This window comes from Excalfactoria chinensis, chromosome 25, assembly GCF_039878825.1.
Source record: "Excalfactoria chinensis isolate bCotChi1 chromosome 25, bCotChi1.hap2, whole genome shotgun sequence".
In the NCBI taxonomy this organism is placed as follows: Eukaryota; Metazoa; Chordata; class Aves; order Galliformes; family Phasianidae; genus Excalfactoria; species Excalfactoria chinensis.
The window spans coordinates 2297118-2427238 of NC_092849.1; the positions used below are offsets into that span (position 1 = coordinate 2297118).

Consider the following 130121-nt stretch of genomic DNA (forward strand, 5'->3'; position numbering starts at 1 on the left):
TTTTCTTTTTGCTGGGTGTTCTGCCAATGTCCTCCATTCACGTTCAAAGATTTTTTGATTGTATTTATTTACACACCTCTTTATAAAGCTACCAGTATCTTCTACACTCATTTCAATGCGGGGATTTTACATGCGTGAGCAAAATCTGTGTTCTAAATCATTCCTACGTTGATTTCCTTTATTCTTTTGGCTCAAATCAAACCCCAGCATGTCACGTCTCCATGTTTGCATCCGCTCAAGCAGCCACACTTGGTTCTCATCCCATAAAGCAATGGAGGTAGTGAGGTGCTGCCTTTCTGCCTGTGTTCTCTCACATCTCATCTGGAATGTTTGCTGGGCATGGAATTTTGAGTATAATTAGGATAAAATTATTAAGTAGCCTGAAGAGAAAGGGGCTGGGGGGCGGCTGATAAGGGGCTGATAAGACTCATTCTTTCATATTTCAGGAGCTCTTGGCTTCAATGCTGGTTGTGCTGCTGATCTCCAGTGGTTGCTCCTTCCTCGATGGCACAAAAGGACAAGCAAAGAACCTGTAGCGTCAATTAACTTGCAACCACAACTAACGGTGAGTTATTTTATTTCATCTTTTCTGGAATGACACGCTTTTTTAGTATCTTGACTCTGACTAAACTATATTTGTGCTTCTTGAAAGCACGTTATTCCCAGCAAATTTCTTTCTAAAGCTGCTTTAAATTGGGCCATGAGTTTTAGAAGACAGTAACCTCTCCCTTACCTTTCTAAAACATGGATTGAGAAGGCACCTAATGAATTCCCTCCTGAAATATCACAGCACAGTCAGGAGTAGCACAGAGCTGCTTCCCAACAAGTGGATCGCCTTTAGGAATGATAGGAGTAGCTCATCCAGTCTTTGTAGTCCACTGGCTTTCTTGCCGTGCTGCCTTCTGATCAAGAAACACATCCTATAAACATCTGTGTATACTACACCAGATTGAGCTTGGAGGAAGCCCCGTTCTCAGCAGGTCGAACCAGAGTGCAGTCACAAGAAGCTGTCTGCCCTGCACCAGGCTATTTACAGGAATGATTTTACACATTTGCAGAACGCAGTCCTATGCCAAAATCCTGCCTGTTAGGTGGGAGTCTATGACAGTCATACCACACACAACACCAAGCCTTAGTCACTAATTGTTGCAGCTGGCTGTGAACCACAGATCTAGACAGAGACCTTCTAGTCTATTACTAATCCAATTTGCTCCAAATGGCCTCAGCCATTGCTGTCCCAGCTGTCCAGTTCAGGACTAGACTCAAGATGGAGAACATCTTCTACCATATACTCTTGAATCACCAAGAATACTATTTAACATATTGGTGAAACTACTGGGCGTTGGACAAGTAGTTTTAGGGACCATACATTAGGGATTTATTTATCAACAGAACGATGTTATCATAGGAACAACTATTTGTGTGGCTGTGAATGGTGTTTTAGTAGGGAGTAAATAGTGTAGCTGACTTTTATTTTCCTCAAAAAATGGCTTTCCGACAAAATCAATTTCTTTTGAGTGGTCTCTGCTTTATCAGATAAGTTGTGATTGCTTTCCTTGCCTCTCACCTTCCAACTTCACAGAGAGAGTGAGAAGCAAATGAGAACTAAATGTCAGTTTCAGGCCAAAATACAAGAAAAAATCACACTGAATACTTCTACGAGCTTTAGCATACAAATGGAAAATACTTACCACTTGTAATGACTCAAGATAAAAGTGCATAAGTTATTCAAAAACATATTAACCCTTTATAAATGCGCCCTTAATATGAAATATAACTGAACGTAAGGTGTTCCAACTGCACAGAAAAAACAACGTTTGAGAACTCTTTCTCTCCCCAGTTCATACATTGAGTGTATAAAATAAACTCAGTACTTCATGAACACTCCAAATGGTTCAAATCCCTACATGCCATTCATTTCCCAGTAGGGTCTTTGAAACTTACCAGTTCATCTTAGTACCTGAATATCTTGATTGAAACAAAAAACAGGAGCGGGGGAAGGCGAGGAGGGTGAAAATTTATACATGAATCAGTGTTCTGTATATCATCATGTGTATAACAGTTTCTGATGACTTTGTTAATTGATCAGGAAGAATCCTTATGATATCCTTGCACATGAATTCACTAAGAGGGAAGAAGTGAGGAGCGACCGCAGCAGTAATAATATACCTTAAACTTGTCACTACATTTTTGCATCATTTTTCTTCATTGTACAACTGGAGGGAAAAATCCAAAAAAGGGTTTAATTTCTACCTCTACATACAATAAGTTACAAGTTTATTTATTTAAATAATTGTAAAACATCTTACATTTTTAAAGAGGTTAAACTATAAGCAAATACACACATACACCAAAGTTCCATCACTCGTGTCAGTTTGTCCTAGAAATTCTTTCATGCTGGTACCCTGTTTTGTTGATTTTTATTTTTTCTGCATAAACTAAATCGATATCTGAAAGGCTCCATATAAAATAGAAACTTCAACTTTTTTCCCCTACAAAGTAAAACAAATTGTATCCAAAATATCGAGCTTGAATCGTTTTTTGCCAATTTCTTTTTTCCTTTTAATATTTTACAAATCTTAGGAAGGTTTCGTGTCTTTCAAGAAAGACTTTGCATTTCTGATCCCATTTTGCCAACCGTTGTTCATCCTCTGGCTCTTGGCTGATTCTTCCTTTTGTGTTCTAGGAGTTGACGTGGTTGTGTCAGAAATATCAAACAGGTAAAAGATGCAGCCTTCTATCTTGTCCAATCCATAAAAAATGTTCCTTTTATTTCCTGGGCCTGGCTTTCCCCCCAAAAAGAGCTTGTAGTGCTATTTATTTATTTTTCTTTTTAGTGGTCCATCACAATAAGTAGTTTTGTGCTGTAAAAGAAAAAATGGAAAAAAAAGAGGAAAAAAGGGAAGAGGGAGAGGAGCAAAGCTGCCTCTTCCTTACATCGGGGGAACGACAAGACCAGTCATGGCTGAAAAAGAAGATTGACAACAATGAAATGCTGGCGTAAATGTATGGAACGAAGCTTATTTGAGCCCTTCACCCTTCTGTGTGCAGTCACCTATTGCAGCAGTGCCTCTGTTTGGAGGTTAAATGATGATGCTGAAAGACCTTCAATGTTTCAAAATGTTTTTATGCTTGATTTGTGCCTCAGTGAGAAGAACCAACAACACAAGCCTGACAGTGGCCACAGAAAACGGACACTGAATTTTTTGGGACGGTTCTTAGCAGATTTCTCATGCTTTCTCAAGGTGAGCACTCAAAATCATTCTCGAACAATCGGGACCAAGCGGGGTCTTTGTTTCTCACTCAACCCGCTAATTTGCTTGCAAGAAAAGGTTATGGTGTGAGTGAGGAAGGATAATATGAAAGCAAATGGGAATTTACCCAGGAAATGCTTCTGGGACCTCACTGCAGGATTGTGAGTGCTGATTCATTGGAGAATGACCAGAGCTGGGGTTTACTAATTTACTTTCAGTGGAAATAATGGACCAGCCTCTCTTTCTCGCTTGGTTTACCCCATATGTCTGAATCACTGTAGTCTTACCTGGCACGTTCCCAGAACACTGGGCTTATGTAAATTATTTATTAGTCACTCTCACTGCCTTTAATTGCAGTTATATTCTTCATAACTGACAACTGCAACATTTGAAGCTGCCTGGAACTGGTGCTGTTCCCAAAGGTTTCGAGGGGGTAAGTTAAGTTTATATGTATTTATATAACAAATGAGTGAGTCATATTTTCAAAGGGGCCTCAGTGTAGTGCAAGGTCCTAATCCTGTGAAGATTTACGTTCATTGAAATTTGTGGGATTATTCATGTGTTTAAAGCCCTGTCCTCTGGGAATTAATTTCACCCTTATGTTCACAGTGTTTAAAAAAAAAATGTGCTTGGGGCAAGATCCTCAGCTAACATGACTCTTTTATTGGAGCTCTGTTGATTTTAAACAACTGTGGACATGGTCTGTGATTTAATACAATAGGAAAACAAATATTTTCATATTTTATAAGTGACCGGGGCTAAAATTTCCTGCCAGTTTTGACAGCTGAAAAAGAAAGTGAAACTGAACAATCTTGGGGCAAATATCTGCTGTTCTTAATGGCCTATGAATTTAAGGGGATGTTCCTCTCCATTTCATCACTCCCCCAAACTGGAGAATGACCTTAATTTCCTGGAGGGCCAAGACATTGAAGAATTAACCACGGACCTGCCTTTCTACTCTCTAGAAAACTGGCTTTAAGCCTTGGGTTGACACCTTTATCTGGATTCTGTGGTGCTGGCAGAAGAGGTGCGAGCTCTTGGCTGCTCACCGCCATCCCCAGGTTTCCCAGCGGAGCAATCTGTGCGAGCACTTCCTAATCTGCTTCGGGCAAAATCATCCAAGTTTGCTCAAAGAATTTAAGTTGTTTGTCTGAGGCATCCTGTGTCTGGGTCTTTTGCCTGAAGCAAAGAAAGCAGTGCTTGCACAGACTGCCTGGTCAGTCCATATATCCAATCTCCAGTCCTGGTGTAGCCAGAGTCTGCACACAGCTATTTAGATGTCTCTGCAGAGCAGCAGCAGTCCCTGTTACAGCTACCATGGTTTAATTTGAGACATGCAGAGTCTGCTGTCAGTGTAGTTTAATCTCTGCTCCTAAGGGGGAGAAGTCACACTGGCATAAGAGCCACTTCAGACACTACTCTTATCAACGTTATTGTCATTCTTATAATCAAGTTAAACTTTGCAGCACATCAAAACAAGGATCAAACCTGAGTTTCTTCCACGTGTCTTCAAAAATATTTTGTAAAGCATTTTATAAAGCCCCTTACAGTGAGAGAAGAGTACATTTTCACAGTGTAATTAAAGAGGTGATGTTTAGATCCCGCAGTCCTGGACTCAGACTGCTGCCAGCAACAACAAAACTGCCATCTGCAACCCACTGTGTTATTACCCCTGGGGCTCTGATCTCTCTTTTGCCACCTTTTCCCCTGTCTCTCTATCCTCTCCTTTTGCCCCACCTCAAAACGTTTGGCTTATCATTGCAGGCTGTAAATGCTCCTGAGTGCTGAGATACCCATTGGAAGCTGTTAGGATGGAATCTGCCTGTGGAGAAATCGAGGTGAAACTGTAAAATAATAAGGACAGGCAAGGAGCTTTATTGCTGCCCTGGTGTTTCATCTCAATGTGGCAGCTTCACCTCTTTCTGTAACAAAAAAGAAGTAGGTTGAGGACTGTTGGCTGGGATTCTCACCTGTTCTTCCCCAGCTCACATAAACGCCTTTGCTCTGTGGTTCTCTCTTTCTGCCTACCCTTATCTGTCCATTTCCACCCCACCTCCACTCCCCTTTGGGGCTGCACTGTCAAAAGCCTATTCCCAGCCTGTATCGCTTTTTATTGAATGTTTGTGAGGTTTGGATTAAGGTCTTACACTGCTAGCAAAGCTGTAATTATTTTTGCCTGTATTACTATATATTGAATCGATGTAACTTTTCAATAAAGGTGGTTCAATGCAGGACACTCCCTGATGAGTTGGGAATATAGAAACCACAGTCATTATCCCAGAGGGTGTTTTTTTTTTTTCTCTTGGAGGGAAATGGAAAAAGAATTAGAGATGAGCCTTATTGTATTAACCTTGACAGCTTGCAATTATCAACTGAAACACTTGATTAAAATTGTCACAAGGTTGGAGAATTTTTTTTATAAATAAATAATCAAACATGGATAGTACCCAGATGCTATGGTGATAGGCACCTTTAATGGGTGTAATTAATAATGATCATATGCCTAGCGTACACGAGTGGCTCCTGAAAATGCCATCTTGCTTTTGCAGTGCAAAGAAGTCTGCAGTTCACGCAACCATTTGGTAAGAACTGGGGATGGGCTCTGCACTGTGTATGCACTGTCTAGTTCTTCAGATGCTTTGATGGCTAAATTATGACCTGTTTTACAAACCCCGCTTTCTAAAGAAGGTGTTGAGCATTTTCAGCCACCCTGGTCAATGTCTTGCTCTCTCATTTGGCTGTATGACTCTGTTTTCCTTTGCCAGGTATGTGGTACAGAAATTAACTTGGTCTCGCCCATTGAGTTGTAATGTTGTAGTTCAAGATCTCAGTGCTGTACTAAGTCGTAAGTGCACAAAAGGCTGCCTGAATACTGATTGTGATTTAGTTCAACGTAATTAGGAACAGTGTTAAAAATCAAAATCTGTTTGCAAAGTGATATGCGTTAGTTTAATTGTTAAAGAGCACAGGAACGTATAACCCCTCTGCAGTTATGTTTCCAGATGGGCTGGGTCTTTTTTTGGTGATTCATAACAGTCTTGAATCCATCTTTCTATAAAAGGGGAAGATTATGTTCTCCCATTAAAAATGGAGCTCTTGTCTAGCTTGAGTAAGTTGTGACATATGATGAGCTGCTAAAATTAACATCCCATCAAATAAAGGATAAGTAAATAAGAGGATTTTTTGTTTAGCTAATATATAGCTATATATATATAGCTATAAATATATCGTTTTCTGATATATTGACATTATGAATATATATCATTTATGGTCTGTAAGGTACCTGAGGCACTGTGTAGGTTCTGGAATCACTCTGACTCAGCAGTATATCACTGAATGTTCCTAGCAAGGAAATGCCCAGTTATTATTTTTACCTGGTTACGGCTGTTAAGAGCTGGTTTAAAGTGCTGTGTTGTAAGTGTTGACTGGAGCTAAGCTTCCAAGTGGAACGGCAGGTCAGGCATTGCACTGGTAGCAATCAGGAACAGTGCTTTGTAAACGTGAGCCAGTCATTCCATCTGAATCCCACCCTCCACAAACTTCTGAGCACCTTTTCTCTCATTACCTGTTTGTACAAACGTTCAATGCAAGTGGACAAGAATCCCTCTTGTTAACACCTCTTTGTCAAGACAAGATATGAGTAATTAAGACCTTCAACTCAAATACCTCCTTTTTTCCTTAGGAAATAGTACAGATGTCCCCCTGCTAAATTGAGGCCGTTCCTATGGGTATGAGACTTCAGTACTTTTTGGGTTGGCTCAGATCCTGATGGTTAATGGAACATCTGACCTTCTGGGGCTTGCCTGCTATTCCTTGTAACTGAGCTTGCATTTTTATGTTGAGATGTGCTGAGCTGGCCAAAGGTAATCTGGGCAGTCAGCGGTCCATGCTGTTCCAGCAGTTTCCAATTTGCTTACTTTTCCCCATCAGCTGCCCTCCATCTGAGATGAGTTGATTAGGCATTTGTGTACTTATCATGCCGTGTTGCATCACGTCACATTATATCTTCCCATTGCCTTTTTTAAACTCCCTTGACATCTGACATGAATGGAGAATACAATTGTTCTGATCAGGATCACCTGCTCCCAATTTGGTGTAACGTATAGAACTGAGTGGCATCCAGTATGGATTGCTGCTTGTTCTCTACCTATCATGTCCTGTAACAGTGTAAGAATGTATAGCAGATGGCAGGTGAAGGAGGTAAGCAAGAACACATGGCACAGGATGGGGTTATCTGAGGGTATTCCACAGGTCTTGGCTGAGTTGTGCAGCCCAAAGTTGATAGGCACATCTCATACTTAGCTCACAATGTATTTTTCCCAAGCTGTCCTATTATTTCCAGCACAAGACTGTCCCTCAAAATTACATCTTTGCATCTCTAAATGGCCAAGGATAACGGGAGTGCTAAACTGAGGACTAAGCTCATAAGGCTTCTCCTGTTTAGTCTAGTTTGTATCCACACTCAAACACTGCTGTGGTTAATGTACACAGAAGCTATATTCAAGATTTGTGCTGCTGGTTGTATGCAGACTGGCATGCCCTGAGGGGCAGGTAGTATTTTTGATACTATCTCTGCAACAGGATACAATAAGTAGGATGGAGATTGTATCACTAGGAAACTTTTTGCCTTTCCAACAATAGATGTTGCCAAAGTACAACACTGCAGATGTTACAATTGCTATAATATGGGTAGGGAAACTATATTATATTGCTATATTATGGGTAGGGAAACTGGGAGGTGATGTCAAAACCACTGCATGATGTGCTTTCGGTTGGAGCCTGAATATACTTACAGCTTGTTCTGTGCTTTTGCTGATGGCCGTGTCAAAAATAAAGTAAAAAATATATATTAACAGCGTGCCTGTTCTTAGCTTAAACGTTACAGGGCAATGGCATAGCAATGGAGATTAACAGCGTCCCATTGCTGCAGCACAGTAAGTCCATTCAAGAAGCCTCTTTGGGACCCTCCTGTTGACTTTCTGGCCACATCTGTCTGTCAACACTGTGGGAACATTAATTTGGATATCGGGCTGTGCGTAGCTGGATCCTTTCCCAATCATGTGCTCCTCAGCATGCATCAATTTAAGCAGTTCAGTTGGAAAGAAAAACTTTCCATCTCTGGCTGAAATAGTTAAATAGCTCCAAAAACCTGACATAATGAACCTGGGGCAGAGTGGAGTGTGAATCAACTGCTGTCTTTGCTGTGAGTCACAGCTGTAGTTTGCTGTCACAGTCTGACTGACAAGTCTCATTGTACAGGTACTGTATCTGCTGAAGGCTTATTTGAGCGTCACTTGTGGCTTTATTACTGTTATTATGTAGTGCAGTGCTGAAGTACAAGATTTCCTACAGTGAAGGGGATACAGTGGACTTCTATCAGTGAAAAATGCATAGATGTGAGTGCTGGGTTTTTAGTTTTAAGATTTTATGTTATATTAAAGCTCCGTTACTAGAATCTCTTATTAACAATTAATAGATCGAATAAAACACATCATAAACACTAAATGGCATTAATAGCACAAAACAAACTCTGTTACTTTACTTGTTCACAAAAGGGGTTAAAGAAAACCTCTTGCCAAGAAGAATCTTAAGCAGATGGGACAGACATAGTAAGCTAAAGGAAAGTATAACTAAAGTTAATAGATAGCCCTATTTAAATAGGATTTAAATCTACTCCGAACACGCAGCTGCCCTTGAGTGATTTCTCTTTAGGTTATGCAGCACTATCCAACTGCTTCAAGCTAAAGAACCAAACTACTCCTGAGCTGATAGGCCTTCCTAGTTAATTAGATGGTCAGATCTGTTTACAATCATGTGACCTTGGAACAGCTCCCCAAAACAGCTAAAATATATATATATTATATATATATTTATATATATATATATATACACACACACACATACACAGCAAAATCAATGTGCTCTACCATTAGCTGATAGAACTCAAAAAAAACAAAGGTAACTGCAGACCAGGTAGCGATAATAACTCTTTAAAGTCCATGATCGTACCAGTAACAAAGATAAATTTGCCTGTAAACAGTTTAGATAAACAGCCCCAGCTGTTGGGTCAACAAAGATTTCTTTATGTACAGGTTTTAAACTTGCTTCAATTGTTTCTCCTCTTCTCCTTTAAAAGAATAGGAAAGAAAATATGTGCCCTGTCAACATGGTGCTTGTGCATTTACTTGGATGGGGCAATTTGTTTCATTAATGGGGAGATGATCTTAAAGAGGCATGAAGTTTCAGGTAATGGGGGCAGGGGAAGAAGCTGTTTCATATAGATATACATTATATATATATAGCAGAGTTCTGCACGTTAGCTTTTAAAAAATGTAATTATTTTTGTTCAACACGCCTAAAATTTCCTTATTATATAAAATAATCACACTTTATGCAGGTCCCTGTGGCCCAGCTAAGGATTTATAATGCACCCAAATCAACAGGTGCGGTTTGTGGGATGCATTTTTAGAATTACCACTGGCTCTTGGCATGGCTGAGTTCCCAGATTTGTTGTTTTTTTTCCTCTGATATCTCTAGTGAAGTCTGAAGGAGCCAGATGACTTCTAAGGCCCTATAAAAGCTTTCTTTTATGGAGACTTGGAGTGTATTTATGTGCTGAACCACCTCCACCTCCCCCCACCCCCAGCCTGTTAAAGCAAAGAATTTAATACAGGTTTCCATTCTTATCTTAATACTCACATTTGTTTTGCAGATCACCTTTAAAAAGGCTGTAAATGTACTATAGGGCTTAATTCCCTGCATGAGCCTAAACCTTGCAGCAGGTTTCAAGACATTGGCCATTGTGTGCAGAGCTGTCTATTAACTCTGCAGGGCAGACATTTGTTTTATAAGTCCCTGCAGATTAAGGAGAAGCCATTCCTCACACAAGAACTGGTATTTAAAAGAAGCATGGGTGAAATCCTTCTTGGTATAAATGAGTATCTGTCCCTCCTTGTTTTAACATGAAAAAGACAAAACGTGGAGCAATGCTTTAATCCAGCTGAGTTTGGTCAGATTTTCACTATAGAGTCCTCTAATGGTGTAATGGTCTTTCAGGTGATTATTGTATTTACCTAGGCTAACACAGTGTGCTTTGTGTATGCCAGCTGAATATTAATTGCACATTTCTTACCTCTAAACCCATTTCCATTGCCACTGGAGCAGGCGGGAGAAGGAGACCCTTGGGGTCTGATGACGGGAGCAAAGGCACTCTTCTGTTTGACAGCAGGAAAGACGGAAGAGGAGAATGGAAGGATGGAAGAAGTGCTGGAGGAGCCAACTGTTGGACTTGAAGACATTACTGCAAGAGAAGAAAAAGTTATTCCTCATCAGAGATGCAATAAGACATATTTGGTATTGTCTGTCCCGTTCTCAATCTCAAAAGCTTCTCATGGAAGATATTGTTCTGTTATTTGATGCAGTAAATGAGATTAAGTGGAACCAAACCTAAAAGAAGTAAATCACTTACTTCCATAGGGGGATCCTGTTGGAGAGCCGTTAATGAAACCAGGGGAGCCTGGAACACCCAGGTTTGACATGGGGACGTTGCTGTAGCCATTCATGCTATTGCTGGAAGTGCTATAATTGGACTGTTGAGGCGTGGAACTGGATGAGTAACCGCGGGGTGAGATGCTGCTTGTATTACGAATGTAACCTAAAAATAAAACATACTTCATAGAATGCCAAGGAATTTAGCTTAAAAGTTTCAGCATTAAGCTGGTTTCAGCCAATACTCAAGAACTGCTTCAGCAATAGATAGCCTGATGATCAAACATTGGCATATTATCCAAAACAGAACCACACATCCACTTCTGATGCCAACAGTCTAAAGCAATCTTCCTGTTCTTGATGGAGCAAGTAAAGAATCAAAGAACTGCAGGGGCTGGAAGGGATCTCAAGTGATCGAGTCTAACCTCCTTGCTAAAGAAGGTTCCCTACAATAGGTCACATAGGTAGACATCCAGATGGGTCTGTAGTATCTCCATCGAAGGTGACTTGAGTTGAGACGCTACTATTAAAATAAATGAGATTCAACTTCTCACTGTGTGAATTAACACTGTACCGCTTGCATTGCTCACCTTGGTTGTTTCCCTGTGTTGACTCTGAGATGCTGACCCCCAGCTGGCTGCCGTAGGAGTTAATACCCATCATACTGCTGTGTGCTGGGGAGCTGGAGAGCGCAGGGATCTGTGCGGGATTCCGCGGTACGCTGTAAAGAGCTTCTGCAATGTCTGCAGCTCGTTTCAGAATGATGTCCTGCAGGATGAAGGGCACAAATTCAGCGAAGTCCTGGGAGAAAAGTGCTGGAGTTTGTTAGAAAAATCTCATGGTATCCCACTACCCCCACCCAGAGCAGTTACTCTGACCTGGTTGTTATGCGGCGTTCCGTACAGTGCTTCGACTAAGTCAGCAGCTCGTTTCAACAGCATTTCCTAGGGAAGGGACAGATAGATTGATACATAAAACAGCTGAAAAGGAAAGTTCTGTGCAAGGAAAGGGGTGCGGTGCGGGCGGTGGACGGCAGCGGGCGGTGGCTGCGCGGCGTGCCGGCAGCGCGCCGGGCCCGGAGCTCTCCATTGTACTGAAGTCTCTCAGCCATCCCGTTTCCAACAGCAACTCTGCTTCCCGATGGATTTCAGTATATCTTTTTTGCATAGACACATCAGACAATAACGCAGAACCCAATCGACTATCATCATGCAGAGATAGATAATAATAGTTAGTCTTTTGCTGCACTGAAATCGAGGAATAAAGTCATTGATGCTGCTCTCGTCGCACCAGGCACTGCATCAACACACTAAAATTACAGATAGAGCACTTTCAACACATACATGATGCAGTTGTGGCTGCAGAAAGCTGAGTTTCAAGTGATTTTTAATGCAAGATTCCCTTCAGATTAGACCTCTGCAACAATTTGTTTATGCTCATCATGTTTAGGTTCAGAGATTTGCCCATGTGGATAAAGACAAACAGAATACAAACAGGAACTGAGAAGATACCTGCAGTCAATGCACATTTTAGCAGTAAAAAAAGTTCACAGACAGTGCTTGACCTCAAACAGGTAAAAATTACTGGTAGCTGTAGAGTCAACATGATCAAATTGTTGTTTGGACCAACAACCAATTAGTGAACTTATGTTCACATATAATTGGTACAATTTTTCCTCTTTATAAGAGAATACTTACTGGGCTCAGCTGGAATGCTTAATAATGTTTTTACCTTAGCTAATCTTTCAGGGTCCCCAGGATGTCTTGGGATCACCTTTTGCAGTCTTTGGAAACCATAATCTATGGTAGGTTCATTTAAAGCTGAAAAGAAAACAGAAAATAATGTGTTACACCGTTATGTATCTCAGGCAATACAAACTTAAAGTCTTGCAAAAAAAGACGAGTTTCACAGCTTCTCCACTGCCACAGTATCTAGCAAGTAGCAAGTCATGGCAAATAAATAAATAAATAGCAAAAATTCACATACTGTATTGATTATATAGTCAGAAATCAAGAGCACCATATTTGGTCATCTAATAAACACATCACCCACCCTTCATACATTCTTCTGTCACAAACTAGGGTGCAGCTATTCATTAGACACACTAAATTCTTTAATTGTATGTGGCTATTATGCATACATAGACACTTCACTATAACAACGTTAATCTCTAGTGGATAAGCCAAGATATTTTGACCCAGATCCTTAGTACAAGCTGGTGGATCCCTGATGGTATTGTTGATAATTTCATAAAACTTCAGACATGCTGATGTTCTCTATGTCTGACAGTAGCAATATAGATTCTGATTATTGAAGGTTAAAATCTGTTCGAAATTAACATAGAAATCAACATCAGTTCTTTAGAATTGTGTGTTCATAGGATTTGCCTCTAATATGTTAGGATTATTAGTGTTTAGTAGTAAATCTATATACATTTAGAATTTCTTTATACTTCAGAATGTGCATTGTAATGTAGATGACACGTTCATGCAATGACATGCAAAGAATCCAACTTAGAATTCCACAAACCATTTAATAAGTGACACGTGTAACTCCTATAGCAATATCCTCATTCAGTGCTAGCTTCTTTCACCTTTTTGTACCATTTTTCCTTCTTCTACCTACAATTTTATTTTATTTTTTAAAGAACTGGTGACATCAGCATGGCTGAAAAAATAGCTCATTCCATGAAACGCTGATGGCATTTACTGAGTCTCCTGAAATATTCTCACTGCCTTTCAGGATAACCATTTTAAACACCGGGAGAATTAAACTATCAAGTGAGACAGACTATTATACCGATCCAAATTGTCTGTTTATCTGTGTCTATCTTTGGTATAACAACATGAAGGTAAAAGGTCATATTCCCCACTGAGATACATTTTATATTTACTTTTTATTAAATAATTATGGCATGGCATGAAGTTTAAATATTACAGGAGATAATCAAGTGGGAATTGAGAAGAGAAAACCCAGACCTGAGAATTTAGTCTTGGCTATACTTAGAATGTCTTTGCTCTCCACTGGGAGCCATTCTGGTTTGCTTAAGGAGTTTAATAATACACATTTCAACTGCCACAGAATCTACATCCCATTTGGGAAGAGGTTTTTTTTGAGGGGGTGGGTTTTTTTTGCCAATAATCCTGAGAATTATAGGCCAATTCTCTCCAGAGCCCATACATCACTGCGTGCCATTTCTCTTCTTGATTACAAGTCTAATGAGTTATGTTGCATTTTTTAGATATAAGCAAAAGCAATGCAAAATATACAAGAGTTATAGCATATACCTATATATAGTTGACTAAAATTAGCTATTAGGAATATACAGCATTCTAATTCTGGAAAAAGAAATCAGCTGTTATTCAGCAAACATTTTTCCAAAGTATTGTTGGTTAGTTTATAGACTGCACTCTATCATTGCTTATTTTTATATCATTGCTTATCCTATATAAACCACACTTCCATTTTAAATACAAGTCTCCAGTTAGTTATGACTCACTGGAATATGAAAAAATTCTCTTACACTTGAACAACTCATGCCATGACATCTGTCTGCATTTGCAAAACCTGAAACAACAGCTCAGTCCCATTCATCTCAACGGGGACTAACTCAGATACCCAATGATAACAGTGCTGACATTTAAAGTATTAATTATTTCACCACACATCAAAGCACATAAGACTGGTGAAGGAGGAGAATGTTTTGAAGATCTGCACAATTTACCATGAGTGACAGCTCGTTCTGATATCACAGTAATGCCCTGGGAGATGCGCGTTCTCCCCATCCGCCAGTCAAAAAAGGGCCTCAGTCAAAGCCCCTGGCAAAGTTCCGCAGCTCGCCCTTGCTCTGTGATGTAGAGCAAATGCCAACAAGCCCACTGTTTACAAAGCATAAATGAGAAGAAACAAGGTATACATACTTCTAGATATATATGGAACATAGAACGCTGAGCTAGGGAACATATTCAATATTTAGAGCATTACACCTAAGAGCTTAACACAGAGAAAACAAAGCACCCATGGTCTTAAAGTCTTGGATACCAGCTTTGCACTGAGGACTACCATCACTCTAACCAACAGTGAAGAGATGTTGAATATTCACCCTACAGAATAAAATATTCCTTTTGCACACTGCTGACTACAGAAGCTCTTTGCTTATAGTCAACAGCAATTTTGTGCATTGGGAAGTATGTGCACCTGGTCAGTCAACTCAGAGGAGTACATTAGGACCTAGAGATCTAGAGATGCTACCAGATGTACACACCTTGTGCTATACTTGCTGTTTCAGTAACAGCTTTCTCATACACCACACTCCCAACATAGCAATGTCTTCAATAGGCTGAAGGAGCACAGAAGCTGCTCTGTGCAAATGCTTTCAGACTGCCATTAGTTGTGTTCAGGCCAAGTGAGCTCACTCTTCCAATTCCTAGAGCTCATTGTATCCTTGGAAGCATTGCTTTCCACAAGGAGATAACAAGACCTTCTCAAATCTACTTACAAGCTTTAGCAAAACAGTACCTCCTGTCTTTGGTACCTGGCACAGAAGGTGAACCACCACAGCCTGGGAGACCAACATATCCTACAGATTAGTTTATATTGCATTGCTCTGACAAGTTAACTCCAGGAGGATTTTTTTGCTCAGCAAGGAGAATTATGTTCAAAATCTCCCTGAAATACACTTTTCCAGGTTAGAAACTGTATGACAAAGTAAATGCAGAGCTGTGATCAAACTTAAGATATGAAAGCCTACGAGACGTATCTCCAGCTGGTGTAAACTGAGGTAAGCATTATTAAAGTCAATGGAGCTATAATGGCACTACTTACAGCAGCAGAGAATGTGAATTTGTGTAGTATTAAAGCAGAATATGAGGCTACTGCTGGATTAGAAGCAGGGAACAAATGTCCCGTTATGATAGAGAAGTAATACAGAACATGGAGGTGTATGTGTAACCTGTATTCACACCAGTTTAAGGTTCATATGGAGGATAGATATTTAATTATGGTGACTTAAAATCAGGCTTAATTACCCTTGTTATACTAACTACTGATGTAAGTAGGTTTGACGACTGCCATTTCCAGTAACAAGTCAGTCCACTAGATTTTTGCCATACTACAGGACATTGTTAGACACCCACAGAATCCTACTGGCTTCACTCTTAGAAGGGTTTTCCATCTGGGATCTGTAGGAAAAAGTCCCCACATCACATTTTGGCAATGAGAGGAATTCGTTGGGTGAGTTGCAGCACCCTGAATGATAGCACTTAAGAGTGGAAATGCTGACAGAACCATAACTATAGCAATGCTAGCACAGCACACTTTGATAGGAGCCCATTATAAATACACATTACAGGGTACATGCGAGCTCCCATAACAGCTCCGCTGTGGCATTTAGATTTACCCTTGAAGTTTATATCTAATTTTTATACTCATCTTTTTAACACTTCATCATTTTCTTCTTCAAACAGCCTGTATTGTTACTATTTAAAATAAATAAATACCAAGTATAATCAGGTCAATCATTAATATTTGATGGTATATTAAATATCGAGGGCACAGACAGAGACACACTTCACAATACTAAGATCACTGCTTTCCTGCTTTCACATTTTAGGAGAGTATTGGTGGCCTGTTGACGAAAGGATCAGCCTAAGACCTGGGAGATGTGTTCCCTTGTCTACCTTCAGCTTTCCTGCACAACCACAGACAGTGGTTAATCTTTCTTCTTCTTCTTCCCATGGTAGTGCCTCATGTATAGAACAGAAGTGCATGTCCAATGCAGTGAGGCCCTGATGAACCTTTCAAGGTCTGGTTTTCTATGAATAATTATCACTGCTATACCTGTGATGTGCCTATAGCCAGCTGCTCAGTAGTTTTAAACGACTTGACCCTTCGTACTTTCCATCTGAGGTTATCTCAGCACTTAATAATTATTAAGGACTTAATACAACATGACCCTGCTGGTAGCGGGGCTGCTCGTTCGTGCTGCTGTTATTAATTCTGACAGAAGTACATCTTCCCGTGCTTTCACTTTGCAGAATTTCACACTCCTCAGTCTCCTGGGCTAGATGTTAATGTCAATGCATTTCTTAAGCTTTTGCCAAGGCAGGTTGGATGTAAAGGGGATATATAGAGAGGCAACCACAGTTCAAGAGAGAAGTGGTCTCATCTGCATCTCCAAGCTGCCCCATTCTCTGATGCTTTGTCAGGTAGAAGCCGTGTGACATCTACATCCCAACATAAAGCTCTAAAAGTAACAAGAAAATAACAAGCTTCAATTCTCACGAGAGAATAGATTCTCATTGTGATGCACTGGGCTACCTCCTCAATAATAGAAAATATATTGAACTTTCCTGTTCAATAGTTAATATATTTGCGGAAAGAAAAATAAATAAATAAATAAAAAGCCACCGTGTTATTTTCATAGCTAAGAAGTTGTTTTTATTGCCATTAGCAGCAACGACCTGGGGGAATTGATTACACAGGTGAGTCTCTACCTAATAGCTGTGTTTATCATTTTGCCTGCCATGGTGGGAGAGCTGCAGGCTCTTGTACAGACAGATTGAAACGTTGCCTATTCTACCCTCGCTCGGCATCTTCCATGAAGTGCTGCTTTGTAACATATGGCGGTGAGCACCCACTCACTCCTCAGAGAATGCTAACAGATATCCCTATGTCAGCAACAGCAGTAACACAGGGATAGTAGATTTAACTTTCCTCTCTTCCGCCAGCTCCTACCGTACGTCTTCATGTCCCTTTTAGTGGAAGCACACTAATTAATATGTCAAAGAACTGCACTACAGTCTGACTCCAGTCCCCCTAGATGGTACAGGTAAGTCTTGCAATCAAGATAGCTTCACAATAAGAAATACATTTTCATAGACAGATGCACATTTCTATTTTACACATCTCTGCATCACTCAGTTCCTAAAGCTCTTTCAGCACGGTGAGTGCTGAAAGTGGCCTTCAAACAGCAAGAGGCAAAACAAACAAACAAACAAGCAGAGCACAGAGTCATCAATGATGCTTACCAAAACAAGGAAGCTCAGAGCTTGAGCTCCTCCAGTGCAAATCACGAGCACTTACCTGTGTAAATAAACCTGCCTGGGGCGCCTTTGCAAAACTGTTTGGATTTGTATGATAATGTCACTTCAACCACTCCGGGAATGTGACGTGGAGGTGTCTGAACTCGAATAGCATGAGGTGTAATAAGCTGGGAAACAATTAAAAAAGAGAGACAAAATTACACAGCTGTGTTATTTATCCTGATTACCTACACCCTCCAAATGTGGATTGAGTGCATCCAAATGAGTGCATTGCTTAATGCTGTGTAGGGGATACTATCAGAAGACCAATAGGAGGAGTCCCCCAGGGTTCAGTCTTAGGGAGCAAAGGGGTACGAGATGGCTGGCTACTCTTCAAGAAGGAAGTCTTAAAGGTGCAGGAGCAGACTATCCCCATTGAGCCACAAAATGATTTCTTTCCCCTTTACTAACTCTTCCTATGTTCACTCCCTCTTTCTTTCCTTCTATACATTTTCTTGCCTCCAGACCCCTAGAATTACTCAGTCCTACTCTGGAAATTACTGAGCAGTTGGCCTCAATAGTATCACAGAGCAAGTAGTTCCACAGAGTAGATTTCTATGAATTTCCTTCTTGGAGTTTCATATTGCCCATCTTACACACCACCATTTTTGTAACATTATTGGAATGGGAAATAACAGAGGTGCTTCTACTTACCTCACTCCATACAAGCATGGTTCCAAACACTACTTGAAGCCCATCAAAGAAGTTGTCTCCAATAATGATCACCATTGCTCCTCCCGTTGTCCACCCTTCGCTTGGGCTTATTGCTTTGATGCACGGTGTGGCTGAACAAAACCAAAAGGAGAGCAGAGCGTCAGATAAGGGATTTAACATGCTGGGCACAAACCCTTGCAGAAGATAAGTGCAAGCGACCTCTATGCATGTTAAGCAGTCCTAAGTCATACTGGGGCAAACCATAGCTTAGGGAAGCTTCACCTGTCTGCTCATGGGAGTTTCTGCACTGCTGCAGCTTCACAATGCCATGAATTCCCCAGTGCTGAAAGAGGCCTAAGACAAGTCCCTCCAGCCAGTCACCTGTGAAGGCTGCTTTTCCATTTCAAAAAGCCAAAAGAAGCGAGCAAATAAATAAATACGTACGAATAAATGCATGTTTTCTGCCTTGCTAGTGTTAATTACTTGCCTATTCATTACCGGCACTTAACACTGTGTCATTAAAGCCCTAATAGGCCAACTGCAGTGGGTGTAAAAATGAAATGCTTAAATGATCATGCAGAGGTTGTTTTTTCGTGTGTGTGGGTTTTTTTTTAAGCACTTATTAGCATACGATCACATAAAAGCTAAACCCTGTGCAAAGAGACGTAGATTAAGATTTATTAGGTTTATCAATGGGTAAGAGAGATACGGAAATATCAAATGTTTCCTCCAATTCTTATCAGGAGACAATTTCGAACCATTTTCTTGGTGTTGGGGAATAGAATTTTTATTTTTATTTTTTCTTCTCTCTTCCATATGTTCAAGGCCTCTGGACTATACATCCCATCAGGAACCCAATATGGTTTCCAGGCCATAACCAAAGTCAATCCATCACTCCATTCCCAATGTTGACAGGGTCAGAGGTGGAGGGGAACTTTGGCAGGGCTCCAAAAACATGAGACTCCTTTGAACAGCCAGTCAATCACATCCAATCAGTCAAGGAAAAACTGGATGGCTTCCTAGGCTAGGAATCCTGGGATTTTCCTTCTACCATTTCACTGCCCGCTGGGGGAGAATTAACACCACTCTGAATTCTTTACTGATTCAATCATTTTCTTCCAGTTCATTAATTCTTCTTATAGGTTGATATAGGGCACATTTAAGGAGTAGGGCAGCAAAACATTATAATGAAATAATATCCCAGCTTGTCTTTTCTGCTAACATCACTAGGTCTTCTCACTTTCACTAGCTGCAGGGGAGGGAAAAGTAGACACAGATAGCATTTGCTAGTAATTTGGAGTACTGTCTGCATGAGAAGGTGGAATGCATTGGTAATGAATGCATGAGAAGAGGGAGAGGAGGGGCCAACCATTCTGAAACGTAACAGACGCAAGTATTTGTAATTACTTTAATGTAGTCCAAAAACCATCCTGTAGACGGCCCTGAGCCTTGCTTAGCCAAACAAACTAAAATCAATTAGTGTCAGTTTCCTTCTGTGCATTGTTATGCTTTGCACATAGTTTGTTTAAGGGAACTAGTGACACTTTTTCATACACATCTTGTGCTGTAACAGTTCTGTTTAAATAAGATGTCATGTTGCTTAATTTGCCTGAAATCAAATCAATCCCAGCTGAAAAAGAAGTCTGAATTTTAGATAATATTAGGTGTTCCTGTGTTTTTCATCTCTGCAGGACAAACTAGTAAATGTATTGGGAGGGGGAGGAGAGAAACCAGCATCTTATATGTGAAGAGGGTCGTATTTTGCACCATTTTCCTGCCTTTTCCTTCTCTAAGCCCCCTTAGGTTCTGTAGCTCCCTCTTAGCTCTCCTCTCCTCCTGAAAGCAAACAGAAATTGAAGAATGGGCAATATGCTTTTGCACTCATTTGTGTACCGCTCTTCATACAGCATCCTACCTTCAGAGGGGTCGAGTCTCCTTGCTCTCCGTCCGTGCTTGGAGTTGTTGTGAACAAACATGTTGTCAGACACTGCCAGCACGTGCCCATCAACATTCACTGTTGTGGATAGCACAACCTAGATGTTTTCAAAGGGAAGAAAAAGGAGGCAGGTAAACAGCTTAGTTGGATATTCAGCTTTTAATGTATTAATGATTCAGTTTAGTTAAAATCTTATTCTGTTTGCAAAATGTAATCATGTCCTGCAGGGTTTACTCCCTAGCAAGAATGGGAGAAAATATTCTCAGCCTTTACTCTGTGCATTAATTCCATTTAACACAGCATCCTAAGGGCCATATAAAGTCCGTAATGTATAATGAACCAGCTACTGCAGATGGCCCTAAATTTCGTTTCCTATGATGTGCCATAGCATTGCTGATGGCAAAGAGGTCTGTATACAGCAACCAGGAGGACAGGCTGAGAGCACCGCAGCAATTTGCCCTCTGATACATACATGCAGATTCAGAGCCATCTGCTGTACTGCACACACATGCAAATGCATCTGCATCTGCTTCAGAAATAAAGGTCTCCATTGACCGAGCATAAGAGAAACTCCTACGACGTGAAAAAAGTACCTAATACGATGTCTGGTTTTTACATAGACAGACTGAGTGCCTCTCAGAAAACACCTGAGCCTGAGCACCCAGAGTCAAGCACCAGATTTCAAAGCCTTGGCCTCCATGGCTTTGCTGCTGGGCTCTGAAGGCATAGGAATTCTTAGAGTAATTGAATATGTTAATGAATCCCACTTCACTCTCCCTTTCAAACACAACATCCCAAACCTGTCTTTAAACCACAAACTTTAAGGAAAAAGATAAAAGAAAGAAAGAAAGAAAGAAAGAAACAATCCTGCATTTAAGCAACTGAAAAAAGACGCGTCTTGTTGAAACCTTGGGGTTATGGCCATTAGTTGGTGTAAATCATCTCAGCTCCACTCAGCTGCCACGCCGCTATAGAAGCTCACAGCTATTGAGGATCTGACCCTGGACATGTTCACGAATTTTCAGACACAGGTGTCGTGGTCCAGGTAAGAGAACAGGCTCTAATTGCTGATAAAGCAATACTCATCATACACCATGAGAAACCTTGCCCCACCGGCAGGATTCTGCGAGTTTAAAGAATACTTTCTTTCTCGAGGCAAGTTTAATTCATTCCAAAAGGCTCTTGTCATACTGTGCTCTTATATTTCTCAAGCATTCTTGTCACAAAATGTGTTGCTTTCCGCGTGCCAACGGATTTCATCATTGCACATTTGGGTGGAGTGAGACTCCTATCCAGAGTGAACGTTTCCCGCATGACATAGCTGAACCCACTCAGATGCACTTCATTATTTTCCGTTAAACAATGGAAATAAATTTTAATCTCTCACTGGCCAGCACAGAGAGCAACTGTGGCAACAGGGGAATAGGCCTGAATTATTCCAGTGTCTGAAATATTTACGACAAGTGTTTAAATTGCAACCAAATGTAAATCAGAAGTATATCACATATATACAGTTACATTATATAATATATACATACCTGACCTCGCATACACAAGGTATGTATGTGATAAATGCACACCCACGTGCCCTTGGTATGGGGTTTTTTATAGTATCTGCAGACTGCAGGTATGCACGCATCCTGTTTGAAAACCCATTTGGGTGTCAATGTTGCACACAAAAAAATGAGTCCTTTTTCAAGAGTAATAGCAAAAAAAAATGTCCTGTGTTTAGAAGATGAGTGTTGAGCAGCCTCTATTCAAGCTGAAGACCTCCATGAGTGGCTCCATTTCTATTTACCTCTCCTATCTATCACAGGAGGGTCAAACCCAGTTGGCATTGCATCAGCTGGGCCTGATGGTAAATAAATGCAATCCTTGGGAATAGGACAAAAGCGAAGCACGGATCTGGACCAGAACTTTCTCAAAGTTTTGGACCTTCTTTGCAGTCATCTTGAAGGTACTACTGAAATTCAACACACACCTCTGTCATCGTTATTACGACACGGTAAGCCAACTCGTTATGAGTGCTGTGGAGTAAGAACATGCAAGATCATGGACATAACAACTCCTGAGCTTCTCCACTTTGGTTTGGTTGTTCCTTCCTGGCTGGTGAAGATGGCAATCCAATTGTTTTATACTGAAGGTTAAAAAACAATGTTTTATGGATAAAGGGAAGAGGAATGTGCATTCCGCTCTGGTCTCTAACTCCCAGGCCCTTCCTTTTCACAAGCCAACTGCTTTCCCCCAGTGAGTATTTCCTGGGTCATGAAGGGTGACCCTTTCCATCTGGAATCAATCAGTCAACTCCTGACAACTTCCTGAAACACCTCACTCCATTTCCTGTTCTCTCCCCCTTCTCCCCTTCCCCCTGGTTTGCTTCACTCTTCAAAACTGCAGGCCACAGCAGCTTAATGTTAGAGGGTCAGACACAGTTAGACTCCAAAACACTACACAAGAACACCTTTGACCTTCAAAAATCTTTACATCTTAGCTAAACAAATCAAGGTCAACGCTTCTTACCATTACCTTGTTAACCATTTCTAGGCTTTTTTTTTTTTTTTTTCTTTTTTTTTCTTTGGCCAATACCTTTCTGAACGCGTATTTATCAATAACACTTGTTCTCCTAACATCATAAAACATCCCAGGCCTTTTTGTAAACTTCTGCTTAGTGCTGCTGAAAGGCAATGTGCAAACTCCTCCGGAGATTTAAGTTCTCAGGTTTGCCCACAGCATTGGCAAATTACTGACAAATGTTTGAGGGTTTCTGTTTCCAGATCTGATGGCACTACTTCTACTGTGTGGAAATTCGGCTTCTATGCCAATTCCATTTGAGATCTTCTTGCTAAAATCAGTAGTTAATGCAAAATGAAACTCTGAGGAAAGGACCTGAGAACATCAAAAGATGTCAGCTAGACAATGTGTTCTGGTAATTGTAGCTTAAGGCCAAATTTGACATAGATGGCATAAATAAGAAAGATGTTTTGCTCCTAAACAGCTGAATCAACCAGTCACCTCTGGTGGAGCTTCAGAGGACAACCACCTGAGCAAGAAACAGACACAGCAAAGTGCTCCTTCAGCAACCAAACATGGGTTCCATCTACAACAACAGCAAGGGAGATGCGAGCTTCTCGGCAGAGCTTCCATCAGTTCTCCAGAATCTCTTTGCACATCTCCAAGGGTCTTAAAACCAGCTATGAAGCCACAGACCTGGTGCAATGACTCCACAGCAGTGCTGAAGAAATGTGTGGCTGTTTTTGTTTCCCAGGTGGATTTCTGTAATATGTTCACTCCTCAAAAGCCACAGTGAAGCCTCATCACCTCCCATGACATTCAGCCAGACCAGGTTTAGCAAATGGCACTCAGGTTCCCCGAGCTGGATTGCCCCTCTTCCATTTTTCCCTGCACAGTTCAAAGTGTTGGTATTACTTTACCTTAAAGATTACCTCTCTGACTCGGCAGTACTGACAGCACCAATCAGTCTAACAGTTCATGTTACCAGTTTTAAGACTGAAATCTTCAGCTCTGGCAGCAGCCGGTCTTCGTTAATGACTGCGTCCCCTGCAGAAGCCCACTGAAGGGTGGGTAGTGGGGAAGGCACATTCTGCACCTACCTAATGGAATCTGAATGAAAAGTTCAGAAATACTACAAGTTCTTGGTCAGAGATACTACAATCCTTCCTCCTCCAACTATACTTTATATTGATACTTCATTAATATAAAGTACGCTCCAAATCGCATACGCACAAGGAAATACCCAGCATCTACATACGAAAGCTGCATCACTCATAGACACCTATTTAGACATATGGTACAAACATTCTAGGCACAGAGGCGTTTATTTACATGTAACATATCTCATCACTGTGTAAATGATCTCTCTCAAAAAATTCCTGTTTCCATTCCAAGTGTGGAAAAAATTCTTATGACATTGTACATCTGGAAACAATATTACATTCCTGATGCACTTTCCCTTACAACTCTCTAGTCACAGCACCATGTTATTTTAACTTTTCAGAAGAAAAACTACTAGGAGGATTTTCAAAATTATTAGCATTATTATTATTTTCCAGCTGGGTGGAAGAAAAGATGTCAGGCCTCATCCTGCTGTCTTCACTTGGATGGGGTTCCCATTGATGTCAATAGGCGTTTGGGTCGAGTAATACAGGAGTAGATGCTATAATATGTGTTTGCTTCATAGTTGGATTAGGAATAAGATAAACAGAGTGGAAAATGCCAGCAGCTTCTCTCTGTGCAAAACTTCCATTGGATTCTTTGGGAAATTCTCTCTGATACCCTGAGACTGACGAAAGCTGGGAGCTGATAGGAGCTCTGCATATGGCCTTCATTTTGGGAGTGGGACCTCCTGTCATTTTAGGGACATTGGGTAAGATATAACCCCTGGGTCACTGCCATCCCATCTCTGCTATTACAGACAACTGAACCATTTTCAGAGAGCAGTTATAACTTAAGTGTTCCTGAAGCATGGGAGCTGAATACCCCTCCCCATTCCACATAATGCTCCAGTCCTGCACCTGTACCAATTTCATTTCCATTCTGCTTAAAATCGGTTAAACAAGTACACTGTATTCCAGACACAGATGGTAGAGTGCACTGACACAAACATATCCTTCTTTCTACCAGCAGAGTTTACCTGAGATGCAGTAGGATCTCATTTATGGTTTGCTTTAATGGATGAGACACGAGTTTGGCAACCCACGGTTGCAATGGCCATTTGGCCTTCAGATCTGAGCACATTAAGCTCCTTGAGTGGTTCGTTGCAATCAGTCCCTCCCTTACATATATAGACTCTAAGATAACATCACCTCCAGCAAAGAAATCTGTCAGCAGTAGCTGGACTGATGGTAGATGTTGCTCTCATTTTGCAATCTATAGCTGGGAAATGAACCTTTCATAACGACATTAGTCCCCGTAGTATTCATCTCTCTAACAGAGATCTCTGTCCACATCCAGATCTGACTGTGGGGGTCCTTAGCACGTTCTTTCACCATCAGTCTGAAAGTGATTTTGATTTAGACCAGTTCTGTTTTCCTCCTGCCATCCCTTTCTGTTTCTTTATGGAACACAGCATTCCTAAGTCTCAGCACTATCTGACTGCTCCGACCTGTTTTATTCCTTCCCAAACGATATAGATCCTTCTGTGCTTCATACTGAGCCGAGCTGGGTGAATTCTCAAACACAGCCAGCTTGGCTCAGGTGCCTGATGATGAACTGATCCAACCACTCTGAGGTCAGGAAGGAAATCTCCCCAGGGACATACCTTGTTATTTTTCCTTTCTCTTCCTCCCTAGAGCACCTAGAGGGGAATACTTGCCAGGAAACATTCCATGTCATGATTTCTGCAGAGAACAGAGGACAGTTGATGACCTTCCTCTTGTCTGTTACTAAAAAATGATGTTGATTCAAAGATGACCATCATTAGCTGTTCTGTTACCTGGTCCCATCCACAACCACAGCACTGTAGGGTCTGTACAATCAGCGTGAGTGGATGCAGCAGAATTCCCAATCAACAGGAGGCTGATGAACACATCAGGTCTCAGCTGAAGCATTTAGGCTGAAAGTGCCTCATCTTAATTCCACAGAATTATTGTCCCCATTACACACCGGTCGTTACCATTAAGTGTCATTGGGCTTCAATCGAGTTCTCCAGGAGAAGTCCTCATTAAGTGGAGGACCATCACCATTTCTTTTTTAATTCTGTTCTTGAGAGATCACTCGCTGAGAGTACAGCAGTGACAGTAATGACAACACATATGAAAGCTCAGATTTGCAGATCAGTTGAACTCAGATGGCACTGTGCTTGAGAACGTAACTTAAACATTCCTTTTCTATTCCCTGTTTCATTTTCCACCTTTCCCTTTCACTCAGAAATGCTTTAACTGATAAATAATCAATATTTGCTTCAGCTGAATTGACAAGAATGTGTTCATGAATGCATGTGGGCAGCCAGCAAGTAACCACGAAAATATCCATTAGCAATAGAAAGATTCCTTGTCCCCACTGAAATAGCCTATGAGTCACAATAAAATTACATTATTACTTGGGGGGGGGGGGAAGTTAAAATAATGATCACATGTCCTTTAATGTCTGAGGTGCAACACATTTCAGCAGCAGAAAAATATCAGGCGTGTAAGGTCTTTAAATTTGAGAGATTTTCATTTCATCTGCAAAGCTCTACTTAGTATCCAAGCAAATTTCAAGCCGTGAACACGATCACAAAGCAGCTGGTGTTGCTCTCCAAACTAAAGAATTATTCTAAAAACAAACAAAAAACAAGAAACTAAAGAAAAATCTCAAACCACAACTCTTCAGGCATCTGGAGCTGTATTACATTTACAATGCAGTGTTAATGTAACCTTTCCGCCCTTTTTTCTCCCCACCCCCAGTTCAGTTTAGTTTAGTTGTGAGGTTTTTGCTTTTTTTTAAGTGGGTGTGAAATAAATGAAATCTAACATTTAATTTAGTTTAATAAACCGTAACTATGCTACACGAGAGCTAAATCTCGTACCTAGAAATACAGAGTCTGAGGCCAGGATCTGGATCTCAGCTCCCTGGAACCAAACCGAGAAGCTTCACACCCATCTCTAATCAGAAGCATTGACTTGACACTCTTCCAGACATGAGTAACCGTTCTTCCTTGCTTGGAGAACTCAATAAGATGCGTTGTACTGCACCATTTCCATGTCTCTTATTTATATTTCTGTTTCAACAACAAAGCCTGAGCTTCGGGTTTTCATTCCATCTCCATTAAAAAGCAGAAATGTTTTGATGAGACCCTTTCAGTTCCAGATTTCAGTAGCAATGGGAACTTGGTGACTTGGATTCTCTCTTCTGTGTTGTTTAAAATAATGAAATCAGTAAAGCAGCCAATTGTACCGGGCTTTTTGACCTCGCTTTTACTCTGATCGTACATTCCTAAACAAACATCCATCCTTTCAAACCCAAGAAGCAATCCTGCCCATTCGTTACACTGCCTGATACAAGACTTAAAAACTAAAATGAAAACGACCATGCTCACAGTGCACAAATATATACTGCTAATACTTGGAACAAGGCCTCTTTTTCCACTTAAGACTTCAGGGGTAACAGACAGACCACACACAACAAGAATCAGGGTAAAAAAGCGTTTGCCTAAATTAAAAACAATAACAATAAATTGAGGAGGATCCTGAAGACATAGTAGACCACTCAAGAGTGCTCTTTTTTACATCACAACCATGGAAGTCATGCTTCTACCCTTAGAAGGAACCCAGCAGACTGAAAACAAGCTCTCTCTGCAGTCTATCCTGGCTAATTTCCATTGGAAGGCTGAACGTTTTACTCCCAATGCATACAATTTTAGCAATGGAACTACCTTATTTTTTTGGTTAGCTTTATTCATACATTCTGAGCACTGTAGCCCAGAATCGAGCTCATCAACCAACATTTCCCATGCTGAAGGCGCCTGAACAAAGATTCTGCTTTCCCCCAAAACCTCAAGCATTTGACAATGTGCTTCAAAGGGCTCATTCTCGCTACACCAAAACAAAGTCTTGTGAACATTCCGGGTTTCAAAAGACAGACGAATGTAGAGGCTTTTCCTAATCTTGATTAACGCTGAGGTTTGAACTTAAATCTCACAATGAAACTGGAAAGGATATGAATCCACATTGTCTGCAAGTGCAAGAAGAGTTTAAGCAATCCCTGTAAAATAGAACCAGAGTTTTACTTGGCTCTTTCCTTCAGGCTTGGCTGTTGTAAGGCAGAAAATCCAGATCAGGAGGAGTCTGCCCCAGCTCACTTTCGTCTCCAGTTAGCTGCTGATTTTGGTACAAAGATCAAAAGCAAGCCAATACTTCCTCATGTACAAGAGGAATGCCAGGTGGATGGGCTGAAGACATTCCACTGGCAACATGTGCATGCTGTAAAGCTCGTTTTAGTTTCACTTTTCAATGTCCCACTGAAAATGTGAAGCTGTTTAGATTCTTAATAAAATACCTATATTTGCCGTGGAGGTGTGGAGGTCAAACAAAGAGTAAAGCTGAGAGTAGAGAGAGACCTCCACCAAAAATAAAAAAGAATCTAAAATCCTCATGCAATTCAGCATTCACCTGAAATCTACTATTTTAGCTTCAATCACAATGTAGTGTTAGGTTTTTTTGCTCTTGTAAGTCTATTATTGGTATTATGGCAATGTCCAGAATACCCCATTTGCTAACCAGGGTGCCCTTGTGCATGACTTCCTACAAACTCATAACCAAATGAAGAGTCTCTGGATCCATGCTTCAATTACCCTCCACCCTCAGCCATCCTAACCATTCCTAAGAGCTAACAAGATTGGTTCGCACGCTCTCATTGGAGTTTTCCTTTACTCTCATAGTAAAGGAAGATGGAAGATGATAATGGCATTTTTTTTCTTGATGGAAATTACCGACTGAAACAAAAATCAGTACAAATTTGCTAACAACACCCACTTCTATTTTTTAAATTATTATTATTTCACTTTTTTTATATCTTACCGTCTCCAAAAAACACAAGGAGAAACTACAGCCTCATCAAACCACTGGTGCCAAAAAAACAAAGTTGGGTTGGATTATTACTTTTTATTTATCCCCACTGAAAACCAAAAAAATAACCATTTTTGTATCTTTAGCCAACACTCCTCTAAAATTTTTGGAGCTTCCAGAGTGGGTTTTTGTTTTCATCTACCCAAGTTTTTTCTTTTTCTTTGAGAAAAACATCCCTTTGGTGAAACTGTGTTCCCAGTAAAAATATAAGCCAAAAATGCATCATTTAGTGGAAAGTTTGACACGGGGCTGTAAATTCTTGTGGAGTTTTTACTTTGTTTCTAAATGAGGAAACTGAGGCAACAGCCCAACAACTGGCAGACCTCAAGATGTCACTGCCCTCTACAAACCTGATGGGTCTACAGGAAAGCCATGCATCCCCCCTACAGCTAAAACCCTCTTTGTGACATGGATGGCTTGCAGTAAGAGCATGATAAAAATGGCAACAAGTAGAAAAACCATTCTACCCTTTTACAGGTAAAATACTAAACTGTTAGACACGGCTGCTTAAAGATTAAAGTGTGGGAGAAGAGGGACTGTGTCAGCCTTTCCCTTCTCCTTTGCTTCTAACCTGACACACTTCACCTCCTTCTGTGTTTTTATTAGTTGGTGTTCACAATACATCAGCGACAGCTATGATGAAACCAGTGGCAGATTTTACTGCAAAGCAGCTGGGTCATTGTCCCCTGGGTCTTGTTGCTTTCCTGCGTGAGATCTTAAAGTGACCATCACTATTTGGGCGATTTTTAAGAAGCTGAAAGGAGGGCAAGAAAGAGTTAAAAGGCAAAAGAGATGAGAAGAGAGAGTGAAGGGAAATGGGGAGATGCTTCTGTACCACGAACAGAGCTACTTTGAAAGATTCTGAGGCATCTAAGTATCACAAACACGATCCCTGCTGTGGGCAGCTGTATGTGCGAGTGCTTTGCCCGAGGGTGTCAAATCAAATATCCACTGCTGGTTGGTACAGTACATCACATCCCCTTGGGGATTCGGAGTGGGAAAAAGAGAGAGGGGAGGGGAAAAAAAAAAGGTTTAACCACAACAAATGGAGAAAAACTTTAACAATATCTGATACGGCTTATCACAGACAGTCATATTTATTACGAGCAATGTAGGGGAGAGGAGAAAAAGAGAACGAGAGAGACAGCTTAATGCTGAGCCTTACCTGGAACCGCCTCATATCTCGGGGGTTTCCTGCTGTTTTCAAACAATTCTGATTGCACTTGAGAAAAAACTTTAAGAAGAATCTGTAAAGGTAAAGAATTGTGTCACTGTTATTCACCATAACGAAACGCGGTGTCATGTTCTGCCTGCAATTGATTTACATGGAGGTATATCAGCTATCCAGGACTGGGAGAACTCAGAAAAAATAAACCAACCCACACAGCCAACCCCAGCAAGCAAAGAAAACACAACAAAATTTAGAAAAATCAGGTGAAATGCACTCAGTGTGACTGTCATCAGCTCCGAGATGGGCTGTGAGTTGACATAAGTCAATGCAACTACTTTGATTTATGCCTGTTTCTCCACTGCATGTTTGACCACGCGATCTGAGTCTGTTCCTTTATCTCTCCTGTGCATACAAGGGCTTTCTTTCGGAATGGATTTTCCATAAAACAATATTGAAGGGTAATATTATTGTGATAACTACAAGAACCAACAGGGCAACTCTGAGGCTGATAAGCCTTGAAACTACTTAGAACGTCTAAAAAAAACATGGAGACAAACAGAGCTCCCAGAAGAAGCTGATGAGATTTCATCCTGATGATGTTTTTAGCTGTTAAGATTTCGGTAACTAAAGCAAAAAAAAAAAAGCCCAGATTGGAATCTTACACCGATTTTGAGAGAGGATAACAAAAAGACAAATGGAAGTAATAGGTGACAGCTCATGCTGTCCAAGCAGATAAACCCATTAACATCATACAAAGTGTCCGTGCCAATTATTTTTGCCCTGTCACATATATCTATCTTCACACATTATTCTCCCATCGAGTTCAGCTTGTTTTGTGCGTAAGTTGAACCTTCAGGATGCTGACGGGCTCACCCAGCACCATGCTTTATAACACACAGATCTCACACTTCAGCAACATTAGGAGGCATTGATCAAATCTGGGTACTCTACAACATTTTTCATTGGGACCCATCCCTTTATTATCTGATTCATCTGACTATATTTGTGAATTTCCAAGGTGAAGAAGCCAACCCTATAGGAAAGATCAACATTCAGGCAAAACAGGCAAAAAAAAAAACCTCACAGGTTCTTCATTCTATTGTAAGTGAAAATATTTTGTGACTCCTTTCTGCATTTCCATTTGTAGGACAAAATGAGTTTAACAGCAACAATTAAAAAGAAAAAATAAACAGAGATTTTATGATAGGTTTGGAAGGGAAAAGATACAGATATGAGGGGAAAAAAAAGAAAAGAAGATACAGTTGAAGAATTGGTTCGGAATACAAAGAACAACTTATTTATTTATTTCTCTTACTGAGTGCTTTCCTTAAAAGAAAAAAATCAGCTTTTGCAGTAAGTTAAAGTCCCAGGTGAGCCAGGCCTATTTCCCTTTCTGTTACTATGACAACCATTTTTTACCGCAGTCCCTAAGTCCCTTCAGAACTCACACATTCATGCCTTGAATTAGAACTTTAAAGGAGAAAGATGTATATTTCCTAGGGTTTACCAACAACAACTGCCAAAATAGTCCTCATGCAACATGCACACACACACAAAAAAAGCAGAAATTCACTTCTCCTTATTATTGCTACTTCTTTGCATCACTTATGGTGTGGTATTTCTCTTCCATCTGCTCCAAAATACAAAGAAATACCGAAGGATCTGATCCATTTAAATGTGGCTTGAACAAACAAAACCCTTTGCAGACCTCCCTACAACCAAACCCACGAAAACGACCCAGGGAATGTCACATACAATGACTGTCACAAAATACGTCCTTCTAGCGAGCATTTGTTTGCTTTAAATCTGTCACAAACACTTTAAACATACCTAAAATGTTTATTTGCTGTGTGAGTGCACTTTGCAGATCAGTATTTTTTTTTCTCCACTATCCTTTCTTGGTTACAACTTAGCAGTTCTGATTGCATGGGCTGCAATGGGAGTCCAACATCCTCACTCATCCCATTGGGATCCAGGTGTTGGGAGCCCAATATCCCAACTGAATTGAGATCCAGACGTGGGGAGCACAGTGTCCCCACTGATCCCATTGGACTCCAGATATCAGGAGCCCAGCATTTCCCCACATCCCGTTTGGCCCAATATCTCCTACCATCCCATCGGGATCCAGGTGTTGGGAGCCCAACATCTCCATTGGGTCCAGGCTCCCTCAGGCAGTTCTTGGGATCCCAGCCCTGGTCAATCACACTCTGAGCTGAAGTCACACAGATCTTCATGCCTGGGAGCGTACTGTATGTATTCTATACAATAAGTTGTATCGACTCCTCACGCTAAAACTGTGACCTCTTTTATCTGAATGATCAGTAAGCAAGATTTTATCTGTAAGAACGTTTTCAGAACGAACAATATTATGCATACCAGCATGCTCAGACATTCACAGGAGAATTCCAGCCAGAAACGTTGCTCACAAACACTCCTTGTTATCCTGCCCTCTTCTTACAGATATCAAGAAATATTTGCAGATACATAAACTGCTTGTGTTGCTGAGATCTGGCTGTGCAGGGAGAAACTATAGAACGCCGCCAAACTGTGTAATGAAACCAAGGCAAGCAACTTCTGCATGGAACTCTGTGAGCAATGGATAGCTGCTTGCTTGGGGGAAAAAATGCAAACAAAAACCCGCAAGATTCATGGCTTGTCATTGCTTTCAAGGAAAAATAAAAGATCAATTAATCGGGGAAGTGTTTCGTTTCCTTTGTCATTTTATTTATTTATGTATTTATTTCCCAATTCTTGTATGCCTTTCAGATCAGAGAAACGAGGCAAACTAAGGGACAAAGATCAGAACACAAAGGAGTCCAACAGAGCTCGCCGTGTCAGTGGAAGAGCTGAGGTCCCACAGCATCGTGTGCTGCACCAAACCTTACAGCAAAGGCACAAGAGGTAACGATTCTACGCTAATCTGCGTTTAACAGCACTCGGGACTGAACTCTGTAACATCACGTGACAATTAATGAAATTCATATTTTCTGTTAAATATCTCTAGAATATTTGGGTGTGGATGCCCAGCTAGCGTAAATCAGAGGCATATGTTGACATTAACTTCAATTAGATCTGCACTGATTCATCCCACTGGGTGTACTGACCATTAAAACTACGTAGAAAACAGAACCTTCCTTCTCTGGCTGCCTCCTTGGAGGAGTGAAGCATCTCAGCCCTCCCCAGTGGTTGGGAACAAATATTCAGCACCGGAGCACTCAGCCAAGATCTGTAACCAGGATCAATTTCCGCATTCAGCAAATGCAACATGTCTGGTTTAGTGGAGTTGTTGAGCCCCTTAAGCTACTGAAAGCTGTGCACCTCTAAAATACAAGGTGGGCATCAGTAATCCCTTGCCTCACTTCTCAAAGTGCTGCCTCAGCTTTGAGGTTGCAGCATTGGAGCAGCATCCATCCATCATCGCGCCGCAGTTTCCTTAGCATATCACCGGATGTGCTGTATTTCTATTGCTCCTTTCAGAGTTTTTCCAGTCAAATTTTAGCTGCAGCTGGGCACTCACATCAAGTATTTGGTAGGTCGTTAGATATACATATATATTTTAAGTGGTTGCATCTGGGAAAGGTATTAATATTTATTGCAGCATTAGTATAAAAATGACTTGGGGGGAGCAAAGAAAAGGGAAGGTTTAGCACTAAATGAAGCTGATTTAGGGGTAACAGGAGAATTGCAGAGGGGCTGCATTAATTTTTGTAGCTAGTTTTTGGCACGGACCTATACATACATCAAAAAATAAAAACAGTTTTAAGAAGTTAAACAACTGCTGATTTTCATGCTTCTCAGCTGACCTTCCTTCCTTCCAAAGGACAGCACCAGCTATGGGTTTAGCAGATTGCAGCCAAGCAGAGGGAACGTTGCGTGGTCCTCCCATAGATCAACACTGAAGGGCAATGAGGGAAAACTTGAACACTTTTAAATAACCACCACAAAGAACCTCTGGCATCTCTATAGAAAGCCTGATTAGCTTCATGTGTAGATGTAAAATTAATTAAGACATGCTACAGACATTCACTTCAGTATGGGCAAGCCTTCCATCTACAGACTGATGCACTTGCAAAGGTCTCTATAACACCACCTTAAAAACATTCCCTCTTCTAGGATTTCAAGAGAGCTATTTTAAAAGTTTCTGCTCCTCCTATTGGGAGTTACCACCATGCTGGGGAGTCTGGCTGATGAATCATTTAAGTGCCCCTTCTTCACTTCAGTGCAGAGACAGCTGTGCTATCTCCACAGTGCTGCAGGCCAGCCTGACCGGTTGTGAAGGATAGCCGAGTGGGAGTGCTCAGACATCCCATAATACTCAGAGTGGTGGGACAAATTCCCCTGCCAATGGAGTGAGAGAAAGGGTGAGAGCAAAGCAGTTGAGGTCTTTCATCTATCAGGGTGTTCCCAATGCGATGCTGGCCCATAATGACACTTTGCATCCATACACCTGCATTATAAGGTTCTGAAACAGAGGCAACTTTAGGATGTGTAATCTACCCCAGGGAACTGCTTTAGCAAGGAGGTTGGATTGGATGACCTCCGAAGATCCCTTCCAACCCTCATGAATCTGTGATTCTCATTGCTGGAACTCCACCTTTGAGGATGTTTATCCTCCATCTCAGCTGATTGAGAAGAACCATAATCAAATCCTGTTGGAGTCAGAATAACGTTCCTTGTGACTTCAACATGACTAGGCAGAGGCCCTGAAGAGCACTCCCACGTGCAGGAGAAAGCATAGGTTTCTTTTTAAAAGAAAAATCCATTACTGTTTTTCAAAACCCTGCCACAGGACCTGGGACTGATTAGTCTCCCCACATGGAGGCACAGCACTAGATAATGTGCCTTGTGCTTCTGCAGCATCATTCTGTGGGACTTCAGCTTCAATTAACTCAGTCTCATCAAGGCCCTTTGCAGCAGGTGGTGTCACTAACCACTGTGCAGCAAGGAAGTTGGGATCTGGGAACTGGAAGGGAATTGCTCATCGCAGGCCTGTGGCTGGGATGTGGTCTCTTGATTCCTCCTCCTACATCTTAACTAAGCTTCCTATCCACCTCATGTGCTTTCTTAAAGTACACGTACAGAATCAAGAGATACTACTTTGCTGTAAACTCATGAGCAGCCTCTGGAGATGAGAAAAACATCCCTTGTAAAGCAAACACTGGTAGTCCTGTCTTGTTTGGGTTGTTGTAGAAGTTGTATTAATGGCCCCAGTAATTCTATGGCACCAGAATATGCTTTTCATCAGCGTGACTTATCAGCACGTCTATGATGCTACAACCTAATAAGAATAGGAAGATATCATAGCAATCTGATGAAATAACTGAAGTGCTTCCAAGAAGTCACGAAGTGAACTATGATGAAAAACTGGAAGTTGTTATAAGAATATCTTTCCTGCAGTCAAACACTACCAAGAGTGACCATGATGAACCACAAAACCTTCATTACATTGAGGGCCTGCCTCCAGCTGCACCAACACCAGTAAATTCTGAGATCAGGGTCTCCCATCATCTCCTGGACTCATTCATGTGTGTCTTGGCACTGTGAACTCTGAGATAAGTGTGACAAAGAACCATGCCACAGTGCAACAGAGCAGAAGGCTTCACTTGGAAACTCCTTCTTCCAAAGGGACCAGATCAGATTTTGCACATTCGTTTGAAGGTTCATATTTAAAATCTATTAATTGCATTTATCTGAATTCATCATTTTGACTTTAATGACTATCACAGTAGAAGACTTCTTTATAATCTGAATATTTATCTCTGGAGTCATTCTGCTCTATTATGTCAGGGTATATTATTAGAGACCTGATGAGAAAATTTCCTACTCTTTTCAACAGTTATAGTCAATGTGGGATCAGGCACTGCACAAAGGCATTCTAAATGAACATACACCATATAATGTCTGAGAAATGACTGAGGTTATTACAATAATCCAGAGTATTTATATGATACTCCACAAACAGCAGCTAATTAATCTTCACAAAACTCCTGTGCATAAAGTGTGAACCCAGTTTAACAAATATGAAAGCCAACATATGTAGGTCAGAAGACTTTTCTGAGTTTGTCAGGGATTTGCTGTGAGAGAAGAGAGTAGAATTCAGACAATATCAGGTCCCCAGCCTGGGCCAGGAGAGCTGGCTGCTCATTTGGCACTCATTTTTCAGTAGAGCATTAGTATCAAAAACACACACAAATATTATTCCTTCCACTCCTGCTCCAACAATTAAAAAGGACAAACACTTTTCTACCTTCCTGCCTTCATCCAAAGTAATTTTTCCAGTTCTGGGAGCACCAGACTGGTTAGGCTTTTCTCCAGTGTATGCAAGAGCTCCTCAGCTGTGCACGAAATGAATGCTGAACCACCAAAGGAACTTTGCAGAGTAGGATCCCTTGTCCTCACTTGCTTCTAATGAACACCATGTTCCCTAATCACTTGTGTGTTGTTTTTTTTTTTCAGGCTAATGCCTCAGTTATCAGGCTCACGTATTTCCTAACCTTTTGTTGCTCTTTGCTACCCTATCAGTCTCCTATCCATTCTTTGTACCTTCTCTGCAACTGGGATGGAAGAAGGTAGAGAATAAACACCATCAGTACGTGCAAACCCTAAGGGAACTGGACTAAGCAATGGCTTGAAGTCCCTTCCTCATAAATTTCTCTGATTCTTCCTTCTTTTCTATTCTGCACTCAGCCCCTTACATCGCCATGACGCCTTTCTCCTCGGCTCACCTCTCTGTCTGCCTCTCAGCTTCCAGGCATGGATCCCAACCCCTCTCTATGGGAACTTCTTCCTGTGCTCTGCATTCCTTTGGAACAGGAGCCTGCCAAAGTAAGGTCTGTTTCTGCAGAGGTCTGAAGAATGTAGCTCAGGAGTAACAGCACTGATGCTAGCAGAGCTGCAATAGCAAACATGAAGCTGGCTTCAAGATGTGAGGCTTTTGTGTGTTCATATTTGTATTATTAAATCAAGGTGCATTGGACCAAAATCTACAGGACTAAATATCCTTCACACTGACGGAAGTCTACATCAGAAGTTTTCTGTTTTGGCCCATCTTTATTATTAAGTCAGTATCTGATCAATCAATAACAGCACGCCCATTCCAAGATGCTTGCAATGCAAAGCATATGAGAGCATGCAGATCAGATAAGTGTAATAGAGAACAGGTGGAATTACTGTTCTTATTTTAAAAGGGAGAAAAATTCAGAACGATGACTTTGAAATGCCTCGAGGCACCGTATTCCACAAATAAATCAGAAACATCCAAAAAAGTTACTTATCAAAACAGCTCCATTTTACAAATCTAATGGTCCAACATCAGGCGGGCATGAGAGCGGAACAAAATGATTATAAGGGAAGCTAACAGAGAAGCCCATCTTAAAATTACAAGGTGGCAGCACCCATCTTAAAACTGCTTCTAATTGTTATGCCAGGCAATCCTAACCATGCTTGGGTGAATAACGCTCTGTGCAATGTATTAACCAAAGACAGGGGATGGAAGTGATCCATCTGAAGGACAGGACACCATCAAGTGAGAACAGGGTGCCCAGAAGCCATAGCAAAGACTAGACTTGAACTCATGCCCTGTTCATAATGCTGTGCCCAAACCTCCAAAAACATCCCATCTCTCTGCCTCACAGAACACCACACTTCTCACCACGCTCATCTAATGGGTTCTTTCTTTGGAGGAGCTTAGTTTCCAACCTAATCGTGTCTGAGCATAAGCTGCAATATGTCATCCAAACCCAGAACATGTCTGTAAACTTAATGTTTATACGCTGTACGTTTTCCACCTTCTGCACAATTTCCATCTCTGAAGCAGATTCTGCTCCCTCCAAGCAGCAGCAGGCACACGCATCCACAACTGCAATTCACGCTCATTTGGTAAATGTTCATTCTATCTTGCAAAGTGATTCCAAGAGCTGGAGGAGAGTGCACTGCCAGTTATAGAGACAGTCATTTCTCGGTGCTGAATGCAGCTATTTGGCACGGCCACATTTGCTAGAGTGAAAAAAAATAATCTCCAAGGAGAACCTCCTTGTTTGTGTGCTCTGATGAAAACCTGACACCATTAATGAAAATAATAATTGAACTCCATGGGTTCGAATTGAAAATGAAACACAACACTAACGGCATGTTTGTAATTGCAATTATTCTCCAAAAAACCTTTGGAGGACTCCATGCAACCTGAGCAGTTTCCCTTTTCCTTTGGGTTTCCCTTCCTCCTCTCGCACCAAAACTTTCCAGTAACTTACAAGACAATGGCTAAAAGCTGATTTATACCGTAAGATCCATATTATTCATGCCACTTGGCACACAACCAAATATCGTAGCATAATGAAAAGTCAATAGGCAGGGAGGTAATATAGCAGAGGATTGGGCTGGCGGGCTGTTGAAAGGGATGTTCTGATAATATTCCCTGGTTCATTACAGTGTCTACGGGCTCCAACTGTGCTAAGCATGGCACAGTCACGTTGAGACATTGTTGGGGGAGACAAGATGAACAAAGGACAGAAGGAAAGAAAGGCTTTTATGCTCATTTCACTGCTGAGGAAGTCAAGGCCCATGGAAATTAAGGTGACTTACTCCATAGGTGGATCGAGCTGTTCTTTCAGCCAAGAACCACACAGCATTCCCACAGGCCCACGTCTGGGATTGCTATAGCTCTACAAAGGTGCCAAGTTAATCCATGTTTAATTCTGCCAGTCATGGAATCAAAGAACCATTTGAGTTGGAAGGGACCATTAAAGGTCATCTGATCCAACTCCCCTGCCGTGAACAGGGAGAATGCTACAGACCCCAAAGCAGACAAATATGGGTATCAGGATAGCACAAAGTCTGATCCCCACTTATTTTTCTCCATACCTGGTGAAACCTATGCCCACTTTACCTTCTGTTTCCCCTCTCCTCATTTCCCACTGCTCTCAGAATGCCTGTGCCAAGCCATGCTAGGCTGAACAGTGAGCACCAATTACAACTCCAGCCTTTTTGCTGCTGATGGGTCTGCTGGTTTTTACTATTCCTGCCAGATGGTAGAGGCCAGCATATAAAAACTCTTTACCCTGCAGTTAATGTGGAACTTGATAACAACTTCCCTGTGACTCCGAGAGATCAGAAAGCCTTGCCGACGCAAACACTAGCGACGGAACCAAGGTTAGGCACCTATTTTACACCTGCCAGAGTGGATATTGCTCAGCTGAAAGCTCTCACTCATTGACTAGGTGGGGAGTATTGCCTGTCCCTAAACGGTTTTTGTATGGAATAAAAACGCGTTCATTTGCTAAAGAGGCAAATTGACATCCAAGCAACTTGCCTCCATGCACATCCGTCTCCTGCCTTCTCTAAGGGCTGCTCAGCCAGCAGGTTTGTACCCGTTGTGCTTCTGGGTCTACTCACAGATGACCTTGAGCCTGAACATTGGTGTAACATTATATTCCTGTGACAGATTTATAGATTGGCAGATAGGGGTGCATTCAGAGCATTCCTTCCCTAAGACAGGACAGCATCCAATGTTTGTTAGCATCATTAAACTAAAACTGACTTTTCACCTGCTCCCATACCATATGCAGCTGCAAATTTTTAAATTAAACTATGAAGCCATGCATAAATTTACATATATTACAGACTAGCCTCTCCATTTAACATGCAAATGTACTCCAATGTTTCAGAACACCTTCTGTCGCTAATTAATTTGCTGAATTATAATTAGACTAATCCTGCATAATTAATAAGCACAGATTTTTTTTTAATTTCTAAGCAGCTTGATGAGATCATTCACTTCCTTCTATAAACTGCTAAGTAACTGTTAAAAAAAATCTGGAAAGAACATATGTGAAAAGGTATGTTTGATGTCGCATACAAATTCAAACTAGCGGGCAAGCTTGAAGAAAGTCAAGATTAATATAGGGACATGGCTGGAGCAAAGGGATCGGCAACGCTTTATTTCCAGGGGCAAAGATCACGACTTTCCTGGTCTGTTTTATTCCTTCTGCTTCGCCCATCGGATCTTCCAAGATCATAGAGCGAGACAGAGAAGGATTACAGAGCCGTGTGCAGTGTTAGGAGATGTTATGATATTAACACACCGTTGTATATCAAAACACTCTCCTTGTACATGCTGTTTGTGGATAAGCTCCTTTGATGGTATTTGGAATTGTTTTCATTTCAGCTGCCAAAACCAACGGAGATCATTCTAGCGAAACAATTAAGTGCTATTAGCACTGGATTCATTCTGTAATGATTAAAATGAAGGGTCGCGCTTTAATGTTGAAGAGCTTGGATTCAGAGAAATATGCGTGCCAATATGGTTTGTAAAATGCCTCGTGTTACACCCCCTGTACAGAGAGGCCATTCCTGATGCACAAAGCCATGTTCCACATTCAGCAGACGGGTCCTGAGACTTCACCCGGCCACACAATCGTGCAGATAAGAGGAAGGAACATCCCAAAATATCACAGGATATTTAGCAAATGAGAATGCAAACAGTACTATGGGGGTATTATACGCACACACATGCACTGTTTGCAATCCCATTTGTTAACTGTTGTATTTATTTGTCTACTTTTGGATACGTCCTTCAGCTCCATTACCAGCATTGTTAATTAGACTCCATTCAGTCCTTCTCAAAGCATCACACACCAACGTAACCGGGTGAACGTTGCCACACAAAATCCAATGCACGGCAAAATGATTTCTACACTACTGAGCCACTTTACAGCCTGCAAAGGTCTGCAGCGAACTATACAGGTAAAATACTTATCAGCCACTTCTGCATGAAAACACCTCCTTTTTTCTATTCTTAAAAATTGGATGAATGCCCTTGTTCATATAAATATATCTTCTAAATTAATGAGGGTTCTGCATGCCATACATAAATAGAAAACCCAAAAGCTTACACAGGACAAGTTCTTGGCACTGGGTGCCAACCAAGCCGCTTTTTAGTATTTGCTATTGGGCAGACAGAGGGAAATCTCTCCCTTTAAAAACAAACAAGCAATTTTTGCCCAAGGAAGACTGGAAACGATCCTGCTGTCCTTTAGCTCACTGTCGATCTTATCAGGAAAGATAAATGCTTGCAAATGGCACATATTTAAGAAGGACAAATTTAGGAGAAGAACCAGTATCTCGAAATTAAATACAGAACAATTGCAAACTTGGAATCCCAAGCAGTCCAGAAGCACAGCAATACCATGAGATGCATCTATTGTGGCAGTTTACCATGGGAGTGAAGGACAACAAACAGGGAATAGCTTCTGTGCTTTGTGTGCTTCATTCATTTTGGACAGCCCCAATACATGTTGTTTTCCTAATGGCCACTGAATGTACCAGACAACAAGGGAAGCTAAAGACGAAGGCAATAAATAATATAAACAGAAAGCATTCTGTTTTCTGTCTCGTTTGTCTCTATTTCTTATCTTCTCATATCCCAGTATAAGGAGTTAAACAAAAATACAGACTGAAGGATTAGGTAGGTTGCTTTCTCTCTTATTTCTGCCTGCACCTCATTTTAGATCATGAATGAATTGGCCCAAAGATATCTGGGTCATAGAATAGACCCAGAAATAGAATTCATATCTCCAGAGTCACAAACATGAGCACGACACTGAAATTCTGGGTTTGTTTCAAGCTATTCCTGTTTTGCCAGAATAAGACATTTTGCATCCAATTCCAGTTCTTTGGCTGTGGATTTTGCCACAGCTGATATTTACTTTGCATCACATGCTTTATGCAGTTCGTTATTATTTTAACTCAGGGTAAAATGCTAGTTGGCAATGGCTGATCAATGCAGTGGTTTGATTTGAAGAAACACTCACCATTCCTGTGCCTTTCCAAGGACCAAAACGTGAGGTTGAAGTGAAAAGAAATAAGGGAGAAGGGGAAATCCTTCATTCCCACCTCTGCTGGGGTGATGCTCAATAGGTATCAATAGCAACAGGATTAGAGGCAAGTTGCAACAGGGATGATTCAGTTTTGACATTAAGAACAATTTCTTCTCCAAAAGAGTGGCCAGGCACTGAAATGGGCTGCCAAGGGAAGTGGTGGAGTCACCATCCATCCATGGAGATGCTCAAGAAATGTGGTACTAAGGGACGTGGTTTAGAGGGGAATACTGGTGGTGGATGGTTTCATGCAAAAGAAGCCACTCTATGCCACTGCATAAAGCATACAGATTGCCACTATTTAAAAGAAGCCTGGATTTCCACAACACATGCCATGAAACCATACTTCTTTACTTCTTGATGCACCCAGGCATCAAGATAAGGCAAGATTCAAACACTTGGGCAATTAGTTTCCTATAAACTCTCAGCAGCAGCAAGTTATTTTGCCTCTGGCAAATACTTTATGCTACAGGAGAAATTGCTTCTCTTCACTCCATCCTTCTCTCTCACACAGACAACCCCAAGTTCGTGCAGCAATGTTAACAGGAGAGGAAAATTGCTTCCTTACCTTCCCAGTGATCAATTTACACCCTGAAGCATGAGATTGGTTTCATTTTAGTGTATATATGTAATACTTTTTTTTTTCCCATATCACTTTAGACAATGCAAAATCTGCTGCTCACTTGAATGGGTGCACATGTTTGGTTGTGTTTAGCAGGGCCTCCTTCATGACAGCTATCTGGTGACCAAGCTATTTCCAGAGCGCAGCCATAGGTGCCAGTGAATGTGACAGTGTTATTTCCCCTTGATACGTGTGTATATTCATAAAGTTGCTATAGAGCTTTGTTTCCAGCTACACAGCCTCAGAGGCTAAAGCAAAACACATTCCTGGGACTTCTGTGAGAGATCCTGAGTGAATGTTCAGCAATTGCAGATCCTGACCTTCCACCTATGGAAGCTGAACAACGGCTGGGAAATGTACTGAAGGCAAAACCCAAACACCTTACCCCTGTGCCTCTCCCTAGGGCAAACAGAGCCCTGGTTGGGACTACATTCCCCCAAGAGGAATTGCAGAATGCTGACAGCCTGGGTCCAGCCTGGATTCCCCACTCTCCATCCTAACCCCAGATTCCATTACACCTCTCCAGCTTAACACCATTTCCATCCAGTGCCACCAGCAGCTCTCTATGACTCGCCAAAGTGGTCATTCCCTTGCCGGGCTGTTTGTTTAAGCTCATCAGGGTAAGACCCCTGCAGTGCTGTGCTTTCAACTGGGCTACTGAGCCCACGGGAGGGCTCCAGATGTTGGCAGCTGCAGCAACTGAGAGCTGTGTTCCTCCTTCCCTTCAAATTCCACCGGTCCCTGATCTGTGGGGATCATAGGGACAGATGCAACTCGGTGTGCGTGCAGGTATTGAAGAGGCTGGAAATGGGGCTCTTCCAGGAGTTTGGCAGTGTGAGAGCTGGACACAAACCCCACACTTAACTGACTTTAAAGGACTTCTAGGGAAGTAAACCCAGCCCACATAGTCTCTCGAAGACGTACAGCACATTTCTATGCATACATGCGACATGTTCCACATACTCCCAACTGCAGTCATACTCGAATGCATGCAGAACGCAGGTTTTAAGCCCGCAGTTGGCTTACTGATTGGAAAATATTCATGTTTTGAGCCTCTGACTAACAGGGCATCATTCCACATGCATCATCACAATGTGCTCTACTGAAAAAAAATCCCTTGGCAGTCCCCAACTTCCAGACTTCCTGCCCTTGTCTCCGGTGCACTAAGAAGCTGATGCATGCAGTGAAGTCTGATTTTCTTCCATCTCAAGTTCTACTGCAGTTGTAATTTCTGGAGAGAAGACTCAGAGCGCATGCAACGTTCACCGAACGTTTTCTTCATTTATTTAATCCAGATGTTTGCATTTTAAATAATTGAAAAGCTGCTCTGGCAAATAGACATCAAGGGAGGCTAATGGGAGTAGCACCATCATTAGGAAGAACTTGTATGATGAGGCATTAGACGAAGGAGTCAGCCCTGCAATGTCAGGACGGGTTACGGGAACAGAAGAGAGCAGTCTGTTGGAAAGCATCAACCTTCAGTGTGGGACAATGATGACACAGAGACTGCTGAGCAAGGCTGAACACAGACCTTACATAGTGCTGAGAACCTGCAGCTTTACCCTTTGGTTGCCCTAATTTTCGTCTCTGCCATTCAACTGCTCTGTATTCACTTGAACCCCTTAAAAACCAACACTGGGCGCCATGAAATCAAGTCAATGGCTGCTGAACTCTGTAGGATTTCTTACAGTTATTTCCACTGGTTTAAATTCCTGCAGGCCTACCTCAGCTCTGTAACCTGACACAGAAGTTCAGAGTTACAATAATAATATGAACCAGGTAAAGACTTGTTCCTTGGAAGCAGCATATTCGCTCCCTCCACCCACAGCAAAAGTGTGTTTTCCCCCAAGCTGGAATAATGCAGTTTTGTTGGGGACCTCTTGGACTAAATTCTATCCTTGTAGTAATTCACCAAACAACAACATCATCTTTTGTTGCCTCATTAGACAGCCAGTCCAATTTGCAGGACTGTTGAGGAAAACATCCACTATAACTCCAGAAGTAAGACATGATAAACCATTTCATCTCTCCCACATAATTACTTTGTATTTATCTGTCAGGATGTAAAACATGCAGGGAAAAGTGAGCATCTCTAACACACAACACAGTGCCACACAACACTGCTCAGCTTTTAATATGATGAGTATGAGCATGAGCTTTTATATGATGAGTAAAGCTCATGCTCCCGAGCAGCACCTGAGCAAAAAAAAAGCAAACAAACAGTGCAGCTATTATTTTTGGCAATGCTTTTACCTTAGCTTTGAAAATGAGAAGACTTTGAAAACAATGAAATGAAATTGTTTTCCTAAAGGGTTTTTCCTCCACCACAACTCTGGATAACACTGCGGTGTGCCAGGCTGGCAAGAGGTGCTGGCTCTTGTGTAGGGACTTGTGAACACTGGTCCTTCCTAATGGCAGGATTTGTTTTTACTAAGAGACTGTGCAAAAGCTTTAGAGAGGGATCAGGGCTCACTGCTCCAGCAGTTAGAACAGAGCAAGAGGCTCTCACCCTTTTCTGAACCTCCAAGAATGCAACAATGAGGGGAAATTGTTCCAAAACCTGTCTTAGATCCAACAACAGTTTGGGTTTACAGATAAGTGTTCCCATCTCTGAGATTTGCAGCTCAGGCACCGCAACCTCGAGCTGAAGTCACAAGTGGGAAGTGAAGTTGATCCTTCCCTGTTTATTAAGGAGTCTGTAAAAGTGAATTACTGGATTATGATGGAGATGATGGATGCATAAACATCCAGAGAATCATCACTGAGCAGTTCAGCATGGGATGAAGTCCCCAGCCTCACTCTCTCCACCAGTCCTCAGTTCTTTCTTACAGGACAACCTCTCCTTCCCTCTTCATATGCACTCCTATGGCTGCTCATTGACCAGCCCTTGCCAGCACTGCTCACCAGACACCAATCATAGAGGAGGGGAAGACAAAACCCAGGCAAAAAGGACTTGGGATGAGACAGGTAACAGCAACGCATCCACAAAGACAGAGCTGCCCCCAAAAGGGAGAAGCTGTCTGAGCTGGAGAGTCCTCCTGGCTGTACAACACCAATACAGACATGCAAGAGTGCATATTTGTTTAGGGAGAGCTCAGCATACCTGCAACCTTGCAGCCGAGCCAGGGGACCCCATGCCAAGAGCCAGGAACATCTGCAGCACAGCCTAATTCTCTCCAGGTGCTGAGCATCAGCCTCTGCAGCGCCTGAAGTTTACAGCTCAGCATTCCAGACACTTTTCCCTGTATTTTCATGGCCGTTACCAGAAGAGCTCGTTTTATTACTCGGAGACACTGGATTTGTGTCTGCGTGCGTGTGTGTATGTACGGAGAGAGGCTTAGAGGGGTAAGGGGCATAAATCATTTCAAATTGCTACTGTAATAAATGTGGACGAAAGAATAAAATTTGTCACCAGCCTAATATTACCATCAATGTTTTGTCTTGCTACATTCCTTCCAATTTAAAAACAGTTCAATACCCTTTTTACCTTCAAGTAGCAGCACTTAATAAACAGTGATGGATGCTTTTTATTCCCTTTCCCCCCTTCCTCCTGTTCCAGGCTTCCCTATGTCTGTTACAAGGGGATTGTTTAGCTTGGGGGAGATGTAGATCCTCCATCCTTCTTGCATTGACATGCATCCCTCAAGGAATGACGACCATATTTAATTCATAACCCCCGTTGGCTACACAAACATACAACTTCCCATCAATTAGGCAACACAGAGATGCTGTTAAAAATCAATGAGCTTATTATTAAATATATTTTATTTTCGTGTAACAATAATAGTTATTGCCTCTCCATTGTCGGAGCTGCGCTATCGGCGGGTGAAGCCGCCCTCCAAAAAGGGACTGATTGCTTTTTGATCAGCTCGGGCGATAGCAGAGAGCATCACAGCAGTGCTGTCCTCACTGCATGGCTCCACACAGATGCTGAAGGGATAAAGGTGATAAGAAGTGACCAAACGGATGCTGCCTGGATAACATTGCCTGAATATTCACCCTATTTCCATGGACTCGTGGAACTACAACGCGCCAAACAGCCGTCACACACCAGAGCCATCGCAACGTGGATAGGCTCCTATTTGTGTTTTCACCGCGGCGTGTTTATTAGAAATTATTGGGATATTTTGACACATGCCACTACTGAGGGAGCTCCCTGCCTACAAACAGAGACGTAAAGCCTGTGCCAGCTCATGCAAAGGTGAAAAAAAGCTCCGCACACCCGCCAGAACCCACAGTGCACAGATTTTGGCAAGTACATCACATGCTGTCTGGCCACAGCTGATCTGAAGCGAAGCCCCTGTAATTATGGGAGAAGGTGGAACAGGTTTGCTGCTAATTGGAAAATTCTGCAAATGGCACCACTGAAGTAAATTGACAGTCGTTAGAATATTAGCAAAACGAGGGAACTGATTAGGAAAAAGCTCAGACGTGGACTTCTTCTTTTTCTTCCTTCCTTTCTTTTTTTTTTTTTCCCCCCTGAATCTATCGACAAATTGATTATAAAAGCTGAGCTTAATAATAACAGCTGTTATTTGCCCTGGATGCAAATACGTTTGTACACATATATATGTATACATACAAAGATTATATATACATCCCCACACAAACACGCACATTAAGTGCATTTCCATGTTACTCTCATCACTCTTCTGACATTAAGACAAATGCAAAGAGTGTTTGCTAACTTCTAAGAAAATAAATGTCTCCCCAACACATACACACAGATTAAGGGGTGGAGGGGGGGGGAAGCTGCCTTGAAGAACATCATCAAGAGGATTCTCCTAACGAAGCCGTCCTCACTTCATGCTTCAAACACATCTCACAAGACGCTTGTTTATGTCTTTAAACCTTTAAGTGATTTGCTCCTAGGGGGAGCAGCGTTTCTGTCGTGGATTTGTTCCTGACTGACTGCTGCTGTGAATTCTGGTAGCAACTTCTCTTTGTGTTTTAGTTGAAGCAGTGCAGGAAGCAAAGAGGGATTTGGCCACAACTTCGGCCATCCATCAACGCTTCGGTGTTTGCGCTCGGTGCTTTTCAGCTACCAGAGGTAAGGGAAAAGCAGACGTGAGGGGAAAAATAAGACATTCTAATTAGCCACACTCCCTCTGCAACTTTGCTAGGAGCCTCTCTTCTCCATACAATCCTCTATTCAGCCTAAACCGAATGAGGGCCTGATCCTTCTGCTGGGATGCCATTGGAATCTCCATCTCCTCCAAAGCCAACAGCTCTGAGCCAGGTGAAGCTTTGGGTGCTGAGCTTATCCTGGTGGCCACTGACTTTACTGGGAGAATTGCTGCTTCATTTTTCTGCTTTAAACATGCTTTGAAATTTACCCCCTTTCCCACAGACCAGTCCAAAAGTTGATAATGCAATTTAGCCACTGAAGCCAAAAAGAAAGTCCTCCAAAATCCTCTCAAATTTACAAACACACACATACACACATATATATAAATGAGATGCTGTCTCTAAATTAGCAACATTTTTAAGGCAGACCAGCAGAATAACAGAATAATTACACAACTCCCAGTGAAATCCTATAGGCAGCCCAATAAGACTTCCCACTATCAATGCAATATGACCTCCCCTTGGGGCAGCTCCCATTGAAATGTTTGTTCCATTGGAACCAATACAGCCTCCAAACGAGTTGGGGATCCCATACAATAGACCTGTTAACAGCCCTACTCTGGATTATTGTATCATGCATAGAACAAAAATCACTGCAGAGCATTCTCCAAGCCAAACACTGAATTGATTTTAACTACAATGTCATCAGATTTGGGAGACCACTTATATTGTATCCAGCAGCAGAAACGTTTGTGTCTAACCTATAATTTCACCTAAAACAATAAAGAACACAGAAGGAATTTTAACCCAGAATGAGGGGTTTGTGGGCCAGATTAGCTAATTTCAATACACATATGCTCATGTGCATGGGAGAACCTCAGCTGTAGCTCCAAAATCAGACCCGTTGGCTTCACGGAGCAATTTCAACACAATAATATTAGCTTACATCCTGCTAAAATTCTAAAGGACTTTAGCAGTCTGTGGTTTTCTGTATATCTTTGGTGGATCTGATGAGCAGACAGCCTGCTGTTTGCACTTCAAGTATCCATGTTTATTTTCATACATTTATTTAAACAAATCGGGGAGTCAAAATAATGCCAGCTCTAGTCTCTTCGTAGTGGTCCCTAGATGGCAAGAACACACAGCAATTCCCAGTCCTCATGCTATTTTGGCCACTTCAGCATCTAACATCCTGCCCCAAAGCCAATTCAAATCAATGGACTGATTCTCATCAGCTGCTATGGATTTTGGATCAGCTCCTCCAATGCCAAAACTTGGCTGAATGTTTTCAGCAGGAGCAGATCTGCATTCTCATAGGGCTAAGCCTGGAAACCCGTACAACATAGCATGTGGGCTGGGAACAAATAGGATTTCTTTCTAAGCTGGAAAGGAACATAAAGGTGCTTTGACTCTGGATGTTGTCTCCTTGCCTCACATTGTGGGTGCTGCCCCAGTTCAGACCCACAGAAGGAATCCTCCATAGCTCCAGGTGGCACAAAGACCTCTGAGCTGCCAGCCCTAAGGGTGGGTGGGCTCTGACCACTTTTAGAGGGGTAACCAGCCTCTGTGCCATAGAAACCTGGGTTTCCTTCCCACCTTCCCACAGCTTTTTCTAGTTTTGGCTTCGTTTTCCATTTTTTTGGTGTATTCCATCTCCCAGTTTTCATCCTTACAGACAATTCCGTCTCATGAAAACAAAAGGCAGGAGGAGGGGGAGAAAGGAAAGGGAGGAGGAGGAATCCCACACACAAAAAAAGAGTCCAACCCAGACAGTTTGTGCCAAATACAGTTAAGAGTGAGTTGGGGAGCGTGGGGGGGGGGGAGGGGGGAAAAAAAAAATCAAGTTACTTTCAATCAAGTGTCACACCTTTAAATAGTGGTTAAATCTTTGCATTATGCAGCTCATCCCTTTTACAACACGGGTTTCCCGTAGAGAATTCCCTGTTTACACTGGGAATTCCTCCAGGAGAGCATCAATAAAGCTGAACAGATGTCAGGGTGGAATGCCAGCGGCAGTGGCTGTTGTCAGGGGTGGTGGGGAGAGCGCTGGGGAACAATACGAGGCGGCATCTGCTGCACAAAGCCCGGCGTGTGGGTCGGGGGCTGCCAGCGCGCCGAGATCCCACCCTCTCCTTTGTCTGGGCACATTGCCTCCCTTGTTCCTGGATGACAGGGGTTGACACATGTCACCCAACCCTATCAGAAAGGCTATTTGTTTGGCTCTTGCATATGCACCAGTGTTTTTGACCTCTCCTGCTTGGAATATATTGAACAACCCTGGACAGGGAGGCTGGGGAACCTGGAGGGGAAAAAAAACAACCCAACAACAACAACAAAAAAACCCACAAAACTCACAGGTCCTTCCCAATACACAATTTGTTACACACTGTGTCTGATGTGAGGATGGCGATGCCCTTCTCCTTAATTAAAAGTGTGACTGATGAAACGCAACCACCAGCAAAACCCAGGATTTGAAATATTTCCTAAAGAGGACTTCAACCAAATATTTGGATCGGGTTTTGTTTTATAATGAATGCATCAAATGAAAGTTAGCAGTCTATAGGGGAAAAAAACCCTCAAGCCAGGCTTCAGGAGGCAACAACATCTCCCGAGATCCATTCCAAGGCAAACTGCATCACGACCATTTTGGAGGCCCAAAATGTAATGCTGGTAAAGCCTGTGGACTTGGTCTTCAGAAATAAGAAAATAGTTACTATTTGGTTAGCTTCTCCTCTTTATGAAGAGTTAAATATCAAATCACAGAATCACCAAAGTCGGAAATGACCACCAAGATCATCCAAGTACAACCATTCACCCACCACCAATATTTACCACTAAATCATGTCCCTAAATACAACACCTAAATGTTTCTTGAACACCTCCAGGGATGGTGACTCCACCACCTCCCAGGTTCCATAAGTAAGAACTGAATGAGGCAGTGCATAAGGCCTTCATTGCCAGGTGACCCCTTGGATGTAACCCCCAGTTTTGGTTTGACATTGCCAGGTATGGGGCAAAGAGCAAAGTCCAAAGGCCAGACGTGGGAGCAGTCATTCCATCACTGCTCCACTCACGGCCCCAACCTGACTGCTACGCGCCAACTCACATCACAGCAGGGACTGTCAGACAGTCTGGGGTTTTTTTTTAGCAAAAATAAAATAAAATACGACGAGATTTTCACATCATCTTTTGTCTCCTACGAACATCCGAGCTGTGAAAGGGATATTTTTTAGCAAACAGCATCTCGAGTTACAAGGCAGGAAAGCCCAATCTTTCATCTAAAGGGATTTAGAGATACGTTCCAGGCTGGCACTCTGGGCAGAGTCAAACCTTTGAACTTCCTTTTCTCCCAATTTCTTCTCTACTTTCACAAGTCCAAGAGAGAAATCCATACATGCAGAGTTTAGGATTGATTCCAAAACAAACAAGAAATCCCACTTTTTTTTTTCTCCCCTCCCCCCCCCCCCCCCCAATATTTATATGCTTCAGAGGTTCAGTGTTTGGGGTCTCCCCCCTTCATAACCCAAAGGTTAATTGGCCTTGCTGCTGTAAAATACTGAATCCTGATCACTTGATTAATGAGGTGTCAGAGGCCACGAGTAACCAACCCTTTTTTTTTTTTCAGAAGGAAAAACACTGACATAAAATCTACCTTTAGAGATTTCACGTTTCTCTCGCTCCTCTTCCCATCACTGCTTCAAATGCAGTTTCACTCTTCAGCGTGGTCAAGAAAGAAAGAAAGAAATCCCTCCATCCAAACACCCAAAAAAGCTCTTGGTGTTGCATTTGGCCCCTGAGGATGGGATGATGCCCAGAGGAAAGCAATGAAGTTGAGTGCAGACATATAAAACCCCCACTTCACTCCCTCTGCTCCCATTTTTTGTCATTGGGATGCAGGTACAGGGATGGCTCCTCAGCTAAATGCCTTCTTTGGAGCATTTAAATAGACTCCATGCTATTTTATGTAACATACGTTTCATGTAGGTTTGCCTTACGTCGGCACTGGAAAAAAAATACCCATGGTAAATAGTGTTCTGCTCCCATTTGACTCCACTCAAGAGCAAGCTGATCTCTCCCTATTAGCAGCATCGATGCACTTTGTCACAATAAACCACTGTATATTATGTTTATATATGTCCTTCAGGCATGTCACAACAGTTTGGCGTTCTGAGCCGCTCTACCACTGTGTACATTAAATAGTCATGTAGTTACATTAAACAGTGGGGAGTTCACACTTCACAACCACTCAGTGTTTTAAAACAGATGTGGGCTGTCTGCTGTCAGGCTGTAATAGAAAGACTTAGGAGGATCTTGGTGAGAATTTAATCTCCGGATGATGGAGTGTTCCCCGCTCTCCTTCCATCAGCCCCAAACCCCAACTTTAGGGATAGGATGGAGAGGAAAGAAGAGTGGGAGCTGCGATCCCAATGCTGTGAGCAGAGCTGGAGCACAGAGCACTTTGTGCTGCGGAATATTTCCTTGTTGGGGGGGGGGGCTGGAGGGGCTGCCAGGAGTGCCCAGGGATTTACTGACAGGAGAATTTCTGACAGTTGATGGACAGATGAATTCCGTCATGGAAGCGTTAGTCGAAAGCGGCAAGGCCAGATGGAAACTCACAGCTTGTCTTTAATATTAATTTTCTCTCTCCCCCTCCTTTTTTTTTTTTTTTTTTTCCCCTTTATTTTTTTATTTCTTTTTTTTTTTTTTTTTTTTTATTTTGCAGGAGATCAGAATTCCCTAATTCCCTAAAATGTTTCAATGCATCTCGAGGTATTATTTTTCCAATGCCTCAACCCACCTACTCTTAATAAGAAGTGCTCCTTTGTGTTAATGTTATTTCTTTTTCCTCTTCCCTCTCTGCCTATTCCCCTGCCTGCCCAAAAGTCAAAAGAAATCAAGGAGAAAGGGGGAAAAAAAAAACCACAATAAATGTGTAGAGCTCCGCAGCTGCTGAGTCTCTGCCTGGGTTAAAACACACAGAGATGAGTCACATCTCAGCCCCGCGTAATATTTAAGAGATGCAGATGAATCTATCAAAGCCAGCACGGTTTGGCTGCGGTGACACAGAACCAAACCCACACCTGAAAGGCACGAGGCACCAGGAAGGAAGACCTAATGACATCAGCTGTATTTCGAGAGGAAAAAGCAGAGGAGCGGGAGCGCAGCGGTGTGTCACGTTGCAGAGGTTTCCAGCAGCTGCTCAGAGAAGTCTCTTATGATAAAACCAATTATTTTGTGCTGTGACAAACAGAAAATCAGCCCAAAGTCGCGCATTTATAGACTTTCTTTCCTTATTTGTTTGTAAGCAATCCCGTCTCAACATCTCTGTTCCTAAATCGAAACTGACCCCCAAAAACCCACAGTGATTCCTTAAAAAAAAGAAAGAAAACAGCTTAATTTCCCCCAGTATCCACTGGTGAAACGGATGTAAATAGACAGATATGGTTATGCAGGAAAATAATATCGATGCTACCATCCTCCTATTCAAAAGTCCTATATTCAGCTGGGAATAAACCATATGTTTCCATCATAATTTAGCACGTAGGATCCTATGGATATTTACTCTGCAGAATTCCAAGAGGGAAGGAAGAAATATTTTTCCCAGCGACTCTCATGAATTCAACCCACAAAATTAACGAGACAGAACTCAACAATATGCAAAATGAAGATCTGAAAGCCCCACAGAAAGGGCCTCCATCCCCAGGTAACTCAAAGGACAACTCTCAGCATTGCAAACAAAAGGAGCTCAGCCTGGGCTTTGCCATCTTAGGGAGATTCTTTGCTAACAGTGTTGCTCCAAACTCGCTGCATATTAACAGGCTCCAAGATGATTATTTCACATTGAAATCAGAACATATGCATGTTTGGTCTATTTGTTTTCTTCTCAATCTTGGTTATGTGCAAACATTTGCAATGCAAGATGATTGATGTGCAGTATGAAGCCCTGCTGTAATCGCAGTAATTAAACATTTGGCCAAACTGCTAAAATCAGGGGGGTACACTGCAGTTTAGGGGAAGAACAGAACGGCACTGCCTGCTGCATGCACACTCACTTCCAGAGAGCTCTTTGAAGCACAGCTCAAACAGGAGTAATTGTTCACACAGAACTTCAGTTCCCTGTCACCAGAATTGCAGTCTGCACATTACAATCCATAACTGGGGAAATGTGCAAGGATCACACGTATGCGATGCAAGAAATAGTTATTCTGATGTAATGTAAGCACCGTGCCTAGGCAAAGGCATTCTTGCACATCTGACCCATGATTGTTTCATCATGCATGCAATAGCTCTGCATTTTTGCAAGCCAGACCCCTCCTACGTGCACTGGCTGCGGCTCCTCATCCCAATTCTGCACCCGCTGACAATGCACTCCGAATCCAAGAGCTCTGCAAACCTTCACGAACTTACACTGAGAGTCTAAGGGAACAAAACAAGCTAGAAAAGAAAACACAACCATCTCAGCTGGATGGGGACCAAGGAGCAGCTCAGACTGCAATATCACATCCCAACGCCCATGACTGTGAATCTGGAATTGCATCCAAACCTCGTGGCTCAGACATATCCTTACTCACAGCTGCAGTTTTTGCATAGTTTTACACAAAAACAGCACCATTAGCCACCCACACAGGTCAGGAAGTCCTCTCAACCTCATTAGCAAATCTGTTCCTATTTTTGAGGCTGGAAAAGTACCATCTTCCTTCCCCAGCCCCTGCCCCATCAATCTCTCCAGCTTAGGCAAACTTAAAGGTGAAGATATAAATATGCATCCATGTAACTCAGCACAAAAATTGGTGGGGACTGACCCTTCCTTCACTGCTAATAGAGCACAACCATTGAGAACCTCAGCCAGAGGGTGACCCCACTGGGTTACAACTGCAGGCAAAAAGCTCCCAGAGGTGTTTAAATCAGATACCTGGGATGTCTCACCCAAACCAATGAATGAGTTAAATGGGAATCACACCCAGACTGTCCTTCCCTCAGAGCCAGCTCTCACCAACAAGCTAAATCAGAGCTAAGCCTGCATGCTAACATCTGCAGTTTTAAGGCTGAGACCAATTGTGTCACAGTCAGAATTTCACGTGTCTTGGGTAACAGAGTGAGGATCTCAGCTGTGGAAACATTTCTGATCCTGGTTGGTGACATCACCTTTGAGTCACTGATACAGATACCATGCAGCATTAGCTTTGCATCCTAAAGTAAGTGACTGTTTCTCAACAAACCACTGCTTCTTTGTCAGCAAAAGGTCTTTTATGATCATGGAATGGGTGATTAAGGCACATACCTCACCTCCAGCAGTGGAACATCACTGTTAGTGCATTATGGGGCTCTCAGTTCAAACCTTTAGGTTCGCACAAGGTTTTATGGTCAGTCTATACATTTCCTTTTGCTGCAGGGCAAGGAGCCTGCCCTGTTACACTGCCATGCTGAGTTCTTTCCATGGGTGCTGCGTTGCAGAGGTGGCTGCATTCTGCACATGCATACATTATGGGAACTGAAATACAGCTTTGAAATTGAAAGGTGCTCTATGCAACAATAAACATACCAATATGCACCAGACAGACCTCCTGATGATCTTAAATGTCTTTTCCAAGGTAATGATTCTATGACACCAACCTTCTGCACCTTTGCAAGGTAACCAGGAGCTTTACCTTCCCCTCTAGAGCCTAGCTTTGAAACTAGGAATAGGAATCCTGTGCCAGATTACAAAGAGCCCACAGATGCAAGCATTATATAGAGCTGAAGAGCTGAAGGAGATAAGCCTATGTCTGGGCATACAGGATGGGGAGGAGCAAAGCACAAAGCATCACCCCAACCAACTACTGCAGTGCCGAGCTGTGCAAAGGTGTACTGCTGAACAGCAACAGGTTGAACCTCCCCATGCAAACCTCTGCTCCAGCTGCAAGAAATTCCCCATCTCTACCTCTGCAAGCCCCCCTTAGTCTCAAGCTCCACCACTGCCTCTCCTGCCCCAGCATGTGGAGCTCAGCATCGCTGCAGCGTTCTCCTTCATGCTGCCCTATGAGCAGGGGAAGAGGTGATGAGTTCAGGCTCCCGACGTGGTGACAGCGCTGTCCGTGTGTACGTCTCACCGCCACGCATCTGGTCAGCATTTACAGGGGGCTGTGCTGGTAGTTTTACAGCTGTTTAGGCATGTAAGTAGCATCTATACTTAAAAGACTCCAGAAGGGAAGGGTTGGGGGGGAAAGGGGGTGAGGGATGAAGCAGAAATGGAAAGATAAAAAAAAGGAAGGTGGCCAGATGCTGCTTTAAAAGCAGGGATAACCATCCCTTTCATTACCAGGATTTGTGCCCCTTTTTTAAATGTATTCTGTTCTGTAGTTTATTGCTTTGTTTATTAACATCATCCATGATTTGACATAGGAAAAGGCAGGAGCTCTCAGCAAATATCCAGGCCACCCAACAAAGACTTCACAGAGGAGTCTGATGGAGTTCAGCTGCAGAATCCTTAGCATTGCCATCCATTCATGGTTGCATTTGAATTTGTTGGCCAAACCCTTGAAACTCAGGGAGTAAGGACAGAGAATAAACAGTGCTTTGCAGGACTGCCCCTATGCAGAGGCATGTAATCAATACAACCTTATTCCAACAGGCCAGGGGCCCTCAAATTCACACAGGAGTTGGGCACACAAAAGTTGCCAAGCACCTTCATGGTAAATTCTATAAGAACCCATTAATGGAGAGCCAAAGCCATGTGAACACTGCGGCTGGGAAGGGGTTCTTATTGCAGGATGGAGAAGGTTTCCCCACCCTCCAATTCCTAGTTTTAGAGTTCTCTAGGGTTTGGGGATGATGGTTCTGGCAGAGCAAAGTAGTAAACTTCATAATAGACAATAACATAAGAAAAATACTTATTTCTTTAGTTTTTGTTGTTGTTGTTTTTAATAATAATAATAATACCCCTGAAATATAAAGGAGATGTTGTGCAACCACTGCTTGTGGTTAAGAGCAAAACAACAGCTGTGAAAAAGCACTACGGATTCCTTCAAGAGTTTAAAAGACAATAAAGAATTTCTGGACTCCAAACACTTTATATCTGAGCAAATTATTAAATGATACTCAGACACCAGAGAATCACTTATTCTCTGTCTTATTTATCCAGAATCAAATGTCCAAGTCCTAAAATGCTGCAATAAAATAGCAAACAAGCCTACGATGATTTACCTAATTGCTGAAAATTAAATTATTTTAACTAATATGAAGATTTGATTTATTATTGTCTTCTTAAGCCTATTGCTTCCATTAAACTCCATCATCTCTGCCTTTTGTTCAGCCTCTGCATGTCTTTTCCTTCCACACAGGTCTTGTAAGCATCACAACAGTGCATGAAGTGAGCTTTACATTGAACTCAGAAGGAAAATAACCAGCAGGTTACCCACCTGAATGCCTAATCCATCAGTGAGTGCCATCCTTTGCAACTGCCTTGGGTTGGCTCCCAGTGCAGAAACAATTTCACCTGGACAGGCTTTTAAAAAGCCAACAGGGCACGGTGCACACTAACTTAGAGGGTCTAACAGTATGGATCCATAACCAACATGTGAATGGGCCAAATACAACTCAAAGGCCACCATTCATTTTTGCTGATGTTTTCAGAGGGCTGTAGTTCTGAGCTGGCTCTCCTATTTAGCACACAGTGTACAAGACAGGGATCAAGAGAGAAACAGGCCCTCCAGAAACCCGCCATGACACTATAGTACATCTAAATAAGTTTAGGGCATGAGATGTGAATTCCAAGTAGGCAGGGGGGGACCACATGGACACAGTTTCATCCCCATCCCAAAGCTATAACTTCATGAGCACAATACTAACAGAATACTGCACAACAGACCCAGACAAAACGTGTAGATCCAGATCCTACTCCGAGCTCTGCTACAGCCTATGAGAACATTTGGCAACACTCAGAGAGCATCTCTCCTGTTTTATATGCTCAAATCAGCAGGAGACCAATGGCTAAATGCCTTCAGAGCTCGCCGTGTTTTGGTTTACCAAGTGTGCAGCAGTGCAACACGAAAGGCAGGACTTCCCTCTGTCACTGCAGCAATCTGAAGCCAGATGTATAGAGGAGCACTCAGAAGCCATTGCAATGTGGGCCATAAAAGGACTTTAGGGAAAGAATACAAAAGCATTACTCATCAGATGAACTGCAGAAACGGAAACAAAACTGCAATTAGCCTGCCCAACTGCAGGGAAAAATGGGTTCATATTCACAACAGTTTAAGTAAATAAGCCTGCTTTGTAATTAGGAAGAACATACCCACTGTCAATTGCCATAGTGTGGCTTTATTTAAATAATACGTGATAAATTTTGATTGCGTGGCCATATGCTGGATTTAGGCATAGACACCACACAGAAAACAGGCAGAGAGGAGCAAAAAATAACCGAGAAAAACAGAGACAGCAAAAAGCCTGTAAATGAGACTGGGACATCCTGCTACCTCTACAGGGCTCCCAGAAGCAGAAACGCTGTCATTTCTGCAGTGACATCACCTTCTCTTCCTAAAGATACTGCAAGAGGAGAAGCGAGCAGCTCCTCTGGCCGCAGCACACCTGGATGCTGCAGCTGCATGGTCCAAAAGAACATGGGGCAAGAGCAAGTTTATAGGCAGCAAGGTGCTCTCCCTGCAGAGCGCAGCAATGCAAACACAACCCAGATCTGCTGTTCTCTGCACACCCCAAGACAAATTACTTCAGAAAACCACCAAACATGAAGGCACCTACTTGTAACATCATTTCTCCTCCATTTTCTGGTTTTTCCTTGTCTTTATTCCAATCTCCCCTCCCTCCCCCCCCCGAGTCAATCCCCCTACATTCTACATCTGCACTTTATTCAATGAACACATCTGCATTCTTTCTCTCTGTTTTTGGCCAGAAACTCTATCCAACCTTTATCACTGACACCTCTCTGCAGTTTCAAATTCCAACCTTGTGCCAAATCCCCATTTCCTGCTGCTTAATTTCCATTCATTTACTCTTGTTTTTGCTTCTTCTGCCATTCCCAGCATGGACCAGCTCCAACCCAGCTTCTTCTAATTTTTTAAGGAAGGCTCCCTATTGAGTGCTATTGGAACTTGATCCTCTGCTCCAAGCCAATGGCTGGCTATTGTTTATACTACCTAACAACAGTTGCCAATATGACTGCTTTTTTCCTTTTCTTTATTTCACTCTTTAAGTGTATATCCTAAGACCCAGGAGAACTCCTCTCCACATATGGTGACCCATTAGGTCTGGTTTTATTATTACTTCTGCAGAATCTGAAGTAGCCTCTTTCATGTACGTATATGTGTATATATGTATGTATGCTTGTATATACATATATTTTATATATATATACATATGTATATAAAATTTAAAAGAAGAATTCAAAAAAAGCCTGTGGTGTCTTTTTTACACGTGCCAGTTAATCTGGCTCTGTTCCTACCTGTGGAATAAACTGGGATTAAGATATTAAGATTGTGGTCTTTCAAAATCATCCTCCTAGCGGTTCAACAAGAGTTATGTTTCATGCAGGTGAAACCCAAAAGCTACAGCAGAACTTAAGCCCTCGCTGCAGCTGCTGAGAGCAGAGGAACTTTCCAGGTTCTATATTACACAGAACTATTCTGGTGGGTTTTGGTGCTCTCACCCTACAGAGGGAAGCTACTGATAAATGAGCAGAGGAGCAGGTTAAGGATTGCAATGCTGAGGCAAAAGCTGCCCACCTCAGCTGCTTTGAAAGCTCCAGATCAGCTGTCTTACCCTCTCTGAAGGCTTCTCCCTTAGGGACTGCACGTGTTGGGTAACAGCAGCATTAAGGCCTTCTACTCCTTCCCTGCTGGTGTCACTCACAGCTTCACCCTCTCCATTCCCATAATTTTTGGCATCTTCTCCCTTCCTAGATTTTGGTCTTTCTCCTTTAACTGAAGGATCTGGGATTTGCTGTCAATTAAGCATTATAATTCAAGTATCTGAACTTCATCCTGGACAGCAGAAGCCCTAATTCTGAGGATGCTCAGAGGCAGCACCATGTATGAGCCTTTGGTGGGAGCTGGCTGTACTCTGCAGTTGGCAAAACCAGGCCCCACTGTCCCCACAAAGCTTCTCACTTGGCCTCAATGTGAGAGAATACAAGAGGGCTCAAGCAATGCCTACGATAAAAACACATCCAGACACAGATGAAAATATCAGGCCCGTGGTGTGAGGGTGCCCAAAACGTGCTCCAACACTTTCCCCTGTCCCTGGCTTGCACAGCAATGGTGTTATATCTTAGGCTTTCAAAGCGATTTTGCCTCCTTGTAAGGTTTTATGAGACAGATGTGTTGCACACTTGGCTGGGCTGCATTCTCCTTTTATTTAATTATCCTGTTCAAAGTTTTAGAAGCAGCACGCTCCTTTGCAACGTCGGTCTCGTTTCAGTGTTTCCTAGCAGCCTCGTAACTAACAGCACAGCTCACAGCTCCTTCTCACTCTACCCAAGGACAATGACCCTCTGTTCAATGTTTCTCATGACCAAGTCCACTTGCTGCAGTCAAGAGACACCGTAGCATAACACTTCACTCTCCCCACGCCAGCAAATTCCATCAAGGTGAGTGAAAGGTGACTTTGCCTTTGGAAGCCTTTGGACTTCATCTTTTGAACCATATGTTAAGCCTCAAGTAGCCTCCCTAGGAGCCAACTGTTACACAACCAAGGTAGGTCAATGCTAACCAATCAAAGCCATAACCATGCCTTCAGATTTTGTTCTATGTTTCAGCCTTGATCAACTGAAGAACATCATATTAGCAAAGGAAAAATGGATTAAAGCAAAGGCAGTAATGGAGGTCTCAGGTTTTGACAGGCTCAGATTATGCCATCACCTTTGAGATACAGAAGTATCTGTAAAGTAGCAAAATAGCTGATAAACATGCTCTTACCCCACATTAATTAACACAGAGGTAATGTACAATCCTAGCAAAGATGATGCAATTTTGCTATGCATGAATTCCAGCAAGTCTGAATAAAGTCTCATCTCTACTGTTATCCAGACCTGCCAGCACGTGCAGACATTCAACCCAAGTTTCTCTTCGCTCGGGATTTACTCTGCCACTTCAAATTCATGCATCTGTCTCCCATTTATTTTTATGAAGATATTCTTCTCGGTTTAGAACATTCCACAAACATGAGGGATTTTCTCTAAACCCATTCTTAATATTTCTTACGCATGCTTCATTTGTTACACAGCACGGCCGGGTTCGGAGCAAACCCCACCCCAGGAGCAGATATTTCCCCATTGCACACTCCTTTGAGGTGCTGGGTGCAAACACAACCACTGCCAAGTTGTTCAGCCAGTGCCTGATATCACACAGCAACAACCAGGTAGGGAGAAGAAAAGTGATCACATATTGACGTGACGAATGTTAAAGTGATTTACTGACAAATTAATGGGATACATAAACTGGCGTCTCCTACAACAACGAGGAACCTTAAAGAAATAAAAACAAGTCTGAATCAGTGCAATTATACCATTTTTTTTCCTCATCAGAAGACTATCTGACACAGAAGAAGGAAACACGATAAGGACAATGCGTAATTACTGTTGAATATTTTGTGGTTCTTACCTGTGCAATGGCTTCAAAAACATAAAATACCATCCTAACAATACATAGTATTTTAACAATACAAATATATGTGTTCACAGCCAGGGTGGATGGGGTGCTGGGCAGCCTGATCTGGTGCATGGTCTGGTGGTTGGCAAATCAGCCATGGCAGGAGGTTGGAACCTGATGACCCTTGAGGTCCCTTCCAACCCAAGCCACTCTATGATTCAATAAGAATAAGAGCTTTGATTTTAAAATGAGATTGTTTTTAACTCTAAAACAAACAGAAACTTCATTTTAAGTCAACCTGAAATTTCGGCTTCTTGCTACTCCATTCCTGAAATTTTTCACGTGGGACCTCAAGCACATTAACTGACAAACCCTTAACGACAGTCTTTTCCAAACAGTTGCGTTCTGCTTAATGTAACAACCGTAAACCAAATCAGAAAACTTTGCTGTCAGATGGGAAACAGACCGAAGAGAATGAGACTTGCACAAGAGAATCTGCAGCAGATTTAACAAATGACTCAGACCTTCCACACCCTTTCGTTTACCCACAAAAAGCCAACCGTTTCCCTGTAAACCTTGTGCAGGATGATATACGAAGACCAAAACAGCAGGTATAGAGATTTTGGCAAAGACTCAGCCAGTTTGAGAAGCCGTCACTGTTGGCTACGGGGCTTCGTAGTTACAGATGTTGGATTATTTACTCAGAGGCAGATAACTGACACATCCTGAAGTCAACGCTTTACCCAAACACAACCTGAAGGACTGGATTTTGTCCTTAACGCGGAGCTGCTGTGACAGACCCGACTGACCACTTCATACCTCAGTTTCCCCATTAGAAAAAAAATAAATACATAAAAATCCACGGGGTAATGCTCTCATAACAGAGGTTGGGATTTCAGGGCTCTGCGCTAATCCTAGCGCTGCCGCTGCCCCGCTGTGAAATCCTAAGGAAGTTGTTTCACATGCCGATGTGGTTTCTGGGCTCAGCACCCCGTGTTTATACAATCTGGTTTGAATGCAAACCTTCCTTGGCAGGAGATGTGTCTGGTGATGGGAGCAGTACCCAACGGCAGCTCAGGCTTTGGGCACAACTGAAACACCGCTGAAAAGTTTGCAAATGAGGGAGCAAAAGGGTAAGGATCCAAACACCGAGCGTAATAACTGTCCTAAACCCAGGCACAGAGATGTCACATATTTGCTTGATGACATATCGGTCAGTACAAATCCCATTCTGTAGAGCCCTCTCACTCATGACATCACCCCAGAGGTATTTGTGTGTTTGCAGGGCAGGCCCTGCTCTGCTCCTCTCCTGGCAGCCCTGCCCCTAAATCTCACTGAGGATCCAAAATAGGGGCATCAGTGCAGGTACATATCCCCCCCCCCTTGCTTCTAAACCCCTCTTAAAGCTCAGAAAGGAAACAGCTTTCAGCTCACCACAGCACACAACTGCAACACGGGATGTTTTTCCAGCTCACTGATATTTCATAAATACCATTTGTTGTCATGTGGTTAAATTAAAAACTCAGGATATCAAACATCAAACAGTATGTTAATGTCAAGTATGCTTGAATAAATACTAAAGAGTTCAACTGACTGAAATATGTGCACTACTAGCTAATTAAGAAAGAAGCAGGTGTGAAAAAAAACCTAATTCAAGCAATTTTTTTTTTATATAATTAATAATGTTTACTTGTAGTTCCCCTTATAATAAGGCTCCAGTTTAACCTCCAGAGAATTCCTAGCTGTAATCCAGCGTTTTAAAGAATAATAATTGAAGGCGACGTTGTTAAAAAGCAGATTGGTTTTCAGACCTGAGTAATCTGCCCAGTGTTACGAGCAGGGAAGGGTTTTGTGTTATTAACGATGAAGATTTGTGTCCATTGGATCTGTTACCAAATGATCCCAGCAAATATGAAACCCAATGGAACCCAACGTCCATCACATCAATACCTGCAGGGATGGGAGAAGGAGTGGAGATGGAGAAGGAGTGGAGATGGGGAGGGAGGTGGGTTGGCTGCAGAAATGATTGGCACAACAAACAGCGAGATAAGGTGATTTCCTAATTCTGAGGCTGTATTTTCTGGTGGGTTTGAAACTTCTCGGAGGAGCAGAGCCTTTATGACATTATAGTCCAGTTTTACACTGGCAAGCAAGAAATAAATGAAAAACAATGTTAAGATTTTTATTTGGATGCTTTTGGCAGCAAACGCGCGGCCAATCAACTGCTCCAAAACTGTATTTAATGTGGAATTTCTTTCCAAGAAGGCAAATGGAAGTAAAGGAGGAGAAAATGGCTACAGATGTAAAAACAGACCTGGGATATTTCATTGACATGACATATCTACTGCATTTAATTAAAAGAAGAATGTATGGGAACAATGCATCCTACTCAATCCGGGCCGGGGGAACAAAATAGGACTGGATTAGATAGGACAACTCCAATCCCTAGAGAGATTCCCGTATTTAATGGGAGCGCCACATGTTTGATATGTAGGGAAGCAAGTGGGTGTTCCTGGATTTGATCCACTATTCATCATAATACCACAGCCTTGTTCATTCCCAGTGAGGAGGCTTAAAACCATGAAACCATATGTAGAATATTAAAAATCATTTAAAGCTAAAACGAACATTATGAAACCATGCGCTCCGGTTGAGGCTTCAGTCCAACAGCCCTCCGAGTGCTCACTGTTCCTGTTGATATTGGTTCAGGGAGCAAACGAAATCACACGCACACATAGGCGCACACACACACACACACACACACACACACCCCTTCGGTGCAGACGATGGCTGTGTGCTAACACTGCAGCAAGCTCGTTATCAATAATTGATGGGGCTTTAATACCTACAGCATCAGAGCTTTAATTTATAATTAAAGATCAGAAACTCCAGCTCTATTTTTTCCCCTCCTACTATTTGGTGTTTTGACTTTCTTCTTCTTTTTTCTGACGTTAAATTGTTTCTCAGACACAGTCAATAACTTCACTATATTCTCATTGCCATTGAATTAATCATAGCTCTGCCCTAACCACATGGAATTTAATTTCCCATAAGAGAAATGTTTACTTTGGTTTACTTTGTTGGAACTCAACGTACTTATACAGTCTATAAAGATTTACTGTAACATATTTTGTTAAGCAACATTAAAGCCTGTGCTGACAGATCTTGTCTTACATTACTTCACTTACATTCAGAACCTTAATGCTTTTGCTGTACACCATTGCAGCAATAAGGCAGCAGAACTGGCTTAGATATGCATGTTTCAGAAGTCCACGAAACACAAAAATCTTGGGGCTGTATTTTGCCTCCAGTTTATTCATGGTCAACTGCTCTCTACTTTGCATTAATTTTTACTACAGTCATTATAACCATTGGGGTGAATGAATGCCATGAACAGAGGAAAAGAATTCTATCTAATTTCTTGCTACACATTCATTTGATCTAAACTGATTGCATAGGAGAAGCTAAAGGAAGTTTCAACTAAGGATTACTTCCCATTAAAAAGTCCAGGGACAGGATTTGGAAAGTTTGAGGCTTGTATCACAGAATGGCTTAGGTTGGAAATGGATGGACCTTAAAGACCATCCAGTTTCAACCCTGCTAAAGGCTGGTTGCCACCCAGCAGATCCAGTTGCCCAGAACCCCAACCCACCTGGCCATGGGCCCTCCACCAGGAATGGGGTATTCACAAATGGGGCTAGCACAGGTAGAGCTGGGGACAACAGCACCTTACACCCTATGAGCATAATGTCCTGGCTGAATCCCTGCCCTCCAATGCTTCAGTGCATTGGGAGCTTCTGTGCTATAAGTGCCACTGAAGCCCGTGGGAATCTTGATAGATCTGTGCCAGGGAATACTGGATTTGAGATCTCAGAAGCAGAAAATTCCCATAAATATCCAAGCACCGGAAAGCAGAACTACACATATACATTAGGCAGTCCCATGACAGACTGCATTCAAACATGTTTTTCAATGTTCAGCAACAAGAACTAAAATATTTACTGTAGTGCTGAGCAAATTTGGGTAGGGAATTCCACGTGGTGCTGACAGGCTTTCTCCAAAGATTCAGCACATCCCATCTGCTGGAAGTGGGGACTTTATCATCCTGGTCTGCCCTTCTCTAGGTCACGCTGTCCCCAGATCCAAGCTGCCCAAAGGATGTGGAGGGGAAACTATGGAAAGCAGCACGATTGTGTTTGGTTCTGGTGAAATCAGACCTGCTGCTGGCTGCGGATGTGAATTCAGCTCACATGCATACGCACATGGATGGGGGTGGGAGTTGGCAGCTGGGTGGAGGAGAGAGGAAAAAGTGATTTTTTAAACTATATTTATTAAATCACTGCTGAGAACAGAGGGGGAAAGAAGAGCCTGGGAATCTGCAGCTGAGGCTCAGCTGGTGAGAAGACAAAGGGAGACCACAGTGTGTGTGTGCACTACGGGAAAGTCATATAAAAAAACAAAACAAAACAAAACAAATATCCCCAAATTTTCACGTTTCACCTCCAAGAAACAGCACGATTTGCCTTAAAGAGACAGTACAGGAATCAACCAGACAGCGTAACTTTTGGATGCTACCTTACCAATTCCTCGCACAAAAGCAGCACATGGGATGTCCCACCCGTTTCAAACAGGACAACTCCCTTTAATTAGCTTTTGCAGTACTCGTTACCTAGGAGCATGTTAATACAGCACTTAGTATATGCATGGGAGCAGCTGCCTGCAGGCACTGTGGCACGGACCACAAGTCCTTTTCTCCAGAGACTGTGCCCACTGCGACCAAGCCATTGCTCCAAGATGGCTACAAATGAGTCACTCCACACCTGCAGGTCCTCTGGGAAGTCTAGGCTCTAACCCTGACCTCAACACAACCATTTTCCTTCCTGCTGTTAACCAAGACCCCAGGGAGTGATGCCAAAACCTCAATCCTCATCCCACCCAGCTACCAACAAGGCATGGGAAGAGCGGCATTCCCTTCAAGGAAAAAAAATCCTGGCTTTCCAATGAGCACCTGGATGCTAACAATTGGGATCACAAAAGTGCAATACCTCAGCATCGCACCAGGTGGCTTCCAAAATCTGCTCCAGATATTCCCTGGGTCCAATGACACGCTGGGTTGTGGCTTCTTTCAGTTCAAGCTTCCATTCCAAGCATGCAGATGCTGATGAGGCAGAGGAATGCTTGAACACTGCAAGGTGTGATGGCAAAGCCTTTGGTTTCCTTGCTTATAAAGGAGAACACAAGCAGCAATCCCACAGAAAATCCTTTCAGCAGAACAGCACTCTTTAAGGATATTTTGGCACTTTAACATTCCACTTTTCACACGTCATTTCTCTCCTTGGTCATTATATGCATTTACAGGTGGAATGCAACCATAACGAGCACTTCTGCATAGAGCACAGCTTACTTCTTACTTGATGCTGAGTTGCAACTATGGTGATATTTTTCCCCAGATTTTTTTAACCTGCAGAATTTGCCACTATTTATTCCTTTCCCCTTAAAGATGAAACTTCCCTTTTCCCCCCTTCCATTGTGCAAACAATTTGGGCCCAGACATACGAGCCTGAGACGCACAGCCCGGCTGCAGGAAAACAACCCGCAATGGGACTCTCCACTCCTTCCCCCCATCTGCCTCAGCCTTCTGGGAACGGGAGCCTCTCAAAGCACCACAGAAGCAGGTGCGGGTGTATTTTAAGCAACAGAAAAATCAGTTTAATTAAACTCTCCTCGGACTTGCAAACGCCCAGTGTTGCTTTCCTTTCCCCAGTAAAACAGCCCACAACAAACAGGGCTGCTCCTGGGTCAGCTCACCCTGGTTTCACACCTCTGGAAGAAAGAAAACGCTGCTCAAGCAGGGAGGGCTGGTGACAGCATTGCTCTTATTGGTAAAGAGAGCACCTGAAGTTCTGCACTACGGGGAGAGAAATGCTGTGATTCTTATGGGTGGGAAACTGAGGCCACGGTAGCTCACGGTAAAAAGGCAAAGACAAAAATGGTATGAGCTGTAAATAACATCTGCCAGAGCGACTCATCTTTAGGATCAACCCTGCTTGTACATGGATGGGAACGCAAGCACAAACATATCATTCTACTCCTGTTATTTAAATGCTGTTTTGTGTACTTAATTCTTACCTGGTTCATAAAGCAGATAATTTACGCCAGGGACCGGCGCTGTATCAGGAGGGAGCGCGTTAACGAAGCGCCTTCATTAAGTGTTCCTTATTTACCTGGAAGACCAGAAAACCAGCAGCGAGGTGTTTGGTCTCTCAGGTAAACACAAGTTCAGTCTGCAGGAATTTAAACACTTTTTTTAAAGGCTCCTTTGGTAAAATACTGCATAGACACGACGTGGTTATTTCTCCAATGGAGCACGATAAGCCCGGCTTTTCTCTCTGTTGGGTCTCCTCGCATTGTTTGGTTGATGTTAAAGCAGCTGGAAGCCAGGAGCAGATGTGATTTACACCTTCAGAGTGGTGTAAAGGGATCGTGGTAATGGGAGAAACCCTTTGCCTTTCCTGTGTGTCTTAAAATACCACCACTCCTCTGGCAACCTCTGTGTTGTTTTACCCTCAAGTAGCAACCTTTAGTTAATAAAAATGATTCCCGTTTCAAGTGGAAAAGGCAGTGAGAGAACAGGATCTCCTGCACCCACTGCACGCGTTTTAAAACTCCATTGTTTGTGTTCATTGATTTCTTCAGTTAATTAAGGACTGGGGGTTTGCTCCATGTCTCACTGATTGCACCTCATTACGGAACAGCGTCTTACAAACAAAAACCCGACATCAACCACACCAAAACCATTCACATGAACACATACTGTATGTCCTCTACAAGATGGACTGAGATCCTCTAATGAAGTCACACCAAGAATACTGGCACTCGCTTTGCAAATAGACCATATGCTGAGATAGCGCTGCCCTTTATAAGAGAAAACCATTCAGGCTCCTGCAAAAATCAGGTCTCAGTTCCTCTAAGAAGCTTTTTTTCTTGTCTCCTCCCATAGACAAAGCAAGGCAAACACAATCAAAAATGATTTCTCAAGCCTGATATTAAGTTTTGCTCTCAAAGTCCACACGCAGCGTTACATATCACACATCAGGAAACAGGAGGGGATATCTGTGCAGCTCATAATAGAAAGGGCAGGTGTGCTGAGAGTACGGATAGGGAGTGATGGAAAACACAACCAAAGCCCAAAGAGGCACGTTGTATAAACTTTCAATCAAATACACCCTTCTCTCCTCAAAAGGGGATAAAAAAAAAAGAGAGAATTCTTGGCTCGCTAACTGAAATCTTAAACTGTTGACTAAACTTTCTATGAGTCGTACGCTCACCATACACATTTCTGGATACTGGCAAAAAATAATAATCTGGAAGTGCTTATAAATCCTAAATTGCGACATCAGTCACAAACAGCTAGCCTGCAATCAGCTCTGTTATTGTACGGGCTCGGGCTGTGTTTTACTACGCCGAACAATGCTTGGGAATTCGGAGAAGCAAGTGTATGATCCATAACCTCCTATGTGTCCAAACGAAGAAAAAAAACTGTTGCCAAGGAAACACCCAAATATCAGAATTGAAATATAGCTTGGCCCTTAACGAGCCCAAAAGGAGCTGTAGGAAGTTTACTCAAGTTCAGCAGAGATTTTGGCTAAATGTGGGGAAGACATTATTAAAAGAGATCCCAGCTCCGTGGCGGAGGCAGGAGAAGAAACACGATGCAGTTTTGCAATGTAACTGTGTTTAAAATCTTCTATTACATTTTTTCTCCTCCTGGGACAACTGCAAACACCCTAAATACCATAAAAAAGGAGAACGTTACCAAAAGGATGTGAAAAAAAAGGGAAAACACACATTTGGTGGAGAAAACAAAAGAAAAAGAAGGAAAACTTGTAACATTTTCACAACGATGCAACCTTAAAAAAGAAAGACAAAAAGAAAAAAAAAAAAAGGTACAGTTTTCCAAGAACTGCATTTTTCTGACATCTTGTGCATATTGAGGTCCGTAGAGACTTCACATTTTCCACACTCAGCACTTTGAGGGTCAGGGAGGTCAAGGTACCAGTATTCCCGGTGGGTCGCTGGTAGTTCATCCAGAACAATCGCGCTCTCGCCCGGTCCTCCCCCCTCGTTACCAACTGACACCGGGGTAGAGAAATAGCCACAGCACCAGGAGTGAGAAATCCAAGAGATTAATCTGAGCTGCATCTCTTTGAGTGGTTTCGTTTCTTTTCAGACCCACTTCCATCAAAAAATACAAATGGATGTTGTGACCGATCCCCACCTGAAAGAAGCCCCATCCCCAGGAGCTCAGCAGAACCTCCAGCTCTGAGGGATGAATTGCTCTATTTCTTACAGCCTCATCTGATGGAAAATTAGGATCTCCTATAAGTACTGTAAGTCTGTTTTCTCGACCGTCCCTTCATACCTTAACTATATGAATCCAACTACAATCAGTTTCCATCCTCTAATACATATATTTGGGCGTTCCATCAATGTAATCAACAGCTGATTACATTCTATATCGTAGACACTCCACCTGACCCATCCCTGTCTGAAAGAACATTCAGCTCTGTGTGCAAAATAAGGGAGAAGAGGAACTGAATGCACGCGCGTGTTTTTCTATTCACCTACATAACAATTTCCACTATGCGTTCCATAAGAATTCCCAACGGAGCCAAAAAGAGCCACCAACCCCTCGTTATCTCCTTCATGTCAACGTTGATTTTCAGAAGAAAAAAAACTTGGGCACCAGACAAACGTGCACCTAAATACCAGTAGGATGGGGATTCCTGTTCAATGCTGCTTTCTCTGGAGATTGGTTAGAGATTAACAGCTATCAACAAAATAATAAACACATACATAAAAGATAAAATAAAACATTAAATAATAATAATAAATAAAAATTATATAAAATAAAAAATATATAATTTTTTAAAAAAAGAATGGATGCTGCTGCATTAAATCTGTAATTCTTAAATATTCTCAAACTAATACCCAACTGAATAAACAGACACCCATGCACACATCAACAGTATTTATTAGGAGTCACTTCTGACTCGTTCTTCCTGGTCCTAATGAAGAAGCTGCTTCTCAGAAGGTAAATAACACCACATCACGGGCTTCATTAAATAAATTGATATTTTGTTTCTGAATAGGATGTGGTTAAAATTGTTAAATCGTTATTGAATACGGTTCTTAAAAACCACATACAGTTTTTCCATGTTCTTTCCCCACTTCAGAATCAATCTCGGGACCGTTGAGCCAATTTGGCAATCTCCCACTGTAGGCTGCTATTAAACACTATTCAAGTGCTAAGCTTTCTGACTTCCATAAAGGTTTGTAGGCCCCAATAGATGCCGAATAGCAATTTGACATCTTTAGAAGCACTCATAACATTCTGGGCAAGAGGCTTAGGAAAATGACATCAAGAAGGAGTTTGCTGAAAAAATATACAGTCTACTTTCAGCTGAATGCAGAATTTGGGTCTGATTCCTCACGTTTTCTTTTATTTATTAGTTATTCTGATCTATTTTTCCACTGCTTGGGAATTCCAAGATTTTGTACAGTTATAATAAAAATAATAAAGTTCACAGGAAAAGAATATATTAATTATCACCTTAAATATCCTCACTGAAAACATAAGGCCTGATTTCCAGTTCTATGGCGATAAAGAAGCGCGGTTTTAAGAAGAAAGAAGGAACAAAAAAGAAAAGATGGTTGTTGCATTCTCTGCAGCTACTGTAAATATTTTATGAACGGATACCTCAGAGCAAGGTATCAAGACAAAAATTCCCTATAATTACTGGTCTAACACACTGGGTGAGGATTTGGACTTTGCCACAAGACCTTAATGCAAAGGACCTGTCGACATCAGCTTGTTGAGCCATTAAGAGGATTTCTTTGGGTGCCACCTTTTAAACTCAGGTATTAAGCCACGGCTTCTGGTAAATTTACCCCATGGTAAGCAATTCCAGATGAGCTCCAGTGACAGGCTTCAGTCTCAAGGTACTTATTCACTGCACATTAAAATCTCGTGTTCCCAGGACTGGGTTGTTTTTTGACTGATATCCAATTAGGGAATAGGGAAAAGAGGCACTTCCAAGGCTGGAGTAGAACAAAGTAAGGCAGAGCAGTACCAAACTGACAGTCACCATCACAGCCAGCACTTTCTGTTTACTAACAAGATAGGCTGGGAAGGGTTTGGGTTGAAAACAGAATAACTCAGGTACTCTTAAACAGCCACAGAATAGAGCAGGATTGGGTTTTCAGTCATGTAACCACTTCAGAACAAGCTATGCAAAATACTTGTACGTACTGAGCATTGAACTTTTAGTCCATTTCAGATCTTTCTTACCAATCCATACATTAAATTCCATCAGCAGAGAAACTCAGCAACCCAAGCACTCACTAATGATGAAAAGCACCATAATAATCATTTCATAGACTGGAAAGCTAAAAAGTTTCCAGAAGTGACATGAATAACCCTAAGTCAAAGTACAGAGTTGAAATCAGGCCACACAAGCATTAAATTTTAAATTAAGGCAGAAAATAACTCTTCTTTTTCTCTTCCCCACCGAATCAAATTGCCAGTCCCATCAAACCAAGTACAGACCTCTGACAAACAACAGATCCCAGTGCCTTGTGGCATCTTCATAGAGCCATGAATGGCTTGAGTTGGAAGCGGCCATTAAAAGCCATCTGGTCCAACTCCCTGCAGTGAACAGGGACAGACACAGCTCCATCAGTGCTCAGAGCCCTGTCCAGCCTGACTTTGGGTATCTCAAGGGATGAGGCCATCCACCACCTCTCTGGGCAGTTCCTGTACTTCACTAGCCGCATCAGCATCAACTTCTTCCTTATATCCAGTCTAAATCTCCCCTCTTTTAGTTTGAAACCATTTCCCTTTGTCCTATGGCAACGAACCCTGCTAAACAGTCTGCCTCCCTTTCCTTTTTAACTCCCCCATGAGCAGCTTTAGCACTGACTGAGGAAGCAGATTGGGATGCTGAACAGAAAGAAGGAACAGGTGTAAACCTGTACCTTCCCTCTTGCTCCCATTCACCTGCCCTTCTCTCTCCATAAAGTTTGATACAGACAGACAGACGTGCCAGAGAGAAACCAAGACACATCTGCCTGAAGCTAAACAAGAGTCAGGCCTGCAGGAACATTAAAGCACACAAAGCAATGCTCCTTTTTAGCAGCAGCAGCAGGCCGCATTTCCTTTTTATGACTGCTAAATGCCTGGCTTTCTCCCTGAGCAATTTACAGTGCAGCCACATGTCAAGAAGGCTGGTGGGAACCAAGATGCTCCAAGTTACTGAAAATAGATCAGGGATTCTACTGACAGATGCCTTTGGTATTTGCCTGGCTAATTTGCTTTTATTATGGTGAAGAAGGTTGCTGTTAAATGTTTGCTGTCTCCTTCGCATTTATAATGATGGGGAAGCTTCTATAGGTGTTTGTAGAACTGTGTCTACCTTTGCAATAGTGGGGGATCTTATCCTTGTTTGTATTAGACTACTTTGATCATGGTAGGGGTGAATGTCTTTAATCCTATGTCACTTGAATTACTGCTCACAGGTAACACATTTTCATGAAGCCTTTTGTATTCAGCTGCTTTCGTTAGGCAGTAAAGTTGTTGCACATATCTCCGCTCATACTTAAAGCTTTCTACATCCATACACCATTCCCAACAAGAATTCAATGCAAAGCAAGCCTTTGCAAATATTTGCAAAGCACTGGTAGAAATTTACGTGCAGTTGGCAATATGCTGCACAAACAACGGCTGTCCACAGGGTTTCCTATTCAAACTCATAAGCTAACATGCCAAGGAAGAAAGAAGGAAGTCAACCCATGCAGTATCAAGATGGCAGGGTGGCTCATCACAGAGGTTGGTGTTAAAGGTTAGTTTGATAAAAAGGCTGAAAGAACTTTTCTAAGTTCCCATGGGTGTTTAAAAGCTGGGAACGGGAAACAAGGAGGAGAGAAAAAGCCCATGGAGACTGCTGAAATGGATAACAGCAGTAAGAGGTAAGAAACAGCCCTGGATGCAGCAAAAGGGCATGGTGAAATGGCAGAGGCACTGCAAAGGAGTCGTATAGAACCAGGAATGGTTTTCAAACCCAGAATGACGCAAAGTTACAGTGAAAAGTTAAATTCACCAAAAATAATGAGGATAAAGATTATGCAGAGGGGAACTGTTGGAGAACATCTCTTCTAACAATCACATGGCAGGTGGAATCAACAAGCAGCCAAACAACCAAATCCATTAGATCTTACACCCTGCTGGGAGGCAGAGAAAGTCTCTTAATCTGTATTTAACAGATGGGGAAAACCAAGCCAAAGATCCAGCCCTATCTTTCTCTCTCTCAAGTCACAGACTGAGGTGAGACTGAGTCACAGCAGACCTGTCTGTCCCCTTATTTTCTTTCCTTGAACACAATGCATGACCCTCAGTGAAACACAGCATGCTGAGAGTCCTGGTTTCCAGATTTCTTCTGTACCAGTGCAACAACAGGACCCCAGAACTACAGATACCAGCTTACATCCCGGCACAACCCATGATAGCAGAGCTAAGCACATGTCTTACGTGTCTGCAGGATCAAGGCTCAGCCAGTAATTGCCCATTTTCACAAATACTGCTGTACATGTTAATCAATAGGAAAACCCCAATGCATTACAAGTGTTAGACACGCTACCTCCTTCATCCGAGGTAAAAATCTCTTAATGGTCTCAAAGTCTCAATTCCCTACAGACATTTGGAGTGCTCTGACTGATCGCAGCCATGCCTGCATCGCCCTGCACTGCAAAGGAGGCTCAAGCCATCACAACGTGCAAAGCTTTTGACAAAAGAGCTTTGCAGCATCATTTTACATCACCTTTGAGGTTTCAGAGCTCATAGAGAGCAGGTCTTAGTCTCGTATAAGGGGGAGGAAAGTGGTTAAGGTTTCTGGGGACAGATCCAGCTAAGAACATTCAAATAGCATGGCAAGGCAAGCACAAAACTAAGGAAGAGGTCTACCTACCAACATGCTGAATACAAACTTGTTTTGTCCAACACCCTCCCCTCAGAAGATGGGATCAGCAATGGGAAAACATCATCAACATGGTACAAACTGCCCTCAGAGCTAAAACAAATCCTGACGTTGAACGTGAAGCAAACCCAAGGCTTGTATCCCAAGCTTGGTGACAGAAGCATAGCACCCTGCATTCACACAGCTGAACACTGATAGCAAAGGAGGTGCTGGTGCGTCTGCAGGAGGTTACTCAGACCCGGCCCTACATCTCGCATTGCCATTCATCACAGACAGTTATTTTCACAGCAGTAAAGAGAGCACATCACTATTTGGCCTGAAGGTGACAGTGCAAAGCCCACTGACTTCAGCTGGCTGCAAGACACCTCGTGGCTATGTTATTAGTGTTTGCAATGCATGAGGTGCAGGAGCCAAAGCCTGGATGGGGCATTTGGCCACAGACACCCCAAAAATCTGGATAGCTGAAGCAGACACACACATACACCATTTCTTCTCAAAATCAGAGACGTCCTTCCCCCCAAAAAAAATCCCTTCTGAACACTGAGGTTGCCATTTCCCTTCTTCCCCCCGACCAAACCCTCACCCTACTGATGGCACATTAGCAGGTTATAGCCCTTCCCCGATGTTCTCATACAAACATTTGTGGGTCCTCTCACTTTCCACTATGGTGAACCACCCATCAGCCAAAGAAAAAGGGAAGGATAACTAAATCTATGGAACAGAAATGCCACAATAGAAAAAGGAAGTAGATTTAATTACACAAAGCTTTGTTTATGCTGTAAAAAACCAACAACAAAACACCATCCTCTGATGGAAACTGTGGTTAAAGTCATGGAAGTGGATACTTCACCCACAGAAAGAAAGCAGGGGTGTACACTTGTTTGTGTGCCTGATTAGAAGAAAAATTACAGCTATGAGTAATGTGCACTGATACGTGCTAAGTAAAAGCAAAACCCTCATTTCCTCCTCTGCATTGAAATAAAGTCAGACGCTCCCAGTCCCTGGGGTGCCACCCCCATGGACCACCAAAAGAAAGCAGAACAAAGGAGGCTCACTTAGACCTTGTTCAAGGAAAATATCTTGTTTACAGATCATCAGGATTCTGAGAGGAAAGCAGCAGCTGAAAAAAATAAACCTATGTGTCCTGAGGAGTGGTGGAGGGGGAGATGTTTGTTTCCGTGGTCTTGCTTTGCAGGCGAGAATGGGGCAAGGGAGGAGAAGGAAAATTCAGACAACTTCATCCAGCAAACGCAATCAGAGAGGCTGCTCATAACGTTGCTAAAAAGAAGAAAATATTAACATTTCACCAGTTCCCCTCGTGGCCTCCCTTGCTCCTCCTCCACCATCAAAAATTCATAAAGGGAATCAGCATTCTTTACCGAATGGGTCCCTGAGGTGCCATAGACCTTGTTGGAGAGAAAGGCTATAAATATCGAATTATACACCTCATGGGAAGAAAGGGTTGAAGATTCAGCTTCAAACCCACTGCGCTGTTCCCAGGGGAACTCCCTCCAGACTCAAGGTCCAGTAGGGCAAGGAAATGGGTCAAGTGTGTCAATTTTGGGATCGCCAACCTTTGACACTTCTAATGATGCCCACAGTCTACCTCCTTGACGTCCTGCTGCCCCCCTATACCCTAACATTTCCAAAGTTACTTCAGATATGAAATAAATAATGGAGTCAAGTAGCACGGGAAGGGTGTGCTGAAGGCTTTGGCCCATTGATAATTTGTATCTTCAAGTAGCACCAGTAGGAGCAGGAATTGCTTTGCCTCCGATGGAAACGCAGTTACTTATGGAGCGGAATGCATTTAAAACAGGTTAGTTCATACCACAGAGAACAGATGTTATTCAGTTACCTCATAAGGAATTATAGGTAAGAAAATGTAGTGACCCAGATCCTGAATTGGGATCTGGCTAGGGCATCAGTGCCAACATTTCCTCTTCCAAAACAAACCATCATAAGATGGCAAAGCCACAATGTATTTTCAGCATAAAATAAAACAGGGCTTAGCAAAATGTGGTTCCCTGGAAAGATATGGAAAAACCATACAGTCTACATGAAACCTGTCTTCCACCAACCCAATCACCACCCAGTTAAGCAGTGGGGCGTGAGATGTTGGGTTTGTTTCCTTGGTCTTTGATCCTGGGATTTGCTGAAGAAATGACACGAGATTCAGGTTCTATTGCCACGTAAAAAAAAAAAAAACACCATTAAAAACTTGGCCCACAGCTCACCAGCAGCCCAGTCCTACTGTAGGAAATAGGCTTGGACAGCATTTTTAGAAGGGCCTACATTCAATCAAATGAACTGCATGGGAAAATTTGTCACAATGAGGTACATCAGACAAAACGTTACATCTCAAACACTGGGTTCCATTCCCAGTGGTGCTGTAGAGTCCTAGCATGGATAAGTGAATTAAACCCACAGCTCTAGTTCAGATTCTCAAAGCCTATTCCTAACCACAAGTGGACTTTCTCGATACTAACCTAAGTCATCAAGACTAACTAACAAGCAACAGCCTTTTATCAATGCAATACATAAATATAAGCGTGAATGTGTTTAAAAACGAATGAAAGTCTGTGTTCGTTACTCTAAAATCTTCTGCAGTGCAGCTCTCCTTCTGTGAACTGATTTTCCCTTGAGCAGAAAAAGTTCTGAGCCCCCAGACAAAGTATTCCTGTGCTGCTGGAAGGAAATTTGCCTCTATATTGGGGTTTGTTGGGTTACAGGAGGGCAGACTTGACTTCCCAAGAAAGATGAATTCCAATTATAGAGGTAAAAATCATTCTAAGCCCCCAAGAAATATACTGAGCTAGAAAGGGCTTCTTGCCCTCGCAGCCCTCCATCCCCAATTTGGACAGGCTGTCTCATTAGATTCCACTGAAACCTCTCAGCTAGACTGGCTCATATATGAGTATAAATCCCATTTATCCCCTGCCTCAAGGGAAACCAGGTTCCTTTGGATAAGCAGGGTTAGAAGAGATGGGAATAGCAAGGCTCCCAGCACAGAAAAGGCCATGGTCCAGGTCTCCACCCCTGAGACCCACTACAGAGAAGACCAAAAGACTCTGCTGACTAGCCAGATTTTTAAGGGACTCTCCTCTAAGGAGGAAAAGAATTTGAGGGCACACAGACTTGTACACACACACAGTGATCCCAAGGATTCAGCTAAAAAAAATCTGTTAACCCCCTTGCTTCCAATTTTAGTGAAACACCGAGGAAAATCAGATGGCGTCTGGTCCTGTTGTAAGCTGTTTGTTCCCAAAGTGGGCACAAGAGATGCTGTAGGCAGACAAATATATTGTCTCACCTCAAGGCTACCCCTAGCGACCTCTCATCGTTCTCAGACCACCAGTAATACCTTACCTACTTCTGTGGCAACAACTACCTTTATGCATTCTCAGACTTACAGCCACGAATCCACAGCCTGGCACCTAATAAGAGCTAAAAGACTCTCATTTGCTTATAACCTCACCATCTCTCCTAGGTAATGGGAATAGAGCACACTTAGGGTACATTGCTCCATTTGGAATACACAACGACTTGACAAGGCCAAACTTTCAATCTTCTCATGCCAATGTTATTTCTCTCCCGCGATGTCATTTGCAGAATGCCAAATGGTCCCGTTGAAAATTGTACTACATGCCTCCAGTTTTGCCAAGTCAAACCAATGTAGAGCATTGGAACAACAGTATTCACCCAAGGATTGTGGAGAGCTTCTCTTATCATTTGTTTTGCCTGCAATCAGAGCCCCATTTCAAGAACAACATTTACGTAAGCTCATCTTGCCGTGGACAATTCATAACTGCCCTGTTTTCTTCTCTGTTGCTTGTAACACTTCCCATGTTGCATTTTCAGACTGTCATTAAATGTCCTTTTTATTGCTCCCTCATTGTACGTACCTGAGTATTAACCAGGGCTTTGAGATTTACAGCCTATTTTAAACTCAGATAACAATGTTTAATTTGTTATTGGCTGCGTAAAGGTTAACAAAGAAATAACTCAAACTATTAGCAAAGGAATAACGCATTACGACAGAGCAATTAAGAGCTATATCTGGCACTACATGAAAAGATTGATCTCATTTCAAATGGAGCCTGATGATCTGGATTCACACCCCATGAAGCATGAGGGTGGCCTGGAAGCTCATCCCTTACCTACTTTACCTGTCACCGAGTTGGTTTTCAGCAAGGATCTTGCATGAGTAAAACACTGACAGCCAAGCACTCCCAACTCCACTTGTATGGTTGGAAATAAGTTTCCTTCTTGGTGCAGTTCAGACTGCTTGCTGCCTTTTTTGAGGCTTACCTCTCCCAAAGCATAGCTGGGAGCGTGCAATAAGCAGCACTAACCTGGGCTGCCTGCCTGTGAAAGCTGCCTCGCTTGGCTGAAACACATCTTCAGCAGTATGGCGAGCTCAGCCCATAACAGAGCAAGATGCAGGCATGCATCTCACACCACCTCCACAGTGAAAAAGAGGCACCATCTGAAATTAATGTACCAGAAAGGAACACAAATCAAAGGCCTAAGTGAGAAGACTTCAAATTGATTTTATAGTACCGCTGCAACTGTAGCCTAAGGTCTTGCTTTTAAATGGCACAGTTATGGACCTCTGCTCATCATGTGTTGGGTTTTGTTGTTGTGGGGATTTTGGTGGCGGTGGTGTTTATTGCATTCAAAGTTGTTGCACACTTACAGTTGTTCTCATGTAGTTAAATCCTCTTTTTTTCCTTATTCAGGCTGTTGGGCAATAGCCGGAAACACTTTCTGGAAGAGTTGAGGAGAGGTTATTGGATGTGGGCCCAATGCTTTTGGAAAAACAGAGAAGAAAATATGCAAAATTCATGGAAGAAAGACAAGCAGATGCTGCTTGAAAAGATGGTATTATTCTTGTGTCAACAAATTAGTACTTGAGCAGCCAAAAAGCCCACACAGAGGTAATATAAGCAAATGTGTCCTTAAGACATTCAAGAGAAAACACAAACACTCCCTGTAGGATCTACACTAGCAGGCATACCACTAAGACCCTACTTAGCAATGCACTGGAGACCAATTCCTATAAACTTTGGACCAAGGCAGTGGAAAGGCTGGGTATATAAAGCAAAGCCAGGCTTGAACTTCTGCAGCTGATCTATACGTTTGAACAAATCCATGCATTTAGAAGCAATTCCAAGCCACCTTCCACAGGGCTGAAAAAACTTTGGCTTGAAGAACACTCACTTCAATACTTATTCAACACTGCAGTCAGGAGCTAATTCATTTAGCCTTCCTCACAACTGACTGAGAGGGGAATGGACTTCCAAGTGATATAAAATGGAATGCAACCTCCACAACTCTATTTCCACCAAACACAGGGTCTTAACTTTATTTAAATCCCCTTATTCATTTTATTTTCCTACCTGCAAGCCCCATTTTTGTATCTTCTCTGACACCTCCACCCTAGTTTTACATTTCCTGGCTCAAGATTTTCACAAACATCCGGGTTGGATGCTTTTCCTGTATGATTTTAATGTCAGTTCTATGCAATCCCATTAAACTCTATGGAACCTTCCCATCCTACACACCCATCGACTTTCTTGCTTTTTTCCCCCCCTTCTCTTCCTAACTCTTACCACATGTTGTAAAGGCCAGGCATGAATCAGACAAAGCTCCTTAAGCAGCAGGGAGGGGAGGAAGGAGGTAGGCAGGGTTCCTTTATCAGCTAAAAGAGGGGCAATTTCCCTGACTGTCCATTCCATATTCCAGTGCTACATCCCATAGCACCTGAAAATGGCAGTGATAGAACTACACCCATTAAATAAAAGTCCTGCCAAGAGGCTGAAAATTGAGGGCCAACAAGAAGCTCATAAAAGCAGCCCAAATAAAATTCAGAACTTGCTCGCTTATCGGCCAGTAAATTTCTAGTGGGTCATATCCTAAATGACAAACAGCTGATAGGTTTAGATGCAGGGCCATACATGAAGATTGAGGATGAGGAATGTCTTACAATACCAACTGGGAAGGAATGCCAGAGGCCAACTACACCTCATATGACACTATTTGATTCTGTCCTTTCCTGACTACATTTGATTTGATCTCTCTTTGCTAGAAGTATAATAGAGTATGTTCCTACTTCACACTAAGCATTACTTTCTTATTCCTTCTTGCTACCTTGTCATCCGTTTCCATTTTTACAATGTTCCCACTCGGATGAAGCCCACAGTGCATTATACAACAGGCGTCTATCAAAAGCTTCAGGCTAGAAAGGATTTTTGTCCCACTCATTCCCCTCCCCACGTAAACATGCTTTAACTTTCAGACACACTTTTGAGCTACGCCTTCATATATTTGTATATATTCTATATATGAAGTCATTGGCCTCTAATTTCAACTAACATTTAGCCCATTCAAGTCAGCACTGCCGAGGCAAATGGGCAGCTCCAAGGCCCACAGGTTAAGTGCAAGTAATGATTTTTGGATTATGAGATGTAATTCAGGTGATCTTACCACAGTGGTCAGAAAATCCCCAGGAAATAGAATCATCTGGATGGATTTCCTGCAGAGCCAGCTCGAGTATCTCTGCATTGTATTTGCAAGCACTGATGGATCCAGGAGGACTTACTAACTTAGCTGTGTACCACACAGAAGACACAGAGCGGGCTTAGGTCCAAACATTGCACTGTCATGTCCTGCCAACCCTGTATCCAAGGCAGCATGTCCTTTCTGATCTGGAAGAGCTGGAAATTATGATGCAGAAGTACATGAAGCTCTGCCTGGAACCAGTGCAGACGGGTAAGCAATGTGTTTAACTCTGCTTCCAGCTCATTGCAATCCCTGGCCCAGCAGGGTTTGCGAGCTCTGCGCTAACGGAACAGCTTACGAACAACCCAGATAACCTCCCTCCCAGATCCAAGAAAGAACCACAGACAATTCTATATCAAAAAGACAAACTGCCAATGCCTTGATTAAAGGGGAGCACAAAACATGACACTGAAATGCATCCAGCAGCAGGAGCTGCCCCAACAGCTGGTTCTGCTGCATACTGCGATCCTCCCTTAGGCTGCAGGAAAGAGCACAAGAAAGGGTGGGGGGTTTTTTTTGCTGCTTCTAGGACATCGGTGTTTAAAAAATATATATCTATCTATTGATGAACTACTTTGTCATTGTTAACAGCATTGCTGACAAACTCACAGCAGGCCCACTGAGAGGAAGACAGCGGCACGTCTACTGAATGCCTCTTGTAGCTGAGACATGTGCTCTGAATTAGGCAAGGTGTGTAAATTATGACAGCCGGAGCTCTTCAGAGAGTGCCCAGGTCTGAAGGAGCCGGGTTCACTTTTGTTGTTGCTGCTGCATTTCCCCCTGGTTCTTCTCTCAAAAGAAACCTCGGCTCCTTGGAGAGAGCATTAACGGGCTCCAGCTCCTCAAGTGTCATTTGACAGAAATAAAATTGAAACGCTAGAAAGAAACTCCGGTTTCCTTTCTTTCTTGCATTCATTATTTTATTCTCTTTAACTACAGAGAGCCTCGGAGGAGAAACAACAACTGCTGTGGGCTGGGGGAAGAGAAAAGATGAGATAGGCAACCAAAATACATGGTTTGCTTGATAGAAAACCATGTGTGAAAGCAGCAGCCTGGGAAGAGCTCACCTGCAACACAGACCGCCAGGTGGGTCCAAGGATGTCCTTACCAGCACAGCATCACTCATTGCCACATCACCATCACCACTGGAAGGGCATTGGGTTATGCTGCACTTAGTCACTAAAAACATAACACTGGAAGACTCCTGGAAAGGATTTGGGTTCCTCCTCCTCCTGCCATCATGCCTAAGTGCACTAAGAGCAGAGGTATGCCCATCCTTAAGAGCGGAGGGATTGAGACACAAAGCTGTAGGCTGGTTGTTTGCCCATGTAAAACAACCTAGAGGAAGAACCACATTCCAATGGCACACATCAAAGCCCGAATCGCAGATGAACGTTGGCCACTTTACACCTTTCAAAAGCAAAACCCATTTAACCTAATTCAAAGGTGGCAAATAAAAAGGTTCTTCATTAGGATGTCCTGAAAGCAGAACCCAGCCAGCCACTCATTAAATAAAATACACTTTTCAGATCATTTTTTTTAATGCTATATAAGATGCTAATGAAACTCATTGGAGAAACGCTGTTAATCAATCCCACCCCATCTCCCACACTTTTGTCTATTTTCTTGTCTGTGGATCAAGACCTTTTCAGATACTCTCCCAAAAAAGATCTGAAGCTGTTATCACCGTTATCTCCATTATTAGTTAGGTTCCTTCCAGGAAATATTCTGACCTCAAGTACTGTAATACAAACGCTCATCATCATCCAAGCATTTCTTGGCAGGGAAAAAACTGTTGTGTTGGGGTTTTTTCTTTCCTTCCAATAATTGAAAATACACTTTCCAGCTTCAAGAGCTTCTTGTTAAGAAAGGAAACTTTGCATAAAGAGTCTAAAAATGAATGGTTACAAACAAGCAGCGACCAACTTTCCAATCGTTGCTAATTACTATAATCACGACGCACTTGAAGTTTGCCCCCACAGCAGCTCAACTAGAGGGATATTATTTCTTGAAAAGACTTAATGAAAGGTTTAACAAAACAAAACATCATTTCCTCTTTCTGTTGAGCTAGACCTCATGTTTTTTTGGCTCTGGAAATATTTGTGCCTCTGTTCCTTTCAGTGTAGCAACGTGTGGGAGGACCGGGGGGGGGGTTTTGTGTGCAGCACTATAATCACGGTCATTCAGTCCCATTCTGCTGCGACGCTCAGAAATGTCCTCATTTTGAAATAATTAGTCCTTTATTGCAGGGAAAATTAACCAAATGAAACTTTATCAGCTGTTTAATTAATACTCAGCTTGCCAGTGCTTTTTGCCAGAGAGCATTGTGTTGGACTTGTTCATCCCTTTACTACTGTGAGTGGTGAGCTCCAAGCACCAGCTCATATCCAGCGAGGTGTATCACCTCACACTGAGAACCCCTTAGAGAAGTAGATGATGTGTAGCTGAGGGGCTAACACACATCAACTGAGATTGCTGCCATCGACCCCACTGATTCACCTTCTGAAGGATTCCCCTCTCCTGCAGTCAGCCCTTGGGCATCACCTGAGCCACAAGGACCTGAAGATCTCCTTAAACCAGTGACTCATTCCAATATGGCATCATCTTATTTACAACCTTCACTGTTCCTGGCTCCAATACATCAGGTACACCCACCTGGGAACACTGAGTCACTCCTCCTTTGGGATGGAATTACAGAGCACTGAGGTCTGACAGCAGAAAGGTCTGAACCAGCCCTGATGCACATCCCCTGCTTCCCAGGCACAGTCAGATTTGGGGGGGGGAAGGGGAGGGGGTGACTTCTTACAGCAGGAGGTCACAGTGCATTCACATCCTTCCTTCTGAAATCATATCCTGTCTTCCCTGACACAACAGATGGGCTCTGGCATTCCTACCTGCTCACCAGCACGGTTTGCAAGCCCCCCAGTAACATCCCCCAGCACATTTCCAGTGGCTTCCTATGCTCACTGCAGCTTTCAGCCCTGGGACTACCGTTGTGGTTTACCAACCTCAAGCATGCCATGAAACAACATCAAGTTTTTCATATGTTCAAATTGCAATTAAAAAATAATCATAACCTCCGCGTTGTTTTCATTTCACATCTTTCTTTGTTAACTGAATGCTTCCAATGGAACACAGTCAACATTGGCTACTGCAACTGAAGCAAAGACCCGAGATATTAAGTAGCTGGGTAAGATCAGAAGGGAAAGCTGTATGAGATATGAAGATAAGAGCTGAGCTATTCCTGGCTTCTCCTCATTGAGTTATTCCAAAACCTCCCCTGCTAAACAGTGATCAGGACTCCCATCTTTTCGGAGAGCATGGCCACATCCTACAGGATTAATCCTATTAACAGTCAGACTTATGGCATTTACCCGTGATGATTCTCACTGAATCAATCTGCACTGCAGCCACCTCAGTGCTAAGAGGAAAAAAAACACAGAAACTGACACCAGAAATGCTGCAATGCCAAGTAACTGGTCAAGTGGGCTTGTGAAGGAGGAGGCCAAGCAGCAGCTTCACAGGGGGAGCTGAAAAGAGCTCGGCTCAGCACTTCTTGCTGGCAGTGGTTCATGAATCACAAGAAGGCTGCTGAGAACCAGCACTGAATATTATTGGCATTACACAGAAGGGAGCAGGGGGGGTAGAAAGAGGGTTAGAAAGAGAAAGGGGAATGAGAGCTCATTCAACAGATGGGTTATACGGGCAAAGGGGAGAAAAGTCATCGGGCAGGGATTCCTCAATGTGAGTGGTCAAAATAAAGGGCCAAGAGACAGAACTTAGCAATCCAAAGCCCTTATAGAGAGCCCCAAAAGGCAGCACAGCACGTGGGTACGATGAGAGAGGAGAGAGCCGGGCGCTGGGAAAACTCACACACCATCCAACTCACCAGGCTGCTACAGAAGGTGAAGGGAAATGCAATATCACTATTGTCTAGCCATAACTCCATAAACACAACCCGACTTCACAAATTCTTGAAGGAAAGAAGGGGGGGGGGGAAGAGGGAGGTGGAATAAAAGCAAGTGCCTGCTGTTATTGGTCTAATGAGCTAACTCTGAAATATGAGCTAAAGACAGCTCCCTAGTGGCTGCTGACTACTCCACAAACTGAGAGGAAACCTCCTTCAGAGTCCATCAGTGCAAAGCGTTGCTGACAGCTTGGGACTACACAACACACAGATTTATTTCACAGACAGGAATTTAGCACCCTGAGCTGGCCTCCTGCTTAGCAGAGAAGGTGTTAAAATGCAACCACGCAGAGCCTCCCCCCATTTTCTTCCCTGACCCCCCCCCCCAACACCCCGCTCCTCCCATCCCCCAAACAAAGCATGCATTGGGTCACCTGCTCCAGGCTGCACAACAGCACCAGATTTCCCCCTTTTCCATGCACTACCCCCCCCCCCAAGAAAAAATAATTACACAGCAGTAACCCAGGAAGGAAAGCAGCAGCCAAACAGCTGCTCCTGGTGCCAACCGAGTTCAGCTGCAAGAGCCTCCAAAACTCCTAAATATTTTGCATGACCTTTCCTCTTACAAATTAATTTGCTTCCAGACGGCAGTCGGTTCCTTCTGTACCTGACGGCTCCAAATGGCTGAATTCATCCAAAAAGGTTTAAAAGGAGGAGAAACGGAGATGTTGCACACGCTGCTGATATTACTGAACTGGAGGGATTTCTTCCATCTTTTAACTCTGGTTTCAGCTTTTAAAATAAGCCATTTTTATTACCCTCCCCCCCCCCCCCCAATTTGCTTTTTATAAATCAGAAAATGATCTGCAGTTTCCCCATCATTTCAGTTTAGTGCAGTAATGTTAATTAATTGGGGCTTGAAAAACAAAATCAGGTCAAACTGCTCACTGGAGGCTCTCACACACATTTATACGTTCATATGGAGAAATTCCATTGCTATAAATGCAGTTGTAGACACTCTGATAGACTCCCCAAAAACTCCAGGACTCTTTATACAGCTGGAAGTGCAGCTATTGCTGATTCAATATACAAACTGTGCTCCCTCACACATCGTGCTCCTATTTTTAAGGAAACAAAGAGCCCTTACTAGTGTCTATCTGCTTGATTGGGAAGAAGGGAAGGAATAATTCAGGTTATATTTCTCAATCAGCCTGCTGGCTTGCACACAAAGCACTGAAGCAATTACAGCGGCTAGAACAGTAGAAGAGAGATTTAGCAAACATCATTAATGTTATTATTCACTTCCTTCATTCATTTCTTTCTCCTTCCATTCCCAGAGACATCACACTGTGGACACAACGCGTATCGTTAGACTAGGTGATGATTTGGCTCTCAATCCTTAAATTCAAAAGCAACAGGTTAGAAAAGGCACTGCTGCCACAAGACCCCAAGAGCCGCTGCTCTCAGTAACCTGAACTCCCTGCTGTCTTCTCCAATTCCCATTATAAACTCATAGGCAACACTGAAATCTCAGTCTAAATACTGGTAACGTCTCCTCCCAGCCCAGCACAACCATGCTCTGTACTAACCAGGCTGCTCAACAGCAATGAAGTGTATTTGCATGCCAAGGTGAAATCTATTAAGGGGGAAAGATGAAGTGCAAGATTTTGGCACAGAGGAGGAGATCAGATAATGACAACACCCTGCACAATGCAGGATATGGTTACCATTTTAAATGGAGCTATTTGTTTATTCTCTCCTTCACCCACTCGCAAGTACATGAGACTGTAGATATAAGTGTGATACAAGGAGGTGAACACCAGGGGTAAAGCTGCTCAGTGCTCAAGGTTTAGCTCAGATAAGCATCCAGCTGAAGCCTATGAGTATGAAAAACCAGATAGGAAATCTCCTCGATATAGACTCTCTTCCCATTTTAATTGGATCTATACAGATTGGCTTTTCCTGTTTCTCAAAGCACATTTCCAGTCATTCAGCTGTAATGCTTCATTCACTAAGTGGCTTCTTGTTATCAAAAGAGCTCAGTCTGAGCACCGGGTCACTGGCACAGACAAAAACTCAACACCAAACTCAACCACAGAGTTCAGAGGGACAAACAGCAACGCTTTACTACCAGGATGTTCAGCCCAGATCCTGCTCTCACACAGACTGAGAGCAATGAACTGTGGCAATCAGCAAACGCTGGATCCATTGCACCAGCAGAGGGAGTGAATCCCAGCATCAACGCGCTCTGCTTTGCCTTCTTTAAACCCAGTCCTTCCCTTTCACTCCATGTAATAAGCGCTCTGGAATCCTCCTCTCCTTCCCTATCAGATCCTAGCACAGACAAACCTGGAAATGTAACCAAAGCCCAATGCAGGCTTCAGGGGAGGGGAAATGTTCACCAGCCAGAGGTTCAGCTTTCCCCCTTCCTGTTGTCTCCTGTCATCAGGCCATTAAAAACAGCACCGCCGTGTTTTGAGTTCCACCATTCAGCCCTCTGCTCCATCTTCCCCCCAGTACCAGGACACTTCAATCTGAGAGCCTTATTTTCTTCTTAGAGTTACTTGTTCCACATCTTTTCCTTCTTATCTATGGTTTAAGGAACATTTCCAATGGGAATTCCTTAGTGCGTTATTCTTCTGACTCCCTGTTGGCTTCTTCAGCCCTACTTCCAAAACAGAGAATGGAAAACATCAAGAACGATCCATAGTATAAATCAGAAAGAGGATGCATACTTGGACTTTTCAGTCCAAATGAAGTATTTCTCAGAATTCAAGTTTTCTAGCATAGGATTTAGATTTGTGTATTTTGCATGCACCCACCTGCAGTATCCAAGGAAAGCAAACACCCTTTAATCTCCCTTGAAAAGGAAACTATATGTATGTACATAAACATAAGTACAGGCACATACACACACACAAGTAGTGTGTGTGTAGTCCTGTTGCTGATCTTATTATCTCATTCCAGATCTTACCATTCCCATTAACTGGGGACCAACATCTCTTCTGGGCTCCGGTATGCCCCAGTCTCCTTACTTGGTCTGAAGAGCACCAGTAAGGTCTATTGCAGAAAGGCCCAGAACAATCAAATTAGGAACAATTAATCACATCTATTTTTCTTTCCTTTTTAAACCACCCTTTCACTGCGCCCAGCAAGACACGATCTTCCTACAACCGCTTCTCTTTGCCAAGGGCAATGCTGCCTCTTGATAATACAGTCCTTGCGTGCACCTACAGAAGTAAGAGAGATGCGAGGGAATTGGGGAGTTGGAGGGAGATGGTTTCAAACCAAACGAAGCACCATGCAGAGCAGGGAGGGGTGAGATCAGACAAAACATCTCCTCTCTGATCCATACTATAGATCTTGCCTCCCAGTTTCCCACATACATGTAAAGTCCCCCTTATGTCAGCACTGTATATCAATGGGGGGAAAAAGAAATCAGCAGCAGCAGCAAGGAGTCACCTCATTTATTATTGGCAGTACAGATAGATTAGGAAGGTCCACCAGGCTGGACACCATATATGTTGGCTGCAAGATGGTTTTTGACCCTGAAAGCCTAACCAAACAGGGCAGAACAGCAAGACCTTCCTCGTGTGAAGTTTAAATTATAAGGTGTTAGGAATAGACATTCCACTTCCATCGTCTTTACCAATTAAAGCTGAGTGTTCGATGAGGTCGGGTTGCCCTTTAATTTCGATTTGTTTGTTCCCCATCCACAACGTTAACTCCAAAAATTGATTTTAAAAATGAAAATGATTGTTACAATTTGCTTAGCTTAATATAGAGTAAGACCGAGCTCCCCTCATGGAACGCCACTGCAAGTGGCAACACAGCCTGACCCTTACTTATAATCCCCTGTAAATTCACCCAAAAAGTCATGAACTACATAATATTAGTTCTTACAGACTGACATATTTCCCTGATCTTTCATGAGCCACATGGGGAAACAGTTTTTGCCTGATCTGAATGAAGAAGAAAAACAGTGATCCTAATCAACCGTTTACCCTTAGTGGCTTCCCTAAACAAATCTGGGAAAGAGCTTAAAGGCTTGGGAATATCCTCGACCCTGCTTGATGCACTGTAATAACCCTACCTAATTATACTGATATAAAAACTAATTGGAAAGATAGCAAATGTCAGGGTAAGATGCAAATTGTAGGGTGTTAATTGCTGAACAGGTGCTGGAATAGAATTAAATGAGCATCTTGATTAGGAGAGTGGAAAAAACAAATGTGGACCCCGAAATCAAGTTGGCCACGTGAATTATTTAGCAGCCTCTTCGTACCAGCAAAAGGTCATGTTGATGTGACCTCTGCTTTGTGATGGGTGGGCTGGCAAAACAATAGTGAACTCCAGGAGAAAACATGGCTTAGGAAAGAGATGAGACTCTACAACGTAGGAGATTTGCTATGGGACGAGCTGCTTCTACTGGTGGACTTCTCAGTGGGTAACGCTAGTGGGAAGTTGTCCATAAGGATGACAGCAATGATACAGAGCCACTATTTCTAATGCTACAGGAGGCCCCAGCATAGGCTCAACCAAAGGCAGAAAGCTGTGTTTTGTGTTTGTGCAGCACTTAATAGGATGCTCATCCACAACCAGAAGTTCCTCACTCTACTACAGCAGTAAATTATTGCTCACAGAGGTCCTCAAAAGCCATCTCATGTTTCAGCTGCCACCCAATGACCAGCAAACAGACACGATCAAATAACACCAATTAGTACCAGCAGTCTAGAAATATGAGATCCTATCATTAGTGGTTACAGTTGGGGCATAGAAAGAGAATCATTTTCATGAAGCACTTAAGGCAGCTTTAATCTAAGCCCATATTTTTAGGGTGACAAATCAGAATTATCAGAATTTTGCTACAGCAGAAGGAGGTTTTTAATAGAGAAAATCTTTTTCTTCTCAAAAATGGTTGTGATAGAACATACTAAAGTGTTTTTTTGGGGGGGGAGGGATGGGACTGAAAGCCAATTTTCTTTAAAAATTAAAGATATTTCAGTGCTTATTTAGCTAGTTCTATCTTCTCAATATATCACATTTGTTCAAACAACAGAGTGGCAGGGAGAAAGGGGACTCCTTCCATCAAGATTACATAATAAATATATGTATCTCAATGGACAACAGTGACAACTGTGTTGTTTTAGGAGCATTTTGAGACCATTCTACAGCCAGACTCCAGTCCAGTAGGCACTGTATAAAATCAAAGCATAAGAAACGCTGCAATGCAGAGCTTCCAATCTAAACACAGAAGATGGAGAAGGAACGACTGAAATGCAAGAAAATGGGCCAACTGTCCGGGCAGACTTAAAGCATTCACAGCCTGAAAGGGAGCTGAAAAATCAGTGTAAACAAGAGCCCAACTTAAATCTTTTAATACTTCCAAACCACAAAGAAGTCGTAGCATGAGACCTGGATTTTAGGTTTTGCCACATATTAGCATTTTCTCTCCTTTTAGGAAGCACATTCCTAAATGCTGATGTAACACACAGCACCACACTCATCTCCAGACTAGTTCTTCACCAAATACATCTCTACTGCTAATCCAGTTTTGTTGAAGATCCAAGCACGGAGGCTCATAGAGACAACGCTGTTAGTAAGACATAGTCATAGAGACTGACACCAAGTAATGGATGGAGGTAAGGCAGCACTGAGAACACAACCACCTGGGCTTAAACACAACTTGCACAAGCTGTCAGCCCCAGTCAGCAACAGAGGGATGTGCTGAGCATCCCTTTTCCCAACCCTAATGTCAGAACACTCCATAAGGATACCCACAACAGCGTTGAGTTCGCAGCAAGAAAAGCATGCTTAAGACTGAAAACTTCAACTTATGACACTAAGGCCTGTAGCTCCCTTTGGATCCGGGGGGATATGATTACACCATGGGTGACAGGAGAACAGAGCGGGTGCTGTGTTTTAAGGCTCAGTCTCCTGGGATAAAGCCACCAATTCATTATCTGCACAGCGTCCTTCTTGGGGCCTCCACTGCTGGAGGAGGCAGCTGCCAATCACCTTCCATTCTGCAGACTTTTATTTAGTGTGGGTTAGAAGCAGCTGCAGGGAGAAACAGACTCAGTTAATTTTTCCCAGTTCAGGTCCATGTCTTGGCAGGGAAGGGCTGCAACTGAAATCAAGTTGTTTCTCCATTCACTTCAGCTTTAAGTACTTGCTCAGGACCACTGCTTATATGCAAGGTGCGTTTGAAATGTTGTGTCTGAGAGCACAGAGAGGAGGAATACAGACTCTATTTAAGTAGGGTTAAGCTAAACACAATCTTGGTAGCCTGTTGAAGTCTGTACACGGGTGGGATCACAGCTGTGCTTCAGGCTATTCCATGCAGCTACATAGAACTACCACGTTAAAAACCACTTTACATTGTTCTTTGCCAGTGCTGTTACTGTCCCAAAACAGCTCTAGCTTCCTTATAGACAGAAAATAACACACTCAAAAATACAGGAGATACTTAAACACACACATTAAACCTTGCAGAGAAGGAAAACTTTGCCCCCATCTAATGCTGAAGGTAATTTTAATAGGAGATGGTAATTTTAATAGGAAGAGTACTACTGAGCTCTTAAAAATGTATTCAGAAGCAAAGAAATGTTTAAATGAAGGTTGAAGTAGTAACTCTCATTTAAATCCCTTTGACGAGCATATAATCGATATGCATGTGTATATATATAGATAGATAGATATAGACATATAGATATGTAAAATAGAATGCTTAGGTTTATATTTCCTCCCCACATGGAGAATCCATGCTGCTCTAAAGCCAGCTCTGATCCCTGCAAATAGGGAACACTGACATGATGCCTGCTTTGCTCTGAGAGCAAAAGAGCCATCCAGCGTAGGAGTACGGAAAAGGACAGTTTTGCATCTCTTCGTCTGCTCAATAAAAAGCAATACAGAAGCTACAGAATTAAACACAGGAGGAATGCAGTTGTTTCATCCATCAGACAAATGGTTAAGTTTGCTGCTTCGGAAGGGCAGCTCTGCTTTCAGCAAGTTATCGGGCAGGGCTGTCGTCCCGCTTGTGTTGCTTGGCTAAATAGGAAGAAGCAAGGACTGAAAGCACTGAAGTAAAGCTAGAAAATGAGAGAAGCAGATGTCCTAAAGGAATGCTGGGAAATGCTGGAGATAAAGGGGGAAGAAAAAGAAAATATATAACCCCTTTAACAAAAACATCCCAGAGGGTTTTATTTTGGGGTGTTTTTATTTTGGAGGTTCTATGTCAACAAGCGACATTGACACAACACTGTATGCTTTCCTCCCCTCTTTAGCAGAGGAACTTTGACTGACCAGACATTTTGTCAGCATCAAGTAGAATGATTTCAATGCAGGCAAAGGGTTCAACCTACAGAGTGATTATTTTCCTCCCAGGTACTGGGCGCCCATGTTCTTAAATGAGAATGGAGACATGAGAATAGAGACATAAGAAAGCATCATCATCCATGTGGACATTCAGACCCAAATTCAATATCTAGCACAGTCTAGTTTGACGTCCCACTGAAATCTCTAGCAGCAAGGAATTCAAGGATCAGTTGAAGCTGTCTATAGGAGCTTGAGACAGCCCCAGCTATGGGGCATAGGAAGGCAGCAGATCTCCTTAGTGTTGCCTGCTATCTAGAGCGATGCCCAGTGCTTTCTTGTCTCAGATTTACACAAATGTGAGACTCCTAAATCTGGCTCTTCTCACAAAGGGAAACTGAACACTGTGACTTCTCAAAAGTTTCCAAACACAAACCAAGCCAGAAGCTCAGAGGGGGGTTTTCCATGGCTCCATTTTTCACTTCAGGATTGATTTTCAACAGGATGTTTGCGTGTGTGCTTCTTGATTTTGATGCTGACAAATACCAAGCACTAATTGCTTTGCTGAATCAGAACCCGCCTGCTGAAAAAAAAGCTTTTTCTCTTTTTCAAATCAACGCTGCATAAGAAAACTTAACCGCATCCCTTCAAAAATAATCCAATCCAATTTGCATTGGCATCAGCAATCCCAGCGTCGAGTCCGATCTCTTTATGGCATCAGTTCATTTCATCTGCTCGCCCTGTACTGGCTTTCAGCTGCTTTAACCACCTCCACAATTCCACTCCCTGTGCCACTTCCTTTCAAACACTCGGTGATCTTTCTGTAAGATTTGGCTTTTTGAAAGGCAGCCGTCCCTTGCGCAACTGTGCTCTTGCAACATAGCTCAGGGGTACGGAGCCATAAGAGCAAGGCAATTATTTCCTTCCTTTCTGATACAAGCCTCCTGCACAGAGCTCCCAAGATCAAGACAAGAACCCAGAGGGAAAATATGGTAGCGGAAAACTTTTCCCCTGGAGCAAAGAAACAGACCTAACTAGAGCAAGTGAGCGCCTGCAACAATCAGAGTGGAGGAGAAGAAAGCAGCTCGGCGGTGCAGGCAGCAGCAGCAACAATGGAAAGCACAAGCGTGCAGAACTGATAGCGTGTCCTGGGGAGAAAGTGGGCGACTTCTCGGAGGGCAGCATCAGAATAAAAGGGAAAGATCCAAGGAGTCACTTCCTAGCAGTCTAAAGAGCCTGAATGCTGAAGGGACTCGTGGCAATTGAGGATATGATTTTCGCTTGCTCGAGATTCATGTTTCCAATGAGAATACTCTTGTTCTATGCTTTTTTTGTTCTTTAAAGGGAAAGAAAATCCACAGAGCAGGGATTTCTGCCTTCGTGCAAAAAAACTGAGCAGAGGGAAAAGGGCTCCACATTCCAGAGGCTGCAGAGCTGGAGTTGCTCTGCTCACCAATCACTCCAGGCCATGCAGGTCCAAGGTTAGGATGCTACAACCCAGAGCCTTAGAGCCCAGACATCCTAGAACAGAAACAGGTTAGGGCCATTCCTTCCATTTTGCTGAAGGATCTTAAATAAACAGAGCAATAGGATCCCGACAAAGTCAAACAGAGGAGCTTGGACTACTGCTTTTCTTTCCTGGAAGAGCAAACTTCAGTCTTCATAGGGTTTTGTTTTCCTTTTTTGGTGAGAGAAATCCCAAACCGTATCCCATAAATAGGAATCCTAGCTGCTGTGTGTGCTGGAATAAATAAAAGATCCCTTCGGCATCTGGTGGGATCAGTTTCATGCCATCTTCTGTCAGGTGTGACAGTGCTTGATTGCTCACAAGAGGGGCAAGTGATTAAAAGGCACCGCAGAGCAATCCGTTCCCATTTTGTTTCATTCTATTTTGCCAAAACAGCCTCTGTAAGAAAGGCAGAAATTCCACGCAAGGAAAGAGCAACTCTCTTTGCCTAATAGGTTCACAGCCACCGAGACTCAAATAAGCTGACTGCTTAAAAACAACTCCAGAGCCACAGTAAAAGATAGAAAATTATTGCTTCCTGTCATGGCCAAATATTAAACACAGCGCACACCTAATGGCTCTATCACTCCCCAGGGAAGAAGCTTTATGAACAATAAAATCCCAGCAGACTCGCACTGTTTGGACTTAGAAGCCTCATTATAGGCTCACTGATCCAATACAATTTACAAGCTCAATGGACTCCACTTGAAGGAAAAGCCACCAAACATGAAGTTATAAATGGAACGCCCATGGAGCTCTTTATTTGGGAAGGAAATTAGCAGAGAAGATAGGAGGGGAGAAAAAGGGGAGGGAGAGGGTTGGATGACAGCAGCACATTAGCAATCCAAATCAAAGAAGAGAGAAATACAGATCACACTTACAGAATGGAAGTGCTTATTTGACCCAATATACAAAACTTGGATCCCACTCCTCAGTATGTGACAGAGATCTCTACCCTGCACTGGGTACATCACACAAGGGACTTAACCTTTTTAAGATCACGAGCCCAGCTCCAACTGATTTGAGTTTCAGTGTCATACCACGATACCTTCAGCCTATTCCTTTCTCTCTTATAAGTGCTTCGGGTGATGCTCTGAGTAGGAGAGACAGTTTTTCATGCATTAACAGATGCGATACATTCACTGGGAGGCCTTCTTCAGACAGGGAGGACACACTTGGGAGAGGCTGAAATCTTAGTGGGTTGGCAGGGTAGAAAAATAGATGAGATCTCACCAGAAACAGATGGTGAGAGAAGCACACAAGGAAGGAATGGGCAGTAACAAAAGGTTCAAAAGGGAGGCAAGAGGCAGGAACAAAAAGAGTCAGGGCCGATGAAGTGACAAGTCCATAAAATCAGGTCTAGACAGAGGCCAAGGAGTGGAAAGGTGATAGGAAAGACCATTTCAGGTCATAAATACAGGGGATGCTTTCATTAAGATGCAGATTCTCTGAAGTATTGGCACGTCCAATGGGGAGTGCAGACAGATCCAGGGAACGCAGACATTTCAACAGACTGAACTGCAGAGATCCCACATCACACATCCAGAATTTCTCTTGTGCTGCTTGCACAGTGCGTTTATCATCAGCTCCTATTCCCAGGGGTGCTTTAGTTCATGGGAAACTTACTCCATTCCCCTCTCCAGTGCTACCAAACCCATTGATTCCAATGGCTCCTCACACTACCTCATCTGTCCTTCTGAGACCTCTTATTATCAGCTGCCTGTGCAGCCATTTAACCTCCCCACTTGCTGTTTGCATCTGCACAGAACAGATTTCTCCTGATTTCAATGGTAAAGCTTCCATTTAAAGGAGAACGAGGAATTGTCCCCACCACCTTTTAACTTTTCCAAGTCAAGATTTACCCCCCTCCCCCCAGTACCACCAGTGTTCTTTATCTTAGCTGAAGCACAATCAGACCACTGAGATTGGGATTCATCCATGCTTGTTATCCAAATACACTAAAACATGAAGCTCATCTGATCTGGAGTTGCTGAAACCCTTTGGGTTTTGCTTTCACCGGTCTTATTTTCTTAAGGCTTCCAGGCAGTAGCAGCAATAATCAGATTATTTATTTAAATTATGTTATTGCATGTCTAAGCTCAGACCTAAGCTATTCACCTTGTGGGTCTCAAGCCAGAACACGTGCTGACTGTTCCAGCTATAGACTGAGTGGGACTCAAGCAGCCGGCACTCTCACCCATCACATATTCTCCATGTTCCCCTTTTTCTAGCAGCACGTTTCCCTCCAGCACATCCCAAAAAGCTCAGGACAGAACAGCAATGCAATGACAGCTTACTGAGAAAAACCTAGCGGAAAAGAGGTTCCAGTTCTGTAAGCTTCCTAATGAATCTGTGCTCGAAATCAGCAGCGATTTACACTGATCTGATTTATTGCTGGCTCGGTTTCAACAGCAGTAACCTTCAGCCCAGGTGGCTGCAACCAACAGGCTGGAGGTAAGGCAACTCAAAGCATTCCAGTACAACCTCTGCCTTAATAGCAACAGTTCCCATGACAAAGTATTTACACACAATTTTCAGCATATGTACCCTTATGTTATCAAGAAAAGCACATGCTTATCCTGGGTTGGCTGGTAGAGACTAAGTGAACATCCAGAAAGATACAGGCAGCCCACAGTGCACCAAGAGGGGGAAAAAGGAGCAGAACTCAGGGCTTCCATAGCCCAAACTCATGCCTTGACCACAAGTCAATCCTTTACTCAAAGAGCTCTTTATGTTTTTGGCTCATCGGTCTCCTGGAAGAATCTGTTGGCTGTCTACATAATAAAGCAGCACAAGCTGACCATCAGTTTGCTCCGTTTACAAGCCAAAGTGACATCGCACATTAAAGATGTCAGAATCCGTTGGATGGCAAACTCCTAAGAAAATTTGTAGTCAGCCAAAAAGAAGAAGGAAGGGGGAAAAACAAAAAAGTTAATCACTAGGAGAACCACTTGTTAAATGGAAATGGCCAGCACAGAGCACTGAGTTACCGGCTCCCCACAAACATCCAGTCTGCTAAAAAATTCATAAAGAGACAGATGGCACAACAGCAGCTCTTTGCAGGAGAGCAGGGTTTAGCAGTGAACAAAGGACTTTGACTCCTTAGGACAAGAGGAGCGATCACTGTGGGTTTTTGGAGGCTTGGAAGGGGGGATTGGTGCATGCGGGGAGCTGAGAGGGGCTGCATCTATCTGTGGCTCCTATAGGAGCAGGTTGGAGACGTTTATTCTACTCTGGCAGGTGTACAAGGAGGAAGGAGAATAGAATCCAAGTGATCCAACACTGCTGTGTATTGGAAATGCTCCTTGCAGTAGAAATCAGAGGGAAAGAATTAAGACAAAATAAAAGAGCCCTGCTATTTGCATAGCTAGGCAGCTGCTGGCACTTGGCATTAATGGGGAAACTGAGGCACGGGGTTGTGCAGTTTGCTTAAAATGATGGGACAGTTTTGTCAGTGGGAATTCGATATAACTGTTCATACAGTTCTGCCTTTAAGCATTATCTTTTCCCTTAAGGGTATCTCCTAAAGTCCTTTTTGGATGATTGACATAAAGAGGCAAAAAGAGGAAAAGCCAAAGCCTGTGCTTTTTTCAAGGCAGATCCTTCAGGAAAATGGGAATGACAATGAAAGCCAAGTTGTAGGGTGGGATCACAATGCAAGAAGATCTAGAGCCCAGTGCTATGAATGTGGACATTTCACACAGAGCACTTTAACACACAGCATGAAAACTACGGTGGCATAGTCAGAATATTTATATGCCTGGCAAGGGATGTATTTCCTAAAGTGAGTTTTAGTGCTTGTGAAATGTGCCAGACAGCCAGCCTGGGAGAGTTCAGCCCTCTGTTTATCTGTACAGCAGGTAGAGCCTGAGTATCAGCAGGGAAGAAAACCTCCATCCATGCTGCCCCGTTTCCATGCTGAAGGGACAGACCCCCACGCTACAAGAATGTAATCCAGTCTCTGTGGCTTCTTATAGAGATGCTAACAAGCATACCAGCTGCGTTCGTGGTTTGGGGTATTTCTTTAAAAATGGTAATAAAGATCTAAATATTTACAGCATGAGCCAGCTGACCAATCCTGTAGCTCCCCATCTACCAAACCCACTGTGCCAAGGGCTCAGCTGGTGCACATCCATACCAGGCTGCCAACCCAGCTGCAGGTCTGGCCCCATGCCTCCACCCACTGGCTAGTGCATGTCTCAACCCAAGGTACAGCCCAGCAGCTCACCTTAATCCCATCCATCACAGCAGCCCTCACCCCTCAATTGCAATAAGCAGAAACAAAAACCACCTGATACTCTACAGGACAATTAGGAGACGTGTGAATAAACATCAGCGGGGAATCGAACCTAACATCTTATTCCAGAAGCATACCTGACCTGAATGACCTCCCTCCACCAGTTCAAAGACAGTGCAGAACCCCAGAGCCTTCACGCAGTGCAGCACAGAGCTCACACTCATGTGTTGCAGCACTGCTCCAAGTAATTCCACTGTAGTAGCAGAGAAGGCTGTCCTGTGCCAATTACACTCCATTGTTTCAAGTGAATTAACTTTTTTTTTTTTCTTCTTAATTAAGTAGAATTTTCTCTTGACAATTTATCTATTATTAGAAGAAAAAGTAATAATAAGCAAATAAACTGATCAAGCAAAAAAGCCACCCAGTTCTCTCCAGTACCCTGGAGGCTGTAAGTCAATGGTGGCTTCTGTAAATGAGGAAAAAGCACTGCAAACGAAAAGCAGACATAATAACCTCTTCTATAGAACTTAAATCTGAAGGAAACAAAGTGTTAATAAGCATGGATATCTAATTTGCATTTGATGGGTGGGCAATTTACATCCATACCCGTACAACTCACCTGAAATAACAGAAAATCTGCAATGAAATGAGGGATTCATTTGCAGTATTCCTGGCCTCATCATCATGCGACCAAATTCCCTTTCATTTGCATCGCAGGGGGAAAAGCAGCAAATTAAACGACTACAAGTGTGACAAAATATAGCTTCCATTTGGGAAGTATCGTATAGAAATGAATTACCCTTCGACGTCCCTCTCAACTACACCCCATCCACTTCATATCACCGCCTATAAATTCAGAGGAAAATGGTAGCAGGCAAAGATCAAATTGATTGCCACGAATGATGAGAAGCATTGAGAACTGCTGAAATGTTGGCTTAGTGGGGAAATACTGGTGGTAGGAGGATGGTTGGACTGGATGACCTTGGAGGTCCTTCCCAACCATGGGGATTCTATGAGAAGAACCACTTCGGCCATAAGGAAAACAAACTGTAGTCCCAAAATTACGACTACGACAGATATTAACTTCCAAAACAAAGTAGAAAATAAAATAGGAATTCATTGGGAATTCACCACTAGGATTCATTGAGGGAACACACCAGAACCAGTTGGTGAATTTTGACCTCCTATGTGAATTCCAAGCTTGTCCTGACATTTTTGAGACGTGGCTGTGGCTCCTAAGATCTAAAAAAGTTGCAGCCCGTATTTTGTGAACATTTTTGGATTAAAGATCCAGCGTTATTTTCCTGCATGTGTTCCAGTGGTCCTCCCAGTCTGAGGTTCCAGTGCCAGAACATCTGCAGTAGCAGCATGGGAGGATCTGAACTGAGTCAGTGCAGAGGTGGCGGTGGGAGCCTGACCTGAGTTAGACTGGAATTCTGGATCAGAAGATGATTGCAGGAGCACAGATACTGCAGAGCATCTCAAAGACAGCTGCCAGCAAGAGAGGGCACGTGGCAAATGTCAGTGGGGGAAGCTCCATTTCATATAACGTAAAGCATTCGTTTCCAAGAGCAAAGGAAAAAAACATAACTGCAAAGGCCTTAGGATCTAAATCTAGTCTGCGGAGCAAAGGTCGCTGCAGAAATGTTTTATTCAGCATGAAAACTTTTGGAATTCATTCAAAGAGTAGGAGAAAAAAAATACCCAACAGCGGGGCTGAATGTTTTTTACTTAACTGAACTATTTCTTCCTTCCTAAAGAGGGACACAGCTTCCATGGCTTGGCAAACACAACCGAGTTGTGTCACCCTGCAGCAATGAGCAGGTGAGACGGCACAGCGTTGGTCTCTGAAAACACAATAAGTGAGGGAAAGGGAAGAGAAACCAATAAAGGGGGAAAAACGTGCTAAATATGATGCTTTAATTCATCACAACGTCAGCTGGGTGATTATAACCTGCACTGATGTGGTGCCTTAGCCCAGCAAAGATTGTACTGTGCATCTCTAGATGGGCCCTGTCCTTTGCTGTAGAAGGAACCTGCATGTCCCACTACTTTTACAATACAGCAGCTTGGAGATATGCAATTAACAACCTGGTGAGCTCCTGAATCCTTTCTATTTGGTAGGCTGCTGCCTTTGTGCGAGCTGCAAGACAGTCTCTAAACTCACACAGGCCTAAGCACTACATCATCATCAAACTGGGTTCCATCTCCCACACTTTAGGACATCCCCCTATTGCAGTTTTGAAGACGTTGGTGCTTTCTGGAGCAGGTTTCAACCACGCAGGTCCCCTCACACAGATAGAATCACCGTGCAGGTAACGTTGCTGGAACATCAGTCAGTTTTCTCACACACTTGCAACAGGAGCAATGCGTGTTAATTAACCTGAGTTCAATAGGAGAACCCAGCACCTTCAGACAGCCGTGTTCATACCCCTTCTAAATGTAAGTCTCTGTTCCTGCTGTATATTTTACACACAGTTTAAAAAAAAGCTCAAATCAACCACAAAAAAAAAAAAGAAAACCAAAACCACAAAACCCAACAAGAAAAATGCACCCACATCACAATTTCTTTTCTTGCTTCACTTGCACCGCGTTTCATACCTACAAGGTCTCCGGTCCCCACAGAAAGCATCAGATCCCACATTTGAAATGGGAACAGACAGTTCTGGCTCAAGATGACAAGTTCAGATGGTCGTAGGAACTACCTCCGTTGTGGTTAACTGCCCAAACCCACACACCAGGTCTTTGCCCTAAGCCATGAGTGATGTACCTTTAAGACAGCCTAAAGTTTGCTGGGAAGCTCATATGATAACATCACCTTGACCTTTCCTATCTGCTATTAGTTGGTCCCACCACCACCTCCCATTCACAGACAGTTGAGTTGGCTGGTGTCAGCTTTGGCCCAACCACAACTTGTAGTGTACAAAACTGAAAGGAAAACAGTGGGAGCAACTCCATCACAGCACCAAACCACTCACATTAACTCCCCATTGAAAAAGTGAAGGCAATGATTGTAGATCTTCCTTCAATCCAGCTTGACCATTCGGGATGCCAGGACAAATTCACAATAAATATTATGACAAATAACACCTATCAGAATGTGAGCAGGAGATACCAAACACATACAGACATAGAAAATGAATCTGAAGTCAGTTCACCTCAGCATCACAGCTCTCAGGCCCCAACACCAGCTGTTTCGGGGAGAAGAAACCCTTTAAAACTGGTTTCCTTGGCCTCCACCAATACTTGAAGACATCAATTTGTGATCCAACAAAATGCTGCTCTCCCCATTTAAGGTTTTATACCCAAAAACTGCAAGTAAAAACCAGGCCTGGACCTGGAACTAAGTCATATATGAAGTTGTTGCATATAAAAATCACTCACAATCCTCACACCATCTGTTTTAATCCTTGCTAACGTGTTACATGTCTGCCTTCGCCCCTTCCTTCCTAACTGCGTTTCTTGGGGAATATTGTTATGCTGCAAAAGAATGCTATGGAAGCTGCCAGGCTGCTCTGAGCTTTATCCTCTCTATGATCCGTTTGGATCACATGGCTGGTGAGCAGGAAATACTCCAGATACATACACAGAATACTTAATTGCAACAAAACTGGTGCCAACATGGAACATAACCAAGAAAACTGAACGTCCTTTTTGTCCAAGCCCAGGTAGACCAAAGATAACCAGGTTTTAATAATAACAAATCTCAGGTATCTCCAAACAGCAGACAGTGACAGAACCATCAATCCCAACACACAACCCTTTAGGAGTCGCTTTGTGGAATAATAATAAGGAATCCTTTTCCTACCTGTCGATGATCACGGGGTCTGATGGAGTCTCGTTTCTGTTGCCACAACTTTTCTTCTCGCAGCACCGACTAAAGAGAGGAAGAAAACCAAGACTGAAAGACCACTACAACATCTGGTAAGCAAAGCAATGAGCTCCAAGTCTCCTCCAAGAAGCTTTGGGACTCTGCTGAGGACTTTCGAAGGACCTATGAAACCAATATTGCTGGGTTTTTTTTGTACAGTGGTATAATAAGTGTTGAGGAGGCTTGCAAAACACTCGTGTCAGCCTCAACCTGAATCCCACTGTGCTGTTTTAGGCATTAGAACAAGTCCAAGCAAAGGAGTGAAGACAAGGTGCTCAAATTCACTGAAATCGGGATAAAATATGAAAAAGCAGCTTTTCTTTTACTTGAATATTCAACCCTAAACACTTAAAATAAGCACTCAGGCCAACAAAAAAACCCCACACCTCTTTGGGGTATGAAAACCATTCAAGTGGGAGCGTTTTCTCCATGAGTTACAATGCAGCAGGATCTTCCCATTCACACACTGGGATCACCTGGCACGATGAGATCCAACGGAACCCTGTGAACAGCAGCTTTAACCATTCCAACATCTCTACACGTTCCCTGTGCCTCAAACCTGCACTTACTCATCGATGCCGGTCCTTTTAAAATAAAAGGAGATGCTAAATATTTAAAAATCCCTGGGGCAGACCCTGGAGCTGCTGTAAATTGTCATAGCTCCATCGGCTTCGGCGCACCTACGGTAATTCACACTAGCTAAGAGTATCTCCAATCCCTCCTCCTCTCAACTTGGTTTTATTTAAGTGTATCTTTAATGTGGTTCGCTTCCAAATGTTTGCTTATATAGAACTGCCTCTTTCTGTGTTGTGTGTGTGTGTGTGTGTGTGTGTGTGTGTGCTAAAAAACAGTAGCACAGAGGAACATAAATTTGCCATGCACTTTTGACATGCCCAGTATTAAAACGCATTGGAAATCACACCGGGAACAAAACGCCTTTTGGTTTCTGTGCTGCTGCACCAATAAAACAAGAGAAAATACTTCCAAAAAATATTGAGTTCAACATGTTGGGTTTTTTTTTGTTAGCAGACATTTCCTCTGTCTGCAGCAATACTACGTGAGGCATCCTTTAGCCACGGAACTTATGCAGATGGTCGTAACAAAAGTATATTTGATAGCCCTACACCACAGCATTGTCTGGACAGAATAAACCAGCAGCACATTTGTCCATCTCATCCCCCTATGCCATGTGTTGGCATAGTATTTAGGATGAATTATGTGAGATCAGAGTGCAACGGGGCTGAGTTCTGTATGTGCATCTTGTTTTATTGCATAGCTGGCACAGTTAGGAACTATACATTTAGTAACCCTTCAAATTCCTTCTTTCTAAAACAGCGTTTTATGGCTAAAGTGTTCCAAATATTTTGCATACATCTACATTCTTATCACTATCCTCATAGCAGATCTTTGCTACGTTGCTACCCTTGGGCCATCCATACTTTTGGAGCCACAACAAGCACGAAGATGCAGAGCAGTCGCTCCTTTCCCAGTGATGGACCAGTTTAGAACTCCATCGGAGCCCTTCATGAGGACTAAGGAAGTCTCGGCCTGAAGGTTTAGCAGAAGGACCTCTCAGATCTTTGAATCCCCATCCCCAAATGTTTCATTGCTGCACCCAACTCCTAACAGCTCCGCGGGGTTTGTTTTACGTGTGCTGCCTAAAAGAATTGATCTCTTCCCATTTCAGTCAATGGCAAAAATCCTAAATCCAGGATCAAGCCTACAATATTATCCTGGAATGAATTATTGGTGAAATCATGCCAACACTTCAGCTTCTGCTTTAGGGACATACCTTTAGAGGTGCTCATTTCCTTAAAACAAGAATATTAAGGGCCAAAGATTTCTTTCCTATATGTTTTCCATTGCAGAGCTTTCCTGTTTCACTTCCTTCTATGGTTTGCAGTACCAACAAGCCCCAAAAACAAAACTACAAGCAAACGCAGAACCTAAAAAAGCTCTTGCAGACAGCACCGGACCCACAAACCCCATAGGGTTCACATCAGAGGCAAACTTACATCCTTTCGCCCCTTTCACCCCCCCTAAATAAAAATGCTTTTAAAATTCAACCCTCAACTTCCCAACCCAACAACCACCCCTCTCCCCCCCCCAAAAAAAGAAGAAATCTGTCTCTAATTTCAAACTCAAATAAGCTCGCAGCATGGTGGCCTTTGTTTTGTTTTCTTCTCCCCAACTCCTCCCTGCAATTGCATAACAAAAGTGTCTAAATTCACACCATCTGGCCGATAAAGCCACGGGCCCCAGCGGCCGCCTGGCCCAGCTGATTAGAGCTGCTGTCTGCTCCGAGCCTTGTGGCGAAAGTCACAGCTGTGGGGCTCGCCTGCGCTCAATGCAGCTCTGTTATTAGCCAGCTGTAGACCCTGAGACTACTTCTGTTCGAATTATAATACCTTTTAACCCTCTGAGCATTGAGGGCGTAAGGAGGGTTTGCCGGTTTCCTCTGGGTTGGTAACTGGGAGAAGAAATGAAAAGGACAGAGGGGGAAAAAAAAGTTATTCTGGGAGATGAGAGCTTTTACTTTGATTTCTATCCGCTGTGCGTTTGGGAGGGATGCACCCAATAGGATCTGCTCCCATTGGGTTGTAAGAACCCAAATGGGGAGAGGGGGGGAATAAAACCACCTTCAGATCAGCAAATAAATAAGTAATAAAACCTCTCCCTCTCGTGGAAAGAGCTAATTATTGGGAGCTGAGAGCTTAACTTCCAATGGGTATGAAATGGGTATGACAGATCGGAGCAGCCGTATCGATATTGAGACAACGGCGCTGCTCAGAGCGCACGTCTGTCACTGAGTGGGAGATGTGGAGCTTCGGATGCACTCATCTCTATACAACAAATATATATATATATATGCGTGGTGAATATGTATAAAAAAACATGAAAAAATACCCCCCCCCAAAAAAAGAGCTTGCCTTCAACTAGCAAGGATGGGAAGGAGGGGAGCAGGCAGCCAGACAGACCCTTCTTTATAAAAACAGTAGGCATCAATTTGGACAGCAGAGCGGGTACAGTGCATTAAATTTTTATATACTGTTACGATTGCAAACCGAACTGGGGCTTTAAAAAATTGATGCTGCCACTTAAGCAGCACACAATGAGGAACGTTTGATTATCGCACTTAAAAAGGAAGAAAATAAAATGTCAAGTTTAACTCGAGTGGGATCCGTTCCCTGGGTGTTATTCAAAGTGATGGGCGTGAGGCCTCTCTGGGATGCGCAGCGTCCCGCTATAGGAAAACAAGGCCTTTAAATATGGAACGTCTTGATGAGGATATAAAAACACTGAATGAGGAGTGCTCCGTATGGAAAGGACGTCCCCAAGTTGTAATTCTTCCTTGGCTAATTGAGCAAGCTGGAGAGTTGAGTATAATCTGAATGACAGTTTAAGGTTTAGGATGCTACTGATCAAGACCTGGATATGCTTCCAGGCACCAGCACAGGTCAGGTGTGTAAAGAGGTGAGCATCTTTTTCACACTTGGAAACCATAGAGAAGAAGCATGGAAAGAAAACAAACTCCTTTTAAAGAATGAGATGGCGTTGGCTGAAATCTGGAACAGAATCTCTCTCCGAAGAGGAGAAGCAGATAAAGACCAAATGTGCCAACTTTGTTTTGATAGCATAGAAACCCAGCTGGGCAACTCTATTCCTTCTCTGTCACTCACCCATCACAGATTGGACTTTCACAAGCAGTGAGAGCACGTGTGTACAAACATACGTACAAATGCATGTGCAAGTTCTCGGTGTGCCAGAAGGTAATGCACAACCCATAGATCTTTGCTGCTGCATCTACAGGTCTTTGTAGAGCACACACTGTGTGTATCTCACAATGTTTGCACACACGTGTGATTGCTGATGGAGAGTAACAGCGCTCATTATCTTAAGCAGCGGGAGCAAAACCAACACTGTGCTTTTATGTGATTCTTATTCTACTTAACCAATGCATCAACTACTCCTCTTTAAGCACCGTCTCTGAACAAGAAGTCTGTCCAAATACATTGCTATTACCACACTATTAATAGCCACTGATTTAAAAAAATAGCCTGTTAAAAAATATAAATAATAAAGGCTATTAATATCTCTAATAGTCAGGAGGCTGTTTTACAACGTGGCCACCAGCAGCACACAGAGCAGTGACCTCACCACCCCCACCAACGCCATCCATCCATCACAAGGCGTCTTCAGTGCAGGTCAGGATCAGTTTTGCTTTTCATTTCACATAAGAACAGTCTGTGCACAATTTAATACATTTTAATATGAGGACGTTGACCATTTGCATTGTTATATTTATTGGGGGGAAAAAAACAATCTAATGATGTGAGAACGGGGTAAGTAATGAGTTACCATAGAAGCACGATGTACATATGTACATACATAAGGTATGTGCAACTTCAGGGTTATACAAATGATATTAAAAACATCCTCGTGTCACCCTCTCAATTATAACATTTAAAAAGACTCAATTTTCATGTGTAATTAAAAGATAGAAACCCTTTAAGTATGGCTTACAAAGTATAGGAAGGATTTGGGTTTGGGTTTGGAAGCTTTCTTGCCTGGATGGATTTTTTGGGGGGAAGGAGAGCAACTAAACAAGATTAAAGAATGTTGATTATGTTCATTTAATAAATTAAAATCACTCGAAGGAAAAGCTTGAAAGGCCATTTCAGCATCAACGTAACCACCGGCCACGAACAAAAGCATCTTACCTGCACATGACTTCGTGAGTGAGCAGCACTCTGCACATCTCGGGATTCTTGTTCTGTCCTTCGTAAGTTATGGGCTACAAAAACAAAGACAAGGGGTCAGTGGGCACCACCTGGGCGTCCCTTCATTCTGATCACAGCCAAATTGGAGATGAAGGGGTTTTTTCCCCCCCTATTTTTCACTGTGGTTTGCAAGTGGACACCTTCCCCAAAAGCCCTTTGGAAAAGGGAGGGCAGCTTGTATAGAAATATTGGATAGGACCTTATAATGCATAGAGGGGAAAAATAAATAAAAAAAAATAAAAAAGAATGAGATAAAAACACAAAAGTTTTATTAGCAACTATAACACAAACAAGACAAAACCAAACAAGAGGAAGGATTAGGCAGAGAGCACGGATAAACGGGATGGGTGTATTTGAGCCACGCTCACCTGCTTGGTGACAGAATCAATGAGTCTGACATACAGATCCTGTTCAGTCCTGACACCTACAGCAAAAGAGGAGCGATTAATGCCGACGCGTCTCTCCGCACACAGCAGCACTTTAACAGCGCCCTATTGCACACAGCTTGGTTTCATTGCCTATAGTGCTCTCCCCAAAGCCACCGATGCACAGCAGAGCTCACCCCAACAACGAGGGGATGCTAAGGATGGGAACCCCAATGGATTCCCACTGTCCTTTAGAAATCACAGCAGCAGTGCCTAGAAATCCCACCCGGGTTCATTGCCTGCGGGAGGAGCAGCAGAGCGCACTCACCGTTGCTATACAGGAGCTGCAGTTTGTAATGCGTGCCGTTGTTGGTCTTTTCATTGCCTTGCTCCTGAAAAAGGAAGCAAAATTCAACTCTCCAAGAACTTAATTCGGGCGCGTTACAAACGTGAGAGCCGATCATTGCGATGGGAGCCACAAAGTGCATTAAAAGGGTGAATTGAGTGATGGGGATAAATTCACCTTCCCACTAACCCAGGAGAAACTACAAAATACCGCCGACATCGCTTTCTGTGGGAGCTCAAGAACTTCTTTTCCTCTCTTAGTCACTATTCTGCTCTCAAGGCAATACAGCATGCGATGAACGGGGACGTTTTGAGGCAGTTAACATCGAGCAGATTGATAGCAGAAATGCTTGGTGGTTTTTCTTGCTTTAAATGTGTTCGGTTACTTTGCAGCGCTGTCACTGCTGATACTTATTTCCTGCAGGTTACATTATAGTGTTTGCTCGCAGGATTTTTTCCCCTTCATTCCCTAAAAGATGCCCATCTCTGAACACGTTTTCCAATCGCGATAATCTTTTACACAAGTCAGAAAAGCAGCCATAAAAACAACAGCACGAAGCAGCACAAAACGCTTCACATGTGGATCCAAAGCACAAAAGCAAATGCTTTTCCAGCCCTGCCACTGACTGTGGAGCCTTGAGAAGCAAACAGCTCAGTGGATGATAGGACATAATTCAGGCCACATCCTGCTCCTGTTGGGGAACTAATAAAACTTGGCCGATCCGGTGGATTTAACCAAAATAATAAAAGATGATTTTTTTTATTATCCACCCTCCTTTCTCCCTCTGCCCCAAATGATTTTATTTCTTTTTATTCTATTCATAATGTAGGAAACCCCCCGTTGTGCTGTTGGTGCTGTGGGGGTTTGAAAGCTTTGTAGCCCCAGCAGCCCTTCCAAACACCTGAACGCTTCCCCGAGAGCGGGCTGTGCGGCACCGGGTGGTACAACAGGTATTCAATCTAAAGAGAGAAAAGAAAGATAAGCAGCCTTACTTTATCGTTTTCTACAAAGTCCACAAAAGCTGTCCTCTCTATTTCCACGGGCTGCCCTTGTCTGTCGTAGAGAGCCAGAACGAAGTGAAAGAAATTGGATTTCCTCAAGTTGGAAGGTGGCTGCTTTTCAAAGTGTGCTCTGGACAGAGCTACGCCGCTGTGGAGGAAACACACGGGACAGGAGGTGAGCGGAGAGACAAAGAGATCGTGCAAAGCGACAGACAGACGGGGCAGGAGGAGCTCAGGGGGAGCCCCGGAGCGCTCGGCGGTGCGGGATGCCCGGCGAGGTGATAACAGCCGCTCCGCTGCGGCTCAGAGGCAGCGCCGGGAAAGAGCTCTGCCCCATTCGGTGCCATCGGGGCTCACGTATCCTCGAGCATCCGAGCTGTGCTCGGAGGACAAAAATAATTTACAAGGAAAAAAAATAACTTAAAAAAAATTGCTGAACGCAATAGTTGTTTTCTTGCCTTTTATCTACCCGATTTTTTATTTATTTATTTTTTTTTTTTGGCTGGATGCAATAGTAGTTTTCCTGCCTCCTCTACCCTTTCCTTTCTCGCTAGACGCAATAGTTGTTCTTCTGCCTCCTCTACCCGTTTGCCTCCCGGCTGTCATATTTCTGCCCCCCGAAGTGGGAAGTACAGACAGCACAGCGCTTCCAGGCGTTCTGGTGGCCGCACATCCCACCCTCGTTTGCTTCTCCTGCTGAATATAAACCAACTCAAAGAGGTTCCTACGAGCGGACCGACCGCCTGAGGACACCCCGGTGAGAGGCGGCCCGTTTCGGACTCAACATCTGCTTCCCTCAGCAGCGAAGTTTGTCGCGAAGTCTTTAACGACCGACCTCGCACTGCTGCCCGGCTCTTCGGATTTAAACAGGGGGGATCTGGGTTCATTTGTCCTTTCCCCTTCATCTTCCCCACCGACCGCAGAAAAAGCGGCGATGTTTCCCATCACGGGATGCTGGAAACGCTTCTGTGTCAAAGGGGTGCAGAGCAGCACCTCCACAGCACCGAACATACGGGTTAAATCTAACAGCCAGACAAAACCCGGAGTTCAGAACTGTTTAATTTTCAACCCCCGGAGCTGTGCTGGTAAAAAAAAAAGCACTCAACTCTTTCGCAGAACTACAGCTGTTTCCCTGCGCTTTCCATTGCCAAATAGGTACGGTGTGAACTCACCGCATCCGCCACAACTGCACCCACTTTAGGGCTTTGATTTCTCGGTTCGTTACCGCTCCCAATAATAACCCAGCGCTACTTCTCCCCCTCCCCCCCCTCTCCCCTCAACCGCTGCCACGAATTGGAGGCTCCAAAGGAACCGTTTCCTTTTGCTTTCGCTTTCCCCGGCAATAAACGTCTTATCCGCCCCCCAACCCCCCCCCCCCCTCCCGTCACACCGTTTATTAAACCATCTATCGACATTCACAAAACTCCGATAAACTCCTCCCATGGTGAACGAAGAAACTCGCTCACGGATCGGGCCGTGGCTGGACTGTTTCTATAAGGTCCCCCCCTCTCTCGTTTTGGAGTCCCAATCCGCTGCTCCATGTGCCCTTCGCTTTGCCTCTATATAAAATAAAACCCAACGTACTGATTCAGCCTTCCCATCCCGGCGTTTATGTACCCGAAGAGTGATGAGAGAAATATGTATTAGTTAAAGGAGTTTCTATCATCTCATCCTACAAGGGAAAAGAGCGGAGCAGCGGTCCTGCACCAACTTGGCTGAGGAGAGGATTAAAAAAATAATAAAGTAATTGAAATAAATAGGGAAAAATAGGTAGGAATAGGGGGGATGATGCTAAATACTAAACGAACCAAAAGAGCAAATAATTAAACGACAAAGCCAAGAGCCAAAGCCCAGGCGGGGTGCGAGCAGTGGGAACGCGGCATGCCATGCTGTTACCCCCTGCCCGCATCTATGGGTTAACATTACGCCGGCGCTCACGGTAGCGACGGAGGCGCTTGAATTAAGTAAAACAAGATGGGATGAGGGGTGAGGGAAAGGAGGGGGGGGGGGAAGATCGGCGTTTGAGTTGATTTTTTTTAAACTTTGGCTGCTTCTATCCTGCTGTACGGCTCGGGAAGTGGGAAAGAGTCGTTGGTATCGCTAGAAGGAGAGATTCCTTCCGACAAGGCTCTTGTGTAGAGGGGGGGGTGAAAAAGAAGGATGGGGGGGGGTGGGGGGAGCCGATCTGCTGTCAGAGCCTGCAGTGGATTTGAGGAGTCGCGATGCTCTGCTGTGTCCCCATCTCTGCCTGCACTGCCCTGAACCATCATTGAGAAGTCCGGGGAGGGAAGTAGGTGGGGGGGTGAGGGGACAGAAAGGGAGAAAATCAATTTGATATCAAATAAAAGGGAGGAAAGAAAAGGCTGCTGGAAAAGGGGGAGAATAAAGGAAAAGAAATATAAAGAAGGGGAAGAAAGAGGAGAAAACCGCTCCCGGTTACCTTTGTGCTGCTACATTTGCATCCACAACCCCAACGTTTCTGACCCAGGACCTGACGGAATCCATCTCAGAACCCAGAGTTTTGTCTTTCAGAATCGGTCCTCTTCCCAAAGTATCTTGGATCCCAAACATTTAAGAAGTCTATTCCAAATAGCAACAGTTTCCTTCGATCTGGGGGTGGGGGGGTGGGGAGGGGGGGGGAAAAAAACCAGGGAGGAGGGGAAGTAAAAAAAATACGCAGCTTCTGAAAATTGACACCCACAAAATCCCGGGCAAGCGGAGAACTTCAGCTTTGAAACCAACTTCAGCTTTAAGTGCTACGTGTGTTTGAGTGCCTTCAAATGGGGGGGTGGGGGGGGGGGTGGGGAGGTGGAGAGGAAGGGTGTTGGGGGGGGGGGGGGGAAGTTTCTCCTCTCGCAAAGTGAGTTAAGCCGATTCGGTCTCTCTTGGCATCGTCATCTTCCAAACGCTGGGAGCCGCATCCACAAAGCGAGGGTCCGTTCAAGAAGGATCACCTGTTTCACTGAGAGAAAAGGAGGGGGGGGGGGGGGTGCCTGATCCGGAAGGAGAAGTAATAAAAAAAAACAACAATAACAACAAAAAAAAAGGCTCGGGATGATTTTGGGGGGAAGAAAAAGAAGGAACGGAGAGACGGAGGTTGATGACACCGCGCCGGGAAGAGCCGCTGCTTCCCCACCCCGTCACCATGAATGGGTTACAGAGCCGGGAGCGGGCGCGCCGGGAAAAGGGGAGGAGCTTATTTCCATATAAGGGATTTTTATTTGCATACCACGCTCTGATTGGAGGATTGAAGGCAGTTCTGAACCTCTCGGTTGAGGTCCCGTACAACCCCCGGTGCGGGGCGACACCGCCGCGTCCCAACCGGGAACCGCAGCGGCCCCGCCGGATCTCCTCCATCCCGGCCTCGTAAAGCAGCCTCACACCCGGCCGAATGATCGCTTCCAGGCGCTATATTTCAAGGCAACACCACCACGTACCCCGATACGCTCAGAGGAGACTCTGCTTGAGGGGACGGGGGCACGAGAGGCCGCCCAACCCGCAGCACGAACGGGGCTGTCAGCTCGAGTCTGAACCACCCTCCGTTAAACCGACGTGGAAAACATCCCCTGGTAAAGGAAAGCGAAGTGATCCCAGCGGGCCGCTATGGTTTTATTTTATAAAGCCATTTGGGCTCGTTGCTGTTTTCCTTCTGTGTTCTGATCCGGGCATAGATCTGCCTCCGAAATCCATCTAACACCAACGCGAAAACAGATTTCAAGACAATGAATGCAAATCTGTGCTCAGAGACCATCTGCCAGATGAGGGAATCAGATGTTCGGTAGTTAAAGGGACAGCGCGAGGATTTCCTCCGCTCATTATGCGCAGCTCCTCTCTCCAACCCGCTTTATTTTATAACGGGATGAGATTCAGACCGAAATTCAAGCTGCGTTTTCAGCTCCTGATTCCACTCCCATCTCGCTTATCCACCTTTCTAATACGTGTCAGACCGATACAAGCTTATGTGACATTTGATACGGTTCTCCTAAAAGAAATTACCCCACACACAAAAGTCTTCCTATAAGCTTTACATAGAAACGCGTCCTTCATTCAAACCCCGAAGCCGGGACTGAATTATTCTGTCCACATGAGTGACAGATACGGCAGGAGATGAACCCATCCATCCCACACCGTCTCTGTTAAGGAGATTTACCACCAAACCGATCGGTGTTCAATGAGAGACTCGAGCAGGGCAGTTAACGGGGCATTACTCAATAAAAGCAGCAGTTCGGTGCTGAGATCAGAATCGGAACCGCACCTCAAGGCTCCGAGATTAAAACTTCAAGAGGGTGATTTACTCAAAGCAAAGGTATAAGAGGATAAGCGTACAACGTGAAGGGACGGGGACTTTTTGTCGCCACCCCCACAACAGGCACGGGTCGAATTCTCACTCGAGAGAACCTTGGTTGATTTATTCATAAGGAGAAAGTGTTTTCCTAAGAGCCGAAGTCTCGGTACAGCCGAGTCTGCCCCTTTACCGCGTTCGAGGCGCTCCGATAGGATTGAAGGCAGCTGCTTATTCAGTCCCATCGAGATGCTCAGGGAAGCCCGGTGGGTTCCGGGACCGTTCCAGCTTTGGGGACAATGGAGACTCGTGTGCCGTGGCCCCGGGGGAGCGGTGCCTTTAGGGATTCATAGCGGGTCAGGGGGCAGCGGATCGGGTCAGAGGAGACGCGCTCCCCCTCGCCCCAAACAGCTGCCACCAGAATTTGGCACTCGAGGGATAAACGAGCAGAGCCGTTCCCCGCTGGCTCAGCGGGGCTGTGGGGCAGCCCGGGATCCTTACACAGTGCCCACGGGATGGGGAAAGGGGGGGGGTCGTGGGCTCAGCCCCACACCGGGGAGATGGAGCGATCACGGAGGGGAGCGGGAATTCTCCCCCCAAGAAGTTTCTCTCCTTTGCAGTTTATGTCAATAAAGCAGCACTTAAGCACTTCTAAAGCCTCAAACTCCGGGTCTGGAATCCCCTACTTGGAGCAGCCGGTTTAGGCACAGTTTGAGGAAAGCACAACCCTCAGTCTCTCCCGATGCAAGTTCTCTCCGAGAGAAATCAGCGCTGACATCGGTGCAGCCGCTGTGGAGGTCGCTGCGGTTCGGTTGAGTCCGTTCCAGCGGCAAGCGACAGGTAAACGGCACCAAGGACTGCGGGGTGGAGGAGAGCATCGGCTTGGAGGGGAAGACGGAGTGGGAGGGAGGGCAGAAGGGAACAAGCTTTTCTTAAATAGACGAAAGCCTCGAGCAGCCCCAACTCCGCCGGGTACACAACTCGCTCCAAAGAGAATTTAGAGGCAGAAAGAAGAGCGTGTGCGAGGCTCGGGGAGGGCAGCCCGGCAGCAGCGACACAACTCGGGGGGGGGAGAAGAACGGAGCCACGCAGCCCCCCCATGGGAGAACCCCAACCCCACTTCGGGAATCGCTCAGACCGCTTCTCTTCCTCATCTTAAGGAGGGAAAAAAAGCGAGTGTTCGGTGAGCGCTGATCGTTTCCTTGCGGAGGAGCAGCTCTTCTCGGTGCCGCACGCCGGGCTCAGTGGGACAGGTGAGCCTGTTTAATGCGGTAAAGCGAGACGCTCGCCCTCCTCGAGAGGTTTTAGGCACCAGAATCAACTTTCACCACGCCTTGGGAACTCCCAGGAGGAAGGAAAGTATTATCTTCAATGTATACGCAAGTCCTTGAATGCATAACCTTAAAACTGCTGTTATTTCCTCCCACTCTTTACGGGCAAAAAAGTGAAGAAGGAAAGTCAGGCTACGGCCAATGAAGGCACTGAGATGGGAGCACTTCGTTTTCGCTCTTGAATTCGTGATAATTCAGCATCCCTTCAGATGTCCCAAGGGAACAAATCGTAGGTTAAAATTATCAGTGTCAGAGGGAAAAGGATAATTCTGCTTTCCTTCTTCACCCGACAATCTCAGCGAGTTTCATTCCACCGCCGCACCAGAAAATAGACCCCCCCCTCTGTTGACAAACACTTCACATTTGAGCCCTTCTTAAAGCAAGCTGCTCGCATGCAAACACGCTCCCGTGGTTCTGAAAGCAAACAACGGTATTTGAGAAACGAAGAGCTCCCCGAAAATAACTTGGTGGAGCCCAACGGCAGAGCCAACAACGCAATGAGAGCACACGGTGCCGAGAAGCAATGGGAGGCTGTGATGCTGACTCGGGTCTTAAGGGCATGGGGCACTCAGCACTCACACACGGCTCCGCTTTGCACGGCTGCTCCGATTCAACGTAACCCTCATTTATAGGATGGCCCGTTTCATTTAAATAGGAACGTTTGGAGCAAGGAAAGCCTATTGAAGTGTTCGATACAGGTTTAAAGCAGCGCAGGTGCATGCAACAAAATCCTAAATGCAGCCTGGGCTCTTAACTGGAAATGCTGCATGCAAGACAGGGGTGTAAAAATGCATTGCTGCAGGTTACATCCGTTCTAGAACCTTTTGTTTGCTATAACTTCTGCTTTATCTCAGAAGCAGAGCACTTGATTTAATGGCTAGAAAAAGTTTCATCTCCAAATATAGGATTGCTCTCTATTCTTCCTCCCTGTGCTATTTGGAAGCATCTAGAAAGAAGGTTTCACAACTGACAGATCTTGAGCTGTACCTGCTCCCTCCCCTTGGGTCATAAAGGTAATGCCAACTGCAGCCAACTCTCCCTGCTGTCCAGTGCAAGAAGTGTCACATCTACAAGCACCAAACAAAAGAATGCTTTCCAACTTACAAATACATAAGTAAGCATTTAATAACTTCTTCTCCTTTCCCAAATAGAAAACACTGTAACCATCACATCCTCCTTCCAGTCCCCCATTCATTCCATTAAGTAGGTGCTTTTCTCACTACAACAGAAAAGCACATCTGCTAGGTTTTATATCCAGCTTTTTAAAGATACTTTTACTGCCTTTTGCTTAACGTGGCTCTTGGAACGCGTTAGCAAAGAATATTTTACCATTGGGAGTGTATGTTCCATTTTATTTTATAATGCAGACTTAGAAGCCTCAGCACTGAGTTTGTTTTCCTAAGCACACGGAGCCTCAAACCAACAAGCACGTTGGGGAAGAACACTTCAGGTGGGTCTATATTTGTGCTGGAAGTCTCCCTCAGCTTATGGAAAACAATCGAGTTCAGCTTTCAATGTGTCTTTGGATATCAATTACCAACATTGATCCTCAAATGCAAGAAGCAATATTTGGGTTATCAGAGCCTTTATAGTCCCACCATACACACACTTTGTGACACAGCTCCAGCTGGGAAATGCATCCTCCATAAGAAACCAGACAAATGCAGACACAACAAGGAGCAGAATCACATCCACTCATTAACATGAGCCTAAAGCAGTCCCCAGTCCTACAAACATTCTTATCCTTAACCTATATTAGCCACCAGAGTGGTCTTACATGAATTACTTGACGATATACACATGCTTAACCATCTGTACAAGGCCTCCTTTTTATTTCTCGACTCAATTCTGTCTTAAACAGGTGTCTAATTTCAATCACATGAATACTCAGGTTGAAGCCATGCCACAGGGACACTCTGCCTGCTGATTTCCCCTCCTTTAAGCCCCTCTCTGGATGATAATTTGATTTTTCCCACTGTTTCAAAACACGAAGAACTTTGAACACAACTTCTTGTAGAACCTGAGCCCAGTGAATGAGAAAACTCACTTATCAAGATCCTGAATCTGGTTGGAGGTTATTGGTGCTGCCATCATACAAATTACCAGGATGGAGAAGATCTCTCTTGGGGATGGTCAATAATCAAAACATCTGCCTCCCACGCCTCCTTTTAAAGCATCTGGTACTTGAAGCTAAGATATAACATACAAGAAGCTTAATCTAATCTGACTAGTCCTATGTTCTTTCCATAAGGCAAGAAGGAAGTAGTTAGAAGCTCAGTATATCATAATTAGAGCTTCGCAACCTTGGAGAGACAGCTCTGCTCTTCTCTGAAGTGTATTTAATAATCTGAAGAACATTGCAGTGTTTATTTTCTTGATTTGGTGGAACTGAACCATTGCACTCCTGGCTCCATGGAGCTCACTGGACTCTTCCCTCAATGAACCACATTTCAGCAGCTGCTGGTCTACGTGACCAGATTCTGATCCAGCAAATGTTTGCACTTTAACACAGGCAGTGAGGCTGAGGATCCATAGCACCGATGGTTCACAATAGATTTCCACAGGGTGAGGGGCCCCACAACTCTGAGCTTCCATTTTTTGAGTGTTCATCCCTAAATTATTAGGGCTTACCTCCATCCCAGACCCTTTCCTAAGGGAAGGAGAAATCCACCATGAGTTTTATGCCTCCTGTGCTATTCAATTCCCATTCACCATCTGAACTGTTTCTTTCATCACTACTTCTTCAGTATTCATTTTTAGAGTAAATAGAGATGCTTTGAAATATACACGTACCTAAATGGTTCTGCTACTTAAAAGGATCTGGGCATCATTACATTTCCATCATCAGCAGTAGTTAGATGGGGAAAAAAATAATGTTTTACTAAATAACCTGATACTATTCCTATTCCTGAAGTGCATTGCTAATATACTTGAAATGAAAGCCTGTACCACATGCCCCCTGCAACCAAGCTGAGATACTGCAACAGAAGGAAAGATATCCTTTAACTTTGTGCCTGACAGATATATCATATCCAAACATAACTTTAGCTGCAGCTTCTCAAGCATGTTTTCCATAAGCAGAGACTCACATCAGCAAAGATGAAGCCCGAGGACAGATAAAGTCCATACACACCTGTAGAAGATGATGGACCCAAGGCTGATGGGTGATGGGCACCAACACCAGTTGGATAATACCAGGCAACAAGGGGGAATAGTAGGTCAGAATGGGAATGGAAGAAGTTTTCCACATGCATTCTCCCTGGTATTGAGCTACTGGAGAAAGCAGTACAATCAGTCACTCCGAGTCCACAGCAAGTCCAAGGCAACAGAACTGATGAATGCATCAGTTTGTCTGCATCTGAAAGCAGACAAAGCTTTGCCATCCACATGTATTAGTTGGCTTTAGAGAAGGAAAACACACACTTGTTTTCAAGAGCATGTGTTGCAAGCATCTGAAGGGTAGAATATGTTGGAGCATATGGCATATAATTTCCTTCTCCATTCATAATCTGCAGCAAGACAGCAAAAATCAGTTCTACTAAGTACAGGCTCCAGCTTTCATTTGAAAACATTTCTAGTGTGATGTCCTTCCAGCAGGACTACTTAAGCATCATCTAAACAGACAACTATCAAAGTAGCTGAATGTTTTCATGGCAATGGATGGGCTATGGAATTTGCTTATAATAAGTCCGTGCCATGCAGCTTTAAGACTCTCCTGCTTGCTACTTCCATTGCTGGCTTGCAAGTACAAACAGTATAGGATGGTACCAGCAGTGTAACTCTGCTTATGTGACACTCTAGTGGCTGTTGTCTAACACAGATGGAATATAAAGCTCCTTCACTGCACTGCTCACAGTCCAAACTTCACAAGAGACCAAGAGATAAGAAAGCAGAGGCACCCAAAAGGAGAATCAAGAGAAGATATGATTTCACCCACACTACAGCATGAAGTCACCCTAGGACAGTCACTCATTCCTCAAGACTTGGTGTCCATTTACTCCCACTGTAATCATTTATTTGGTGAAAGAATTCTCCAAGTAATCCATGGGATAACCTACAGTAACCACAGCTGCCTCAATACCTCCAAATAGGCCACATTTTATCCTTCATCTGGAAGAGAAGCTCATGCCCCAACATTCGAAATCCTCATGATTTTCTGCTATGTGGTTGGTCTGGGTTGTCACTTCAGAAAGCCTTCCAGTGGAGGATGCAATTAGCTCTCCCCCCACAGGCACCCCTACACCCAGGGCTTCCTGTACTGACCTTGCCTGGTGTGTGCTGTGAGCAACAGAAGGGGGCTGGGTACCACCAACACACTGCAGAATGCCAAACTGCAAAGCAGCACAGCATGCACAGCCTCTAGAGGGGTAAACCATCTTGTAAAATGCTTTATGGCATCATCTTCCCCCCCATATTCCCCCCACATAGAATATGAATAATGTTAATGGTGACAGAGCCTACAGGCAATAAAAGGCCTTCACAGGTATCAAACAGCTCCAAACTTTGCTTTGGCTCTCTGCCAGTCACTAAAGCCAGCCAGCATTTCCTATTGGAATCTAGGACCAGTGTCCAGCAAGTAACTACATGGCCTTCCTTACTTCCCAGATAGGAAGCTGAGTTTTGATTTAAAAGATCATGAACTGAAAAAGAACAAACTGGTATTTCATATGTACCTGCCACTGATTTAACACATATCTACTGTGTAAGGAAACTCTTGCTATTCTCATAATCAGCTGAGGAGGGTAAAAACAAGTATCGGTTGGGAAGCCGGATAATGAGAACTGCTTCTCAGATCATTATCCCTTGTTGAAACAACACATAAGGCCCAAGCCAAGAGCGTATGGCTCCTCTCTCAATATGCATTTGCCATATACCCTGCAAAATAATATCATTTAAAGAAAAAAAAACCTTCAACAACCAAGACACAAACATCTGTTTTTAAGGAACACACTGGGATGAAACAAGACAACCTTTGCCTTTCCATCAAGTATTGGTCAAATGAGCCAATTAAATGGACTTGTATTTCAAGTAATAAGCAAGGACTTGAACCACCACTTGCACACTAACACACATATAGCACACACATATATGTGTATATAAGACTATATACATTTTATAACATTAGTGTATATAACTGAGGATATCAATAAAATACTACTGAATTATACAGTATTATTCAACAGTTGCAAAGGTTTCTATACTTTCAAAGTGGGGAATATAGTTTACAAGTCTTTAAGTGAACAGAATTGCTGTCTTACACTGGACAGATAAGACAGTCTTTAAGATAGAAAGCAAACATTTGATCATCCGATGCATTTCAATATCTGCACCAGTTTCCTTTCCCTTGGTCTCTTAGTTGCTCATAAGCACAACAGGTAGAGAAAACAGGGATTTGATAAGGAAAAGTTTAGCTACTGGTTCCAGCAATAGACCTAGAGCAGCTTCACATCCGATCACTGACTTCACATCACCCACTGCTTAGACTTGGAGATGGTAGAAACCCAAATGCCTTGCTATGCAGTCAGCTCTACCAAGAAAGCCTACATATCCAAGAGTTTGATCTGTGTCAAAGTCAACAAATATGGGATTAAGGTAAATAAAAAGGTGTATTACTGAATATTCAACATAAAAGCAGAAAATAGGAATCCTCATTTGAGATATGCCAGGTATAAAGATTTAAAATCATAGTTATCTAATCCATGTAATAAAGTTCAAAGCTTTGCCATCGTATAGCAGGTTAGTTCTGACCTGCATTTTCTCACCACAATGAAGATCACCTAATCAAGGAAGATAATTCCTAAGATGGTAATTTCCCTTTACTAAGTCTAAGGAGTCTGGCAGGCAACTTTCTCCTCAGTAGTTGATAAAACGATATAGAAGTGAGTGTGTACACAAAAGGGGTGAGCCCTCACCATTATCAGAGTCAAGGTGCTGACAAACATGCTGATAAGGGAGTCGTTCTGATAGGAGAAAGGCCCTAAAAGAAGCAATGGAGGGGTCTTGGATAAAGATTTGGACTGCTGGGGGAAAAGGAAGCTGAGTGATGACTTGAGATCATCCCAACAGCAGCACTTCTAACAGTGGGGGTACATGAGAAGCTGGCAGCTGGGGAAATGATGATTTACTTATTCAACTCACAGTTTGGAAACAGAGGTCTATAGAAGTTAAGCCACTCATGTGAAATCACACAGGAAGCCAGGAATTCTGCCCTGTTTTACCTGTTCTCCAAGTAGAACTGTATTCAGTCTTGTAGGGCAGAAGTGTTATTCAAATGGATTAATAGCTTGAGTCAGGGAGAAGAGGCAAGGAAAGGGTTCTCACCCTAAAAAAGTGGCCCTTCTATCAGGAATGATCCCTTAGACTCTCTCAGCTCGCAGTGGAACAGATGAAAACACTAAACATGGGATTTCCATGCAAGCCTCGTTAGCACACAAAACCAACCTGCAGCCGCTGCTCTGCAAACCGTTTACCTGTGCAATGCCACCATCTTGTGGTCTGCACAACCACAGCACCACCAGCATCTTCATTGCTTTGACAGCAAGCAAAGCTAACGAAGCTTCTTTCCTAACAAATGCTGTTTGCTTTTGAAGGAGATTTGCTTCAGTTTCACTCACGAACAAACTAAATATCATTCCAGTATGTAATGGCATAATTTAACAGCATATTGTTGTCACAGCAATAAATTGAGAATCAATATCCTCAGGTCCCACTAGCAAGTTATTCCATAGCAATGAAGCACGCCCATCTCCTTTCTCCCTATTAAATGAGCATAAGGTGCCTTCGCAACATGGCTGAAGATCCACAGATGACAAGCAAAAATGAAAAGCAGATAATAGAAGAATTCTCATGTTTGGCCACAGTGGAAAAGAGTGACTCCTCCATGGAAAAATTCAGCTTGACTCCAACCAGGAAAAATTTATCTGAAACTGCCATGAAATAAAAATACTTCAGATATCTGCTACTGATAGAACCAAGACATCCTGTATGACATAAAGCCAGGCTGTGTTCCAGGATACCAACACACAGAAGCATTTACAACAATTTTCCCCTTCAGCGACCAACACGAAGCAGGTTCAGAATAACATTAGAGCCAAGAATACACCTTCCAAAACCCAGACATTGATAGTCTGCAGTGTCCTCCTTAGAGGCTGAATTATACCTTCCATCTGCACCACCTCTCCTTGCATGCTACCTTGCTGGCTTTGCACTTGTTTCTATCAGGCAGTTCTGCACTCCAGCTTCCATTCGTCAAATAATCACACGCCCCAGAGAGTTTTACATCCCAGTCAAACTCTTTCCTAAAATATCAGAAGCTGCTTTGCTCCTCTTTTTACCTTTCTGCTTCTCTCAGGCCCACGTGGAGCAGATGAGAGCGAGATAACAAAGGCTGCGATCTAAGGGGAAGGATGATGGAATGATTTATTAAAGAACCAGCCATTTTAGAACTGTTCTTATCTCCTCCAAAGCTGATCAAGACATGTTAGGATTTCTGGACTAGAAACATGAACTACTTTATCAAATGGTGATAGAAATACAACATAAGCAGGTTTGTGCAAATCACTTCACAAAAGCAAGACTATAAAGCCGAGGGTTTCAAGTCCAGTTTCAAGTCCAGTCTCACCCACAGCAATCAGCAATGCTTTTTAAGGTAACAACCCACACTGCTGATTGCTGAGCCTTGCCTTACGAGCATCACCTGAGCATTCAGACCTTTGCTCCCTGCTCAGGTCTCATTACTCTGCTACACAACAGCACTGCCATCGTTAACACCAGACTGGATTTTTATGTGTTCCTCCACATTGCCTCCTTTGCTTTGTATAACAGCCCTGAGCAGGGCAAGCAGCACAGCTGCCCAATCACAGTGTGCTGAGCAGCTAATCCAGGACACCTGGAACAGCTTTCAGGGCTAAGGCCACACTAAGCATTACCCATCCTTATGTTTCCATTCTCCATACAACAACATACAACTCCATACAACAACCCCTTTCTGTTAGGCAGGTGTTAGGACCCTTCCATGCTAGGCTAAGGCTTGGAACCAATCTACAACAACATGCTTTCTCCCAGTCCAGCCTACAGCTAGAAAGAGGGGTGAAAAAAGAACACAAGAACTCATAGAAAAATAACTTTGAAACAATAGAATATTAGCTTAGACTGAAGCAGATAAAACGACAAAGCCTATGGGTAGGCCTATAGCCAGCGTACTTCCACCCCGCCCCTTTAAAAGCATCTTAGACTTGTCTTATTCAGTAAGGAAAAAGCAAAATAAACAAAAACAAAACAACAAACAAACAAAAAAAGCAACCCACAAGATAAATTTAAAGAAAATCAGAATATTTGTAGATATTTATGGATAAATTCCTCTTTTTTTAGAGGCCTCGGGCCTGCACAAGCGACCAAAGCCTACAGCAGATTCTCCCTCCATTTTACTGTCAGGCTGATCGTAACAAACCCAATTCAAGTAGCAACTCCATTGCCTACAACACCACAGAAATAAGAGCAAGGGCATCACTGCTGCACAAAGTAATAACAAGTAAATAAATAAAGGGGCCAAGCCCTTTCTCACGCTGTTATGAAAGCCCAAAGCAGCACTAAGGGCTGCAAAGCAGCACCAAACAGCTGCAACCATGAGGAAAAAGAACTCAACAACTACAACAAGAAAACCACCACCATAAAATACATTAATTCTTACCAGATAAGCATCTCCACAAGGATTCCAGGAGAGAAAAGCACTGCTAACAATTAGAGCCACATGGCAGAGGGGCTTTATATCAAGAGCCCAAGTGAGCTTGCACAGTTCTGGAAGGTTCTGCTGTGCTTCTGGGTTATCCCAGGGTTCTCATTAGCAGCTAGCAATCATTAAGGGCACCTGTGTGGGCTCACACCTGTAAGGACTCATTCCTTCCTTCCCTTAAACTGCACAGATAGACAAAAAATGAACGCACTGCTCCGATTTCTATTGGAATTCTCTGTTCCGTGTGTGAGGTCAGGATGTGGGGGGGACAAGCTCAAAGGAGGTTCTGGTGAGGTGAGGATTATCCTCTGCTCCCAGTAACAGCAATAGGATGTGATTAAGATGGCCTTAAGTTGCACCAGGGGAGGTTCAGGTTGGATATTAAGAAAGAATACTCTGAAAGAGTGGTCAGGCATTGGCATAGGCAACCCAAGGAGGTGATGGAGTCACTGTCTTTGGGGGGCAGCACCGACCCACAGGGCAACACCCCACAGCACTCACCCGAAGCAAATACATTCATTACACACGTGCAGATTGATCCTTGAAGAACTTAATTTTCCCTGACATCTTCCACACCTCAGTGAGGAAAGATGGGGGCTGGAAGTGCTGCCCAGCTCTGATGTTTTCACAGCACTTACCACTATAGGGCGGTGGGTTTTTTATTATGCTGAGGCCTTCCAGGTGCCACCGTCAAGCCAAAATATTGTCTTAAGGACCAATATCCGGAAACAATTTCAATTTCAAAACTAATTTATTTGAAAGGAAGAGAATTTGAGCCCCCTTCGCGTTTAGATTAACTGAGACCCCGTAACAAATGCGTGGTTTTATCTGCAGATCAATGGTGCACATTCAGATCCTGTTTTCACAGCTGCAGAAGCATTTTGTTGGGCTGCAAAAGGTCGGGTTGGGGATATTTTCCATAGGTGGCAGCATTACTGCGTTTCCTACTGCAATACAGCACTGATAGATAAACCCCCCTAATGGGAAAAACCTTGCAGGAATTAATTACTTTCCTATGGAGGCTGTCACCCAGCAGCAATGTGGACATAGAGGATGGATTAAAGGAAGAAAGCATCTAATAGAAGGGTTGCAATCGTGTCTGAGCAAGGCTTAATAATGAGCAGGGTATGCATACTGCTAATATATAGCTTTTGATAGGAATGTCACCACCCACAAAACAAACCTTTTCCTTTCAGAGCCTTACTGAGATTCTGTCAGGGTTTATTATGAGGCTCCTCTGAAAGGGCCTATTTTTTGCCCTAAATGTTTCCTTTGGGGTTTTCTTTGCCTTTGGAACGATATAACAAATATATTCTTTGAAACACGCTTTTTGCACAGAATTGTTTCATGTGGGAATGAGTCTTTTCTGAGCTGAAGAGATGTCTATTCTTAGAGCCAGGTAATAACGTCTGGTCATTTACAAGGGTGGGCAGTGATAGGACAAGGAGGAATGGTTTTAAACTGAGACAGGGGATGTTTAGGTTGAATCTTGGAACTCCTGAGCATCCCTCATTGTCCCTGATAGATATTGGACAGATAAAGATGGGGAGGAAGGGAAGGAGAGTGTTTCAATTGTGATCTTTCATCTCTTTGGATGATAAACCATCAGTGGATCTATTTCCTTGCATGCCTTATAGGAGGGGATAATGCAACGCTGTCGTTTTTATGGGTTAGAAGGTCTCACAGGACCTGAGGCAGCAAAGTAAGATGTCTTTCCTCAGCTGAAAACGTGACACAGTGCAGTTATATAAAACATTTCCCACCCAAAATTGAAAGGGTAGCAATAAAATAGCAGCTGAGTCACTCACCCCAGCTCTGATTTGGAAGTTAAACCAGCAACGTAATTAATACAGAAACCTACCTGGAGCACAAGAACTACCCAGATCAGTCTTGATCCTGAAAGGTGCAAACATCACGGGAATCAAGATGGTGTTTTAAACCAGTTGAAAGCTTGTTTTGAGTCTCAGCATTGCAAGCCCTGTCCCGTGTCCAGAGGCTTGGCAGTATATTGCTCTGAATTTTGTGGTTACTGCACAGCTGCACTGGTAAACTTTAGGAAAAGGCATCATTTCCAAGACCGAGTTGTGACTTGGGGAATGTGCATTCAAAGCTCCCCTAGCCATCTATCCTTTCAGATTAGTGAGTAAATTAAAGGTAAGGGGTTACAGGCCCTAATCCAAAAACACCCCCCCAGTAACATGTTCTGACCTCCCCAAAGCTGGGGCTGGATTTTGTTCCCCTTACAGCTGCTCTCACCAAGCACCCTTCATCAGACTTCTCTTTCTGGCATGGTACTTTCCCTTTCACCGCTAATTAGGTGAGTAAATGCAATTACAGGCCCACGAAGAGCACTCTCTGTGACCAGCTGTAGACAGCTGGTGCAATTTGGCTGTACTTGCAGGCAAGGTCTGCGCTGTGGCTGCCTGCAGGTGGAGACAAGGGAAGGAAATTCTGGGTGCTGCTCCCCAACACAAGCACACAAACAGCACAACTTTTGGCTGCAGGCAAAGCTGCATTGTCCCACACACAGTGGTAGCAGAAGACTCCATGGTGCACGTTCCTGAGCTTGCTGGGTTTCTAGTTGCTTAACTAGACTCACATGTGCATGGGATTCAGGATTCCTGCTTACCCTCTCACCTCTTGTATTTGGGATACTGGGAAAGAAATACCCCAAAGGAAGCTGCCTGTTATCCCGCTGCTGCTGTTCCACATCTGCCTCATCTGTTTCATCTTTTGCTTCCCTCTCCTGACGGGTTTTATCCTAAAAAACACGGAGAAAAACACAGGTGTACAAACAAATACTTTCAGAGAAGGCTGAAGACAAGACATTCCCTGTTCTACAAGCCACATTAGCTCATCATTCATCAACCACGACTTAGAGTGGAAATTGTCCAGTATTTATGACCTCCCATCTCAAATTCCCCCAGCAGCCTCATACAGCTCCCACCCTGTCCACACACTGAGCGCCAGCATTGGGTTCATCAAGGACAAATACCCAGAGCTGCCCCGAAGAACTTGAAAGTATTCTTGGCTCTGAGCATTAACCGAAATGCCACATACCATTGTGAACATAGAAATGGGAGGGATCTGACCTCTACGAGTTATTTTGGGGGACTCACAACAGGTTTCAACGAAGGGGAAAAGAGCAAAGAGGTTTCCATTGGAAGCATTTAAGAGAAGTTTGTCCGGTCCTCTCCAAAAATCACACCGTTTGGATTCTAACTGTAGCATAAACTTCACGCTCTTCCCCTGCTCCTCTCTGCTCCAACCAACATTCCCTCTTTTCAAAACCAGCCTACAAATTGCTGTTCCTATTTCGGGATGGTCTGTGTTAAACACTCCCCCCCCCCCCAAACAAGGCATGGGAATCTCACTCAGCACAGCCCACTGGTGCCATAAAGGGCAGCCAATGATGTCACGTCGATGGGTGCTCCGTGAGGTGGGCAACATCCAGGGAATGGCAAGGAATTGATTTCTGTTTTCCTCAACAGGTTGGAAGCGGCAATGAGCCCGCAATGAATTGTTCTATCGAGTCAACGCGCGGAGCTTAATTAACGATTTAATTAAGCAATGAATGGACGCCGTTGTTAGCAAAACGTGATATGGGTCATGGCATGCAGCCTTCCTCCCCTTTGCTGCCCCTCCTCCAGGCGTCCACTCAAGTTTTATCTCCGCAACAAAACAGAAGCCTCTCTTTGTTCCAGCTGCAACACTGGCGTCATTGACTGAGTACTCATGTGTCCAAAAATAACCAAAGCTGGTGCCCATTGGAGCCATCCAGCATCATGTCCTCGTGCTTGGCACATCCCTTGAAATCCTACACCTTCTCAGATGGGAGTATAAAGAAACAGATAAATCAAGATCGTGACTCCTTGTACACACTTAAAGGGACAAAGCCTTTCTTTTCCTCCAGATGTTTCGTGTTCTTAAAGTGCTTGTGGTCCCTGCATCTCTTTGCCACTGTTGTGCATAGAGTTGTTTTTCTATCCCACTAAGGGTGTTTGCTTTCTACCTTGCATTTCCCAAGCAGTTTTCTATGCTATTTTTATGGTTGTCTTTTGTAATCGCTCTGACGCTGCACTGAACCTTAACCCAACCCACGTTCTGCACAGAAATAAGAGAGAACTTCAACCCTTCCTTAGCAAGGAATCATTACTGTCACTCACGTAGCATTGAGAGGCACAGAAAGAAGTCAGGATCCTTAACATTAGGGGCAGTCAGAGGATCCAAACACACCGGCCTTGCAAAACGTTGTCCCTGCTTTTAGTAAGAGATCAGATCATTTCCCTCAGTCATGCCACAAATGTGCAACAGAACAGGGAACAAAACCCGGCTCCTGTGAGTTCCTTGTTGCCTTCTAATTTGGAGCACACCTTTGATTTTGGTAAAGAAAGAAGTGTAGAACGAGCCCATTTTTGATCTGTGCTGTCATGCTATTCGCTGTTGAACTGATTTCAAAACCTACCCTTTAAATGGCTGCTTTTCAGTGCTATCCAAAGCAGGCCCTACCCTGATACAACCTGCAAATGAAGGAAAGCACCTTCTGTTCCAAAAAGCCTGCCTTTTAATACAGTAAAATATATATATATATATAATAATAATAAATGTCATTCCTGGGTGTGCAGATTGAGAAGGGCTGGGGGAAGTCTGATCCCATGGGAAGCCCCTGTAGCTGCCCCATTGAACTGATGTTCTCGTTGGTTTCCTGCCTGCTACTGGGAAACACATCTGATAAGGCTGTTGGTTTCTTCCAGCCCCTGCAGGGCCCAGGGAAATTCCACTTGGTGGGAATTTGACCATATTTCTTATTGCTGTCCAGCTTGGACTGTAACCAAGCTTTTGTTAAGGTGAAATTTCACTCAAATCCTTATTTATTTATTTTTTTTAATTGGAGGGGGAAAACTTTCCAGCACTGAATACACAGAAATACTGTTTTGTTGTTCAGATATGCCTGGAGAACAGCTCTCTTTTAAAGAGCATCTCTCATTTACCTTATAGGCAGTCTCTTATCACTTTCTACATTTACTATAAGTAATATGGCAAACTGGCTGATCCCAACCTTGCAATTCTCCACCTCGGAGTTACTCAGCCTTGGATTCAATGTCACCAACAGGGGGCAAGTAGGGGAGGCTCTGCACGCAGCAAGAGCTGCAAAAAGCAGTTCTGCAAGCAGAGCTATTTGGCACGTCTGATCTCTGAGCTGGGTTCTCTGGGGTGGAGGAGGATGCAAGCTTGGATTAAGGCTTTAGCCACATAAGAAGCATTGTAACACGTCTTTGCCTGGATGGATTCTCTGAAGTTTAATGAGGTCCACACTCAAATCAATCTGTCTGCCCATCAGCTTTCCTTGAAATCTGTGGGCAGTGGGATTTCCTTGAAGCATCCATTCCTATGAGACCAAATTGGAATCAGGCGTTGAGCCAAAAGCAACCGTGGGGAAGTGAACAAACATGGATTCATAGAATGGGTTGGGTTGGAAGGGACCTTGAAGATCATCTCATTGCAACCCCTTGCTATAGGCAGGGACACCTCCCTTCAGACCAGGCTTCTCACAGCCCCATCCAGCCTGGATGTGAATGCTTCCAGGGAGGGGGCACCCTCAGTATCTCTGGACAAGCTGTTCCTGTGTTTCACCACCCTCACACTAAAGAATTTCTTTCTAATATCCAGTGTACCCCATTCCAGTTTAAAGCCATTTCCCCTCATCCTATCAAACATGAAGACAGAAGCCTCATTTTGGTTTTTACCAAAGGAAAGAATGAGAGGAGATAAGTTTTGGCACTGGGGTGAAACACGGCCACGCTGTGTGCTAAGGGCAGCAGAGCAATGCCTGAGCACAAATCACTCTGGACAATGGCTATTGGTGGGGCTACGTTTCCTTATATCCTGGGTAAATCATCTGCTTTGCATTGTTACAAGCAAGAAAAAACAAAGGCTGTTTGGAGCCCCCCAAAGGTCCCTGGAGCTCAGAGCAGAGTAAGGAAACAACCTCAAGCATGAAGCCGAGTTGATTTCAAGCCCATGCACCACGAGCTCTTTTTAAAGCACGTTATAAATGTTTTAACTGAAAGGCTGCTCCTAGAAGCTCGTGAAGTGCTATCATCCCCAGCTCATTTCCAAGGCAAAAATAAAATAGGGGCAGAAAGCTTTTGCTCGAGGTCTCCAAGGGAATCAACAACACAGCAAGGATTAGAACTAAGGATTTCCTGTCCAATCTGCAAACCACACCTCTCTCCTGTTTACACTGCTAACTTATTCCCTAGCAGAAAAGCCATGTGAATGGAACAATTCAGTCTGCTATTTCAGCCTCCCTTCCTTCCCTTCTCAGTTCATTCCTGGCAATACCTTCAGACTTTTACAAACCTGCAACCAGAACCGTGCAGCAAAGCAAAGCAAAGCAAAGCAAAGCAAAGCAAAGCAAAGCAAAGCAAAGCAAAGCAAGGGATGCTTCGGTTTCAGCTCCGAAGAGTTGAATGCTATTCACCAAAATGGGGGGGGGGGGGGGGGGGGGAAGTGTTTGAACACTTGAAAAAGTGCCCTGGAAATATTGTGCTGTTATTAACAAAAGGAAAAATGAAACCAAAAGGTCAAGGGACCTCAAGGGCTAAATTAATGGATGACTACAACCAATGGTGCTGGTTTACCTGCACAGGCATTTGCTGCATGTGTGCATTCAGCTTAAGAATCAAGAGAATTTTAAAGAGGGATCTTGATGCTCTTTGCATTCCCTTTCTTTTTCTTTGTTTCTATTTAGATCTATTTAGATCCCTAGAATCAACATGAAACAGTCTGGGTTGAAAAGACCCACAGTGCTCATCCAGTTCCAACCCCCTGCTTTGTTGCAGGGTCACCAACCAGCAACCCAGGCTGCCCAGAGCCACATCCAGCCTGGCCTTGAATGCCTGCAGGGATGGGGCATCCACAGCCTCCTTGGGCAACCTGATGCAGTGCGTCACCACCCTCTGTGTGAAAAAATATCTCCTTGAAAAAGATATCAGTTGAATTTCTTTATGTCTTCCTGTGATTCCAGGACATCATTTTGTCCATAGCCCCTCACTTCTATCAGTGGCACAACAGAGGCTTCAGTAGAGGTGAGGATCAAGAACAAGGATGCTCCAGTTCAAAGTCTGCAAGGGCAATTAATCCCAGATTGATTCAATTATCTCTTCCCACAGGCCGTGGTCTTTAAGGATCTCTTTTCAGATCAGCTGGCTTTCATATATGTTTTATTATCAGCTTCAGTGATACACACAGGTTAACTACAGCACTCAAACTTAGACTTCTATTTACTCACACCTTTTGAAGTAAACCTGTGTAGGTGTAATTATTCCAACACACAGCAAAGGATAATAGCTTGTTAATTAATGCATATAGGAACATCGCTTCGGGAGGGATCTAAAATAGAAGATACTGAACCTCACTATTAAACCTAACAGGGAAATCCCATAGACAGCAATGCTTGTAACACAGTTGCTTTCGCTTCCTGCTTTTGTTAAGGGGATTTGTTTCATAGTGGTTTCTGAGGCTCTTACTTACATCACCTATTTCAGTTTATTAGTAAG

At 43.3% G+C, this 130121-nt stretch overlaps 1 protein-coding gene across 2 annotated transcripts; it reads right to left on the minus strand.

Moving 5' to 3' along the window:
• Nucleotides 1–2439: 2439 nt before the first annotated feature.
• EBF2 (EBF transcription factor 2) lies at nt 2440–110786 on the minus strand. 2 transcript variants are annotated; one of them, XM_072357169.1, is made up of 16 exons: nt 110656–110786; nt 108207–108363; nt 107197–107260; nt 106872–106927; nt 106444–106517; nt 101660–101728; nt 30144–30225; nt 20394–20511; nt 18479–18609; nt 17826–17952; nt 12474–12562; nt 11621–11686; nt 11333–11510; nt 10723–10908; nt 10387–10554; nt 2440–2864 (listed from the first exon to the last, which is right to left on the minus strand). In XM_072357169.1, exons 1-16 carry the CDS (start codon nt 110784–110786, stop codon nt 2845–2847), a joined length of 1716 nt encoding a protein of 571 aa, XP_072213270.1. In that variant the 3' UTR covers nt 2440–2844. The 2 variants fall into 2 exon arrangements, with proteins under 2 accessions (XP_072213270.1, XP_072213269.1); XM_072357168.1 differs by having other exon boundaries at nt 2440–2965.
• Between the last annotated feature and the right edge of the window lie 19335 nt (nt 110787–130121).

Bases quoted from the DNA above. Each gene is read 5' to 3' on its own strand.
- EBF2 (XM_072357168.1), bottom strand. From the start codon at position 110,786: ATGTTTGGGATCCAAGATACTTTGGGAAGAGGACCGATTCTGAAAGAC. The intron at 106,928-107,196 runs GTGAGTGCGCTC...CTTTTGCTGTAG, and splicing joins GCAGCTCCTGTATAGCAACG to GTGTCAGGACTGAACAGGAT. The intron at 18,610-20,393 runs GTAGGATGCTGT...GGTTTTGTTCAG, and splicing joins GAGACTCGACCCCTCTGAAG to CCACACCGTGCATCAAAGCA.